Source organism: Martes martes (genome assembly GCF_963455335.1).
Source record: "Martes martes genome assembly, chromosome: 6".
NCBI lineage: Eukaryota > Metazoa > Chordata > Mammalia > Carnivora > Mustelidae > Martes > Martes martes.
In genome coordinates, this window is record NC_137893.1 from 148,556,115 (window position 1) to 148,692,427 (window position 136,313).

General features: G+C 55.4%; 8 protein-coding genes and 1 pseudogene across 18 annotated transcripts; 5 read left to right on the plus strand and 4 right to left on the minus strand.

Moving 5' to 3' along the window:
* Positions 1–13,669: 13,669 nt before the first annotated feature.
* RNF39 (ring finger protein 39) lies at positions 13,670–18,808 on the plus strand. The gene is made up of 4 exons (XM_080807211.1): positions 13,670–14,322; positions 15,832–15,854; positions 16,041–16,132; positions 17,599–18,808. Exons 1-4 carry the CDS (start codon positions 13,960–13,962, stop codon positions 18,177–18,179), a joined length of 1,059 nt encoding a protein of 352 aa, XP_080663337.1. The 5' UTR covers positions 13,670–13,959; the 3' UTR covers positions 18,180–18,808.
* Positions 18,655–22,428, minus strand: PPP1R11 (protein phosphatase 1 regulatory inhibitor subunit 11). Of its 3 annotated transcripts, none has more exons than XM_080807212.1 (4): positions 22,162–22,428; positions 20,330–20,438; positions 19,888–19,979; positions 18,655–18,928 (listed from the first exon to the last, which is right to left on the minus strand). In XM_080807212.1, exons 1-4 carry the CDS (start codon positions 22,228–22,230, stop codon positions 18,797–18,799), a joined length of 402 nt encoding a protein of 133 aa, XP_080663338.1. In that variant the 5' UTR covers positions 22,231–22,428; the 3' UTR covers positions 18,655–18,796. The 3 variants fall into 3 exon arrangements, 2 of the variants coding, with proteins under 2 accessions (XP_080663338.1, XP_080663339.1); XR_013967043.1 differs by having other exon boundaries at positions 18,749–18,928; positions 19,505–19,979; XM_080807213.1 differs by lacking the exon at positions 18,655–18,928 and having other exon boundaries at positions 19,287–19,979.
* Positions 22,429–23,360: 932 nt separating this feature from the next.
* Positions 23,361–27,795, minus strand: POLR1H (RNA polymerase I subunit H). 2 transcript variants are annotated; one of them, XM_080807304.1, is made up of 4 exons: positions 27,486–27,795; positions 27,257–27,357; positions 26,888–27,086; positions 23,361–24,186 (listed from the first exon to the last, which is right to left on the minus strand). In XM_080807304.1, exons 1-3 carry the CDS (start codon positions 27,619–27,621, stop codon positions 26,913–26,915), a joined length of 411 nt encoding a protein of 136 aa, XP_080663430.1. In that variant the 5' UTR covers positions 27,622–27,795; the 3' UTR covers positions 23,361–24,186; positions 26,888–26,912. The 2 variants fall into 2 exon arrangements, with proteins under 2 accessions (XP_080663430.1, XP_080663431.1); XM_080807305.1 differs by having other exon boundaries at positions 26,977–27,086; positions 27,486–27,769.
* A 2,232-nt stretch (positions 27,796–30,027) lies between these two features.
* LOC308345287 (uncharacterized protein ZNRD1-AS1) lies at positions 30,028–31,943 on the plus strand. Its single transcript, XM_080807306.1, has 3 exons — positions 30,028–30,397; positions 30,604–30,679; positions 31,066–31,943. The coding sequence occupies exons 1-3, from the start codon at positions 30,168–30,170 to the stop codon at positions 31,816–31,818; spliced, it is 1,059 nt and encodes a 352-aa protein (XP_080663432.1). The 5' UTR covers positions 30,028–30,167; the 3' UTR covers positions 31,819–31,943.
* Positions 31,944–46,304: 14,361 nt separating this feature from the next.
* MOG (myelin oligodendrocyte glycoprotein) lies at positions 46,305–62,252 on the minus strand. 4 transcript variants are annotated; one of them, XM_080806074.1, is made up of 9 exons: positions 58,002–62,252; positions 57,729–57,894; positions 53,790–54,137; positions 50,191–50,304; positions 49,235–49,255; positions 48,898–48,918; positions 47,502–47,618; positions 47,272–47,292; positions 46,305–47,034 (listed from the first exon to the last, which is right to left on the minus strand). In XM_080806074.1, the coding sequence occupies exons 2-9, from the start codon at positions 57,862–57,864 to the stop codon at positions 47,021–47,023; spliced, it is 792 nt and encodes a 263-aa protein (XP_080662200.1). In that variant the 5' UTR covers positions 57,865–57,894; positions 58,002–62,252; the 3' UTR covers positions 46,305–47,020. The 4 variants fall into 4 exon arrangements, 3 of the variants coding, with proteins under 3 accessions (XP_080662200.1, XP_080662198.1, XP_080662199.1); XM_080806072.1 differs by lacking the exon at positions 57,729–57,894 and having other exon boundaries at positions 61,100–62,252; XM_080806073.1 differs by having other exon boundaries at positions 57,729–62,252.
* Positions 62,253–70,871: 8,619 nt separating this feature from the next.
* Positions 70,872–96,607, plus strand: GABBR1 (gamma-aminobutyric acid type B receptor subunit 1). 4 transcript variants are annotated; one of them, XR_013967049.1, is made up of 24 exons: positions 70,872–71,005; positions 71,409–71,502; positions 72,134–72,337; positions 73,101–73,286; positions 74,636–74,656; positions 76,021–76,181; positions 79,314–79,448; positions 79,700–79,870; positions 81,036–81,137; positions 81,685–81,750; positions 82,163–82,354; positions 87,326–87,568; positions 88,148–88,211; positions 89,309–89,386; positions 91,136–91,286; positions 91,702–91,834; positions 92,859–92,975; positions 93,065–93,172; positions 93,509–93,602; positions 94,149–94,276; positions 94,476–94,656; positions 94,793–94,921; positions 95,100–95,243; positions 95,531–96,607. XR_013967049.1 is itself a non-coding variant. In XM_080807308.1 (23 exons), the coding sequence occupies exons 2-22, from the start codon at positions 71,409–71,411 to the stop codon at positions 95,240–95,242; spliced, it is 2,751 nt and encodes a 916-aa protein (XP_080663434.1). In that variant the 5' UTR covers positions 70,872–71,005; the 3' UTR covers position 95,243; positions 95,531–96,607. The 4 variants fall into 4 exon arrangements, 3 of the variants coding, with proteins under 3 accessions (XP_080663434.1, XP_080663433.1, XP_080663435.1); XM_080807308.1 differs by lacking the exon at positions 94,476–94,656 and having other exon boundaries at positions 94,762–94,921; XM_080807307.1 differs by lacking the exon at positions 94,476–94,656.
* An 8,176-nt stretch (positions 96,608–104,783) lies between these two features.
* On the minus strand, positions 104,784–105,687 carry LOC308344946 (olfactory receptor 2H1-like; the record flags this gene model as incomplete). Its single annotated transcript, XM_080806833.1, is given in 2 exon segments — positions 104,784–104,865; positions 104,867–105,687. Coding segments are annotated over 2 exon segments (903 nt in total).
* Positions 105,688–119,626: 13,939 nt separating this feature from the next.
* On the plus strand, positions 119,627–120,059 carry LOC308344847 (large ribosomal subunit protein uL22-like; annotated as a pseudogene). The gene has a single exon. The product of its transcript is annotated as a large ribosomal subunit protein uL22-like (transcript).
* Positions 120,060–133,309: 13,250 nt separating this feature from the next.
* Positions 133,310–135,824, plus strand: LOC308344675 (ubiquitin D-like). The gene is made up of 2 exons (XM_080806410.1): positions 133,310–133,403; positions 134,860–135,824. Exons 1-2 carry the CDS (start codon positions 133,377–133,379, stop codon positions 135,328–135,330), a joined length of 498 nt encoding a protein of 165 aa, XP_080662536.1. The 5' UTR covers positions 133,310–133,376; the 3' UTR covers positions 135,331–135,824.
* Positions 135,825–136,313: the final 489 nt, after the last annotated feature.

The following is a 136,313-nucleotide window of genomic DNA, read 5'->3' on the forward strand; positions in this document are numbered from 1 at the left end:
TTCTCGTGGGACTGTCCCCAGGAAGCCGTTCCCGGCATTCCACGACTGTTCCTAGCATCCTCCGTGAGCTGCCCCCAGGCCAGGCCTCAACCGCCACGTACTTCCGTGACTCATGACCACCTGTTTTATGTGTCTTCCCACTCTGCCCCCCAACGGACAGCTTCCCCAAAAATCAGGGATCCCACTTCATTTGCCGATTGTCCTTGGCACCTGCGACAGGCTGGCGTGTGTGGGTGGCCGGTAAATATTTGTTGGATGAATACATAACTGGTTCCGGGCCTCCTGCCAGCTCCCCGGCCTTGGTGCCATCTGTGCCCACACAGCCTGGGTCCAGGGCCTCAGCGTGGGTCCGGAGGGTCGGAGGAAGACAAGAACAGTGCAGGCGCGGCCCCAAGAGCGAGCGGGCGCCGCAGCGAGCGGGCACCGCGGGGAACGGTGCGAGAGAGCCGCAAAAAATCAGTTCAGGGCCAAGGCCAGGCCGCCCCAAGATGGGGAGTTTTATTTTGAGTTAAAAGTAATCAAAATGCAGCAGATGCAGGAAAAACCGTCTCCAGGTCCTCCCTGCCTAAATTTACATTGGAAAGGAAAGGCTGTGCCCGGAAGAAAGCTGTTAACAGAGACTCCCCTTGACTGAAGAAACTTATCTGCTTAATGGGCCACCTTTGTTTTCAAAACACCTCCTCTCACCTTCCTGCCAATGGCTCTCCTCCCCTTTGCGGCCTCTGACCCTCCCCTCTCCGTGGCTCCTATAAGCCCCCTGTGGTCTCATTGCCTTTGGGATTTCCAGGTCTGCACGGAGCCCCCAAGCCTTAGCTGTTAAAGTTGGTTTTTCTCCTGCTAATCTGTCTCCTGTCAATTCAACACTTATTCCAGCCGGTGGGACCTTGACGGGCAGAGGAAGGTTCCGGGCAGGGTTACAGGGTTTGGGCGTGGCTAGGATTTGTCAGGCCAGCTTCTGGTCGTCAGAGGCTGCTCTTCCGTTCTTGGAGGGTGGGGGGGAACTGGGAAAAGGATGAATAAGGGGTTGGGGCGTGTGTGTCAGGGTAGAAACCAGTTCAGTGTAAACGTCTTCTCCAATAGAGCAAGTCTCAGGTTAACCTCCCAGTGCCCAACCCCCAGCGGCCATGCAGTCCCGGGTCTCCCCGGCACTTTCAGCCCTCGTGGTCACCACCCCCTCAGTCATGGCAGGGGCGGTGACCCTGGGCAGTGGGGAAGCTGCCTTGGGTGGCCTTGGCCACAAGCCCCTCCCTCTGGGCTTCTGCAGACAGCCCCCCTCCTCCCGGGGCAGAAGCTCTGCAGCCTGAGGTCCTGGCCGGGCTGTTTCTGTTTGTCACTCCCCGGTATCACAGCCTCCCAGGGACTCCGGAGCTACTCATTGGAGCCCCGAGGAAAACCTATTAGATACGAATTCTTTGTTGGCTTTGTGACCGTGACCTCTGACTGGACAGGTTCAGCTCCCTGGACCCCAAGGGCCTTGTTGTCTCTGCTCCCTGCCTTTCGGGGTGGTGACCTCACCCCTGCCATCAGTTTCTGGGATCCAGTGACTCACCGCAGATGCCTGGCACCTGAATTCCCTGGGGATGCTTTCTAAGGACGTGGGGACATGACCTTTCCTCCTCAGCCCAGTGCTTCTGTCTGTCCATGATTCCCCTTCTGCAACCAAGGCCCCTACCCCTGCCTCCAAATCCATCCTCCCACCCTCGGTCTGCACCGTCCTCCTGCCAGCGGCCGCTTCCCTCCCACCCCAGTTTCTCGCTCCAGCCCCACCCCCAATGCCTCCAGCCCCACCCCCAACGCCGGCCTGCCTGGTGTGTCTGGGTTCTGCCTGCTGGGCTCCCCTGCAGACCTCAGACAAATTACTTACGTCTCTGGGCTTCAGGCTGGGCATCTGTCAACCGTGGTGATGGTCATTACCTCCTACCGTGGTCCCGCGGCTGAGCTCTCTGTGTTTGTGTACCTGCTGCTGAGCAATGAGCACGTGCATTCCCTGGTGAAGAATGTGAAGCGGCCGGGTAGGATGAACGTCCCCCGGAGCCCTCACCTGACGGGCCCCCCGGGACATCTGTGCGTGTTTACACGGCTGATGATGCACACGCGCAACTACACGTGTGGGAACGGGTGTGTGCACGTGTTTGCGGAACAGCCGTGACGGGGGGGGGGGGGTCTGTGGTTACCAAACAAGGCCGTGGTTTTGATGGAAGCCGACCCGCAGGCGGGCCGAAGCGGGCGAGAGCGCGCAGTAGTGGTCACGTTTGCCACGGAGGCCACCGCCCCCCCCCCCCCCCCCGCGAGTCGTCGAAGGAAGAGGCGGAGGCCGGGCTGGAGCTGCTCGTGCTTCTCCTCCCCCTGCCTCACTGCCTCTCCGCGGTGTGCAGAACTGACTGCGGTCCTGAAAAGTAACCGGGGCTCCGAGCTCCTTCTTCGCCGTCAGCCGCCCAGGCCCTCCGCAGACCAGTTCCCCACACGTCCCCCTCCTCTCCTCCTCTCCTTTCCCGCCACGCGGCCACGGGCTCCGTCCGCCTCCCGCCCCTTCGACCCCTGCAGCCGGGACCACCGGGCAACGCGTCAGTCAGAGAGTGTCTCTTCCCACTGACAAGCTCTCTGAGCCTCGCCGCCTCCCCGAGCAGGGTCGGCATGAAGTCCTCCGAGCGGCCGGCCCCAGGGAGGACCCCCAGGTCTCCAGCACACCCGGGATCCCCTCAGCTCCAGCCCGGGCAGGACCCTGCCGCCCCCAGCACACCCGGGGCTCCGGGCAGGACTCCGCCACCACCCTCACCGCGCCCGGGAATCCCGACTGCTGAGTCCCCCAGGCTGCCCAGCGGCCTGTCACCCTCCAGACACACCTGGCTCCTTTCTCCTCTGACGAAACCCTCACTGCGTGTGGGTTCCTTTAATGTGGATCAGAACTCACGGCACAAAATAATTCTGCAATTGCTTCTTCCTTTAAACATGGGTCTCAGATGGGGCGCCTGGGTGGCTCCGTGGGTTGGGCCTCTGCCTTAGGCTCCGGTCATGATCTCGGGGTCCTGGGATCGAGTCCCACATCGGGCTCTCTGCTTGGCGGGGAGCCTGCTTCCTCTTCTCTCTGCCTCTCTGCCTACTTGTGATCTCTCCCTGTCAAATAAATAAACAACCTTAAAAAAAAATTGGGTCTCAGAGATTTTCTCATGTCAACCCAAATAGGTCTTCTTCGCTCTTTTTTTTTTTTTCTTCGTTCTTTGTAACTGCTGAGGGAAGTAATTCCACACTGTCTGTGGGAGCGCTCGCCTGGCACCTGGCACGTGGGCACGCTCCACGTTTGTCTGCTTCACTTCAGGCCCCGCCACTCCAACATAATGGGGAAACATGCAGAACACTCCTCAGGAGATGACAAGTTCAGTGTCCCCCGTCCCAGCACAGATGACACACTCAGTGTCCCTGACCCCCAGCCAGTGATAGAGGACATGCTTGGTGTCCCTGTCCCCCATCCCACATGACACGTCTGGTGTCCTTGTCCGCTGTCCAGCGGTAGAGGACACTCCTGGTGTCCCCATCCTCCATCCCACCACAGGTGACACACTCGGTGTCTCTGTCCCTGGCCAGCAGTAGAGGACATGCTCGGTGTCCCCCATCCCACATAAATGACATGCTCAGCATCCTTGTCCCCCATCCCACATAGATGACATGTCTGGTGTCTTTGTCCCCCATCCAGCGGTAGAGGACACTCTTGGTGTCCCTGTCCTCCGTCCCACTGTAGGTGACATGCCTGGTGTCCCTGTCTCCCGTCCAGCGGTAGAGGACGACACACCGGTGTCCCAGTCCCCATCCCACATAGATGGCATGCCCAGTGTCCCCGTCCACCATCCAGCAGAACTCTCCCACGCTCCCCAAAGCCCTGCCATGCACGGGAGAAGTAGCTCCTTCCTCCAAGACCAGACCGGCCACTTCCCGAGTGAAAGCTGCCCTCCCCCAGAACTGAGCCCTCCGCCCTCTGCTTCCCCTCCCTGTGCTCACATCACGCCTGTCAGAGGCTCGGCTGGTCCTAACACTGTCAGTGCTCAGCACACCACGGGGAACAGCAAAACTGCCCCATGTGTGTCTGTCGGACAAAACCTTAACTGTCCACAGATGGACCCTCTCTTCCACCTCACGTGTTACCAACAGAGGCAGCTGCAGGTGTGGTATGAGAGGGCAGAACATTCATGCTCTGGATCACGTCCCGCCACCTCTCTGGGCCTCGGTTTCTTACTCTAAAATGGGGGTAAAGATATCTACTTCATAGGAATGAAAAATTAAAATGTACGAAGATGCACAAAAAATGTAACGAGTATCGGGGCACCTGGGGGGCTCAGGTCATCATCTCAGGACCCTGGGATCTCTAGAGCCAGGTGCCCTGCTCAGCGGGGGGTCTGCTTCTCCCTCTGCCCCTGCCCCACTCTCTCTCAAATCAATAAATAAAATCTTTTTGAAGACTGTGGCAAGTATTCCTAGCCCGTCGGCAAACCCGCCCTGACACCATCTTTTCCCAAGTCCTTGTACCTGCAGAGGCCTCACTGTACTGGCAGCCACGCTCCTACCCGCCCCCACAGGTGTCCCAGCGCCCCTCCATCCAGCGCGGTGGGCCCTGTTCTCCCCGTGTCCCCGTCAGCGTCCACTTCTCCGCACCCGCATCTCTCAGGGCGGCCCAGGAGCCCCGGTGTGGTCCGCCGCGCCTCTCCCCAGCCCCGGTTTCAAGCGCGCGCAGGTGCTCAGAGACCAGGCCGCAGGTAGGAGGCGCGGGGCCGGGGCGGCAGGACGGCGTGCGGGCGTGGGGGAGCCGCCCAGGCTCGGGAGGGAGAGGCTCCCCGGCTGATTGTCAGGCCGGATGCCAGCAGCATGCCAGTGATGTTTGGGCGACAGGTCACCGGGGAAGAGGAAGGGAGGGAGGAAGGACGGGCCTAGAAGCTTGCGGGCTCCTCTCAGCTCACCTCCAGCTCAGGAGGCTTTTCTAGGTCAGTCTCTGCTGTGCCTTCACGGGCTCCCTGTTCGGCCCCAGCTTCCTTTCATGTTCCTCCCTGGGTTTCTCTGACTCACAGTCCCTGCCCCCAACTGCCTTTGTGCCTCGGTGGCCCTGAGGGGAGTGGGGCGGGGCGGGGGGGGGGCACAAAGCACTGGCGTCCCCGCCCAAGTCTGCCCCTGCAGCCTCTGACCCGGACAAGCAGGCCAGGCCCAGCCTCTCCCTGTCACCAGGCTGCGCACTGTTCACCAGGCTGTGCACTGTGCCGGACTGGCGAGTGAAAGGCAGAAGATCCACGAAGCGGCTCTGACGATGGTCGGTCGCTACACACACAGGAACACAAGGACAGTGCTTGCTGGGGGCCCGGGCTCCCCTGGGGCTGCACAGTTCCCAGAGCTGCAGGGTAACAGAGTGTCGGACAGGCCCTCCCTCCCCACCAAACCCACCCCTCGTCTTACCCTCCCTCCCTGGAGCCCCTGCTTTGCTCACATCCCAGGGCCAGCCCGGCGGGCAGCAGGCCTTCCGTTCCTCATGGTCCTGCGTCCCACAGCCCGCCTCTCCTTGCCGCCTGCAACCCACGGCAGGCCCGCCACCCCCGGACCAGAGCCCTCGGGGGAACCAGGGCCCTCCGGTCCCTGCAGACCCCGCCCACTCCGCTGCCCCCTCCCAAGGCTCTTGACGCCAACCCTCCCTCCCCCCAGTTGGACCACAGCTCCCTTCCCCTTCTTCAAGTCCTCGCTTAGGTGTCGCCTGCTGACGTTGTCACGCTGACCGACCTACCCCATGCTCCAGCTTTGGCGTGTCCACGGAACCTGCCATCTGCTCCCGTTTTACGTCTCTGTCCCCCCAGGAGAATGTGATTCCCACGGGGGCGGATTCCTGTCTGCTTCCTCCTCAGGGCCGCCAGCTCCCAGCAGAGTATCTGTCACATAGCAGGGGCCTCGCCGTGCCTGCTGAGTAAATGCATATAAACCATCTCTCTGGCCACTCAACAAGTCTTTGACACAAGTATACATGTTCCCACTCTGTAGTCACAAAGTCAACAAGAGTTGAGTCAAATCTTGGAGATCCCGAGTAGGGTGTGCGCTCCTTCATTCTGGGCGGGTTCTTATCTGGTTTAGTCACCTGGGGCAAGGTGTCCCCCCTGCGGCTCCCTCCTCGGGCCTCAGCCCTCCCTGGGACCAGGAGGGGACTGACGGTTTCCCGGGTCCTCTGGGAGACTGCAGACCACACCACCATGGGAGTCCGGTCCACACACCGCACCCCCACAATGGCTGAGGTTCCGACCGCAGGAAATGGGACGAGGACAGAGCCACGGGAGGGCAAGCCTGGCGGAGACGCAGCCGAGGAGGCAGGGCGAGTGCAGGGCAGGGGTGGCCCCCCGAGAGGCAGAGACTGCTGTGCCGCTGAGGGGTGTCACATCGTCCTTACCTCCTCCCCTGTGGTCCCAGCCCAATACCCAGTGTTCCTCGGGGCTTTGCAGGAGCCCAGTCCATTCCGGGAGCTCGGACTCACCCCGGATGTCTGCCTCTGCCCAGGGGCCCTGCGGGCGGCCTCCCATCTACAAAATGGGCCTGGAGCCCGCCTGCTCCTCTCCCGCTCGGCCGGCTGTCATTGCCTGTCCCCTGACCCATGGCAGCAGAGCCTGCCTGAGTCCGGGGGACGCCCCTGGGCCACGCTGCCTTTCACTGGAGACCCGGTCTCTGCTGACATACCTGACTTCCCACTCACCATGCCCCAGCTGTCTGTACATCGGCCCAAACTCTTCCTTTCTTCTGAGTCAATGCTGTTCCCTCGGACTGGAATGCCCTTCCCTCTCTGCTGTGCCTGATAAATATTCATTAAACGTGGCCTCCCCAGAGAGCCCTTCCTCAAGGCCCCTGTCTGTACTGGGGCCCCGCGCCGGCCTCCCTCAAGGCCCCCGTCCACACTAGGGCCTGGCGCTGGACCCTTGTGGGGTGGCCAGCCTCAGCAAACAAAACCACAAGACAGCTCCTCAAGTCTGAATCCCGGACAGAGAATGAACCCTCTCTTGCGTGGATATTCCCCATTTGGCACTTGGGGGCACTTATACTTACTGTTTATCTGAACCTCAGGTTTGACTGAGTGTCCTGTGTTTTATCTGAGGAGCCTACATTGTGGTCAGCTTCATTCCCTGCTCGCTGGAGAGGCTGGAGAGAAGAGGAGCCTCTCCTTCTCAGCTAGGGTTCTGCAGGGTAGAACTCATATGAGATCCGAGAGGCGAGATCCTCTTCCCACCCCCGGGAGGGGTCTGTGGGAGCAATGACTCCGATGACGGCCCTTGAGGCCAAGGGTCGGGTTAGTAGCTCGTGGGTTCTCATGGTCCAGGCCTCCTGGTGATGCTCGTGTCACCCAGTTCCCTGCAGGAAATCCTCACTGCCTGTGCCCTGGAGGCGGAGTCTGCCTCCCCCCTGCGGTCTGGGGCTTCGGTTCCCAGCACCCCCCCCCACCATCCACAGCCCTGCGTGGATAGGCCGGGGACTGGTCCGTGTCCTCGCTGCCCGCGGGCTGTGGCCGAGGGACTCAGCGCTGGCGTGCCTGGGCGTCACCGTCCGCGGCTGCTGCTCCCGGTCGGACAGGGCCTCCGTCCGCTTACACACGAGGGCGCAGTGCGCTGGCCGTAACTGCGGCCGTGCAAGGGACAAGAAGCAGCCCTCGGCTGCGTGGGGACAAGGACCAGGAGGGTGACCCCACGCCCACGCGTGCTTCCGGGGCCGGCTCCGTCCCCCGCGGACCTGTTTTCCATCTGCCACGTGAAGGTTCCGGTTCCACCACATGGTGTGAATGTCCCGGTCGCCTCTCACCGTCTGCAAGCCCGCAGTTCTCGGACGTGGTGGCGCGAGTGGGACCGGCACCCAGCGAGCTGCGTCGGGCGCACCGCCCAGGGTAACAGAGGCTCCCTCTGGAAGGCTCGCTCTCCCCGGCGGGCCACGGACACGGGGGCTCATCTGGCGTGTGGGCAGGCAGAGGAGGACCGGACTCGCCGCAGGGAAGGGGGCGAGGGCTGCTGGGACCGAGCGGAGGTCTGGCCGCCCCGACCGGGCCACAGAAGCCAGCGCCTGGCCCCTTGGTCCCCGGCCACCTCACACGGGACCACGGTCCTCGTGCCCCTTCAGCAAGATCCGCTCCCCGCGCTGGGGGGGGGGGGGCTCTGCGCAAACCTCCCCTCCTCCCAGGAGCGTTCGCTCCCCCTGTGAAGGTCGTGCGCCTCCCCTCCGCTTCACTCCCCTCATATTAGCCGCCTCGCCGCTGGCGGAGCACTTACACGTCTGTAATTATCTTGTCCATGTGCCTGTTTACTTGCTTATGGTGAGTCTTTCCCGGCAGAATCTAACTTGCCGGCTTGGTCACCGCCAGCTCCCACCGCAGGGCTCAGCACAGGAGGCGCTCAGGGAGTGGGCGCGGGGCGAGCGGGGCTCCCGGAGGAGCTGGCGGGACGGAACGGGAAGGACAGAGAGTGCGGGTACCGCCGACCCCAGGGGGCGGGGGGGGGGGACAGCGCACAGGAGCTGAAGGAGGAGCACCACCTGCGTGGCACCTTGAAGGGAGAGGGAGGACGGACGCTCCCAGCAGGACAGAACAGAGAAAGTCAGTCTCCGGAGAGAGGGAGCCGCGTTTCCGGGAGGCAGGCGGTGGCCCCGGTGCTGCCTCCGACCAGCGGTGGGAGCCGAGCACAGCCCTCATGCCGCGACTCCCGAAGCCGGGCCTTGGCTCTGGGCAGGTGGACAGTCTGGTGAATCTGGTCACATCTCCGTCCCCCGGGAAGCTGTCCTCCCGAGCAGCCGGGGCTGCCCCGACGAAGGCTGCCTGCGCTGACAGGATTACCACTATGTGAAAACACAGCACAGGCAGCAGTCTTTTTTTTTTCTTTTTTTAAAGATTTTATTTATTATTTATCTGACAGACAGAGATCACAAGTGGGCAGAGAGGCAGGCGGAGAGAGAGGGGAAGCAGGCTCCCTGCTGAGCAGAGAGCCCGATGTGGGGCTCAAACCCAGGACCCTGGGATCATGACCTGAGCCGAAGGCAGAGGCTTAACCCACTGAGCCACCCAGGCGCCCCAGCAGTCTTTTTTTTTTTTTTTTTTTAAAGAAAAATGAGTCTTTAGAGAAGCAGGCAAGGTTGAAGACCATTTTTGGGAAGGGGGCATGGGGAGTGGGAGCCGAGAAAGGAGCATGGCCTCCTTCACTCGCGCTTCTTATCCCCTGAGCTTTCTCTTCCCACGTCCAGTTCTCTCCCCAAAGACGCTTCACTTTTTTTGCACAGGCTCTTCCATTTCCTTCCCACTGCATTTACAAGTCACCTCCTCCAGGAAGCCTTCCTGAAATCATTTGCACTCTTTCTCCCATCTGTCAACATAATCCTCAACCCACTCTTCCCCACTTAACGAGCCTTTAAGACGCAGTAATGACAGACCTCGGGCGAGGATGGGCGCACCTGTGTGCGTGACCACACTCCAAATTCAGTCGTGGTGGATTCTCTACCTGCCTTGTCACACTCCCTAAGGGCAGAGACCATGACCGCCCTGTCCTCCAGTCTCTCAGACACCTCTTTGTACCTGTCTCTCCCCCTCGAAGGCCCCTGAAGTCCTGTGGGCTCTGAAAGGCTGGGTGTCCCTGAAGTGGAGAAGAGACAGACTGAAGGATAAACGAGAATAGAAGCAGGAAGAGGAGGAAAGCGCCCGGCTCTGGGCCGAGGCCCCACCCCCAGCACGACCCGGTCTGTGCCTGGGCAGGCGCTCCCCAGCACCCAGCACCCCGAGGAGACATGCTGAAGGGCTGGGGACAGGTGCACGGGAGAAGCCTGCATCGGTGTGGCGCCGACGGAAGCAGGGTCCAGGCATGGGCGGCGGCCAGCCAAGCGCACACACCAGCAGGCACCTCCCCCCACCCGCTCTCTGGGACAGGAGGAGCCCCAAACAGGGGTGAGAAGGTCAGGGGCAGAGTTGTCAGGGCTCCTGGTGAGGGGGGGAGACGGCCTTGAGAAGGGACCATTTCCTGGCCATGTCCACCCCTCCTGTTCCCTGCTGTACTGTGTCCTGCAGTTAGCCCCGCAGAAAGGCTGCCGGAAGCTTCGACGCGTGTTTGTAGCGGGGGTGGGGGGGACAACCAGACCACGGGCCCGAGCCAGGCTGAAGGCTGTGTCCCATCACACAGGAGTGTCCCCCGCCCCACGCTGGCCTCTGCCAGTGAGGAAGGACTGTGACTGAGGAGGGTAAGGAGCCCGGGCACATTTGAAAGTCTAAGCAGAGTCTGTCAGTGTAAGGACCTATTTTATATTTTTATATTTTAGCAAGAGGCTTTCATTGAGGTTAAACAAAAACCTTGTTGTTTAACCCTTAAACTGTCCCTGCTCCCCTTCCCCCAGGGGATTCACTTAAAAACAAGTCCCGGAAACCAGCTCCAGGTAACAAAGCCCAGATACAAGGGTGGGTCAGGCCAGGTGGAGACATCTGATCAGTGGGGGGTTGCATACGGTCTCCCTAGCTGCCAAGGAGTGTGGGCCCCCGCCCTTTGGGAACCCTTTTGGTGCCAATCCTAGTCAAGGTGTAACAGGCTGGTTCAGATGTCTACTAGGGTAAATTGTAATTCAATTGGTCACCTGTGCGTGGCCAGGCCCAACCGCATGGCCTTTGCCCTTAAAAGCTAGACTGTGAAACAGAGAAGGGTCTCCCTCTCTTGCAAGAGGTGCGGCCCCGAACGTTCGGTTAGATTCTTGATGCTTGGCGCGAAATAAAGCTTTGCTTGACCTTCGCTGTGTATCAGTCTCGCTCCTTTAATCACGGACCCGTTATTGGGGCATAACAGTCAGAAGAGCCTCTCTCCTTGCCCAAGGGGTGGCGGGCAGTTCAGTGACTGGGCACGTGTTCATCGGGACCTGCTGTGTGCAAGGCTCTGTTCTAGGCTCAGGCCAGCAACAGGAGGCCAGTTCCTGCTCCCACAAAACTACCTACGGGTGCATAGAAACAGCTCAAAACGTAGAAACAGATCATTTCAGACGGTGAGAAAATCCACAAAGACACTAAATCCGGGCAAAGAGATAGTGAGTGCCTTTGAGAAAAACTACTGGAGATACAGTACTGAAAGATGTCCTCTGGTGGCTACGTCCCGTCCGGGCTGAGCCCTGAGGGACGAGATGGACCCAGTCACGCCCAGCTCTGGAGCCAGAGGGGCCCCCCAGAAGCAGCCACAAGAGCAAAGGCCCGGCTGTGACATCAGCCTTCTATGCTCAAGCACCAAAAACAGAAGACGTCCCAGCGAGCCCAGTGAGATGGGGAGGGCAGGTCCACCTGCCCCGCGGGTGAACACGGGAACCACCTGGAAAGCTTTTAAAACTCCCGATGCTGGGGCGCCGGGTGGCTCAGTGGGTTAAAGCCTCTGCCTTCGGCTCAGGTCAAGATCCCAGGGTCCTGGGATCCAGCCCCGCATCAGGCTCTCTGCTCAGCGGGGAGCCTGCTTCCCTCTCTGTCTCCACCTGCCTCTCTGCCTACTTGTGATCTGTCTGTCAAACAAATAAACAAAATCTTTAAAACAAAAACAAAACAACTCTCGATGCCTCACGTATCCCAAGATTCTGTTTAATTGATCTGAGGTGTGTCCTGGACACGGGGAGTTGAAAAGTCCCCCAGACCATGCTACTGCACGACCCAGAACGGGTACCACAGCAAGGCGCGGGGATCCCCACAATGTGGGTATCCGCGGACGCCGGGAGGCCTTCCCCCAAGGCTCCAGGCCCGATCTAGAAAGGACCCAACGTCTAACAGGACTTGAGTTGGGGGCGGAACCAAGAAAACGAAGCAATCGAAAGGAAGAGAAACAAAGAGAAGGGACCAGGGAAATCCAGCAAACGTGACAAAGCAGACGGTCCCAAAGGACGGGAGATGGAGGGAAAGGGAAAGCACTCGGACTCCTTGCTGCTTGCGGCTACGGCAGGATCACAGACTTGGGTCTGAACTTCGAAGTCTAAGATGGTCCCGCTGTGCTGAAGCCAAGACGCGGGCAGGCCTGGGCTCCCCCCGGAAAACACTGGCTTCCTCCTCCAGCTTCTGGAGACCATCCACTCCCCGCGCTCACGGCCACTCCCTCAGCCCTCCAAGCGCACCGGCGGAGTGAGGACCTACCACACTTCTCTCCCCTGCTTGGGTAATCCCCACTTGGATAATCTCACGATTCCAGACTCAGCAGATCAGCAGCCCAAACGCCACGGGCAAGCTTTATTCCTCTCTGCCCTGAGAAGGAACCCATTCACAGGTTCCAGGAATTAGGACGTGGACGTCTTTGGGGGACCGGAACTCTGGCTAGCACAACATGAAAGCCATTTAGCCCATAGGTTTGGGTCATGTTTGCTGTGTTTTGCTTGTGTAGCTGTGGGTTTTACGAGCGCTGGGCTGGGAGGTTCGTTCTGGGATAAGGACACATGGGTTTATTTGTGTTGGGTTATCAGGGTGTCCAATTTGAGTGTCTCCCCAGTAAGTATGGAGCGGAGGGAAAGGCAAGGGTGCCTGAGGGCTGCCTGATCTTTATTGCGTTTTATCTTTATGACATTTATCTCCATGCGGCTGCCCCATAAAGGCTTACTGCTGCCGGACTGTTGTTCTCATTGACAAGAAAGCTAATGACAGGCTGTCTCTTTGCGTGTTTTCTTTGAGTACGTCTGTGTCCCTGAGTAATACTGGCTGTCCGTCCCGGTGACGTTCAGCGTGCACGGGAGTATCTGGGCACATCTGTGGCGCCGGCATCGTGTGAGCGCCTCTGTCCGTAAGCGTGGGCGCCGGGGGAATGTGCACAGGCGCGTTTGCTCGGCAGCGCCTGCGATCACGGTTGTGGGCATCTGGATGTTTACTTATTCACAAGGCCTCCAGGGGATCCTCACAGAGAGGCCTAGCGTGAGGCGGCCGGCCGAGGAACTAGGGAGAGGGGAGAGATGGAGGTGAGGGGCCGGGAAAACACTGAGAAAACATCTGGAGTGGAGGAGGCAGCGGGCGGAGTCCCAGCAGGGCACAGATCAGATCTGGTCTGGCGGCACTCCGGCTCACTCCCTCGCTGTGGGAGCTTGGCCACGCCAGCTCTCCCCACGGCTGTTTACCAAGAGATCTGAAATAGATAACCCCTGGGTACGTCCCAAAGAGGGAGAGAGAGAGACCCGTGGAAATGAAAACATACACCAGGAAAAACGGGAAGAAAGAACTAGAAAGAGAGACATAGGAAGAGAGTCCTAAGAGCCACGCTGGGAACCAGCCAGAGGCAGGAGTGTGGGCGCCTGCTCCCCACCCCTGACCCCAAAGCTTCAGACTGTTCCTAAGCCCTTAATAGGGAAGGCAAGAAGCCGGAGAGAGCCGCCTGCGGTGACAGCACACACCAACACTCAGAGGCCCGCGAAGCCACCGGAGCCAGGATCCCTGCGTCCGCCCCCAGCCCCCAGATGTGGGTGTGCCGGCCACCTGTTATGACTCACACCCTGGCGATGCGGGCACCCAGGCCAACAGCGAGCCTGGGCCCCTTGCCCACCGGCACAGCACGTAACCGGGGCAAGGGGAGATTCGGGCCCTGGAGGGGTGACAAGGGGCTGCCCTCCCCACCGGGCGCCGCGTTGCCCCAGGAGCGCCCCCTCCCGACCACCCCCTGGCCTCGAGGACCCACGAATCCTTTCCTCCCGCCCTCCTCCCCCAAACCTTACCCGGGAAGCCGGAGAACCAGATGAGCTGTTACGCAAGGCCTGTTTACCCGCCGCGGGGGCCTCCTCCTCCCTATAAAGCCCGACGCGGCGGGGAGCGCGGCGGAGCTCGAGCCTGGTGGAGGGGAGCGAGGCTGTCCCTGGAGGGCGTCGGGGCAGCGTCCGAAAGTTAATGCGCCGGGCGGAGAGAGGGTCCCCCAATCCGCCAGCAGCAGGCGCGGTTCGCCGAGCGCGCGCTGGGAGGCGGCCGCGGGGGTCGCGGAAGGGCGGGCGCCCGGACGCGCGCTCCCCATGGAGGCGCCCGAGCTGGGCCCGGGGCTGGTGGAGCGTCTGGAGCAGCTGGCGACGTGCCCGCTGTGCGGGGGCCCCTTCGAGGACCCGGTGCTGCTGGCGTGCGAGCACAGCTTCTGCCGCGCGTGCCTGGCCCGCTGCTGGGGCGCCCCGCCGGCCGCCGGCGCCCCGGCGCCCCCCACCGCCTGCCCCTGCTGCGGCCAGCCGTGTCCCCGCCGCAGCCTGAGGTCCAACGTGCGGCTGGCCGTGGAGGTGCGCATCAGCCGGGGGCTGCGGGAGAAGCTGGCTGAGCCCGGGGCCCGCGCGGGGAGGCGCAGAGGGGGCCGCATCCCCACCATGGGCTGCCTGGATCCGCACGGAGAGGTGAGGCAGGGTCGCGCGTCGTGGACCCGCCGCCGCTGATGGAAGGGGGAGACAGGGGTTTCCGGGGGCGGGGCCCTTATGGAAGTTTAGGCAGAGAGTGGATCTGAGAAAAGCAAAGAACGAGGGGGCGCGGGCCTGACCCCAAACCCCTGTACTGCCGCGAGAGTTTCCAGGAAGGACGAGGGGAAGGAGTTTGACTCTACCCAGAGGTCGGAGGGCTGGACGGCACGCAGGGCCTCCGGAGCCCCTCGGCAGAGCGCGGGAGCTGCGGGGGACGCGGAGGGACGCCGCGGCACGCGGGGGAGGTGGGGACCCGGAGGGAGTCCGGGTGGGCGCGGGGGGCGAGGGCCTGCGAGGACAGCGGGGTCAGAGCCAGCGAGGGCAGGGCGAGAACCAGCCGGAGTGGAGGGGCAGGGAAGAAGGGTCTGTCAGAGGAGGGCGCGAGGGAGGGAAAGCAGATCCAAACACCCCGGGAGCGCAGAGGGGTCAGCCGCGGGCTCCCGCCGGAGCCGCGCCGGGCGCTGTTTGTTACTGCCGTCCTCCGCTCCTCCCAGGGCCCCCGGCGGGGGCGGCGACTGGTGGCGGCCTGGTCCACGCGCCGCCGGGACCTCTGGCTCCCGGCCTCATCCCATCCCGCACCCCGCCCCCCGCCCCGCGCCCCTCTTGGCCCCGACTCCTTGGCCATCAACCAGCCCCATTCCCTGGCCCGGCCCCCCGGGCGTCCCGGATTCCTGAGCGGCTTCTCCCCAGCAGCCTAGCCGGTCTCGGGTGTTGCTTCCACACTTTGAAGTCTACACAGACCTAATTAGTCCAGGTGTAATTGGCATAATTAGGCAAATTGCCTTTCCTCTCTTCCCTTCACCACCACCCCGGTCTGCTCCAGTCGTCCCCAAGGGACAGTGAAGGGGGCAGGGGGACCCTGGTATTTGGAGGGGGGCATGCGCTGCTCCTCCTGGTTCCCATGGTATCCTGCAGATCCACGGCGCCTCTGGGACACATCCAAGTCCAGCTGCCTCTTTGGCCAGCGTGACGGACACACAGCAAATGGCCCAATAAACGCCCCCGGGCTTTTATGGCAACAGGGAAGCACCTTTGTTAGAAGGCTTTTATGTACCAACTCTTAGCCCCAGGCTCTGGGTGTTTGGTCTGTGTGATGGACTGGTGGACGGGAGGAGGACACCCTCTGGAAGGTAGACAAGGGCAGGGGACCACTGAGAGAGACAGAGTGAGGTTGGGGGAGGCCTCAGGAAAGGTAAGGACTCTGGAAGCTAAGTGGGGGCAGAAACAAGGCCCAGACCAGGTGGGGATGGGAAAGGGGGAAGGAGGGCACTGGATGATGATGGACGGGAAGGATGGGCCATGAAAGGAGACAAAGAGGCAGCGAGATCACTTTGAGAGGTGACAGGGAGCTCACCAGTGGAGATCCAGCTGCGTGGGGAAGGGAAGAGGGGGAGGGGTCCTGAGGACAAAGCCCAGGGCTCACATCGTGTTTTCTTCTGTCCATCCCAGGATGTAAGGAAGACGTGGAGAAGGTGAGTTCCGTCTTACCGTCCCTTCCTTTCCACTGCTGGCCACCACATCCATCACCTTTTCCGTGGGCTCACAGCCCCACTCACGGACAGGTTTCTTGCTCCAGAGATGTGAGTGGGGTGGGGGGAGGGAAACAGACGGCAGAGAGTGTCACCTGATTTCCTAACCTCTCTCCCTCGTCTGTCCAGACTTGATGCCCCAAGACCCAAGTCATCTAACTCAGATGATGATCTCCCTGAAGATTATCCAGTGGTGAAAAACATGCTCCACAGACTGACGGGTAAGGAGGGCAGAAGGGACCTCACCGAGGGACGGTCTGTCTCAGGCTTGCTCCTTCTTCTCTCTCAAACCTGCTCAGGTCTTTTCTGATATCATCGTATTAGTGTCCTAGGGCCGCTTAGCAGAGCACCACATACAGAGTGGCTTCAACATCAGAAACTTGCTGTCGCGGTTTTGGGAGGAGAAGTTGGTGGGATTGCTTCCTTCGAAGGCGGGGAGGGTGAATCTGTTCCCTGCCTCCCTCCTAGCATCTGGGAGCCTCAGGGGTTCTGTGGCCCAAAGATGGCCTTCTTCCTCTGTCTTCTTTACATGGTTTCTCCCAGTACTCATTTGTCTCTGGGTCCAAATTTCCTCTTCTTATAAAGACCGCAGTCATATTGGACTAGGGCCTCCCCTAATGACCTCATTTTAACTTAATTACCTCTGTGAGGACCCTATTTCCAAGGAAATTCACATTGTGACGTACTGGGAGACTGCAACACACCTTCGGGGGGGGGGGGGAATACAACTGGGCACATAACGACGTCCTCAGTACCCACAGTCCAGCATCCTACTCTCCCAACAAACAAAGCCTCCGCCGCTTCTGCCCCGTCGCATTACTCCTCCCCAGACTTCCCATCTCTCTGAAGCTCCTGGGGAGTTCCCCCTCTGCCCACTACCAAAGCTGCCCTCTGCCTTTTTTCAGCTGCCAGAGGGGCGCCTGTCTGGCCCCATCTGTGGAGCCTGTGACTCTTGATCGCAGGGCTGTGAGTTCAAGCCCCATGCTGGATGTCGAGATGATTTAAACATAAAATCTTAAAATCAACAAAAAAAACCTGCCAAAGACAGGTTTGATCACCCACCGTCTTGATCACCCACCATCTCCCCCAACCCAGATTGCTTCTAGCACCCCCAATCCAGAAACCTTTCCTCAAAAGCAAACCCCACACACGTCCACAAATACTCTGGTCTCTCTGGCTATCATCACTGTCCCTCTCCTCCTCTGCCCCGTCTTCCCGAAGCAACAAGCTGGTCCATTCCCACCTGCCCTTGGGGTCCCCGTGTCTGTCCGTCCTTCCCTTCCCAGCCACCTTCCTCACCCCGCAGACCCAGCTCCAGGCCCACCCCAGAGGGAGCAGAGGGAGGTACCAGTCCTTAGGCCTCCCTGCAAGTTGGACTGGCTCAGCTTCCCCCCACGCCCCACACAAAGGAGAGGCAAGCTCTCCTTCCACCTTTGCCCTGTACACCCCCCCCCCCCATGGTCACCACAGTCCTTGTCCACACCCAGCTCAACACAAGCGGAGCGTGGGTGCAGGCTGAGAGCTGCCCACGCCCGCCCTTTTCTAGACCTTGCCCCACTTAGGCCTCGGTGGCCTTGGGCGCCGCCGCGAGGCCCCCTTGGTGCCCTCTGCCGCACACCGTCTGTCTCCTCCCGCCTCTGGGTCGGAAAGCCCCTCAAGCCCTCCTTTCTTGCCTTTCCCCACGCAGCCGACCTGACCCTGGACCCTGGCACCGCGCACCGCCGCCTGCTCATCTCGGCGGACCGCCGCAGCGTCCGACTGGCCCCCCCAGGGACACCCGCGCCCCCCGACGGCCCCGCGCGCTTCGATCAGCTCCCCGCGGTGCTGGGCGCACAGGGCTTTGGGGCCGGCCGGCACTGCTGGGAGGTGGAGACCGCCGAGGCGGCCTCTGGCCCGGACTCCTCCGGGGAGGACGAGGACGACAGCGAGAGCCGCTATGCCGTGGGTGCGGCCGGGGAGTCGGTGCGTCGCAAGGGCCGCGTGGGGCTGTGCCCCGCGGGGGCCGTGTGGGCCGTGGAGGGCCGTGGCGGCCGCCTGTGGGCCCTCACGGCTCCCGAGCCCACTCCGCTGGGCGGCACCGGGCCCCCGCCGCGACGCATCCGCGTGGACTTGGACTGGGAACGCGGCCGCGTGGCCTTCTACGACGGCCGCTCGCTGGACCTGCTCTTCGCCTTCCAGGCGCCCGGGCCCCTGGGGGAGCGCGTCTTCCCGCTGCTCTGCACTCGCGATGCCCGCGCCCCGCTCCGCATCGTGCCGGCCGAAGGCTGAGGCCCACCCACACCCGCCGCCAGCGGCCTCAGGCGCCAGGCCGTCCGCGCTTATCCACACGCCTCAGTGTCCACATCCACACACAGCCGAGTTCGGACGCGGCGCCACCGCCACCTCGGGCTACTTCCTGCCTCGTCTCTCCCCTCCCGCCTTATGCTCGTCCACACCCGGACGCTCCGGCAGGATGGATACGGAGGACCCTACTGCCTGCTCAGGCCTCTCCCCGTCTGGAGGAAACGCACAGTCCTTCCCGGCTCGAAGCCTCGGGCTTCCCTGTCCTGCCCGATCGGAGCTCCCTCTTCAGGACTCTGGCCTGGGTCCCAGGACCTCCTAGGAGGCTTACTAAGCTTTCCGAGCAGGGGGCAGGCAGCTCTACTCCACGAGGCCTGCTTTCCAGGCTCACAGCCTTTCCCCCTTTGGAACCTTCTCAAGACTCCCCCCTATAAGGAACCAGTGGTGCTATCGCTCTCTCCTCCACCTGGGAATGGCCCAGACACCCAAGCTGCTCCTCATCCACGGCCTCACATCTTTCTCCATATGTATAAATGGGCCCATATTTAACACGTTTTGTGATGCTGGGTTATTTATTTTGTGCATCTGTGGCAATAAATGAGATCTCAGTGGTGGTATGTTTTTGACTCATCTCTGCAACTGTGCATGGCAAGAAGCCGAGAAAATGATGGCAAGATCCCAGTGAGGAGTGGGGAGGGCTGAGAGCTGGACATCTGGGCTGGCAGAAACATCAAAGCCTAGGAAGGAAGAGGTAAGACGGTAGTATAGGGGACATATCCCCATCTCTTTGCTCCCTCTCTTTTCCTTCCTCTCCTAGGGACCCAGGGCCCTGACACTATGCTGGACCTGTCTCTGAAGCCAGAAGACGGAGGAGACAGTGGGCTCTAAGTGACCAGTCTTCAAGCTGGCTTTGTTGGAAATCCTGTATCCTATGAGAAGGGTGAGAAGAGGCCATGACTGTTTCCTTTTCCATGTCCCATTAACGGGGAGAAAGCAAAGACCCCTTTCCCTACTCTGGAGGGCAGGAGAAGGGAAGGGCTGGGAGCTCCCTGAGAGCCCTGAGGGCTCCCATCCCACAAGCAAGGACTAGAAGTTCCGATTATACAAGTCCATTCCTGGAAGAGCTCAGAGCCAGGATTAACAAGCACAGCGGGGACAAGACTGCCCCCAATCTGACTGGGACCCCTGGCAGTGAAAGCTAGGGCTGCTGAAAACCCAAGTTAAGTGTTTGGGACTCAAGGGGAGAATGCAAGGGGCCAAGATAACTGGATCCCAGGACAGGCAGTTTGGCAGTGAGAACAAGGGGGACAGACCGGGACCAAGGTGCCTGGATCCCTGGAGAACAGAGGATGAGTACTGGAAGGAGAAATGAGTGCTGGGGGAACCCAGACGTCTGGGTTCTGGAGTAGCAGCAAGTCAGAATTCCAGGATCTCTGTCTACCCTCCTCTCCCCCCACCTCGGTCAGGCAGAGGAGAGGGGAGGAGGGGGCTGGAGGAGGGATCAAACCATGGGTTTAGTCCCCAGGTAGCCACATGAATACATTCAGGGCCAGACAGACACAGGAATGGTGGGGGACAGAGGAATTTAGTGCTGCATTGGCCCTGGAGGGGGCTGGGAGGGGTCAGGAGGCTGGGGAGGGGTGCTGGGGCTTGGTCCTGGGGTTGCACGACGCCGTCCTTTGCGGTGGCCCCGTACACAGTGTGTATGACCACAGCCCTCCTCTTCCTCCTCATCACTCTCCGTGGAGCTCTCGCCAAAGGCCCGAGGTTTCTCGTAAATACAGCAGCCTGGATTTGGAAGGAGGAGCCCGGTAAAAAAGGAGCAAAAGTTAGGATGTACAGTCGCGTCCACTCCCATGGATCTCAGTAAAAACTCCTACTTCCACCATTGGCTCCTTCTCCCTTCCAGGATCCAGCTTCCCCAGGCCCACCCCCTGGGGCTGAGGCACCCAAACCCCTGTCCTTTCTGCCAGGAACCCAGAGCTCCACTTCTCCCTGGCTCTGACACCTCTTGCCTTCAGGCCTCGGGCATATTCCCACCTCGCTCCCTCTGCTTGAACCTCGTCTCCCTGAAGCCAGGGACAGGACCGCAGGCCGCACCAGAGCACTGTGGCTTCTGGTGGCCAACGATCACTCACATTTTGATGAGCGGCGGCCCATGTGTTCGTTGTCCACAGTGTCACTCGTCCATTCTACCTTTTTCTCTGGCTTCCGTTTCCGAAGCTTGATGGTCAGGCTCCGGTTCTCCTGGAAGGTGAAGAGGGACGGGCATACCTATCTAGTTCCCCGAGGCTGATCTTTCCCACTCCCTCCCGAGGGCCTCCTCTCTTCCAGGCCCCAGTTCAAGCAGAGGCACAGACATGGCAGCAGAGGAGCTGCGTGCTGGGAGGGGACAGAACACAATAGGTCTTTGCCCTCCAGGAATCCCTGGGGAATCGAATGTTCTCCATGACTGCTCAAATCCAGAGAAGACACAATTCCTAACCTAAGGAAGGTCCCAGCAACTCTTCAAACGAAAACATAATCCTCCCTGTTTCTCTGTCTTCCTCCCCAAATCATCCTTGGTGGTCTTAATACTTGAACATTATTCACTCAGTCCCCCACACCCGCTCTTTGATCTCCCCTTTTCCAGACCTCTCTCAAGCCTGCGCCCCCCGGCTTCCTGCCCACCTACGCCCCAGCACTCTGGCATCTCTATCATTTGAAACACCCTTAACCCAGGGGCTCTGAAGCCCAATACACCTCCGCCCTTTGAAAGCAACTTAACCTGTTTTTTGCAAAAATGCTACTCCTTTCACTATTTTCATCTCTTCTGATTTCTCAAAATACTATCTCCACCTCCTCCGTCTTGTTCGCTCATTTCTTCCATTTCCTTTTAGAGTCACCCGTTCAACAAATACTTATTGACCAGTGTGCTTCTGGGCAAACTGCCCTCCAGCGGGCCTCCAGCCATGCTTTCTCACAGAACCCTTCATCGTCCCCCAGCACCTCCCTTGCTCCTCAGTCCCCCACATCCCATCCTTGGGTCTCACCACCACCCTGGGCAGCATCCCCCGCATCCCCCGCATCCCCACTCGGACCCTGCTCCGTGTCCCCACCCCGGGCAGCATCCCCCACACCCCCAGTCTGACCCTGCTCCGTGTCCCCACCCCGGGCAGCATCCCCGCATCCCCACTCGGACCCTGCTCCATGTACCCTCTCTGACTCCCTATTCCCTGTCCCCACCCCGGGCAGCATCCCCTACACCCCCAGTCTGACCCTGCTCCGTGTCCCCACCCCGGGCAGCATCCCCCACACCCCCAGTCTGACCCTGCTCCGTGTCCCCACCCCGGGCAGCATCCCCCACACCCCCAGTCTGACCCTGCTCCGTGTCCCCACCCCGGGCAGCATCCCCGCATCCCCACTCGGACCCTGCTCCATGTACCCTCTCTGACTCCCTATTCCCTGTCCCCACCCCGGGCAGCATCCCCTACACCCCCAGTCTGACCCTGCTCCGTGTCCCCACCCCGGGCAGCATCCCCCACACCCCCAGTCTGACCCTGCTCCGTGTCCCCACCCCGGGCAGCATCCCCCACACCCCCAGTCTGACCCTGCTCCGTGTCCCCACCCCGGGCAGCATCCCCCACACCCCCAGTCTGACCCTGCTCCGTGTCCCCACCCCGGGCAGCATCCCCGCATCCCCACTCGGACCCTGCTCCATGTACCCTCTCTGACTCCCTATTCCCTGTCCCCACCCCGGGCAGCATCCCCCACACCCCCAGTCTGACCCTGCTCCGTGTCCCCACCCCGGGCAGCATCCCCGCATCCCCACTCCGACCCTATTCCACGCCGCCTGGCCGGCCTCCTGCACCATCCCGGCCACTGCGCAAGTCCCGCACACCGCGCACGTCTCCCGACCCCAGGGGTCAGCCCGCTCCCTCCCGGCCTCTCCCGAAGACCCCGAGGAGCACCGCCCCCCCGCCTTTCTCACGGGCTCGGTTGTCACGGTAACCGTTGTCTCAGTGACGGTCTCACTCAGCCCGGCCCCTGCCTCGGCCATGGCTAAGGCTGAGGAAAGGGAGGAGGGGAGGAGGGGGAGGAGACGCCCTTCCCTTTCTCTGGGTCTCTGGGGTCTAAGACACTCGGGATCGGGTTCAGAGTAGCAGCCGGGATCCTCCACCTTCTTTTTCCCCCTCCTCCTGGGCCTTCGCTTCCCCGCCCCAGGGGATAACCTGTCCAACCCCACTTCCGGCTCTCTGCTTCCGGGTGTGACGCGCTCTGCAGGTCCCCTTTCCCCTTCCCGGGCACTAAAGGCGTCTAAGCGCACGCGTCGCCGGATTAGTTCCGCCATCACGTGACGGTGCGCAGGCGCCGCAAGAGGCAGCCCCAGACTTGGCGGAAGCGGCTGCACTGCGGCTGTGGAGGCCGGCCGGAGGCGCACGCGCAGGCGCGGCGGAGGCGCTGCGGGAGGCGGCGATCCGGGGGGGGGCGGCGATCCGGGGGGCTGCGGGCGGGGCGCGGCACGTGGGCGGGGCTGCAGGGCTCGGGCGGGGCGCGTGTACGCGGCACCGCACCCCGCCGCTGCGGAGACGCACGCAGCGCCTGCTTGGGGTTCCCGGCCTCTCGTGGGAAGGGGGCTCCGACCCCAGCGGCAGGTGCGCGCACCGGATCAGGGGAAGGCTCTGGTCCCGCGGGGGGCTGCGGGCGCCGGGGCGGGTGCTTTGTGCGCCTTCTGCTCGGGCCGTCCCCAGACCGCGCCTGGGAGCCCCCACCCGGTCTGCCGGGGCCTGGCGGACAGGACACTGTATTGCCCACTTCGTCGGGTGGCGATGGGACGGGGGTCCGTGGCCACAGGGCACTGTGCTCTCACAGGAGCACCTGCCCGTGTCCCGGGAGAAGGTGGGGGTGGGTGCTGGGGGCCGGCAGAGCGCACCGGATGCCCAGGCGGCTGGGCGGGGAGCCCCGGACCGCACGCAGGCGGCGCTAGGGGCCGGGGAAGGATGGAGGTGCGCTGGACACACGCGCAGCTTTGTTCCGGACTTTGGACCCCAAATCCAGTGGCGGCAGAGTCCCGCCTGCCCACCCGTCCCCGTGGCCAGGAGCCAAACCCCACACGGTGAGTCTGAGAGCTCTGAACATGTCAAGGGCATCACAATGAAGCAAGGAACGCACAAACACAAACTCCCAGAGTAGATCTGAGTATGTTTATTGTGCCCGGACTACAAAGTGTTTCCCTTTCAAGTTTTTGGGCAAACTGATAAAAAGCAAGATACATCTCAGCATGTATAGTAAAACCCATTAAAAAAAACAACTATCTCTCTGAAGTGGAATTCCTTGTATTTTTTACTCTTCCCCCCATCTTTCTACATATGAATCCATTACTATGAATATATATTACATTTATTTCAACAGCAGTAAAAAAATTTTTTCCAAAATGTCCAACTGTAGTTAAGCACATACTGGTATCTCTTAGTATCAGATTTTTTGTTGTCCAAGCTCACATCAAAGAGATCTGGTTAAATTATTTGTTCAATCTCCCACTATCCAGATTCCTACATTTTGTTTCTCTAAACTCAGGAACCAAATAGATTTAGTGGTGGAATACTTAAAATTACTTTTTCTATTAGTCTCATTCCTGCCTCCATTTTTTATCCTTTTTTTTCGTCTTTCCTTCTCATATACTAATTTATATATATTTTTTGTAGCTGATATACTTATTGAAAGAACAAATATATCTCTGTAAATTCATTTAAATTCCTTTTGGAACAAGACAGATTACAAATAATATACATATGTCTGGTGTATATAGAAAAATAGAACTTTGATAAGAAACTCAACTAGAGTAGGTGTACTCCAGGGACAATGGTAATCCCCACATGATAACTTCCTTCTATGGGAGCAAAACATTGCAACTAGGATGGACAAAGGATCTTAGGAACCCAATATCCCTCACCATCCGAGGGAGAATTGTTGAGTTGCCTGGAAAAAAAATCAAGAGTCTTCCTTCTCCTGGAACCTATAGAGAAAGAAAGGACTCATTATATTTAAATAAGCATAGAGGTTTTAGCAGTGTAAGACAAGACATTCATTTGAAGAATCAAGGAGGGAGTTTTATTTATGACATTGTGGAAGACTAGCTCCCCTAAACAATCCTTCATATTCAAGACAACTAAAAATGCCGTATTAAAAATACATCTAGGGGCACCTGGGTGGCTCAGTGGGTTAAGCCTCTGCCTTCAGCTCAGGTCATGATCCCAGGGTCCTGGGATCGAGCCCCACATCAGGTTCCTGCCCAGCAGGGAGCCTGCTTCTCCCTCTCTCTGCCTGCCTCTCTGCCTACTTCTGCCTGTTTGTGATCTCTGTGTGTGTGTGTCAAATAAAAACAAACAAACAAGCAAACAAAAAAATCTAATGAACCATAATGAAATACCACCTTACACCAGTCAGAATGGCTAGAATTAACAAGTCAGGAAACGACAGTTGCTGGCGAGGATGCCGAGAAAGGGGAACCCTCCTACACTGTTGGTGGGAATGCAAGCTGGTGTGGCCACTCTGGAAAACAGCATGGAGGTTGCTCAAAAAGTTGAAAATAGAGCTACCCTACGACCCAGCAATCGCACTACTGGGCATTTACCCTAAAGACACAAATGTAGGGATCCGAAGGGACACATGCACCTGAATGTTTATAGCAGCAACGTCCACAATAGCCAAACTGCGGAAGAGGCTGAGATGTCCTTCAACAGATGAATGGATAAAGAAGACGTAGTTCATGTATACAGTGGAATACTACTCTGCCATCAGAAAGGATGAACACCCACCATTTGCATCGACATGGATGGAACTGGAGGGGATTATGCTGACTGAAATAAGTCAAGCAGAGAAACAAATACTATACAATTTCACTCATGTGAAATATAAGAAACAAAACATGAACATATGGGAAGGGAAGGAAAAACAAAATGAGATGAAAACAGAGAAGCACACAAACCGTAAGAGACTCTTAACTACAGGAAACAAACTGAGGGCTGCTGGAGGGGAGGGGCGTGGGGGGATGGGGGAGCTGGGTGATGGACATTAAGGTCTGCATGTGAGGTAATCAGGACTGGTCAATGACTGATGAATCACTGAGCTCTACCTGTGAAACTAATAATACACTATATGTTCATTAACTGGATTTAAATAAAAAGTAAAAATATATATAAGCTTTCCAAAATATATCTAATGAAATATAAAGTATATGCAAACGATATCTTAAGACACAAAGAGCCACGTGCCATTAGACAAAGAATGAAAAAAGGGATAAACTGGACCTCATAAAAATTAAAAACTTCTGTTCATTAAAAAACAAAAAAAAAAGTTGGGACACCTGGGTGGCCCAGCGGGTTAAGCTGCCTTATCTTGATTTCAGCTCAGGTCATGTTCTCGGGGTGTCAGGTTCCATGCTCAGCAGGGAGAGATCTCTCTCTCCCGTCTGCACCCTGCCCACCCCCACTCTCTCAAATAAATAAATCTTAAAAAAAAAAAAAAAGAACTATTCAGTGTAGAGATTACATACAGACATACATAACTAAACAAATAACGACTAAAGAAGTAAATAAGTAAAAAGAAAAAAAGCACCATGAGTCAGTTACCAGGAACAAATAGCAGCATCAGACCCACAACTATGGGTATCAGAATTATCAGACACAGAATATAAATACTCCTATTTAATATACTTAAATGTAATACATATTTTAAGAATAAAAGGAGGAGGGGCGCCTGGGTGGCTCAGTGGGTTAAAGCCTCTGCCTTCGGCTGGGGTCATGATCCCAGGGTCCTGGGATCGAGCCCCGTATCGGGCTCTCTGCTCAGCGGGGAGCCTGCTTCCCCCTCTCTCTCTGCCTACTTGTGATCTCTGTTCAATAAATGAATAAAATATTTTAAAAAAATAAATAAATGAAAGGAGGAGAGTGCCTGGGTGGCTCGGTAGGTCAACCATCTGACTTTTGATCTCAGGGTCCTGAGTAGGCGCCATGTGGAGCCTACTTAAAAAAAAATAAAAGGACGAATTTATTTATTTACTTTCAAGATTTTATTTATTTGAGAGAGAACGAGTGGGGAGAGGGATAGAGAAAAAGGAAGAAGCCTGAGGAGGGGCTGGGTCCCAGGACCCCCGATCAGGACCTGAGCTGAAGGCAGATGCTTGACAGACTGAGGCCCCAGGTGCCCCAAGACAAAGCGTTCTTTTTTTTTTTTTTTTTTAAAGATTTTATTTTATTTGACAGAGAGAGAGAGAGAGAGAGATCACAAGTAGGCAGAGAGGCAGGCAGAGAGAGAGAGGAGGAAGCAGGCTCCCCGCGGAGCGGAGAGCCCGATGCGGGGCTTGATCCCAGGACCCTGGGATCATGACCTGAGCCGAAGGCAGAGGCTTTAACCCACTGAGCCACCCAGGCGCCCCAAGACAAAGCGTTCTTAAACCCATTTGGAGTTGCCCGGTTCTAGAAGTGACATGTGATTAATTCTCACGAAAGAAAGACTACCTTGAACCAGTGAGAGATTCCAACCATGACATGCTGACCACTCAGCAGTACTTGCCTTCTGTATGTTTTCATTTCCTTTTAAACATTTTAAAAGGCTTAGTTCACTGGCTTAAACAGATTAAGAAAGCGGTTAATTTTACAGGCCCCAAACCTCCCTGTTAGCTGAACTGTGGAGAGGGACGGGACCAAAGGAAATACCCGTGTCTTCGGCCCGCGGAGGACATCAGCGGAGACGCTCAGTGAACCCGCGGCTCACAAGGGGCGGGGGGGCGGGGAAGGGGGTGCACCTGCAGCGGGTACAGGTGTAGAAGACCGTCTGGCCCTCGTCGGCGGAGCGCATCTGTCGGGTGTGGTAGGCCATTCCTTCGTGGCCACATCGAGAGCAGCGCCGGTCAACCTGGCCAGGAGCAGGCGCGGGGAGGCAGGGTCAGGGAGGCCCCGTCCGATCCCTACCCGGGGCTGCCTGCGGGCGTCACGCGTCGCACTCCCGGCCCGGCTGCCTCCCGCCGGGCCTCGGCAACCACCCCTGCGCGTCCCGCCGCCCTCCCGCCGGGGGCCTTCGCTCACCACGGGTCCCTGGAACTCGGGCCCTTCCTCCACCGGCACAGGCGCGGCCGTCCCCAGCTTGTTGAACGCGACGCGGGTGTTCACGACCTTCCCCTCGAAGTCTGCGCGGGCGGGAAGCGCGGCTGTGGGCACCCGCGCCGTCCTCCCCGCAGGTTCCCACCGGGCCCCGGCGTCCGCCCCCCGCCGCCCCGCCGCCCCCGCCGCCCCCGCCGCCCCCGCCGCCGCTCACCTCGCACCGGGACACGGAAGCCGCAGCGGACACAGGTGACCGTGTCCTGGGCCCCGGGCAGCGGCAGGACGGAGCCGCAATCCGGACAGAAGTCCAGGTCCGACTGGAACCTGGAGCCGGAGCGCGCGCCGTCCATGCCGGACCGGGTGCGGAGGGACGGAGAGCGGCGCCTCCGCCGCACCGAGCGAACGGCCGCCGCGCGAGCCCCCCTCCCTGCGCGCGCGGTGCCGGGTGTCCAGACCCGCAGGCCGCGCGCCGCCCTCCAGAGCAGACGAGCGCGCCGGCTCCGCGCGGGGCGGGCCAGAGCGTCCGCCGCGCCCGCTCGCCATTGGCCGTGACGTCATAGTCCGTCGCCGCGCGCCGCGGAGCCCCGGGGGCGGGAGAGCGCTCCCTGTGGTGGCGGCGGAGGCCGGCCGGGGAGGACGGTAACGGGCGCGTGGCCTCGGGTGCGGCCCCTCCGGGAGGAGTTCTCTCCTGGAGCGTTAATGTTCCCCCCGCCGCGGGGGCGTTGGCCCCAGAAATCCCGCGGCCCTTCCCGAGTCCCGGAGCGGGGTTCTGTCGGCGGCGGCGCCCCGGGGCCTCCGAGGCCGAGCAGGGGCTCGCCGCCGCCTCTCGGGGCCTCTCGGGGCCTCGCGTGCTCCGGGGGCCGGGTCCATCGGGGCCTCCTCCGGGGAGGAAGCGGGGCGGGCGGAGGTGGAGGACGGGCCGGGCCTGGAGCCCCGCTCCGGGGAGGAGGCTCGGGACCGGGTCGAGGACGGGGCGGGCGGGCCGGCGTCCGTCGGGGGGCAGCCCTGGTGCAGTTCCCCGGGACCCGGCTCGGCTTTTGGCTCGCGGACCCACCTGCACCTCGTCCCCCGGCTCTGGCGCAGCCGCCAGTGAACTCTGGTCGTCTTGCGCCGCTTGGACACTTGACGTTTCCCTAATCCAAGAGTTACAAAACACGAGGGCCAGTATCTTGAGAAAATCATGCTGTTGTCGTTCGTCTGTGACTCACAACTGGAGTAGACCCTTGTCCCCGAGTTTCCCAGTTCCGTGCTGGCCCCGCCAGCGCCGGCCGACCCGGGAGCTGTGCGAAGCAGCTCCCTGCAGGGGGGGTTCTGGAGCCGTCCCTGCCCCTCCTCAAAGACAAGCTGTGGCCTCTGCTGGACGGAGGCCCCGCTCTGCCTTTTCTGCAGCGATGCACAGACCGTCGTGATGGGGTTGGAGCTCCCAGCAAGCCCCTGAGAAGTCCCAGGGTTTCCCTTCGCCGGGTGTCATTGTGTCTGTGTGAGAAAGGGAGGTCTGCTGTTCAGCCCATGAGGCAGGCAGTTTTTATCCTGTGTGTCTCCTTTGAAAATGGAAGTTGAAGTGAACTCGTTGCCCTCTCTAACTTTCCCTCTTCAGTCGGTCGGGCATCCAGAGACTGTCCACCCTGGGTTGAATACGGTCCTGATGTGCCGCCTGCTGTAAGGCATGGCCACTTCTCAGCACAAACTTACTCCAGCTGAATTTATTAAGCTGAGGCTGGGGCTGCAAAGTTGAAAAATGTTACGGGACCTTCAGGAGACCAAATGATGAAAATGCAGTGAGAGTATACCAGTAGGACCAAGTGTGGGAGCCCAGGACAGGCCTATGAAAGAAACCTGTGCGTCGGGAGTGAATGGCAAATGTTTCAGCAAAAAGATGGTTACAGCGTTATGGGGAGTGTAGCAGAAAGAGATGCTCAAATATGTGATAAGGGCAATTAGCAAATCGTGAACTTTGAGAACTTGGGTCACGTACTCTAATGTTCAGTACTGTGCTAGGTTCTACGTACTGAGAAAAGTAAGATGGTTGTATTTTTTAAATATCAAAATAGATTTACATAGACAAATAAGAATGTGCCTAAGAAGTCTGTGAGGTCCAATATTTGGTATCAGATTCATTCTAATACATTTGTAGATGTAAATTTTAAGTTACACCCTTTTAGAGTCTAAATTTCAGCGTGAAAATGTTAAAGATGATAGAGGAATGCAACTATACCAGTGTAAACCCTGACTGATTTTCCAATGAGTTTTAGAGGTAATGGTTAAAAAAAAAGTGTTCAGAAAAAGACAGAAATCATTGTTACATAGACTGTTTCAGAAAGACTTGATAGAGAGTCAGGAGCTTGACTTGTGGAGGGGAATTATCTGCCATTTACAGAGAACTTACCACATGTCAAGCGTTGTGCCAGGCACTTTCATCTAAAGTACGTTTGTTCTTTATTACCCTGGGAAGCAGATTTTTGTTTTCTGTGTCCATTTTATAGATGAGGAAGCTGACTGAGATTGTTACTTGCCTGGAGTCACACACCTCAGAGGCGGTTCAATTAGGATTCAGACGTAGCCCTGTCAGGCTTCAAAGCCCATGCTCTTTGCCATAAACAGTACAAAAGGCACAGAGATGAAATGCCAGGCATCCCCAGTGGCTTCAACACGACCTCATAGTAAACTCAGATTAGACCAGGGATGACACATAAAAAGTTGACAGTCTTCACTTGTGTTGCCATCAGCCTGACCCATAAAAAAAAGGGGGGTAACCACAAATTCCCACCCTCAGGTGCCAAGCAGGGAACAGTTTCACAATGAATTTAGGATGAAGGAGAAGTGGCAGTATAAGGCCGGAAAGCAGAGGGGAGGGTGATCACATAACACTTTCAGAACCAAACATTGGAAGGCAGAGATGCTGTATGTGCTGGTAGAGGCGGAGAGGGCCCGGGCCAAGAAGCTGCAGAGAGAAGAGGGACCGAGAGCACCGGAGTCTGGAAGTCTCTCGGAAGACAGAGGAGGCCGGGAGACGGAGCAGTCCAGCCCTGCCGAGCTGGCCCAGCGCCGCACCCAGGAGCCTGCGTCTTCCCCCTCCCAGGCCCAGATTCCGGATTCAGAATGGTTCCCATTGAGTCCACGGGAGATGTGCGCACCTACTTTCTGTGAAAGGATTAGATGCTGTTGTTCAATTCCCCGGAGGAAGAGATCCTCGCAGCAGGATTTCTCTTTCTGAGGGACATACCCTTGGCGTTGACCAAAACAGTTGGTTACCCTGGTTCAGTTGGTATGTGAGCAGATAGTTTTTGACACCTCCCACACTCTAATCTACCTCTGTTTTCTCTATCTTCCAGTCTGGCCTGGGCGAAAACCTCTACAGACTCTAGGATTGCCGTAGGTCAGCAGTCCCCACTGGAGAAAAAAATCTTGGTAAATAATCTTCACGTTGTACAGTTTGGAGCTACTAGGAGAAGGGGCGTTAGGCTTAAAATCCTGCCCAGGTGACCCCTCCCCAGAGGGTGTCTACCCTGGCACATGTGTTTAGCTATATCCATACTTGCAAAACAGAGTATTATGCTCAAAATGCCCAATACTCTCTTTTTTAAAAAGTAGTTACTGATGGTGGTGGTGGGTAATTCAACTCTGAGAGCTCAGAGTTTCGCCTGGGGTGATGGGAATAAAAATCACAATTGTTAAACACCAAAGTAAACAAGAGACTGCAAATCTTCTCAGTGTCACTGAAGAGGTGAAGCTCCTGTTTAAATGTGTTTAAAAAGACGGTCACATTATAAAATTTCTGTGCCTCACTTTGACAGAATCTGGGTGGCGTGCATACAGCAGCGGCAAGACAGCTGATAACTCGGAAATACCACGAGGAATATGAAACATTGTGCAGGGAGCAAGCTCTTTCTCTTGACCACTGGCTGGCCAGAGCGGAGTCTTATTATAATAAGAGAATAATGGACATGATGAAGGAACAAGAGACAGGACATGAAGTCAAGAAGAGATTGGAGGGGAAGACGACCCACAGGCTAGAGAGACCAAAGCAGTATTACTTGGTTCCGGAAAGAGAGGTGAAACACATAGAAAGGCACATTCAGAGAGCGGGTCGGGTCAGAGAGTCTAAGAACAAACCAGGTAGACAATTACCACGGCCCCCTAGTGAGACAGCGTTCCCCAGAATTGTGCCAGGAGAGCACGGTGTCCTGAGCGCCCAGAGAAGAAAGCAGGTAAGCGAGAGGGAACAGATGCAAATCAAAGGTCACCAGGAACGCATGCTTCGGGGAAGAGAGCTCGCGGAGCAAAGGCGCAAGGAGAGAGTCTTGAGGAAAACCCAGAGCCAGCTGCCCACACGAGAGAGGCGTGGGAGAGCAAGGAGAGAGATCAAAGAGCTTGAAAGTGTGACTGCGTATCCCCTTTTCCAGCCACGCAGTAGAAGCCGGATTAAAGTGAATATCCTTATGGAAAAGAATAGAGAAGAAGTGCCTGCCATCATAAAACCACATCAAAGAAAATTCTTAACCATGCCACCCTTTCTGAGAAGCCAAATAGGAAAAATAAAAGACTAGTAAAGTTTCAGTGCTTTTAGACTAAAGCCCCGTGTCTTAAGTGAACTCTTGTTTTTAGTACTAGTTCCCAACTGTCCCCAGAGTGTCTGCATCAGGTACGGAAGTATGGGATAGCTCCGGGCTAGAAACTTGGCGGAGCTGTCTTAGTTCCCTCGTGTTCGTGCACCTGGCGAGTCCTTGATGTCCGGTGCCATCAGCCGGAATGTGGTTGGGCAACGATGGTAAGGAAGGAACGGGGACCCGCCGCTCCTCAGGCCCCGCTCCCAGCCCGCTACGGCTGTGTTGAGGTCGCCGTGGGTCAGCCTGTGGTCTTTCAGGTCCTGTTCGTACGTTTCTCGGGACTACTGACCAGGCCTTCCGCGTCTGGCTTGTGCCCTACGGTTCTGTCTGTGTGAGGGACTTTGAGAGCCTCCTGTGGGCCAGGTTTTGTGAGTGAATGACAGGTCGTGGCCCTTGACTGGGCCGCAAGTAAAGGCGTAGATAGCCCCAAACACAGAGTGTGCTCAGGGTTAGGATGGAGGCCTGTGCGGTGCTGTGCCAAGGAGGGACCCCGAGCCCAGCCCGGCAGAGCGAGGGGGCAGCCGCGGGCCGCGCAGCCCGCGCAAGCGGTGTCTTGCCGAGGTTTGGGTCCGCGCAGACGCGAACCGGACTCAGCCTCTCAAGCAGATGTCCCCCAGCCCTCGCCGATGACTCAGAAGACAAACGTGTGCACTGAGCGAGAATTTTCATCCCCAAGCAGAAGGAAATTTATGGATTTCATTTCATTTCCGGTTTATTTTCTTACCAGATAGCAAAACGGGAAGGTAGGGCTGAGCGTTGGTGCATAGAGAATAAGGAGTGGGGGCTGGACTCCCTAAAGAGCGTTCTCTGTCAGTCGAGGTCCCCACGCCCACCCCGCAGACCAGCAGTTCACGCGCGACGTCGGCAGCGTGCCGGACCGTTCCTCGGTGACGGGGCTCTTCCGTGTTCGCCCTCCACCCGTGCCTCCTGCGGACTGTGTCTCTGGCCTTCCGTCTCCATGTCCCGCGGGAGATCCTCTGCCCGGCATGGTTGCATCGCCCGAGTGCAAGGGGCAAGGATAAGTCCCATGTAACGGGATGCCTGTGACTCTTCCTCTCAGGGTCCTGAGTTCGAGTCCTGCACCGGGTGTGGATACGACTTAACTGTAAGTGGTTGTTTACCGTGAGGATTTTCAGTGCTGGACACATTAGTGAGGTCAGCTGCCCCCTCTTTCTCCTCCAAATCTAGTAGAAAAGCAACTGGTGATTGCAAGGCAGTTTCCCAGCTCATATGGCTAGCAGTAAAAGTCTGGGGCTTTTGGCTTAGTTCAGCTGAATCTGATTCCATCATCTCTGCCTCACACACAGTTCACCCTTTATCTCCCGGACCGTGTGTGAGCAACACCGTAATTACCCCAAGCCAAGCACCCTTAAAGCCTGAGTCACACTTAACGCTTTCCTTTTGTCTTATATTCTTTTAAGATTTTATTTACTTACTTGAGAGAGGGCAAGCACAAACAGGGGGAGCGGCAGAGGAAGAGGGAGAAACAGGCTCCCCGCCGAGCAGGGAGCCCGACGACGTGGGACTCAACCCCAGGCCCCTGGGACCGCGAACTGAGCCGAAGGTCAGGTGAGCCCGGAGCTTGTGCGGTTCTCACGGCGCTGTGGTTGTGTGCCGCGAGCCCATTCTGTGAGGTCTGTTGAAAGGAGGAAGGCCGTCTGTTGACTGCCGGAAGCAGAGCGGTGTCCAGGAGAGCCTGGGCCCAGAGTGCAAACTCAGCTGGTTCTACACCACTTCTTACCTCCCATGTGCACAGTCAGCCTTTCTTTGTTCTTGTATTTAAGTGGAGGCACTGATATATCTTTGTTTACTTACTTGTTTTCTGATACCCCTCAGTAAAATCCATGACTTGATGCATCCCTTTTCTAGAACTTTCTCTTGTGCCTTCCGGACACGTCACCCTGTGCCTTCCTCGCAAGGCACCTGGCAGCATCATGAATTAAAGTGTCATTCAAGTCTGAATAAAAGGGTTCCCGGAGGAGGAGGTCAGGGAGCGAAGGTCTGCAGGGATGCTAGGTGAGGCGGCTGTGATATTTCTCTGTTACCTGCTGATGGAGAGTAGGTTGTCAGCCCTGAGCACGCTATGACTTAGCCCCACAGAGTAGAGTTGTGGGGTTTGTTCGGACCTGAGCATGGCCACATATCAGCTGGCGTGGGGAAGGTAAGTTTGGGTCTAGAATGGAGACAACAAAACTTTCCTCACCAGTTGTTCCAGTGGATAAATGAGAGGCTTTGTAGCATAGAAGGCTGTGAAATCATGAACTGTCCTACTGGTTTCCTTCCCCTACTGAGCTAAGAAGTGGAGTTTGTAGAAGGTGAAAATGGATCAGGAAACGCCACAAAGTATAAAGCCCCTGGTACCGAAGGTGTGAGACTCTAGCTCTCATCCAGCCAGAACCGTTCAAACAAGTCACCAGGAAATGGGCTGGAGCCTAAAGAAATCTGTAGGGCTGTATTCGGAAAGGTCTCTGACGGTGGCCAGCCCCGCCTGATGGAGTGTGCGGCTGACCGCCAGCCCGTGCAGCCCCGTCCGCAGCAGCCCACGCCGCTGGCCTTGTGGGTGACCCCCACAGGTTGATGTTCCCTCGGCCCTGATCTTGTGCAGAGCACAGGCCTCCCTACCCGCTCTCTGAAGGAAGAGCATTCCTGTGAAACCTAGCGTGTGAGGCCACAGGACATACACCAAAGACCGACCCATTTCCCAAGTGCACCTGCCGCCCCACTTCGGTTCCGCGTCAGCTCACGTGACTACCTGCTTTTCCTAACAGAAGGACGTCTGCAGAGGGTTTGGGCTCTGACGAGAGAAGCCCCGGCCGTGCTAACAGGTCTTCTGTGCGCGTGCAGTGGGCTGACGCAAACTCTCCGAAAGCAGGGACACCCGCCTTTTTTCTGGGGCGTGAGGCCGCCGGGTGCAGTCGAATCGTGAGGCGGCAGCCTTGGGTAGCTGCACTTAACCGACCTCCGAGTTTGTAAGCAGTTGCCGAGAGAGGACAGTTGTGAACGTCGGCCTCCTTAAGTATTTGGGTAAGTTTAACGCAGGCAGCAAGCTTGGTAGCTGTGTGCAGGGTGGTTGGTTCTCCCTTTGATCATGTTTTTACAGTGGTAAGTTCTGTCCCAAACGAGACATGCCTCACAAACCATCACACGGATTGATAAGGTGTAGCTCGAGAAGATAAGAAAACTGGGGAACTTGTGGGAGGAGCACACCGGCTGAAACTGTGTCCTCAGAGCGTTCCCACGTGAATGTAGCAGAATCTCCCAGGCACTAAGGTCCAAGGGAAAATACATAGACATTGAGGGAAGGGGTTTCCTTCCTGTGGCTTACTTTCTGTGGGTAGCAGGAGGCCAGGTCATCTGTTCAGAGGTAGAGGGAAGACAAGTCTTGAGTAGTGGGTTCCAAATGGACTAGGGATCTGGAATTTCTTATAACAGACTCCAGGCAAGAGTCTGCCCCACGGGGATAATGTTGGTCAGGGGGATGAAAGCACAGGGAGTCCAGTTGAGGGTATCGGGATAGCATTGTGTGGGGGCAGCGTAGCTACCCCTGCGGTGAGCACCGCGCTGCCTGCCGGGCCATCGGGTTATTTGTCAGATGACCGCTGTGCCCTGAGACTACCGGAACGTCGCGGGTCAGCTACGCTCACGTTAAAAAAAATAATGCTGGGGGGGCGCCTGGGTGGCTCAGTGGGTTAAAGCCTCTGCCTTCGGCTCAGGTCATGATCCCAGGGTCCTGGGATCGAGCCCCGCATCAGGCTCTCTGCTCAGCGGGGAGCCTGCTTCCCTTCCTCTCTCTCCACCTGCCTCTCTGCCTACTTGTGATCTCTGCCTGTCAAATAAATAAATAAAATCTTTAAAAAAAAATAATGCTGGGAAGTGAGATGAGTTGAAATGTAGCAACGTCATGGTCAAATTTCTTATTTGCAAGCCTTAGAAACTTGCTTGGGTGAGTATAAAGAAAAAAAGAAAATCAGTAGAAAGTATCTGAGAATATTTCATGTAGTGGGCCTCACAGGAGATCGGAACCAAGGCAGTAAGCACACCCTCCTCACTCTCGTTTCCGCATCTTTCCTGGTGTCCGCTCATTCCCCTTCCCTCGTTGCTCATAGTGGGGAAGGGCACCTCTCCGCCTTCTCGGAGCCCTGTGCCAACGGCTGTTCTCTCTCCTCTCCACGCATGGCTTCACCTGGAAGAGTTCGCGCCTGTTGGACTGTAGGTGTCCTCCCGTCTCTCCCAGCTAAACAAGCGACCGTGCTCTTCCTCTGCACTCCTTCCAAGCCGGGTCTCCTAGGAGGTCTGTAGAAGCTGCCTGCCTTCTGGCCCAGTGCCCATCAGTCCCCCAGACCGCCCTTCACTGGGTTGTCAGAGAGCTCCGTGCAGCTAAATCCAATGGACTTGACGGGTAGAATGGAGCGAGGCAGAACCCGACAGGCACGTGGCACACGGGCAGCATGAAAGAGACTTGGACAGCTGGAGGGTGGGAATCCGGTCCCTGGGAAGCAGGAGGGCGAGGACGTCGGTAGCCCTGGTGGCTAGGGAACCGACGGAGCCCATTCAAGGAACTACAGCAGGGCACCGAGGGTACAAAAGAAGCAAACAGAACGCTCGGGATAAAAGACCAGACCAGGAGCAGAAAGATGCACAAAACTGACCTGCTGACTTGGGTTTCACTAGGGATGGCAGCCACCAGCCGAGAGTGAAGAAAAGCCCAAAATAGAAGCAGGAGACAGAGCAGACAATTACTATATCCCTCACGCTGAGTCAGGTATGTGAAACAGGACTTTGAACTCATTAAAGCATGTCTGATAGTATCTTTAACCATGAAAGTTGAAATGCTTGGAAATGGAGCCTCGGGATGTACAGTTTACAAGACTGGTGCGTGGTTTTATGTAGGTCTAATTATACAGCCTTCCACTGGATTAGCCTCACAAATTAGAATAAGGGTGAACAAGGTCGGCAGTGCCGTGACAGCGTAGGCTTTCTAAAGTTCACCTGCTACCTACTGTCAACGCAAATAGTGAATCAACTGTACCTCATCTGTCATAAATCATATTTTTGTTCGTAAGCTCCTAGCAGAGTAGAAGGATGGTTGTGTAGAGGGAGAAAATAAAACGTATTAAGTGTCTGCCATGCATCAGATACAATTAGCTTCTTCTTTGTGTCATCAGTACGTCTTGATTCCAGGGCAGTCAGTATATCCTGACTCAGTAGAGAATGAACTGTCTAAAGCTTCCCATATAGACATAACATTTTGTTGAGAGGAATAAGCAATTTAGCCAATAATTTTCTCAAACTTTCTGTGATGTGCATGTCACCTACCCAGATGTTCTTCTCTGTTTATATGTATCTTTTGTAGATGTAAAGTTGTGTTCTATAAATTGGGGGTCTAGCTCTTTTTGCTTGCCCAAGGTCTCTTTCTGGCAAGCGAATGCCCACCCTCCTCCCCTTAGAGAATTGCTAGCCCCCCAAGTCACAGCCAACCATAGCACCCTATCTTCTTGGCACGGTGATGGACATCAGTGTAGCTGGTGGTTGGCATGTGTGTCCAATGACACCGATCAGAATCCTTCCCGTTTCAAGAGCAGGGACAAGAACCTTTTTACAGAATACACAGGAAGCCATTACGTTCCCCGCTTTGGGCTGCGTGGGACTTGGGACTTAGTGGGCGGTGTCCTTAACCAGGTGGCCGTTCCCCTTATACTCTAGGACCGAGTAAATCTGGGAATCCAGGTAGCTGGGCCCGAATTAAGTTCGACTTTCTTACCACCGCCCCCTCCCATTTTGGCTGGATGGCTCCTAACAGGAGGTACCAGCCAGGCCAGCCTGGGGGTATTATTAGGCTATTAGGGAAAAGAAAGAAACACTATGTCCAGGAATTTCCAAAATAGGTCCATATGACCTGCTATCCCAATCCTTAGGAGGCAGCCAAGAGATGATCCTGCGGGGGGATAGCGTCCAAGGGCGGCCAGGCGGCCTCACAACGGTGTGGGCTGTCCAGTCTCTGAACGGTGGTGGAAGCATGAAAGATCCGTGACTGTCAGCCCATTGTTGAGAGGCTTGGCCATTGTCAGACCAGAACGGTCTGGAAAGCCAGAAGCACCGCACAGATTAGTTTCCAGGCCGGCTGATTGGACCAGGATAGCTGCACTGTGCCCTAAAAGTGTCAGTACTCACAGGTCCTAGAGAGGGTGGGAGGTCCCACGCATCCGTCCACCGGAGCAGGTGTGCCCGGGGCCCCTTGCTATGGGGCTTCCCTCCCTGTATGACAAGCAGGTCGGGAGTCCAGATCAGAGACCGAACCCTTCCTTGTGTGCCAGTCTGTGATGGTGAGCGTCTTGCCAGGTCCGGGATGATGATGGAGCCAGGCAGTGGTGAGGGAACCTGCCCAAAGCAGGCGCCCTCAGCAGACTGGCTCCCGTCTGGCTCGTTGGAGAGCAGGCTGCTCTGAGAGGCACCGCCCAAGGGACAGAGGGTAGGTCAGCAGCTGGGTTTATTTCCACAGTTTGCAGCTCCAGAGAGAGGTGTACACAGTCTAGTTTTCCAAGTGGAGACCAAACAGCTAGGCTGCCGGGACAGCCCAGGAGTCCATAAAATGACAGGAAGGTTGATCAAGGGGAGGGATGGGGAGAGCCCTGAAAACCGCTCTGGGTTCTGCCCAGCGAGGAGCATGGCAGCCTCCATTTTTGGTTCTGAACAGCGGACTCTCGGACTGCGTGTTGGCGTGGGCCTAAGACCGCACTCGGCCTGCTGGCCCACAGTGATCCGGGAGCCTGGCCGAACCAGCAGCTTTGCTCCAGACGGCAAAGTGGGGGTTGACACCGTCCCAAAGGGACAGCTGCCCCTTCTCCATGTGCACCGAGACGCCGGGGCCAGCTGCATCCTTAAGGGTGCCCTTTCCACGTCACAAGCAAGGCCTGTTGGCTCCTCCCTACTTCGTGAGACGTTGAGTGCAAGCTGACCCGCGCTCCACTGTGGCTGTGCGGCCAGAATGTCCGAAGGCTTCTTTGGGTCAGGAGCCCAGGAACAAGCTAAAGCTGCTTTCCAGACGCCCAGCAACCGTTTCAGGAAGGCGGTGGGTCCAGAACCGAGGGTGCCAGCGAGCTCAGGCTGCCTCCCTCTGTCAGCGGCTCTCACCGGCAAACCCGGCAGCCTCAGCCGCTTGAAGCTGCTGCTTTGGAACCGGAGGAGATCCCCCAGGGGAAACCTCAGGCCGGCCCGTCCGTGGGGGGCAAGGAGAGTCTCAAGAGAAAGGCGGACCACTCCTGATCGGTACGTGGCACTTTTAATAAGCAAGGAAGCTCACGTATTACCCTTGCTGTGGGCGGTCACGAGACAGGTGTCTGCACCTGCCCACCAGAATCCTAAAAGTTTATGGAGAGGCCTTGACTGCGTTGAGTTAGGTGTTCAATCCAGAGGGTCTCCACAACAGCTGACTCTCTCAAGACCCTGTCCTTGAAACACCTCCCACGGTGAAAATGGTGGGTGCGGTGTACACTCCAAGGACAGGGAGGGAGGGAGGAGGACCGGCAGGGGCCTGCTCTCGGGTCAGCGGTGGTCATGTCCTCTAGATGAGCTCTTCCAACTGTAGCCCCAGTGGCCGAGTGCTTGCCACGGCCTGGCGCACTGTTACAACGGAGCAGGGGGCTTCCGTTTTGTAGCCTCTGAACGAGACAGACTTGGGGCAATGGCTCTAGATCAAGGACCAGGAAACTGGCATGGGGTTTTACAATTCACAAAACACTTTCGTTGGAGCGCCCGGGTGGCTCTGTTGGTTGGGCGTCTGCCTTCGGCTCAGGTCATGATCTCAGGGTGCTGGGATGGAGCCCCGCATCGGGCTCTCTGCTCAGCGGGGAGCCTGCTTCCCCCTCGGCCTGCCGCTCCCCCTGCTCGTGGTCTGTCTCTCTCTGCCAAATGGAAAGTTAACGAAAGACTTTCATTAAAGTCTTAACGAAAGAGAAAGGAAGGAAGGAAAGAGGGAGGGAGGGAGGAAATACTTTGTAAACATGGCTTCCATTAAATCCTCAAAGACGACTGCCAAAATGGCGCCCTGGTTGTTGCTGAGTTCCAGACCTGGCTTGGGAAGGCTCAGCATCCCACGGACTGTTTCCTACTTGCACAGACAGAATAACAAGTCTCAACATAGGGCATGTTTGCAAACATATTTTGTAAATTGTAAGACCCCATGCCATTGTGAAACATAAAGGGTGATCATAACACAAAGAGGAAAGTGGGTAAGTCCTGAGCTGGGAATGCTGGGGTTCGGAGCCAATGGCCAGGAGAGATTTCTTGAGACGTCGTTGTGCAAAAAAAGTGATTTTATTAAAGCCTGGGGACAGGACCCATGGGCGGAAAGAGCTGCACTGGGACAGTGGCCCATCACATATTTTCAAGTTGGGAGGGGGTCAGGGACAGCCACAAGCTTCCAAGGTGGTTTTGAAGCAAGTTTTCCAGGACTCTGAGGGAGCTAGCTATTGTTAGGAAAGGGCATTTATTACTGTTTAGTAAAAACTCCATCACGAGACCCTTCAGATATATATCAGGGCCCACAGGCTTGGGGGATGATGGCTAACATACATTTTGTGGGGAGAGATAAAGGAACTTACCAAAGGAATTTCCCTGTGTTTAAAGTAGACTCACAGGATCCTGGGGTCAGGCCAAGGCTGCCTTTTACCCTTAGCAAAGTGTCCCAGAGGAAGCTCCCTTGCCTGTTTCAAGGTCAGGTCACTGTAGGCAGTAAGGAAATTTAGTTTTTTTTCTTTTGTTTCTCACATCAACTGCAAATTACATGGGAAACAATAAATGGGATCCCCATTGGACTGATTAAAGATCAATGTACATCGCCGAGCCTGGGCGCGAGGGCGGCTCATTGGGGAAGCGTCTGCCTCCGGCTCAGGCATGATCCGGGGTCCTGAGACGGAGCCCCACGTCGGGCTCCCTGCTCGGTGAGGTGTCTGCGTCTGCCTCTGCCTGCTGCTCTGCCGGCGTGTGCGCGCTCTGCTCCCCACCCCGTGTCAAAAAAAAAAAAAAAAAAAAAAATCACCGAGCCAGGTTGAACCGAGTGAGGGTAAGGGGCCGGGCCCTCCCCGCGCTCCCTTACCTGCAGCATTTCGGTCAAGGGGTGTAATCTCCCCCTTGCCTTCGCTTTTCGAAGATGCTGTGTGCCTCCACCTCCCCTCTGGGGCCCCGCGGGTCTTGTTTTGGCTCTAGATGCTGTGGTTGGAGGTTGTGAGTTTTAATCGGAGATAATCCTCTTTTTTCAAGAGCAAATTACGATTGGGAGTAAATCCAGATCCCGGCGCTAGGTGGGACCGGTGGTTGCTATGGGTAGGAGGGTGGGCTGGTGAGGGGGTGGGGCTCTCTTCCTTTCCGACTTCTCTGACCGAACTCTTTTGACCTTGGTGGGTCCACAGCCGTAGCCGGGCCCCCGGGCAGGGAGCACGACAGTGAAACCCGGCTGGGAGAGCGGGGCCGCCGGCACTGGGCACGTGGGCACTGCCCCCCCACCCCACAGCCCCGTCCTCAGTGCACCGCAGGTGAGTGGGGCAGCTGGGTGTCGAGTTTGCAGGGACGGAGGCGAACGCAGGGTGTTCGTCCCGCACTCCCCAGGCCGTAAGCAGACCGGCGGGCATTGAACCGGGGGGAAGCCTGGGTGTCCAGGGTGTGGCCCGGGGCACCCACCTCTCTGGCTTCTGGCCAGGGTTGAGAAAGCGGGGATCCCAGAGGGGACATTTCGGGGCCAAGGGGCTTCGGGCCTCCGCAGCCCCGGCCCGGTGGATGGGAACCCCTCGGCCCCAGCCCACGGGAGTGACCCGTCACTGCGACGGTGCACGGTTCTGCTCCTGCCTGCCTGCGGGAGGCCTCAGTGGCCGGGCCGGAGGGCCCCGGGTGCCGGCGGTGGGAGCCCGGGCTGCTCCACAGAGCCCGGCACGGGCGTTGGGGCTCTTGGTCCCAGGACTGCTGCGGGGAGCTGCGGACGGTGGACTTGCGTCCCAGACACTGGGTGCTCCACGAGGACGGGAAGATGGCGACAGGCTCCCTCGGGGCATTCGCGTTTGGGAAGGGCGGGTCGCCGCGGCCACCACCTTTCCCGCTGAGGGGTGTGGGTGTGCCAAGTGCTCTGGGAGGTTCCAGGGGCCTGGGGCGGCAGCACTTCTGCCCCCAGACCGGACGGTGGCTTAACGGTCTGGACCAGGACCTCTCCCAGCACCCCAGCAGTGCTGAGTGGGGGCCCGGCAGGCTGCAGCGTGGGGGGTGGTCCCCACCTGACATCTCACCCAGCGGCTGCGATGTGCCTCCCTTTCAGCAATCCAGCTGACGCCGTCGTCTAATGCCCCCTCTCTGTTTCACCACCAGTCCAGGGAAAGTGAAAGAAAAAAGGCCGGTGAGTTTTCTGTGCTGTTCAAGGGACTGCACCTTGAGAAGGAGACGTGAGGTGAGAGCTGTCCCCCAAGGAGATGGGGTTCGGCTGGAGCTCCCCGAGTGGTCCCAGTGCGGGGCTCACCGGAGCCTGAGTGTTCGCTGGGGGCTGCTTATCCTGTCAGTCCTCCCGAGGACCTTTCTGATTCCTTCACAGGAGCGCGCGTGAAAGTCTGTAGAATCCCGTGGTTTTCGGCACTAGATGGGGCCTGGAGAGTGTGTCCTTTCCTGTTTTCTTGGGAGACGCGGTCGGAACGATGTCGCTTGCACGAGGGGGTTTGCACTGTCTGTGCAGAATTCTGCACGGCTGCCCGAGGGAGTGCCGGGGACAGGGCCGTCCTGTCCTCAGGGGTAGAGTCTAGGCTTTGACACTGACTCTGCTGTGGACGAGCTTCTCGGCGTCTCCGCACTTGAAGTTCCACGAAGTGGGGTCAGTTACTCCGACCTTCCCGGCCGCGCCGTCGTTCTTGGTGTCCCTGACCCGCTAAGGGAGCCGGGCCACTCTCTTCCTCCCTGGTGGCGCATTTTGTTTCCCTCTGACCTCAGGTTGGGAGCGGTGGGCACCGGCCAGGGGCTGAGGCAGGGCGGGCAGAAGGCAGATGTCTTCGTAGCCCCACGCTGGCTGCGGAGCCCCGGTGACGAGTCCCTGAACCCTGTAGCCTGCTCTTTGAGGGACCAGAGGTGTGGCCGCAGAACCAAACCAGGAAGAGCAGGTACATCCGTCCCGGGAAGCCATGCCACACCTCCCCGAGGCCTCTGCACGGCCTCTCCATCTGCACAGTGACTGGGACCCAGAGAGCCCCAGGCGGGGGTCTCGTCAGCCCTGGGGGCCAGGCGGGCCGTGGACAACGCTGGAGGCAGACAGCGCGGAGGAGAAGCTGCTCCCGCGGGGGGCCGAGCGGGCCGAGCGGGCGGCCGCGGAGCCGGCGTGCTGGCGGGAGACGTGGCTGCAGGTAAGCAGAGCCGGCCGGAGTGAGGGCGGACCGGCTCCCGGGCTCCGGAACTCCGTCCTCTGTCCTCGGTCTGGCCCGTGGTCACACGGGGTTTCAGCCATTTCCAGGCTGAACAGCCCCCCGAGAGCAGGGGTGGCTGAGGCTTTTCTCAGCCCCCGCCTCCGCCCCCACCCGCAGCCCTCTGTGGAGTGGCCCCCCCCACCTCTTGTCTTCCTTCCTCTCCTTTCTGCAGATAACCTCCCTGGCTTTGTGCCTGTCCCTTCCTGTTCCTTCCCTCCTTCCATGGTGCTATTTTTCGGTCGGTTTTCTAAACCTTGTGCTTGGATAACTCCGAGTCCCCCTGCTCTCCCAGGAGCCAGTCACCTTTGACGATGTGGCTGTGAATTTCACGCAGGAAGAGTGGGTGTGTCTAGACACCAGTCAGAGGCTCCTGTACCAGAACGTCATGGCCGAGACCTTCAGAAACCTGCTGTCCGTGGGTAAGAGGCCGGGGTTCCCTCAGCGTGCCCCCTGCCCAGGACGCTCCCCAGGCTTGGACGGCCGGCTTCCCTGAGCAGGTAGATTGGCTCACGGCTCGCTTTCCTGACCCTGTACCTCCTCTACCTTCCAGGTGTGAAGGATCTAGGTCACTAAGCTCAGGGTAAAAGGAGAAGAAATGTAAGCCCGCACAAAGGCAAAGATAATACTTGGCTCGTGAGGATACATTGAAATTGTACCTCTTCACGCAGCAGTGCTCCGACTGGGAGCCAGGGACTCCGTTACGAGGGCTCCTCCCTGCTCCCAAGTGTCCCACGTTAAGTCCTTAAAACAAGGCTGTGGGAGAAGGTAGCCAAGCCTGGGACCTCACTCTCTGTCTCCTTCCCGCTCCCGTCAGAATCTTTCTGTCTACCCCAGATCTGATCATCAAGCTCGAGCAAGAAGAAAAGCAGTGGAGAGCCGAGCTCCCGCCCCGTCCCCCAAGCGGAGAAGGCCTCCCTTCAGGTAAGCATGGCCAAGGAAGGGGGGCAGGCGAGGGCCCAGGCCAGGCCCCGGGCGGGTGGAAGGCTGCCTCGGAGCCCCGGGGCCGAGCACGTCCTCGCCCAGCCTGCATCCTTCACACCCGGCCCCACTCGGAGCCACAGGAGGGCTTGAGACCATGTGCTCGCGTCCCTTGGCCCTGTGGGAATGTGTAACTGTTGAGGACAAGCCGATGTCTGCAGCCGCAGGGATCGGGGTGCCTCTAGGTTGCCTGTGTCCCCTTCAGGAGAACAGGAGAGGAAGGGACATGAGCTTATGCTGAGCCCCAGTAGAGACCTGTTCCCGAGCTGGAACGGGAAGGAGAGAGGTTTCCGGTGGGGCTGACCACGGGCACCACTTCCCATTCTAGCCGCGTGATTTAAGGCACTGCCCTTCCCTTAGGTGTCCCCATTTGTGCGACCTAGGAGGTCCCCTGTGGGTGTCATGGGAGCGGGAGATACTGAAAGTGAGAGGAAATGGAATTCAAGAAATGGGGTTATAGGCCAAAGTTGCCATCTCCGCTCTCGCTGAAAGATTTTCCACATTAAATGTTGATTAACTTTTAACTGGGAAACACGGAGGTGTGTCCTGCCTGCCGGCCGTGAGGTGCTCTAGGGAGAGCCAGCGTGTTTGGGGGGGCATAAGAGGGCGCTGGGGGGTGGGGCTGATGTGGCGAGTTCGTGTCCCTCCTCCACCGCAGGCAGCGGGAAGAAGGCACTTGAGGAAGAGACGCAGAGGCCGCCAGACGACAAGGAGGCCCTGGCCTGCGGAGGGACGGGCCCAGCCTCTGTGGCCCCGGCGTCCGCAGCTAGGACCCCCACGCCGCCCGCGCCCCGGGCCGGGCCGCCCCTCCTGTGCGAGCCGTGTGGCCGGAGGTTCAGCAAGCGCGCCGGCCTGCTCAGCCACCAGCGCGCGCGCAGTCCCCGCGCGACCAGCAGCTGCGGCCGGTGCGGCGAGTGCTTCCGAAACGCCAGGGAGCTCGGCTGCCACAGGCGCACACACCTCGGGGACAGGCCCTTCTGCTGCCCGCTCTGTGACAAGACCTACTGCGACGCGTCGGGGCTGAGTCGCCACCGCCGCGTCCATCTGGGTTACCGGCCCCATCCCTGCCCCTGCTGTGGGAAGTGCTTCCGGGACCGGTCCGAGCTCAGACGCCACCAGAGGACACACCAGAACCAGGAGCGGGTGGCCGGAGACCGGAAGCCCACTGGGACCGTCCCAGGCACCGGAGCTCAGGAGCGCACCGACGAGAGCCGGGCGTCCAGCCAGAAGCTTGTGGCTGTGCCTCACGCCCTGGTGGCCAGGGCCCGAGAAGCCACGACGGGAACCCAGGGTCCTGTGGCCAAGACGCAGCCGGGGATTGACAGGAAGCCCGTGACCACTGTGAGACTGTGGGCAGCAGCCAGTGCGGCCCCGGGACCTGGGACCGGGATGCACACGCCCAGCCCGAGAGCCCCCTGCCTGGACCCCAGGCCCCCCAGCCCCCCAGCAAAGCCCTCGAGACTCAAGGTGTTCTCTCGCCCCCATTGTCCTTTGACTGCCGGCCCGAAAGCGTGCCTCTCCAGCCACCAGCAGGCCCGTGTGTCGGAGCAGCCCCGCGGCTGCTTCCGCTGTGGCAAGTCCTTTAGCTCGTCGTCGGCGCTGGTCAGACATCAGCAGACACACTGGAGGCAGAAGACCTACCGTTGCCCGGTGTGTGATGTCTGCTTTGGGGACAGGAACAGCCTCCTGGGTCACTGGGGGGACTCCAGAAGCCGGGACCTGTGTCTGGGCAACCTTCAGGTGTGCTGGGCCATCCTGGGCCAGTGGCTTAGCTTCTTTCATGACGCCCCCCCTTTGTCAGGGAAGGAGGTGGACCTGCCCCGGGACTCAGGCTCCCAGGAGAGGGCGCGAAGGGCGGGGAGGGGACACCGGAGCGGGGAGAGCCAATGAGCCCAGGCCTCGCTGACCGCTGACCGAGGTCTCCTTCGTGCTTGCTTCTCCTACTGATGCACCTGCAGGTCAGGGGACCCCGCGGGAGGAGAGGGGAGGGGTGACGAGGGAAATGCTGAAAAGACCGGATGAGAAGCGGCCCACGGAAACTGCTGTTACTGTTAATTAGCACCTGCCATTTTCTTTGTGTCTGATAGACCGTCAAGTGGTAATTGTTGAGAAGACAGTGGTGGCTGTGATGGGGATAAGAGGGGAGCCAAAGGAGGTGTGGGGGGTCAGCGGTCCCACCCATGCAGGATGGGAAGTCCAGGCCGGTGTTCAGATGCTGCCCTTGCTGCTGCACACGGGGCCGGGTGGGGGGCGGCAGATGAGGGGCTCCAGGGTTCTCGCTCCCCCTGCTCCTCCCCTGCAGCCTCCACACCCGTCAGCCCTGCCCCTCAGGATTGACGCTGGGGAAGAAACAACCACCATCGGCGATGTTGGCGGCGATGTTGGCGCGATGTTGGCGGACAGGAGTCCGCGGCAGGGAGGCGGCTGGTCTCAGTCCTGCCCGTGTTACTGAGCAGCACAGGTGCCCTCTGTCGGAGAGAGGAATGTCTGCTTGGCCACACACAGCCCGAGGCGGCTTCCAGAGGGAGGGCGAGGAGAGTGGACAGGGGTGGGCAGCCAGACGGGAAGAGGAAAGGTAGATGAGAGAAGAGGACTCAAGAGAGCCTTCCTGGAAATGCAGATTGGATGTCCCTGTGGCGAGGAGGCCAGTGAGTGTGCAGCGGACGGATGCCACACCCTGAGAGCCCATTCGAGGGCCGACCAGGCTGCCCTCCATGCTGGCCAGGATGCAGCATCGCTCAGAAGGGGTTTCCTGGAAGGAGGAGGAGATACCCTGACAGATCTGTGTGTACCAGGCCCTGATCCACGGAGAGGAAAGGCCCCCAGGAGTCCCCTCGCCTCTGGGCCCTCCGCAACTCCTCTGGCTGGCAGGAGGTGAGGCCCTGCAGGTGGCAGGGGTGGGGAGGGACAGCCACCCCTCCTCCCGCCCCCCTCCTTCCTGCCTTCCTGGTGTTCCGTCCTCAGCTTATAAAGGGAGAAGAAAACTTACTTAGCTCCTCAAGAAACTGCCCTGGGGGAAAAAAAAAAAAATCCATGACTAGTGGAAGATGACCAGCCCGCTCCCCCACGCAGCCCCCCTGCCCCTGCTCTGCAGTGGCCCCACGAAGCTCAGCGACGGGTTCTCCAAGGACCCTGGAGTTGGTCTTGGGGGCGGAGGAGGAAGGAACCTCCATCCCTCACTACTGAGAGTCCGTCCCCCCCACGTCCCCGCCCCCACACCTGCGAGTCTCCTGTGCAGCCAGTTGTAGCAGATGACCAAGGCCAGGAGGGGTCCGAGCACCGGCACCAGCACAAACAGGGTTATCTTCCAGCAGGGCACCCTCAGGAAGTGGGGGTCTGAGCCGTGGCCACAGAACAAACTGGGTTAGAGGGTGTCCCCTCCCCCTCCCCCCAGTCTGCGTGTTGTTGGGCTGCTTAACTGGCTTAACCGGCCCAAGAACACACAGCTCTGTGCAGAGCTCAGGCATCTGGGGAACTCCGGTGACAACGGTGCCGGATCCCGGTTCTCACCACCTTTCATTGAATTTGGCATTTCTTCCATTAAAAATGGAGGCCACAAACCAGACGTCAGCAATACCTATGACTCTATTACCAACAGAAACCACAGATAAACTTTCATTGCCACTGGAGTTGTTGCTGAAATCTGCAAATGTCTGTCAATATTTGGACAAAATTCTTGGACCTGCTGCTACGTTATTTAGTGCGTTTTTGTTGTTTAAAGAAGCATTTGTCACTATATGACAAAGGGGTTTATATTTTGATGCCTGTACTTCAGTGGTTTTCTCAGCAACTGTACGTGTTATCTGTGACCCTTTTAAAAACATTATTCTGGAGAAGGGTCCGTTAGGTTTCACCAGAATGCCCAGGAGATTCGTGGTACCGAAAGATGGTACCTTTGCTTTGAATCCACCAAACAGAGATCACGTTCCTCCCTTTGCGGGGTGCGTGGTCTGCACGCTGATGGGAGTCCTAAGTGCTAGGGAGGGTGGCCCTGTTCAGGGAGGCAGCTCAGTGTGGCGACCGACCCCCTGTGCTGTGCCTTAAGGCACCTTAGAATTTCTGCAACATCCACCCAGCGGGGGTGTGGGTGCCCCTCTGTTGCAGGCACTGTCCTTCAGCACTGGGGACTCTGCAGTGAACAAAAAGGACAGGGATTGTAGTCTTGAAGGGCCAACATCGTAAAGGGGCTTGGTGTGTCTTCCTCCAGGAAGCCTTCCCTGATCAGTCCCATAGAGTCCCTTGTTCTGTGCTCCTGAGGACACTTCTACCGTGTGGGTTGCCTCAGTGATGCATACGTATAGTCAGTCCTCCGTGCCATTGGTGTCATGTCCCCAACTGGATGGCCAGCATGCCTGGGAGGGCCTGGGTACCTGCCCTCCATAACCTCTGCACACCTTGGTCTCCTTGCTGCAGGGGTCGGCCGCCGGGCTGCTGGTACAGGTTACTGGTACTGGTACAGTTACAGGAGTGCTTGCCGGCGTCATCTCACCGTGACTTACTCAAAGGAAAAGGCAGCGGGAAGGGAGGAGGCAGGAGGCCCACTGGGGGCGAGGGTTCTTATTTCCCCGCTGGCTGGGGCCCACGGACACCGGGCTGGCCAGGTCCTGGCACTTACCAAACGTCCGGTGCAGGTTCTCTGAAAGGGAACACACAGGGACTCAGTGGGGCACTCGGCGGGGACCCCCTTCCCGTCGGAGCCTCAGCGATCCGGTCACTTAAAACTCAGGAGTGAGGGACACGCGTGGAGGAAGGGGAGCTGCCGGCTGCCGGCTGCCGGCTGCGGCAGAGGAAGGAGTCTGGCCACAGCTCCTGGCTGGCCGCGGGGTCTGAAATACTAGCGGAGGTCGTCTGAAGGAAGCGCGGGTTGTGGGAACACAGGCAGAGGCGGGAGATGGGGTCGAAGATGCCGAAGAGGGGCGGGGGATAGTGGAGGGGGGGCGACAGACACTCACCTATCTCCGCTCGAAGCTTTCCTATAGTAGAGAAAGGCAGCACTGTTAGTCCAGCCCTGGCCGGAGTTGGGGTCCCTCCCACAGCCGGCGCCCCAGGCCTTGCGCGGGCTGCGGGGTGGACGGCAGAGCCCGGGCCTTGCGCGGGCTGCGGGCTGGACGGCAGAACGCAGGGAGCCGGGGTGGGGGGCGGGCAGCAGTGCCCCGACCTGCCTCAGGTGCCCTCATCTGACCCGCGGCCGCTCTGCGCCTCCGCCTCAGGGTCTCCGTTCCCTTGGAGCCCCCCACCCCCACTGGGCTGCACTTAGGACCTCTGAAGCCGCGAACGAGGGGATGCGGGAGGAGACGGGGCTGCCGAGACTCGGGACGTGACAACACCCCCTCCCCGACGGCGGGGAGCGAGCTGCCCCCGCGAGACCGGCGTTCCGACCGTCCCGCGTCCCCTCCGCGGAGCCAGAGGGGCTGACGGCCTTTCTCCCGCGGGCGGAGTAGGGCGCCGGGGCCGGGGCCGGTTCAAGGCGGGGAGGACCCCGACGCCCGCTCGCACAGCCCAGCCCTCCCTGTGGTTTCTGCTCGCAGGACCGGGCGGGGGGCGGGGGGCGGGGAAGAGAAGACCCCCAGGGCCCGGGAGCGGCGGCTCCGAACAGCTGGGAGAGAAGGGCCAGGACGACCCCCCGCGCTCACTCGCGCGCGCGTGAAGCGGCCAGGCGCGGTCCCGAGGCCGCGGGGACAGCCCCGCGCCCCGCCCCAGGCAGGTGTGTCCGCTCGCGGGGACGCTCGGCTCGCCAGCCTGGCGGGGGGCCCGCGGGGAACCGGGGCTGGGCAGGTCGGCCCCGCCTTCCGCAGCTCTGACCCCGACGCCCCTCGGAGCCCCTCGGAGCCCAGCGTCCAGCGGCCCAGCTCCGAGCGGCCGGCGCGCTCCCGGGGGTGGGGGCGGCGGCCCGCCCTGCTGCGCTTACCTCGCAGTCTGTGCTGCAGGCAGAGGTAGACGAGGCCGGCGGCGACCTGCAGCAGCAGCACGGGCAGCACGGCGAGGAGGACCAGCACGCCGGGGTTGATCCAGTAGAAGGGGTCTGAAAGGCAGAAGGAGCGCTGCAGCCCCGGGGCCCCCGCTCGGACCCCGAGACCGTGACGCGGCCGGAGGGAGAAGTGGGTCTGCTTCCGGGAAGGGCTCCCTGTGAAGCCCGTCTTGCAGAGTTTACAACCAGCTAAGAGACTTGGGTCAGGTCCTCACGGGGCACCGGGCTGGGGAGGGGGGCAGGGGATGACCACACTGACCCATGACCACCCCTCTGGAGGAGGGGCCCGCCGTCACCGCGAGACTAGAGCACAGCCCGAGCCTGAGCTGGGACGGGATGGGGGTTAGGGAGTCAGGATCTGTGCAGTTAGAGGAAAACCAAGTAGAGTTACTTTTAGTCATCTTTGAACTGAAATTTAGCATTTCTTCCCATGAGCAGGTCTGTGGGCAATGCGCCACAATAGTATGAACAGAATCTGTGACTTTGTCATCAAGAAAAACCACAAATATTTTCATATTACCTTAGAGTGGTTTGCAGAAACCTCAAAATCTATCACTTTGGTTCATCACTACTTTGAAATTACAGTAGTTCTCAGGGCCACTTCATATCTTGTAACATTTTGAGAGCTGTGTTTCAGTACAAATATGTTTTATTTCATGCATTTGAAAGATCCATCTGGGAAGGGTAAAAAAAGAAGGGCGGAGGCGGGGGAGGCTCCTGGCTGGCTCCTCAGTAGAGAACAGGAGTCTCCATCCCAGGGTTGTGAGTTCAAGCCCCACATTGGGAAGAGAGTTTACCCAAAGAGAGAGAGAGCACAGGGGTCCGCTGACTTCCCCAGTGCGGTTATGAACCCCTCCTGTGGTGCTCTGATGACTGAGGTGATGTGGTGTGGGACCACTGACGGGGGATGGTCTTCAGCTCTGGCTCTGCGCCCACCTGGAAATTGCCATCCCAGAATCTTGTTCATCCGCGCCCAAGAGCTCTGCCTGTCTAAGCTCAGTGTGTCTGGCTGGCTCAGCCCACCTCATCTTGTTCTCTCCTATCGTGGGGACAGATAAAGACAGGGCCATCAAGGGCACGGGCCAAGAGACAGCAAGAGACAGCAAGCAACTGGACGGAGAGGGTTTCTTAGGTGGGAACCAAATCCTTTGAGCTGCAGGTTAAGGCTCTTATCTGTTACGTTCCCCAGAAGAAAATGTAGCCAATTCTGCTCTCCAAGTTCTTATCCCAAGTTCCCTGCAGCAGTGTGACTAGGCAGGTACAGACTTGCACACTTGTATACCTTCACAAAATGCTAGAATCACAAAACAGGGGAGAAGGAGCCATTAGGGGCCTGCAGATGGAAAGGAACAGGAGACGGTATCACCTACGAATGCTTGGGAAAATACACCTGGTTGTACTTCTCTCTCAGTTTACAAGAAATATAAGGATGGGGCACTGTGTGGAACAGAATGGGAATGGAACCGGCAAAGCTAGACCGTGGGAAACTCCACAGGGCAAACAGCAGCGTGTGGATCTCGGTTAGACCTGACTCACACTGAACAGCTCTAGAAATATATTTGGGAAGTGAGCAGGGGAATTTGAACAGAGAGTGGACATTGAGGATATTAGGGAATTTTTGTTAATTTTAAAAGACAGTTTGATAGTATTGTGTTTATGGTTTTTTAAAAGAGTTCTTCCCTTTTAAAAGAAGTGGTACATTCTTTTTGTTTGTTTGTTTTCCAAGTAAACTCACCCCCCATTGTGACCTTGAGACCTTGAGTCACAGAGATCACCCCAGATGACCTTGAGATCATGAGTCATGTGCTCCACGGACTGAGTCGGCCAGGTGCCCTGGAGTGACCCATTCTTGCACATTTACTGATTTAATGATAATAATGCCCAGGATTTGCCCTGGTAATTCAGTGGGGGAGGGTGGAGACAAGTGGGTTAGGCGAACTGGCAGTCTGTCTGTCCGCCTGGGTGACTGCTGCAGAAAGGGGGTGGGACCCTCGAGGCTCCGTGTGATAGTCTCTCTGCTTCTGTGATGGTTTTAAGTTTCATAATGAAGCGTAGGAAGAAAGGATTAGAGAAAATAGGTGGTAAAGTCACAAAAATGCAAGAAAAAATAAAGCTGGAAAGAAAGAGAAAAGACTCTGGAGAGAAGGCGGGGAGGTAATTATCGGCGCTAACAGTCACTGCATCTCAGTCCTCGATTTGGCTTGGATTCCTGCTCCCCGGGCGAGGGGGTGGTCCCTTGTTTACTTGTAAAACACTTTCCTTAGACTCTTAGGCACGCAGACTCTGAGATGGGAGGAACGGGCTTGGAACGTTGAAAATCAGCCCAAAGAAAAACGTTGTCCCCTGAGGCGGTTTTATTTTGTTTCTCCCTTTCTTTCTTTTCTCCCTTCCTTCCTTTCTTCCTTTCTCTTTCCCTCCCTCGCTCCCTCCTCCTTCTGTCTTCGGGGATGGGAGTTGCGCTGGGGGAGGCAGACTCGGAGCGGGAAGGCGGGAGGACCGCCCGCTGACCGTCGCCGCGAGCACAGGTCCTCGCAGGTCCAAGCCCCCCGCGGAGCCAGCTGCGCGCACAACATTCCAGGGCGCACAAAGCCATTTTCACATCCCGGACGCCCTCCTCCAGACACAGGGCTTTGTTATCGCGCACACAATGCCACCTTCTGGCCGCGACACACAGAAGCGACGGATTGTCCGGTGAGCCTGTGCGCAGCCTCGGAAGGGCCCGAGACACTGCTCTGCGGGCCAGGCACGGAGCGGTAAGGGCCCCGCCCTCCGCCTCGCCTGCGAGGGGACCGGACCACGAATGCCCAAACCCCCATCATAAAAAGGCCCCCAAGAGCGAACTCGGAAGGTAGCGTCTCTCTTTCACACGTTTGCTCGTTTGTGTAGTTACTTGGAGCACGTTTTCGGGGGATGTTCCTCGTCCAATAAAACCACCACACCCACCGGGGGAGCCTCTGCGGTGGGCTTGGGTCGTTTGGCTCCTTTGGAATCATGCCTCCGTTTAGAACCAACAAACGAGAAGACATTCCAGAGCCAGACGTGGAAGGAAGAAACGTCCACTTGACCCTGGAATTCACTCTCTGGTTATTTGCATCCCCTCTAGCGGCAAAAAAAAAAAACAACCAGAAATGGATGATTCTGGGTTGTGCTGCCTCTGTTTCTCGGTTTCTTTATTTTATTTTTAAAAATGTTTGTCTCTGTGTGTACTCGCACTCACTTCACTGTCCTACGGGACCCTCTCATAGTCTCCTCTGTATCTGCTATACCGCGGCCAGGACCGCGAGCTCTGTGCTTGGTCCCTACCTCCAGCAGCCCCTCACACAGAGCCCCCAGCCGGGGGCACGGGCCTCACGCAAGTCCGGGGTCCAGGCCATTTCCCTCCTCCTCGCCCTGACTCAGGCCTGGCTCCTTCCCCACCCAGCCGGCCGTGAGCCGTGCACCCTTCGGTCCCACAGCGGGGGGTGTGAGTTGTAGGGTGGCGTCTCCGTAGAGAGAGGGGTCCAGTCTCCGAGGGACGTCGCACCCCCGCAGACACTCACCTTCCACTCTCAGTTCCATGGCCGCCTCCTCCTGGTAGGAATGATCCCGGAAGAAGCAGGTGAACCCTCCTTCGTCGGAGAACCTCACGTTGCGGATCCTGAGGGTCACCTTCCCCTCGCCCATGGCGTCTTTCAGCAGTTCGGTCCGTCCCCGATATTCGGGCGCCTGCTCTGCATCCTGGTCCTTGCCGTTTCGGTAGAGATGGACCACCCTGGAGAAGGGGGGCCGGTACCAGCCCACCTCCATGCCTGTGGCGTTCTTCCCAGGGTAGATGCGACACGGCAGCTCGGCCTCATCCCCCACCAGCGCCCGGATGGGGTGGCCTGGTCCTATGACCCTGAACTGACCTGTCCAAGACACCAAAGAAAAGAGACTGAGTCACAGGACCTCGACACAGAAGCACGTCCTGGGAAGGGCTGCGTCCTAGAGCGAAGGAAGAAGACACTGATTTGTATACGGAGTTCTTGAACCGGGGAGGGGAGATCCCTGGTTACGGAGGTGCGAGTGCCCTGGATGGGAGGAACGTTCTGGTGTGTGGTCACCCAGCAGAGCTGCTCCTGCCGACTGTCTCCATCTCCGACTCTCTAGCCCAGCTGTTAGGTCCCATCACTGGATGTGGTCCTGGCATCTTGCAGTTTAATTTTTGGGATGGGGGGAGTGGTGGGCCCTGTCTGAACCTAACCAGGCTGCCCCCTACTTTCCCCTGGTGGGTTTGCTTTTGTCCTTGTTCACACCCTGTTCCCTAAATGTCCCCCGCTGGGGCAGCTCTCCTTCCCTGCTCTCCTCTGTGCGTTCAGCCCAGGCTCCCAAACTTTTCGCCACGTGGAGTGTGTCTGTCAGCCAGACTCAGAGCTCCTAGAAGGGAAGATTGGTTTCCCATGACACCTGCTAGGATGTCTCAAGGGGTAAGTGGGGCTGGGCCTCCCCTGTTGCGAGGGGAGAATCTCCCTGAGGCAGAGAATCTGTCTTCTGGTTGTTTTTCCTTTGTGTCCCCCCAGCACCTGACAGCACAGGACAGCTGGGCTCCTCTGAGAACTCTGAGCGCCTGATGCTGTGGGAGAGAGCTCTCAGACGTGATGGGATGCTGCCATTCAGCACTGATCCCGACTCATCAGGGGACAGGCCCGGCCTCATCCCGTTCCACCCTGACTGCAGCTCCAGTCAGCAGTCATTAGTCTGAGAACGCAGTGCCGAAAAGGTCGGTCAGGATGAGCTCAAGGAGGCCTGGGTCGGGGCTGCGTGATGGCCGCGTCCTGGAGCTCGGCCCGATTCTGAAGCCGCAGGGAGCCCGGCAGCACACCCAGGTTTTGGACAGATAATGTGCGACGCACCTTGAGGATGAATTGAAGGTGAACCCGGGTCGCCTCGAGGCAGAAATAAAGATCAGTCTTACCTGCGGAGCTGCAGGACAGCTGGAGGAGGAGGACGAGGGAGGGGAGGCCGCCGGGCAAGCAGGACCTCCACAAACTAGCCATCTCCGCGAGGACTGGGGACAGAGCGCCCCTGCAGCAGGGTCCGGCCGAGCAGAGGCCCTCGGGGTGCATGTCCCCTGCCTCTGACGAAGCCTGAGGGAGGATCTGGGAGGCCGGCCTCCTCCAGGCTGTGCCACAGCTGTGCCCCCAGGAACGGCCGAGTCAGCCCCACCAGGCACTTACACAAAAGGGCTACTGACCCAGGGGATGACCAGGGCCTGGAGCAGAGGCCGCCTGGTACTGGCTCCCCCCAGCCCCTCCTGCAGCCCAGCGTTCCTGGGGCTTCTGGGGGCCACCACTCGCTGGGCCTCGGGAAGGGCTGTCCTATGGTCTGTGAGGTTCCTTCAAGCCCTCTCTTCCTGCTGTCTGCCAAGGGGGAAGAATTATGGTGGGTTTTAGGAAAGGGGAGGCCGGCATTCTCCCTGACCTGTAACTGCCCTCTCTCTGACTCACGGCCAAACTGCCTTCCTTCCGTTCCGATGTGTGCTGGATCGCTTGGGCCTGTTCCCAGAGAACATATTTGGGAAGGGCATGAGCTGAGCGTTGCCTGTGTTCCGAGAGGCCAGCGTGGAGGAGGGAGGCTCCGGCAGGGCCCATCTCCCGGCCTTGGCGCCATGCTCTGACCTCCTTACTGTCCCAGGGAAAAGTGAGACCTGAAATGGAAGTAGGACCTTCTTCCTGCCCGCAGACTCAGTAGCTCCGTCTAGAGTACGACCAGCGGCGTCGCTGACGGGGAGAACAAGGGCAAAGGGGACGAAAAATTAAACTTCCTCACAGCCTACAGTCCACTGACAAGTCCTTGGAACGGGCAGTGACCTTCCTCTGGAAGTTCAGCCGCCTCGACGTTAATACCCTGCTAAGAGCAGAGGGCGACCTTAGCTTAACATTATTCTGACCCCCAGGATCCTGTAAGTCTACTTTAACATATAAAAATTCCTTCAGAAATTTCCTTTATCTCCAAACCTCGCAGGATTCGAGCTGCCCATCGGCCCCCAAGCATATGGCCCACCGATATACATCTGAAGGGTCTCACGACTCAGGTTCTATTGGACGGTAACAAATGACCCTTCCAACAATAGCGAGCCCCCTCAAGGTCCTGGAAACCTTGCTTCTAAATTCTTTAGTGACTTACGCTCTCCCGGACCCCTCGCAACTTGACAATAGATAACGGGGACTCCTCCTGACCCCGGTGCAGCTCTCTCTGCCCATAGGTCCTGTCCCTGTGCTTCAATAAACCACCCTCTTGCACCAAAAATGTCTCAAGAATTCTTTCTTGGCTGTTTGCTCTTGAGCCCTAACATTTTCACATCAGTCACCAAATATGAAAAACACATTTGCCAATCTTAAAGTAAGGCTGTCTCACAAATAAGAAAAAAGGGTCAGGATGGACAGTTTAAAACCGTGTTGTCCAACACACTCAGCACTAGCCACAGCAGTCGTTCAGATTAAAATTAAACAAAATTTGAAGTTCAGTTCCTTGATCACCAGCCGTGTTTCAAATGCTCGGCAGCACACGCAGCTAGTGGTTAACACACGGGACAGCACACACAGGGACCATTGTGGTCATCGCAAGAACTTACACTGGGCGGCACCGTTCAAGGGCCAGGAACTCCACTGGGGTGTACGCTTTCTGCTTTTGTCTGAGATGAGCCCAAGGAGCTGGGAGAACAGACTGGTCAGCTGAGCCCGGAATGGCTTGTCCCTCCTTCCCGCAAGGCGGCTGGAGTTGGCCACTCTGGAGCCGTGAGGGTGACCACCAAGGCCGGGAGGGGTCAATCAGGTGGGAGGGCAGGCTCTGGGCTCGCCTGAGTGTCTCCCCAGGGGCAAGATACTTCCCTGGGCAGAGCTGGAAGTCATCCAGTTGTCATCCAGTTGTCAAAGCTGGATGGGAGACAGGTGGGGTGCAGGGCTGGGAGAGCAGAGGGGAAGAGCTGGCCGATTGGGGGCGGCTGGGGGCCTCAGTAGGTGAAGCCTCCACCTTTGGCTCAGGTCATGATCTCAGGGTCCCGGGATCAAGCCCCGCATCGGGCTCCCTGCTCAGTGAGGAGCCTGCTTCTCCCTCTGCTTCTGCCTGCTGCTCCCCCTGCTTACATGTTCTCTCTCCCTCTGTTGAGTAAATAAATAAAATATTAAAAAAAAAAAGTTAGCCAATCAAAGCCACTTTGGAGAACTCACAGTGTCTCTGAAAACAAACACCAAGAAACAGCTTACTGGTTGCTTCCCTGTGGTGCCGTCCTAAGCGATTTGCTTGTATTGATTCATTTAATCCTACAACAGTGAAACCAACATTAAACTATTTCCATTCTTATGTTACAGATGAGGAAACAGAAGCACACGAATGAAGTCATGTGCCGCAGGTCACAGCACCACAGAGCGGCAGGGATGGAACTCGAGCAGGGTTTTCTCTCCCCAGACTGGCACCTGTGGGCACCTGTGAGGACCACACCAGTCCCGCACCGCACTCACCTTTGGGTCCTCCCCTGGAAAGCGGGTGGCCCCTGGAGCTGGAGGAGCTGTCCCAGGGATGACGTGGTCTCCACGCAAAGGCGATGTGAACAAGAGGAGGGGGCCTCCAGGTAAAAGAAGCCAGTGGCATCGCCATTTACAGAAATCCGCGTGTTGGAGCGTCGGTCTTTGCAGGTGTGGAGAGGAGGGAGGAGGGAGATGAGCGGATGGGGCGAAGCTGCCCGGCGTTGTTCAGAGCTGGGCATTTGCCTCAGTGCTTGAGTGCGGCTTTACCTGACTCTGTGCGGCAGGTGACGTGATCGCACAGGCCTTCTTGGGTTGTTCTTGTGTGCGCTTCTCTCCTCGGTCGTTTCTGTTTTATCTGCACCTCTCACCCACCACGTCTGATGGCGGCCCAAGCCCCCAGTCATGCAGGTGGAACGGGATGTCGTACACAGCGACCGCGGGCTCCTGACCTGCTGTCCTTGTGCTGGTAGGAAGCGCGCAGGAAGAGACAGCCCCTCGGGGGGTTACGCGGTCAGAGCACCGCGTGAGGCCTCTGGACACTGCGTAGGGCTCGCGTCTCACACCAAGGAGACACACACCCTGTTCCGCTTCTTGTGTCCGCTTAACAAGGCGTCTTTCCACAGTAACACATAATGTAGCTCCCTTACTTCCAAAAAATTAATTTTTGTTAATTTGGTTATTCATATGCTTTGCTTCAAAATCCAAAAGGCATAAAATAATGTCCCTTGAAAACCTCCCTCCCAGCCATCCAGCACCTTCTTTCTCTGAATCTTTCCACGTATTGACCATTAGAGGAGGCTCCAGGAGAAATCATTCCCCTCACCTTGCAGTTTTAAAAACACAAATGATAATAATTTTTTTTTTTAAAGTAAGCCCTACACCCAACACGGGGCTTGAACTCACAACCCCAAGATCAACAGCACCTGCTTGACCCACTGAGGCAGCCAGGTGCCCCATAAATGGTAATAATTTCTCTTAGAGACCGTTCCATATTCGTACCTAATGAACATACTCATTAATTATTTTATACAGCGACACAGTATTTTATTACATGAATGTATCAAACGTACTTAACTAGTTTCCAAGAACATTTAGGTTGTTTCCATTTTTTAAGTGTCTGTTTTACCAGCTTAAATAAAAATGTATTTAATTAATTTAAATGAATACATATTTCAAAGAAATCTTATGTGTTAAGCTTTGTATTAGGCTTTGATAATTTAAGTTTCAGGAACACGGATAGGTTCTTGCCTTCATGTAAATTATATTCCAATTACATTGCAGCTATATACTTTAAAAAAAAGATTTTATCTATTTATTTGAGAGGGAGAAAGAGCAGAAGTGGGGTGGGGGGCAGGAGTGGAGGGAGAGAGAGAAGCAGACCCCCTTCCCTCACTGAGCAGGGAGTGGGTGGGGGGCCCTCCTGCCTGATGGGGGGGCTTGATACCAGCACCCTGAGATCATGACCTGAGCTGGAAGAGAGATATTCTAGTTATGTGTCACCTAAGGGCACAAGTCACAGAGTGCCAGGCCACCATTTTCAACCTTTTGCTCTTCCATATAATTTGCTAATGAGTATTGGTCTGCTCGGGTCAGTTACACAATGTGAGGGGCCTGGTACCAGGTGAAACTCTGAGGCCCCTCGTCCAAACAGCATGAAAGAAGCCTTTCCTTTCTTGCGTGGGTTCGCTCGTGCTCTGTCTTGATGGCACGTTCTCGTTTTTGCTATTTAATGTCACATTCCTTCAGGGACACAGATACTTGCCCCTGGCTCGTGTGGACGGGGGTGCATGCCTGACCCTTCCTTTCCCTCTGTCCTGACCCCTCCTGGGGAAACACAGTGCGCAGGGCGGGCAGCCTCTCCTGGGGGGAGTGGGAGGCAGCTGAAAACCAGTCCCGCAGATGGGGGAGGCGTGACCAGCAAGACCAAGCCTGGGCTCCGAGGCCCTGGGGCCATCTCTCAGACCTCACTTACACAACACACACTGCAAGGTGAGATGGCTGAGAATTTCCAGGCCACGACACAGCATGAGAAGCCCAAGGCCACAGTGCCTGGCTCCTCCTCGTCCCAAGCAGACGGCGGTGTCTGCCCTGGCCGAGTGCCCAGGAGGTTCACTGCCTTCCGCGTGAGGGGAGCAGCTAGTCCCATGTGCTCTGGTCACATTGGTAAGTCCCGACGAGCCGCCGGGCTCCAAGGTGCACCCTTTGGTCCAGCGCCGAGAGTCGGGGGCGTGGCTCCCCGTGGGCCGCGATCCCGCGCGGCGGACACTCCGGGCTGTGTTCTCTCCGGCCTGCCCTGATTTGTCTTCTGGGGCTGCCTCTCGCGGTGTAACGATCAAGAGCCATTTCACTTTTCCACTTTCCGCTTTCGTGGCTCTATTTCTGTAGCGCGTGCGTCTAAGTCGGTCCGGACAGTCCGGAGGCCCCGTGACTGAGGGGCTGGGCCGGGTCGGGTTTCCATCCGTACGACCGGGTGGGCGGCCCGAATGGACCCGTCGCAGGTGACGGGCGGTGAGCATGCGTGTCGCGGGGGCAGGGCCTTTGTGCCCACGGCCGGGTTTACCTAAGTGACGCCCACGGGGCAGAAGACGACGCGCAGCAGCGCTCCGCCGGAGGTTGACACCGCACCTGTCTACATTTCCCCCAGTTGCGTGTCTTCCCTGTTACTATTCTGAAACTCAACTGTGTTTTCCTCTTTCACAACGAAAACCATCCAGCCTGTTCTAAGTCAGGCGAGTCCGGCCCTGCGGCGGAACGGGGTGCCCCGCGGAAGCGGCCGCGAGCGGTTCTGTAGGCCCCGGTGCGGTGGGGCGGCCGCGCGCAGGCCCTGGGAGGCCGGTGCGGACCCACGCACCCGCCGGGCCCCCGCGCTGGACCGTCCGGCGACGCCCATCAGGACGTTGGGCCGCGCAACCCCTCCTCCTAGCTGTACGAGCCCGCAGGGACAGAATTCGTCTCCCCCTCTTCCCACCCCCCCCCCCGGTCTAGGTCGCCTCCTTTTCGCCTTCGCTGCTCTCGCGCGAGCCCCGGGAGCCACAGGCGGAGGCCCCAGCGCGCCCCGGTTGGCCCGGCGACAGGGACGTCACGACTCCGCCGCCGAGGACCGGCTGCCGGGGCCTCCGGGGGCGGAGAAGAGGCGGCAGCATCCGCAGGCGGAGGCCCGAGCGCGCCTGGGCTTTGCCAGGCGACGGCGACGTCACGACCCCGCGGCCGAGGACCGGCTGCCGAGCCCCTGGGGGCGGGGAGGAGCAGCGGCCACACCCGCAGGTGAGAGCCGCGCGGGGTCCGGTCCAGGTCGGCACCCCCCCGGGTCTCCCCGCCGCGGCTCGGCCGGGACACCGCGCGCCCACCGGGCAGCACCCACCTACCGGGGCCCGCCGGTCTCCACGGGACTGCCCGACGCTGCGGAACGTTTGGAAACGGGCGGCGGTCCTGCGGCCTGTGCTGTCGCTGCCTGGCCGTTACCGTCTTTCCCAGCAGAGAACACCGCGTGGGGGACCGTCGTCCTCTTGCAGCTCGGCCCGGGAGTCCCGGTCCGGCCCCTGGCCCACCTGCATCCACCCCCGTCCGGTGCATAGAAGCTTGCACCTGAGCGTCCGATGCAAATTCCAGCCTCGGTTTCGGTAACTGTGGCCTGGGGGCCGTCCCCCCCCCCACCCCGTGGGCTGGACGTGCGCAGTAACGGCGACCGGGGCCGCGAGGTGCTCGGCCGTGCCCGTCCTGCGTCTGCACCCTTTGGGACCGTCCCAGCGGCCGCTGCGCACAAAACGTGGGGCTGGGGATCAGGACTTTGTCTCCCAGGCGGTTGCGCAACAGAGGGAGTGTGCTGGGGGGGGCGACGGGCGGCGGCCACCCCAGCCTCGGGGCTCTCCTCCGCCAGGCTGAGTAGCTTCCTGCGCTGTAGCCCCAGAGGTCAGTATTTACACTTGAACTTGGTCTAGGTCACACCAGTCTGTTGACTCAGACATCGGTGGTTCTGAACTCTGCATCAAGGGCTTGTGTGCTGATGAGGCCCTTCAGGGTCCAGGCTGGCCTGGCGGGGGTGGCCGTCCTGAATGGGCAGGGCGTGGCTTTGCTGCTTTTCAGGGCCAGACACAAAGGGAGATCACTGGAGCCAGTGTCCCCTCCCGCCCCTCCCTGCTTCTTTCTCTCCGTTACTAGCTGGACTCATAGATCCAGGAAAAGTGTCCGTCCTGTGCGCCATCCTCCCCCCTGCTCCCGGAAGGAGACACGGTGGGTCTCTGCCTCTAGTCCAGGGTGTACGTGGGGACAGTGAACAAGCCTGGGGACCACTCGGGGATCCTTTGAGTGCAAATTAGGAAGCTGAAGTCCACGTTTTAAAACCCGAACCAAGCCAGGGGCACCTCTGACTCTTCATTTCGGTTCAGGTCCTGGTCTCAGGGTCCTGAAATCAGTCCCGTGTTGGGCTCTGCCCTGAGTGGGGATTTGTCTCGAGATTCTCTCTCTCTCTCTTTCTCCCTCTGCTCCTCCCCACCCCTTCTCTGTCAAATAAATGAGTACACCTTTAAAAAAATAAAAATAAAAACTTGAGCCAAATCAAATTGAACTGAACTGAGTCCTTTCGTTGAACCTTCTTTTGAACATAGTAATAAGTTTGTTTTCAAAGAAATGTAGAATGTTTAGTTTCTAAACCTGAAAAATGTTTGTTTTTGTGTATTTATTTTCCTTTTCCCCTGTTTAAAAATGTAAATTCGGTTAATTAACATATAATGTATTATTAGTTTGAATAAACCTTTTGACAGCCATTTTGACCGTCCAGGGACTTGGTTCCCATTCGCGGTTGATTCTCAGCAGCAGGGGAAATGGTCTTACTAAGTTACCCCATAAAGAAGGCAAACGTACTTACGGTTTTACCCCCGAAACACTACTGTGTGTGTCTGTGTGTTGGGGGGGCAACTATGTTAATACGTCTGTAAGATTTTTATTTTATTTTATTTTACGTCTGTAAGATTTTTAATATGCTTCTTGAAGCTGCTGGTTCGGTTACTGACTTGCACCCACAAGCCTAAGCAGCTCAGTTAGCCGCCTGCTGTCCCTGCGTCGCGGGTCGGCCTTCTGAAGAAGCCGGTAAGTGCTGAAGGGGACTGGTGAGTGTGGAAGTGAATGTGGACGTGTGTGTGTGTGTGTCTGGGGGTGGGGTGGGGGATGTGGACGCAATAGCTTTGGGTTGCTATGGTTATACTTTTTAAAAATGGTCTTTGTAATTTTTTTTTTTTTTAAGTTATGAAACCAACCAGCAGGGCCTACTTAGGGGAAATGCTCGGTTGGCACCGAAGGCTTGCCTGGCCCCTGGCGCCATCTGCTGGTGACACTGACTTACTGCTCCGACGAGGGACCGTGGCCGCTGCAGGGTCCCCCGACCTGAAGCTCCGCGGGAGGGGCGGCAGGTGAGGGCGCGCAGGGGCCGGTCCTGAATTGCCCACGGCTTACACTTTCTGGCCTGTTGACCCACCGATGAGGTCTTGTTCGAGGACCCTCTGCTGTGCAACATCCTGAATCAAGCGCCAGCCGGGGGAGGAAATACTGTTTTGCCCTCGCGTGGTTTTAAACGTCCTCAAAACAGCTCTCCATGGTTGTCCCTGTCCCTTACAGTAATGTGCCATCAATAAGTGGATCCAATAGTTGTATTGGGAGGAGGATACTGAGGCCAGCGGAGCTGAGAGGAGCCCAAGGTGGGCCGCACCCAGCCGCCCGGGCTGCTCGTGCAGACCGGGCCCTCGGCCAGGCATGCGAGCTGGGCGGGCACAGAGGGGTGCAGGCTTGCTTCATTCCTGGTGTTTCGTGGGGAACCATGACCGAGTGGTTCCCTGGCCTTCCGCTACCATTTCTATACCTTTTGTTGTGGTTTCTATACCTTCTGATTTCTTGCCCCAGCTTGAACTCTGTTTGGAGACGTGATTTTTAGCAACAAAGCTAAATTTATGCACAATTCATTTCTGTTATCCGTTGAACATATTTTAAAGATTTTCTTTGAGAGAGAGAGAGCGAGCACGAGTGAGCACAAGCAGGGGGGAGGGGCAGAGGGAAAACCAGACTCCACGTGTGGGAGACGAGGTACGTATAAGGTTATTCAAACAGATTAAAAAAAATTATTCATTTGTCAGAGAGAGAAAGCACAAGCAGGGAGAGAAGGAGAAGCAGACCCCCCGTTGAGCCGGGAGCCTGAGGCGGGACTCGATGCCAGGACCCTGAGATCATGATCTGAGCTGAAGGCACACACTCAACCGACTGAGCGGCCCAGGCGCCCCTGAAGTGATTCAGTGCAGTAGTGTTTGTGACCGCAGATTACAAACGTCGTAGGGTCTATGGAACGGGGACTGATTAGGTCAACTATGGGACCGCCACTCAGTGGAGGACTATATTTAAGTCATCCCTGCCCCCCCTGTGGGGCTCGAATTCACGACCCCGAGATCAAGGGTCACTGGTTCCTCCAACCGAGCCAGCGAGGGGCCCCCAGGCCGTCTCTTCCGGGTCCACTGTGAAGCGTCTGAGCTGGGACGTGCCAGGGTGAAGTTCCGGGCGTGCCGGCAGCTGCCTGTTTCGGAGAGCCTCTGTGGGCCAGCGACTTTCACATGCTCACTGCTCAGTCAGTCCCTATGACACCAGCAGGAGGGACGCACTATCGTCCCCGTTCTAAGAATGAGGAAGGCGAGGGGTACAGAGGGGCCAAGCGGTGTTGTGCGAATCTCGGGGAGGTGGCTTCTGGGGAACTTGCTGGTCAGTTTGGACCTGGGTGCAGGAGTCGTGCCCGGACAGAAAAGATCCGAGAGTCCGGGCGTAGCACTCGGGGAGGAGGCTCACGGCCTCCCCGAGCTTCTGCTTCCCACACGGGGGCGTTCCGAGTGGCACCTGGCAGAGGATGTGGGGAAGGGCGCATCCTGGGCTGGGCAATTGGGAAAGCCCCAGGATTCTCTCTGCAGGTCGACCACACATTCAGTGAGTGCCTGCTACCGTCGTCCTCTGACACACAGACCCTTCCTCTCTTGGAGGACTGGATCGTCGTTCGTCTTCCGTCTACTTCTCTCCCAGAATAAAAATTTAAGCACTAGCAATTGTCAGTGTTTCAGGCTTACCGAGCACTCTAGCTTGTCTGAGCCTCATACCCACATCCTGGAGCCAGTGAGCAACAGGGCATCTCAGGAAGGCCTGGGGGGCGGCACACACACAGCAGACCAGCAAGAGGTCCTCAGGCTTGGAAACTGTTGAGGTGACCTGCGCTGTGCGGTGAAAACTGATTATGGAGTCAGAAGATGATTTTGTTGCTTGGTCTCTCCCGACGCTTCCGACCAGGTGCAGGCACGGCGCCCTGGCTGTGGGGAGGGCACGAGAACCCTGCTCGGGCTCCCTGCTCCCACGGAGCTTAAGGCCCGGTCAGGAGGGCGGGTGTTACGTACATGGTTCTAGAATTGAAAAGCAATGACCGCGGAGGCGCGTGCTTTGGGTGGTGAAGGCTGTGCTGGGAGAGCCCCTGGCTGGGTGCGGTGGGGTCTGTCCGGAGGGGAGAAGACGGCAGGGGTGGTCCGGCCGCCTGCTCCCACAGTGCGTGGGCAAGGCGCAAGGACGCAGTCCGGCCGGGATGGCTGGAGCACTAGGAGCAGGGGGAGGACCAGAGGTCTGGGCTGCAGCTCCAGGCTGCAGGCACGGGCGGTGTGACCTTGGGGGTGTCCTTCCGCCTTCCTGAGCTGCATCTTCCTCTTCCGAAAACGCATCATAGTCACAGCAGAGCGCCCGGAGAGGCCGGGAAGGTTAAGACGGATGATGTGAGTGGCTCGGAAGTCACGCACCGGAAAGGTGTCTCGGGGCCGGCGGAGGGGTCACAGATGCTGAAAGCATCCGGAGGTGTGTATGAGTCATGCTGGCTTTCCGAGAGTTTCAGAGTGACAGGGAAGGAGGAGTTAAAACCTGCAGGGGTCGGTTTGCTCTAGATCACTAGATCTAGACCTGCTCGCGCCTGTCCCAGGCTTTCCTTTCTCCTCAGATTAGGATTGTCCATTTGGGTCCCTGGACAGGGCAGGACCCACCACACCCACGGCAATAGGGTCACAGTTTTCCATACAGGGCCATCAGGAGGGATCCTGGCTGGTGTTTTTATGGCTTTTCCATGAGTAGAATCTCTAGTCTGTTGCCTCAGATTTGTTCACTTGACCTCTAAAACCTCCTTTGTAAATCTTTGCTCGTGTTTGTACACTCAGTTCCACACACCCTATTCTGTAATTCCAAAACCCACAGTGCTCCAAAAATCAAAAATGTCGTTTCTGACTCATTTGGTGGCAAGACCAGATGTGAAGGTATTCATGGTCTTTGCTAACTGCACCCAATGTCAATAATCATGTATTTCAGGGGGCCTGGGCGACAGTCAGTTGAGTGACTGACTCTTGGTTTTGGCTCCCGTCTCGAGCTCAGGGTCCTGAGGTTGAGCCCCTCATGGGGCTCCAGACTCAGGGACGAATCTACTTGAGGTTCTCTCCCCCTCCCTCTGCCCCTTCCACTCATGCTCTCTCTCAGATGAATGAACAAACCTAAAAAAAAGAAATCCTGTATTTTATTGCAGAAATGTGATTGTGTCCTTACAGATGTCAGACCTGTACACACACGTCAAAGAGGGGAGTTCTCAGCATTCCGTGGTTTCTACTAGAAAAATGTGGTGACACATCTTTTTTCTCTGAGTATTTGGCTAGCACACTGGTGTGCTCTGAATAAGTGAAAAATCATGATCAGTTCTTTCCCTTTTTTTAAAGAAAGATTGTATTTATTTGACAGAGAGAGACAGCACGTGCACAAAAGCCAGGGGTGGGGCAGAGGGACAGGGAGAAGCAGACTCCTCCCTGAGCAGGGAGCCCGATGCAGGACTCGATCCCAGGACCCTGGGACCATGACCGGAGCCGAAGGTCAGCGCCTTGCTGACTGAGCCCCCAGGTGCCCTCACTGTCACTTCTTGAACTGGACATAGGGAGAGAGAAATCTGTTGCAGCCAAATGCACGAGCACAGACCTTACGAACGCCACCTCCAAATGCACACAAGCCGGACGGCCCATAGGGTTTCTGCGCCGGCGCCACTATTCACACCTGCTCGAGACTTCGTTATGTGTATCTGACTAAACATAAGACGGGTTGGTTTTGAAATCTTAAAAATCCGATCCTCTTGTAGTTCCAGGAAGAGAAATATTCACTACATTTGTCTGTGAGAACCGACTCCTTTCTCGATCTGTTGCCCTGGCCTCCCCTGCCCTTCGGGAGGGACGGACAAGCTCTTTTCCTTTCTGTTGTGTAGGTCCGCCTAGCATTTTGGGACACTGTGTTTGCTTCCTTACCACAGAAGGCCTCCCTTACAGAGAAGTTAGTCACAGAAGCGTCGACTCTGAAATCCGGCGGTGGAGACGGTGCCGCCCCTGACCCGGAGCGTCTGGTGGGAGGGGAGGCGGCGCGGGGCCCGGAACTGCCCTGTGGCTCCTGCATCTCCCGGAGGTTTCTGACTGCACCCTGGGTCTCCCTGTGCGTGCCAGGGAAGGCACGCTAAGGGGTGACAGTCACTCTGCCGGCTCCTCTTCCCAGCACAAAGCCCCAAGGCGGGCCCAGTCGAGAGCGCAAGACAGGACTAGAGCTGGCCATGGGGAGCGGTTGCGAGCTCTTGCCGAAGAATGGTTTCCGTGACCCCCGGACCCCCTCCTGGCAATGCGGCAGCAAGGGTTCCAGCTCTCAGGAGAAGGCCAAGTTGAGGCGTGGCTTGTCATTAACTCCATGTCTGAAGTTTAAGCTTTTGTCCCGTAGAGTTTTCTCCACCGCACGAGCTGTGTAGGACAGAAGACAGTCCTTGAAGATGCGACTCTCACCTGAATACGCCCCCCACCACAGACCACTCCCCACTAATTTGGATGGGAAGCACCGGGATGCATCTTGAGCTCTGACAAGAATGCCTCGGGGTTGGGCCAGGGAAGGGCCTTGAGACTCAATCTCGGAACACAGGGGAAGAATTTGGAAACGGACTAAGAGGCTTGAGTTCAAATATTGGCTCTGTCAGTTTCATAGCTGGGTGACCTCTGGTTTGTACTTCGTTTCCCCAGATCACCGGTCTCCAAACTAAGGACCTCATATCTACTTTGCTTGTCTGGGTAAGAATGATGTGAGCTGTCCTCTGAAAGGACCCAGCACCCAGCAGAGCATCCTGAATTTAGCTACCTTGGTTAATGTTACCAGGGCACGTGGGGTGTTAAAGTTCTGGGCTCTAGTCTCTATGTGTTCGGCAGAAGACAGGAAGGGAAGAAGGTTGGAAGGTAAAAGGAACAGGAAGACGGGTCCTGTTCTCAGGTAATCTGAGCAGGAATGCTGCCGGCTCTGAAACGTGTCCAAAACTGTAAGAGGAGGTCGTGTCACCAAAGGCACAGGGACAAGGGGATGGGACTGAGTGGGTCCCTCCCAGAGGAGAGCGCTTGCTGCTCGGTGTGGAAGGTGAAGGGGTGGATTGGCCCTGGGAGTGCGGGGTTGGGATGCTGATGAGGGAGTGTCCCGAGTATGGGCCTGGGTCTGGGAAGGGACACTGGAGGAGGAAACAGTGTCAAAGGAGGAAATGGCAGCTATTGTGGGAAAAAGTGAGCAATTTCAAACTGCTTAGGACAGTTAAAAAGAAAACGTAAGTGATCAGAAAGGTAACACTTGTAAAACATCTGAGCAAAAACTGACTGACACCACCACCAAGGAAGGAGGCCCGCGGGGCGATTACTGTTAACACTCTGATGCGTTTTCTTCCAGCTTTTAAACATATATATGCCACAGTTGTACGCATTTTGTATTCTGCTTTCCCCCCTCAAGCTGTCGTATTTTCCCCTGGTCATGTCATTAGCTCCTCTCTTACGCGTGTTTTCATAGCTCTTCCTTTGAATGGATACGTTCCAATGTATGAAACCAATACTCTGTGATTTGGACAGGACGGTGGTTTCCTTTTCTGCTTTAGCACTGCAGCGTGGCCAGAAATACCATCAGAATAACATTCAATTTCACAGAACCACAGATTCCTCTGCCGGGGGGCATTCCGTCCTCCCACCCCCTCATTTCAGCACGGCAAAGCAGCCAGGACTTGGGGGAGGCCAGAGACGAGTGGCCAGAATGAAGATGAGACAGGACCTCGAGAACTCATTTGCAGGCTCCTGAGAGGGTGTCTCTGCGGAGCCTCTGTACAGAAAGGCCATGCTGGGTCTGGGAAGGGCGTCCTCTGGGCCAGCAGCCAGGACCACACAGTAGCCCAGAGAGATGGTGTTCTCCAGACCAGACAGCTGAACTAGCCCCAGACTGGGTGCAGGCAGGAAACAGCTTCTTTTCAGAGCAGTCTGGGAAATCTCTCACCCTGGTGCTGAGAACTTTATTTTCCTTGGCACACGCATTTTTTGGTCCTGCCCCGCAGAGAGGACAGCCGGTCACTCAGAGGAGGGTGGCTGTTTCTTTGAGTGGTTAGAAATCCTGTCCTAGTCTCTTCTCTTCTGCCCATTTTCTAGCTCAGTGGGTCTCAACCACTCTCTCGGGAATGCTTTTAAAAAGCTGTGGGGTCTTCTTGTGTAATTACAGAGATGAGGGGGGCCACTGTTGCCATTGAGGAGAAGACATTCTTCGGAGCACAGCCTGTGCAGCGAATCGTCCCCCATCCAGAATCTCAAGTGTCCCCTAGGGCCTTCATGTAGGTGAAAACCTGTGTTTAATTATCTGAGCCTAGAAATTAATACTGTTTGAAAGATGGTATTAATATACAATGAACTTTCTAGGAATGCAATTACAGTTCTGTGTAAATTTAAGGAAGAATGACTTGGCTACCAAGAGTTGTTCAACATTTTGTGACATCACATAACGGATGGCAGCACGCTGCAGGTGCTGCCTGCACCCCGCGGGGTTGCACACCTGTGAGTCTGCCTCCTTCGTGATTACAATCTCCAGCGTAGTCGGGGCTCAACACCCACACGGTAGAGCAAGGCTCACGTTCTTGTAGTACAAATTCTTGCTTTGCCCCTTACGGCACAGGTAGGGAATCATGTTGACCTTTAATCGTTACGTGTGTAGGTAGGTTGTATCATCCATGAATTTCAGTTCAGTGTACAAAGGAGTCACTGGGAAGGCTGAAGGCAGAGACCCTCAGTGCCCATCAGCCTCACACTAATCGCATTTCCCCACCTCTTTTGCGACCAGCCCGAAGTGAGCTCCCCCCGCCCCCACCCCGCCCCCACCCCACCCCCAAGGAGTCCCCTGTCTCCTCTAGCAGCCCAGACTCACTCCCATGAACACACACACTCGCGCACAGCCTCACCGCCGCACAAAGGCCAGGAGCCCGAGGGAACCGTCCAGAGGCCTGCGCGTCCCGGCAGGCTCCCGGCTCCCCACTGCCCAGAAATCCTGACAGGCCCGGCCGGAGTAAAGAAAGACGCGGTTGGCTCCAGCCCGCCGCAGGCTCCTTTGTCTCCCTTTCCCCCTTCTACTACTTCCCTTTCTCTGCGGACGCTCCCCTCCCCGGCTGTCGCCTCCGGTCCTTCCCCCGAGCTGCCCGCCCGGGGCAGCTCGGCAGAGCGGCTGGGCCGCGGGTGGCGCTCCGGGCGCCCGGCCCTCACCCGCCTCCTCCGCCCTTCGCGCTCTGACCCCAGCTTCCCCCCCCCCCCCGCCTCGCTCCCCCCGCGGCCCGGCCCCCGCCTCCCGGCTCTCACCCCGGTCCGGAGCGGCCTCCTCCTCGTGCGGCCGTCCTGCTCCGCCCGCGGCCCCGATTCCCAGCCCCGCGCCCGCTCCTCCGCGTTCGGCTCGGGGCCCCTCGCCGCCCCACCCCCCCGGCTCCGGGGCGCGCCCCAGCCTCCCCCTCCCCCCCGCCGCCACCCCCCACCCCCCGCCGCCGTGGGCGGTCCAGGGCGGGGCCGGGATCCGGGGCGGCTCCCGGGGTTCGGCTTGTGGGAGGCGCCCTCGCCTCGGTCTCCCCCTCCCTCCCCCCGCCCTGTCTTCTCCGCACCCTCCTTCCTCCCTCCGCCCGGAGCCTCCCCCGGTCCCCGGCGCCGCCTCCTTCGCTCCCGGCTCCCGCTCCCGCGGCCGCCGCCGCCCCGGGAAGGAGAGACCGGGGTGGGGTTTGGGGGAGCGCGAGGGGAGCGCGACCCTGGCCGGGCAGGAACCCGGATTCGCGGGGAGGAGGGCTGGGAGGAGGGGAAGGTTGCGGAGAACGGAGGGGGAGCGGGAGGAGCGGCCGGGCCTGGGGCCTTGAGGCCGGGAGAGCCGGGAAGCCGGGCCGGCGCGCCGAGGTAAGAGCCGGGCCGGGAGCCGGGCTCGGAGAGGGCGCGCGGGGGAGGGCCGCGCCGGGGCGCGCGGGGCAGCGGCCGGGGAGCGCGGGGACGCGGGGCTCGGAGAGCCGCGGGGGCCGGGGGAGAGGAGGTGGTTAGAGGTGGAGTCCCGGGAGGGTGGGGGGCCGCGGGAGGCAGGAGGAGGGTGGGGACAGGCGCTCTCTCCCCCCCCCCCCCCGCGCCGGGCTCCGCCCCCGCCTCCTCCGCGGGGCGCGCGTCTGGTCCGCAGGCGGAGCCGGGTCGGAGCCGGGTCGGAGCCCGCGAGGCCGGGCGAGCGAGGCCGGGCGGCAGCCCCCCCCCCCCCCCCCGGGTTGGGCCGCACCGGCGGAGCTCGGTCCGGTCCTCACGGCCGCCTGTCACTCAGATGCTGCTGCCGCTGCTGCTGCCGCTGCTGCCGCCGCTCTTCCTCCGGCCCCCGGGCGCGAGCGGGGCGCAGACCCCCAACGCCACCTCAGAAGGTGCGCCCTCACCGGCGACCTCGGGCACCCCCACCACTCCGCTGTCCTTGCACCCCCTTTCTGGTCCTCATTACTATCCCGTCAGCCCTACCTAGATAGCATCCCGGCCGGCTATCCTGTCCGCCCGGCCCCACGTCTACACCCCTGACCCCCTTTCCCTCACCCCGCCTCTGACCCAGCACCCCTTCTTCTCTGCCCCACGTCACTGCATCGGCCACCTTTCGGTGACCCTGCATTGTTTTCTCGACCCCACCCCTCCTTCCTGCCCACACTGCTGCCCGGGTAGAGGGGAAGCCCCCCTTGACTCTCCTCCTCATTTACTCAGAAATCCTCCTACAGCCTGTTTGACCAGGCTCACCGGCACATCGTACCCCTTCACGAACCCCCAGTTTTCCCACCACCCCCCGACGGGGCGCGCTTCCCTCCTCACCTGTGAGCTCTCTCACTGGCCTTGACCCTTGCTCAGGGCTCTCTGTCCCTTCGCCCAGGGCTCTGCACCCATCTCCCCGCATCCCACCTGGGGCTCTGGTCTGCCACCTGCCCACTGACCACGCCCTAGGCTCCTGTGCTCCCCGCAGCTGACTCTGCCCGCCCTCCCACCGCTCTCTGACTCCTGGGACTCACCCCTCAGGTTGCCAGATCATACACCCGCCTTGGGAAGGGGGCATCAGGTACAGGGGCCTGACTCGGGACCAGGTGAAGGCTATCAACTTCCTGCCCGTGGACTATGAGATTGAGTATGTGTGCCGGGGCGAGCGCGAGGTGGTGGGGCCCAAGGTCCGAAAGTGCCTGGCCAACGGCTCCTGGACGGACATGGACACGCCCAGCAGATGCGGTGAGTAGCCTGGGAAAGCCCCTCTTCTCTTCAAGACCCTTCCTCTTCGTGCCTCAAACTTAGCACTATTGCTTACAAGTCAGCACTTTAAATCCACTGCAACAAAATCCAGATTTGTTTATGGAGCGGACACTGTGTGAGAAGGATTTTACTATGCGCACTTGGAGGGAGTCAAGTTAGCAGCACACACCTTTCATTTCTTCTCATCCTCCCTGCGTTAGGCCACCGACCCTCTGATAAAATGCTCATCTTGTGAGTTCTTTTCTTTGAGGAGGATTAGTGGCAGATTGTGCGAAAACACTCAGAATGATTTCGTGGCATTTTTGAATACCTCTGTCTCCATCGCAGAGATCATATACCCACAAAGCAAAACCCAGTTTGACATTAGTGTAAGTCAACTAGATCTGATTGTGCATCTAAAGTTACATCCATCCGCCAGGGACCCGCCCACTGCCAGGGACCCGCCCACTGCCAGGGACCCGCCCACTGCCGCTGACTTCGAAGAGACCCTTTCTATGTGCTTCTAGCTCCGTCTCGGGTTCCTACCTCGGAAAGGCTTTTTCCTTTTCCCTGTTGGTAATGTGCGGATGCTTACAGGCTTCAGGCGGGAATGGAAGCTAGAGAGGCAAGTCCTTTGCACCCCTGATTTCCTGCAGAGGACGCCGCTTGAGGCCCCAAGCCCTAATCGGAGGCCCCTGCTCTTTAAGGGGAAGGAGCCTTCCCCAACGTCCCTCTCTTTCTCATTTTTCGTATCTCTCCACAGTCCGAATCTGCTCCAAGTCCTATTTGGCCCTGGAGAACGGGAAGGTTTTCCTCACGGGTGGGGACCTCCCCGCTCTGGACGGAGCCCGGGTGGATTTCCGATGTGACCCTGACTTCCATCTTGTGGGCAGCTCCAGGAGCATCTGTAGTCAGGGCCAGTGGAGCACTCCCAAGCCGCAGTGCCAGGGTGAGGGACTGGCCGCCTGCTTGCCGCTGAGGGCGCTTGCGGAGGACGGGAGCAGGGTGGGAAGGGAGGGCGGGAGAGGATGGGGATCTGTGCAAGATGGGAGGCTTTGGGGGACTGGAGGTGAAAACCTAACTCTTCTTCCCCTCCCACCTGCCTCCAGCCCCCTTCTGCAGTCCTCAGTGCCCACTTTACCTACACTGGGGCTTCCTTCCTCTACCTCCCTCTTTTTATATCTCCTCCCTGCTCCCAAATCTTCACATGTTCTCTCTTCCTTTTTGAGTCTCACCCTCTATTACCTTTCTTAAGGCTTCAATACTCCAGTTTCCCCCAGCCTCAGTCCCTTTCTCTAAACTTAGAACTTTCTATGCATAACTCTCCTCTACAACTGATTCCTCTCCATTTGTTATATAACTGGATTATTGTAAAGACTCAGAAATAAATCATATGTCATACTTAGAAAAAAATGTTAAGATTGGAAAGAATATCTGGGGTGGAAAATTATCAGGGTAAAAATTAAAAAGACTTAAAATTGGGGGCAGAACTGTCAGAGCACTAAGGACCACCCAGGGATGGGGGAGGGGAAAGGGACAGTCCTTTTCTGGAATTCTCAGACCACCCCCATCATTCCCAAGGGACTCAGTCTTGTGTCCAACACCTTTTTTGGGCATTTCGTTCTGCAGAATCCCCCCTTTCCTGGGCACCCGGATTCTCCCTTTGTATTCTTCTCTGAGGGATACAGGCACACCTCATGCTTCCCCCACTCTTGTAGACTCTTTCAAGTTTCTGGACCTGGCTTTCCTCCCTGAATGTAATTATTCTGCGTGTAGTTTACCATTCCATTCTGGAAATTGAGAGCCCCAGCCAGGGGTGGGTTTACCATGAAGCTCCTGCAATCTAAGTGTCAGGGATCCTCATTCACACGGGGTTCTTCTTGTACTGTCATATAATGTGTTCACACGGTCATAGCTTTCATAAAAAATGCAAAAGTAAGATTTTAAAGGCGATGGTTTAAAATCAATTGTATTTGTATTTTTTTTTCTCTTAAAGAGAGACCCCTGCATTTAATAATATCTAGGCTCCACAAACCAGGATCTGCCCGTGTCTTAGCTGTTGGCACTCCTGTCTCAAATTCTGTTGTCCTATGAAAAATAAAAGAAGAAAACCGGCAGGTCCTGACCCACAGCCCCACCTTGCTCTTATCCCCAGGCACCCTCCCCTCAGAAACGCAGGCTTCTGCTCTACCCGGTCCTCTCCGGCCTGGACAGGTGTGGGAGGGGGCTGGGGATCTGGCCGGGGAAGCTGGGCGCCAGTGGTAACTCTTCTCTGATCCCCGTCTTTCCTGCTGCCAGTGAATCGAACGCCGCACTCAGGTGAGATCATAAACCCTCATCTCGCGCACTGCAACCCCCTTGCCCCCCACTCTTCACCCTCCATCCCCAGGGGTCCTGCCCCGAGGCTGCGGGGTCTCGTCCTTCTGCCCCCGCCCCGCCCCCGTCCCAGTTCGCGGCCGGCCCCTTCTTTCCCTACCTGTTTTCTGCCTCCAGTGCCGGTTTTCCGCGAGGCTGCGGTCCCTCCCAACTCCCCGCTTGGCTGCCCTGCCCCGGGCTCCGCCTCCTCCCAGACTCGGCTCGGGCCAAAGGGCAGAGCCGGGCCGGGGCCGGGGGGCGCGGGCAGACCCCGCGCGTCCGCCGCCCGCTCCCCGCGGGCTTCCGCCGGGAGACCCCGGCCGCCCCGCGCTGCCGTCTCCCCGCGGCCGGGCCTGGCTCTCCCCGCTTCGGCTCCTCCGCACGGCCGTCCCTTCCCTCCGCCTCCCCCTTCCCCTTCTCGCAGCTCCCATCCCTTCCCGAGCTCCGCGTCCCCAGCCCAGGGTTCCCAGCCTCCGCCCCATCACTCCCCTTCACGCCACCCCCTTCCCACCCAACCACCTCTCTCCTAAGCCGCTGCCATCGGCCTGTCCCCCGCACCCTCAGCCCTGCGCCCCATCCGTCCCCATCCGTCCCCACCCCCGACCGAGACACGCGCGTCCCACCGCCGTCCTTCGCGTCCCCGTCCCCGGCCCCCAGGCGCTTCGGCCCACCCCGCCCTCCCGGCACGCCCCTTCCCCCTCGGCTCCTCCCCGGCCGCCCCTGGGGTGGGGCCCCCCCTTCCCCGTCCAGGCCTCTTCCGCGGGGGTCGCGTCCCCCCCGCCCCGCCCCTCCCCTCCCCTCCCCTCCCCTCCCCTCCCCTCCGCCTGGCGTTCCCACGGCGCCGCGCGCCTCCCCCCGCCCCTCCCCCCCGCAGCTGCCGCGCGCCGCGCGTGACGTCAGGGCCCCCTCCCAGCCCGCCGTCTCCTCCTCCTGCTCCCCTCGGCCGGTCGGTCAGTCCGCGAGGAGAGTCCGCGGCGGAGGCGGCGGTGGCCGCGGCGGGAGCTGCAGCCGCGGGGGGCCCTAGGAAGCCGACCTGCCCCGCTTCCCTGGGGCCCTCGCCCCCTCCTCCCTACGCCGGCCGGGATGGAGGCGCCTCCTCGACACCCCCTCAGCGGCCCTCCCCGGGAAAAGTGTCCCCCCTGAGCGCCTCCCCCCCCCCAAACAGCCCCTCTCCCTCCCGGCCATGGGTCCCGGGGTCCCCGCTCCCCGGGTGCGGTGGCCGCTGCCGCTGCTGGTGGTGATGGCGACGGGGGTGACTCCGGTGTGGGCCTCCCACTCCCCTCATCTCCCGCGGCCTCACCCGCGGGTCCCCCCGCACCCCTCCTCAGAACGGCGCGCAGTGTACATCGGGGCGCTGTTCCCCATGAGCGGGGGCTGGCCCGGGGGCCAGGCCTGCCAGCCCGCCGTGGAGATGGCGCTGGAGGACGTGAACAGCCGCAGGGACATCCTGCCGGACTATGAGCTCAAGCTCATCCACCACGACAGCAAGGTAGCCCCGGCCGTGGGAGCGGGCGGGCGGCGGGGGTCCGGGGGGCAGGGGGCAGGAGCCAGCCGCGCGCGCGCCTCGGTCCGAGGGACTCGGGATCGCGAAGCAGACCCCTCCCACGTGTGACTAGCGGGAGGTGGGCTGGGGGTGCGCAAGCCTGGCGACAGTCACAGGGGCTGCAGGTTCAAGATGAGGGTCTAGGGGCTTAGGAGGGTGAATCAGGCTGTGAGGCGGACCCTTCTGCTCCCCAGGACGCAGGGAAGCGGGGGGGAGGGTTGGGGAGACTGGTGGTGGATTGAGGGTACAAGCTGATCTTGGTCCGAGTCAACTAACCCTGGCATGGGTTCCCGGGATGGAGGAGGTGTCAGGGGTGAGCTGGAGCAGGGCTTCCGATTTACCATGGTAACAAGGTAATCTTGGCAGCGGGTTGGGACCGAATAAGGAAAAATTTGAGGGACTAGAGCGCTCTGGTTTATTTATCACAACAGACAGGGGGGTAGCTGTGAGCCCTGTCCTGCCGAGGATCCCCAGACTGTGGGATGTGTGGCATATCATGTTCTGGAAAAGCGAATGGTCCGGGGCTGGGTAGAGGCACTGGGAAAATGAGCGGATTAGAGGTCCACGCAGGAACCCTCACAGTCGCGTGGGGAAAGGGGGGTGTCTGGACAGAGGCAGGAGAGGAAACAGGAAAGAATGGCAGTAGGGGAGGGGGCGATGAGGAGGCATGGGACAGAGCTCAATTCTTGGGCGTCCTGTGGAACTTGGGTCTTAAGTTTATCTTCCTTACAGCATTGTGGCCTCCAAGATATGAGGAGGAAAATAGGATGTAGGGTGAGGGCGGTGGGGAAGAGAGGAAGGGGAAGGAAAGAACATTTGGGTCGGGTGGCACAGGGGGGCCCCATAAGACTCCTTTCCCACCCTATCCCCTGTGAGTGACTGGGAGTATGGGGAAGGATGTGGCACAGGGAAGGAAAAAGACTTGGGACCTCAAATTTATCTTCTCTGACATGTGGCGCCAGCCTCCCACGGGGCTGGAGGAGAGGAGAGTGGAGTACAGAGGTGAGGATGTGGTCATCTTCTCCTGGGTGGACCCAGGACGTATCCTCATTCTTTTGAACAGCTGTCTGCACCGAGAAATAGGTTTGTGAGGGAGGAGTGGGGCAGAGTGGGGTTGAAGTTGGGGTGCCTGGAGAAAAGAGAGCACAAAGACTGTTAGGAGCTTGGAGAGAGGACTTCAAACCCTTCCTGACAGTTTGGCAGGGATTTCCAAACTTCCGTGTACACAAGATTCACCAGAGGACTGGGTTTAAAACAGATTTGAACTCCATGGTCAGGAATGAATCCCAAGAATCTGCATTTTTACCATTATTCGTCCTGTCCTGGTATGCCTAAGTAGCTGCCCCTAGGATCCCTGTCGATGAGCAGCCGCACACAGGAAAAAGAATGAGGTGTTGTGGGGAGAGGCAGGGAGAGGAGCCGAGGGTCATGTCCGCTGGAGGTGGGAACTTGCAGAGAGAAACTCGGAGGGATGGGTGCCAGGGTCCGGAGAGGGGGTCACAGGGATCCTGGGAGCCCCAGAGCCCCGTGTGTGAGCTCAGACTCATGCTCTGTGACGGGTGACTCCCCGGAGGTGTTGGGGAGCAGATGGGGGGCCTGGGAGAAGGGAGATGGAAGAGAACCTGGACGAAGCAGGGAGGGAGAGCGGAAAGCAGGCGAACTGGAACGTGTGGTTTCCTGCCTGCCAATCCGGAGCCTTCGCAGGAGACAGAGAGACAGAGCGGAGGAGAGGCTGAGAGGAAGTCTACTGGGGAGGGGGTGAGAATCAGGGAATTTGCAGGGAGGAACTGAGAGTGGAAGAGAGAGAGTAGGGGAGGAAGCAGCGAGCGAGAGAAGAGCCCTGGGTCAGCCTGCGTCCTCGCCCTGTGTGTGCTCTTATGTGCTCTTATGTGTCCCTGTTCCCGCCACCCTTTCCCGGGCTGCAGGGGTACCCGGCTAGGATCTGGGGTAACCTCCTAGGGCAGTGCGGGAAGGTGGGGCCCAAGAGTGGCCGAGAAGCTCGGCGAAGCCGGGTGGGAGGGCGTGGGAGGGCCAAGTCTTGAAAAACACCCCTTCGCAGGGGCTGGGGGGCCGCAGAGGCTGCCTCCTGCTCCACGGGGCTCCCCTCCAGCTTCCCATGGTGTCTCCAATGTCAGGCCCCAGTGGGACGTGAGCAGGCTCTAGGGGCCTTCCTTATTCCTGCGCGGCCTGCCCCCACGTCACCGTCCCCAGCCCGCCTGCCTGTGCCTCTGCCGCTCCAGCTCCCCACGACCTTCCATTTCTTCTCGACTTCCTCTGGGGCTCCAGCAGCTCCTGAAATGTCATCCTCCAGCAGGAGGGGAACAGGCAGGGGGACACCATGTGGCTCTTCCTCCCCATGTCCCTTCCTGCCACCGTCCCTTCCCTCCCCAGCTCTCTGCATTGTTTACTTTCCCCATCTCCCTGCCCCTCCCTCAGGCACCCCTAAAAGCGTCTGGTTTGTTGAGAACCTCACGCTGTTTGTTCTCCCCAGGTCTTCCTCCCCTGTTCCTCTCCCACTGCCACCCCCTCCCAAGCGCCTCTTTTTCTAACGGACCTGTCAAATGTCAGGGCCCAGCAGGAGGGGAGGGATAGCCAAGCAGGACTCCCTGGTGACCTTGTTCCCTGTTGTCCTCCTGCTTATTTATCACTAGCCTCGAAAAGAGAGGAGCAGGGGGCCCACGGGAGGTGGGGAGAGGGAGTTCGCAGAGGCTGAGGGAGGAATTTTCATAGTGTGGCTCTGAGGAGGCTGTCCGGGGACTTGGGAGGGGGGTTCGTTCACATTCCTGCACACTCTTTCCTAAAACTCACAGACCTTGGGAGCTTAGAAACACGGGGAAGGGGACAGGGTGACAGAGGAAGGTAGGCGGGGGGAGGGAGGGAGGAAAGGTGGTGGGGGTGGGTGCAGGAGAGGACATGGGTGAGGAAGCAGGGCAAGAGGAGGGGTGGGCTTGGTCCTTGAGGGGAGCCCAGAGACTGGACGGGGAGGAGAAGAAGGTGGTGCTGATGACAGGGGGAATGGGTACTTGGGAAGTGACTGGATTGCTGGGGACCCCCGACGCTCACCCCCTCCCCCTTCAGTGTGACCCAGGCCAAGCCACCAAGTACCTGTACGAGCTGCTCTACAATGACCCCATCAAGATCATCCTTATGCCCGGCTGCAGCTCCGTGTCCACGCTGGTGGCCGAGGCTGCCAGGATGTGGAACCTCATCGTGGTAGGCTGGGCTGGAGGGCTGAGAATGGGGGGCGGCGGGGGGGCCACTTCCAGGACTCCCGGGCCATTGTGGCCTCGTCCAGCGGTGGCCTGAGAGCCACAGCTCCCCGCTCCCCCTCAGCAGGACCTGAGCTCCGGGTGTGTGGGCCGTGGGAGCCGCCGCGCACAGGGCGGAGGTGGGCTTGGGGCAGCCGGCAGGGTCGCAGAGGAGCTCTGGGCGAGCCTGTCCCGCACCGTGTCCCTGTCCTGCAGCTTTCCTACGGCTCCAGCTCACCGGCCCTGTCCAACCGGCAGCGCTTTCCCACATTCTTTCGAACTCACCCGTCGGCCACGCTGCACAACCCCACGCGCGTGAAGCTCTTTGAGAAGTGGGGCTGGAGGAAGATCGCCACCATCCAGCAGACCACGGAGGTCTTCACCTCGGTGAGCCGGCCTGCGCGCCGGCCCCGCGCCCGGAGGGGTGGCCAGGGTTCCTCCCGGGCAGAAGAGCCGGTTTCTTTCTTCTCTCTTCTAATATTTTTATTTATTTATTTGACAGAGAGGGAGAGTGTGTGCGCGCACGAGCAGGGGGAGGGGTACAGGGAGGGGGAGAGGCAGGCTCACAGCTGAGCAGGGACCCCGATGCCAGGCTGGATCCTGGGTCTGCGACCTGAGCCGAAGCCGGACCCTTAACCGACTGAGCCACCCTGGTGCCCAAAGAACCCATTTCTTTATCAAAAGCAAACACATTCTGAGTGGGTTAAGTCCATGTTCTCTCTGGAGCCAGAGGAATAAACAGAGTTAGGTGTTCAGGATCCTTTCCAAGTTTTTGGTTTTAGGACCCTTTTTTCCCTTTGATGCTCTCTTCCCCAGATGGATAGACCCAGGATGGCCCGCCTCCGTTAAAGTAGGTTCACTCAAAGTTGAGATAAGAGAGGGAGTATAAGATATGACCCGAGAAAGGTAGCAAATTCCAGACACTCGGGTGTGTGTGTGTGTGTGTGTGAGAGAGAGAGAGATTGAGAGGGAGAGAGAAGGAACAGTGGAACAGAGAGGGAACGGAGAAGGAGGGAGAGGAAGGAAAAGGGAGGGGAGCAGAGAGACAGGAGACATGGGAGTGGGGAGAGGAAGTGCAGGGCTGGGCGCTGGAGAAGACGGTCTGGTCCTCTCATTTCTCCCAGTCTTCGGACCCCCCATCCTCCCTTACATTCAGTGTCCCTTTAAGCCTCCCCCAGTCCCTCCATGATTCAGGGCGTCCTTCTCTGATGCCTCTGTCTGCGCTTCTGGCCCTTGAGCTGAGACCGCGCTGTGCGCACCAGACCTGCCTTGTTCTCCCCGCGTCTCCTCTCCCCTGATCTCGCTGCCTGGTGGGAGTGGGGTGAGTGGGGCGACTTCCCGGGACACAGACCCACAGGAGGGGCTCGCGCGCGCACCTTCCTGGGTTGAGTCTGGATCCCGAGGCGCCCTCCCCGGTCCCCGATGCGGCGGGAGGATGGTTCAGAGCCGCCCCTCCTCCTGCTCTAACTGTGCAGTCCCCACGTGTGCTCTCTGCTCTCGACCCCATTGCGCACCCCACATTTTCTCCATTTCCTTCTCATTCCTACCCAAGACTCTGGACGACCTAGAGGAGCGAGTGAAGGAGGCTGGAATCGAGATCACTTTCCGCCAGAGTTTCTTCTCAGATCCAGCTGTGCCCGTCAAAAACCTGAAGGTGTGCTGCTCGGAGTGGCGGGCTCCGCCTGTGGAGGGACCAGGTTGGGGGGATGGAGGGGGATCGGAGAGGAGAACCAGGCAGGGGCAGGTGGGTTTCGTTTGTTTGTTTTTTGTTTTTCTGTATCCCGCTATAATTAGCACATGACATTGTGTAAGCTTGAGGTGTGCGAAGCGTTGGTGGGTGAGTTTTCATGTACACACATGCGCAGTGTACAGCCGTGCGTCCTGGAAGGAGTCGCACTGTGCCTTGTGTGCAGTCACACATCGCACACGGTGGACGGACGGTGCCTTGTAAGCCGACCGTTGGCGGGATGCATGGGTGTGCGGCAGTGCGACTGTGGGACTGCGGCCCTCACGTGTGCCGGCAGCTCTGTTCCGTCACAGAATTCCGATTCTGGCACGTTTCTTCTCATCGTCCACTTGGCACTTGCCCAGCAGCCCATGAGCAGACCCTGCACTGAGCTCTCCGGGGCAGGGAATCCAAGGGCTGGAAGTGCTTGGGGGTTTCCGGGCGGCTCTCGGGAGCTGTTTCTCTCTCTCTGTAGCGCCAGGATGCCCGAATCATCGTGGGACTTTTCTATGAGACCGAAGCCCGGAAAGTGTTTTGTGAGGTAGAGTTGGCCTCCGGGGCGGGAGGGGCCCGGGTGGGCTCTGCCCCGGGCTGTCCGATGGGGTCTCTCCGCTCAGGTCGGTAGCCGGCGGTCGGAGGCGATGGTCACTACGGCGTCCCTGTCTCTCGGCTCCCACTCCGTCTCTTGGCTTCTCGCACCCAGCGCGTTCTCCGGATCTCCGTTTCCTCCCCCTTAGTGTTCCCGCAGGATCCCCCGGACCCCATCTTTCCTGACTGGCTGGGGAGGAACTTGGAAGGAGGAGTCCCTGAGCCTCTCCTACTCCCGCCGAGACTTGTCGAGTCCTCTCTGCAGTTCTCCGCTCTCCTCTGATTCCCGAGCGGCTGGGTCGTGTCAAGGGAATTAGGCCAGAAAAAGCCACAGAGCCCCAGCCCTGCTCGTTCTCTGCACCCAGGTGTACAAGGAGCGGCTCTTCGGGAAGAAGTACGTCTGGTTCCTCATCGGGTGGTACGCTGACAACTGGTTCAAGATCTACGACCCGTCCATCAACTGCACAGTGGACGAGATGACCGAGGCCGTGGAAGGCCACATCACCACCGAGATCGTCATGCTGAACCCTGCCAACACCCGCAGCATCTCCAACATGGTGAGCGCGGGGGGCCGGGCGGCCAGCCCCGGGGCTGCGGAGAGCGCGGGGGCGGGGGGGCGCCTCGTGGGGGGCGGGAGCGGGAGTGGACCTCGCGGGCCCAGGCGGGCACTTGGGCTGGACTGCGGCTTCCGCCTCTGCCCTGACTTCCTCGAGCAGGAGCGACAGGGAGGGACGGGAGTGGTGTGTGTGCGCGAGGCCCCATGAGAGGAAGGGCTGTTACCATGGCAACGAGGAGCGGTTGGTGAGAAGTCAAAGGAGGGAGAGGCGTTGACGACAACACAGACGCGTGTGCGCACGCACACCTTGACACGAGGGCTGTTCCCGAGCAGGAACGCGGTTGGTTTGTTTTCTCAGGGACTTCAGCGTCCTTTGCAGTTGCTTAATACTCACTCCTGACCGATACTCAATTAGCTTGGCTCCTGATGTTTCTTTAATGATCCTCTTTTAGAATTTTAGATGTACAAGGGACTTCTGAAATCCGTTCGTTCCAGGGAGCTGATTGGTGACAGCCCTGGGGCTAGAAGGCATGTCGTCTGGTCTGGGAAGGCTGGGGCAGCCCGCAGGCGAGGGGCACGAGTGAGCGGGGCTGAGGCTTCGTTCTTGCTCAGGGTTCTATCTGGGGGAAGGGGGGATCTTGGGCGAGCTGATGAGGCAACCTCCATGTCTGCTTATTTTCGCCAGGGCTACCCCAGGCCTGGAAGACCTCTTTTGGGAAGCACACTAGGGGCGAGTTCATGGTTGTAAAGCCCCAAATACCCCATTGAAAACACAGGTGTAGTCATCATTGCTTTTGCGCAGTCACCCAGGAATCAGGGACCTGGTTTCCGTGACCTCCCAGCCAAGCCGGCTGGAGGTTTCTCGTGTCCAGTCTACGGACCAGGAAACTGATGCAGAGAGGTTGAGGGACTTGGCCCAGGCCCCGAAATTGCTGAGTGGGGAAGCCAGAGTTGATCCCGTTTGAGTCTAACTCCAAACCACTCTGCCGGGTCGCCGCCGTGGGAAACCGGGAAGCCCGACAGAAGAGCCTGTGCCTTCGCTGGCGACACTGCCTGGTAGACGGCAGCCGCTGAGCCAGGGAAGAAGACGACTCAGGCAGTCTGTCCTCGCGGTGGACCGTGTCCGCAGACTCTGATTGTGGACACTGTCCTGGGGAGTTCCGAGGGACTTCATGTTTCAGGTATCGTGGTTGAAACATAGCCTGGAAGATTCTGGAGGGTCACTTCCCTGTAGAGCACCTGAGAAGCGAGTCGTCCTGGAGACCCGCAGAAGTAGAGGAGCTGGCCCCAAAGCCGAGAGGCTTATTGGCGCCCCGAGTCCAGGACCTGTCTGTCCTGGCTTCTGCCCCACAGCAGGGAGCTAAAGGAGCCCCTGGCAGGGAGCAGGGACCGGGGGAGGGGTGTGGGTGGACATCTGGGCTCTGGAGCTGACTGCGCCGGAGGGTTGTCTTTCTGGCTCTGGGTCTCTAGGGAAATGTGGTGCCTTTGGGGCCCTAGAGCTTCTAGGGACAGCAGGTCTGCGTGGTCGCTGGGAGTGCCCAGTGGGGGAGCGAGGATTTTCCGGGGGCAGAATAGCCACAGCGACTGAGCCGGGAAGAGATGGCGGATGCATCCGGCAGGCCCGGGGGAGGGAGATGAGAAGCAGGGGCCGGACCTGGGGCCCAGAGCGGTGCAGACTGGGTCTAGGAGAGAAGCAGAGCTGCGGTCCCTTCATCTGGGCCCTCGTTCTCAGAGGTTACGGCCTGGAGGGTTAGTGAGGACAGATTACTGGGCTCTTCCTTCACAAGTCCTGATGCGGTGGGTCTGGGCCTTTCCAGCAGGTTCCCTAGGGCTGTTGATGCTGCTGATTTGAGACCACATTTTGAGGACTGTTGGCCGGAGCAATGTCCAGAGACTGGTTGTCACAACCGGCGTCTGGCGGGTAAATGGGCGTGCTTCCCGGCAGCCTGTAATGCAGAGGTCCGTGCCCCATGGCAAGGCTTTCTCCTGATCCGAATGTCAGTAGTGCAGGGATGGAGAAACCCTGGCTTAGAAAGGAGCCCGGCGTGGGAGATTGGGTTGGAGTGGTTTTGGGGACCTAGGACAGCTCTGGGCTAGAGGGGCAGCTGGGTGGTGGCCTTACCTGGAGATGACATTCTATTCCAGTTCTCACAGATTGGGGCAGAGGACCCATCAGATCTTGGTACAATCTGAAATCAGAAGCTGCCTCAGGACGCTCGCTCGAGGTCATGGTCAGGCATCCCTCGCATAGACACAGCCGGCAGGGCCGACAGAAAATTAGGGTCGTAACGTTGCCCTTGATTACTTTACTGATGTCTGTGGGTTGTGGAATTTTTGCTGTTTACTTTTCCTTGAGCTGCTTAGTAATGTTTCCACCTGAAAATTTGCAGTGGTATCTTTGCTGGCCTGAGGGGGAACGATTTTTGGGGTAAGCATGTTGGTCGAGTGGCTTGGAGCCGGGAACAGTCGAAGGTCTGGGTGGGGAGAGTACCGTGCAGGCCGTGTGAATCCCTTTCCATCGGAGGTTCTCGTGGCCCAGCGCGTACGCTGAACTGGAGATGGGACAGGCTCGCGAAGGAGCACTCAGGAAGGCGGCCCGCGGCCGGCGGCCGAGCAGGCGCTCTTGGGGAGAGAGGCGTGTCAGCGTGCCGAGGTGACGCGAGGGTCCTGGGGAGAGTGTGGGCTTTGAGGCCAGGCTGCCCGGGCTTGAATCCCAGCCCTGCCACGCACTGTCACTTCTGACAAGTTAAACTTTATGTGCCAGTTTCTATCTACGTGTACCTCAGACAAATGGAAAAATGCCTGGAACATTGTAAGGAAATATAAATGTTAGTTCTTCTTCTTATTATTATTATATATATTTTAAAAGATTTTATTTATTTATTTGACAGAGAGACAGGGAGAGAGAGATCACAAGCAGTGGGAGTGGCAGAGGGAGAAGCAGGCCTCCCACTGAGCAGGGAGCCCGATGTGGGGCTCCATTCCAGGACCCCAGGATCATGACCTGAGCCAAAGGCAGACGCCTAACGACTAAGCCACCCAGGTGGCCCTATTATTATTATTATTATAATTAAGACTGTTCTGTGTAGGCACTGATGGTCTTTTTTTTTTTTTTTAAAGATTTTATTTATTTGACAGAGAGAGAGTACGCAGAGAGGCAGGCAGAGAGAGGGGGAAGCAGGCTCCCCGCCGAGCAGAGAGCCTGATGTGGGGCTCGATCCCAGGACCCTGAGATCATGACCTGAGCCGAAGGCAGAGGCTTAACCCACTGAGCCACCCAGGCGTCCCAATAAATAAAATCTTAAAAAAAAAAAAAAGAAACATTTCAATGGAAGAATTAAGAGGACTTGCTGATTCCAAGCCTTCAATCTCATGTACTGGGACGTGTTGGGGAGTGAGGGAAAGTGGAGCCTCGTCTTAGATATTTTAAATTTTGGATTATTGATCTTATAGCTCCAGATGCCCCAGAGACAGTTGGAGATACAGGACATGAGATGCCGAGCTGGACCGTAGATCTGAGCAACCGTGACGAACGTGAGGCTGAGGGACAGGGGGACTTGCAAAGGCACTTTATACCCAGCATTTTCTATATGTTGTGGTTTCCCGTAGCAACTCTTCGAGGTAGGCAGTGTCATCCCCACTCTAAAGCTGAATGACCACCCAGTGAAGTCTGATGACCCGTTCGAGGTCCCTCAGCAGGTGGGTGGATTGGTTGGACCTGGGATCCATCCATGCATCTGTTTATCTGCCCAGTGGACATTTTTAAAACTTTTTTAGAGCGATCAGAGTTTGCAGCAGAATCGAGCGGAGGGCACTCCGGGACCGCACACTTGGACGGTGTCCGCCGTCGGCAGCCCTCCCCTGCAGAGCGCTCCCAACCGGAGTGCATGTCTGAGTGGTGCCTTTTGTGCGGGGGACAGGTGTGCGGTCACACGGACCACCTCACAGCGCCACACACAGTAGCTCCCTGCCGTGATGCAGCGGACGTGATGCAGCGGACGTGGTCGGTCCCGGGCCAGTTTTCCAAGGCTGTTCCCGCCCTGTCTGGGCCTTGCACTCCCCTCTCCCGTGACTTCAGAAAGTTCAATAGAGAGAAAAGTGGGCAGGGCACGGGGGACAGATATTTTCTTATTCTTCATCTGCTCCTTCCTTCCTTAGAGGGTGAGGCTGTTGGTACATCCCAGATCTCGCCCTCTCTGTTACTGCTGCCTGGCCAAGAGGGGGCCGCCGAGCCTTGCCTCGTGTGGCTCCTGGGAGGTCAGAAAGGCCGGGTGTGTTTTTCTCCATTGCACGGTAGACATTTCCAAACCCTTGAGCAATTTGCCTGTAGTTTTTAGCCAAACGAGGTCATTGCCAGGTATAGAAATTCAGGTCTCTTGACCCATTTCGTGGGAGAGTTACAGGCGCTGCCCTTGTCTTCAGCTCTCTCGGGGAACAAAGATAGAGGGTGGGGAGGGCGGGCAGGGCCTGAACACCAGCTTTCAAACGCGTGAAGGCTATCTTTGGGGCCCCGTCTCCCGCGGACCCTCCAGGGCCTGGGAGCTGAAAGCAGGGGAGGGTGCTCAGGGAGGTCGTGCGCCGCTTGGGTCCGGCGAGGAAGGCTCTGCCGGGGCCCCTCTAGGCTTCTTTAGAATCACAGGGGCTGTGAGGTGCCGGGTCCAGCCCACGGAGAACGTCTGAGCCCGGGAGGACGTCGCCGCGCAGGCCCACCTCTACTTTCTTCTGCCGTTTGTTGTGCCGTGTCCACTCCTTACGACGTTGGCTCCAGTTGTGGGCCAGTGGCCGTGCGCCGAGGCTCCTGGGCCCAGCTCACCCCAGCTCCAGTCCAGCCCCTCCAAGTCCCGCTTTCAAAGGTCCATGTGCTCCCTCCGATGGCAAAACACCAACCCTCTGTTGGATTACAGGGCTGCAGCCGGGTTGGAAGTGTGCCCCACACCCCCGCCAACCCTCTGCCCCGTCCTTTCCTCTGCAGACGTCCCAGGAGTTTGTGGAGAAACTGACCAAGAGGCTCAAGAGACACCCCGAGGAGACCGGTGGCTTCCAGGAGGCGCCGCTGGCCTACGATGCCATCTGGGCCTTGGCGCTGGCCCTGAATAAGACGTCCGGCGGGGGCGGCCGCTCCGGCGTCCGCCTGGAAGACTTCAACTATAACAACCAGACCATCACCGACCAGATCTACCGGGCGATGAACTCCTCGTCCTTCGAGGGCGTCTCTGTGAGTGGCAGCAGTCTCCCCCACGCTCCCCTGCGCGCCCCTCAGAGGGCGCGCCCTCCTTTCCCGTGCTTGGGTTAACCTGCAGGGATCAGTCTCAGACCCCCAAGCCAGAAAAACCCGCATGAGGCAAGAGGGGAAGATGCTGTGTTCCATTTCTTTCAGTCTCTCCCTCATTTATTTTCAGTCCAGATATTTATGAGTCAGATGAGAATCACAGGAGTTTAAAAGAGGAGACAGTCTGAGCGGTCATCTGTCCCTCTCCAAGTGGGGAGAACAGCGTCCAGAGGCACTGGGCGCCACCCCTGGGTCACACAGCCAGAGGCCGGGGCTCCTGGGGCTCTGTCCGGGGACGCTTCCCACTCAAATCCCACGGGTGAAGCTTCTTTTCCAAAGAAGAATGTTTCTAAAATCTAGGGTATGGGCATCTGGGGTATGTCCTATATGCAGGCAAATGCCATAAATAGAATTCATTCAGAGGCTCAATGACATCAAACACATAAGGATCCAGAGAGGCCCTGACGCTCTCTCCTGGCTCCCGCTTTTATCACCTTTGCCGCCTCCGCATGTTCCCGCACGCAGGGTCACGTGGTGTTCGATGCCAGCGGCTCCCGGATGGCCTGGACGCTCATTGAGCAGCTGCAGGGTGAGCGCAGGGGTGTGGGGCCACGGGGTCTGGGGGTGCAGGCAGAGCCTGGGGGTGGGGGCTGAGGTCTGGTGTCACCGCCCGAGGAAGGAGATCAGGAGGGCGGCTTGTGCGTGGATCTGCCCTTCTCTTTGAACTGGTTCGTCAAGCATTTGCCTACTAAGAAGAGTAAAAATCTCAGTGGGGGAGGGGGGATGCCCAGAGCTGGGAAGGGGCAGACACACTGCCTTTCTCCAGGGGCTTCCCTTGTGATTTCAGAAATTTCCCTCTGGGGGCCTGGCTCTGAGGGGCTAAGCCTCGTCAGGTGCAGCCCTCGGACTCCCGGCAAGCGGAGTCCAGCAGAGCTGCTATTTTTAGAGGAAACCTGCTGCATGTCCTTGCTGTCTGAGCAAGCTCTTCTGATTCTTGGGTCTCCTGTGCAGTCTGGCTTTCCTCACTTGTATTTCCTTAAACGTCAGCACACACGTGTCTGCCGAGCGTCTGCCGGTCGGACTGTCCCCGCGCCGCTCGCAGCCTCCTGGAGCGTGCCCTCTCCTCCCCGCTCCCACCTGTCCGCAGACCCTCCTTGTAGCCCAAACCCCAGGGCTGTGGGTTGGCTTCTGAGGGAAAAGTTCTGGAACAGGAATTCTTAGGAATGGCTGAGCCACCCCCCACCTCGTGGCTCTAAGAGGCAGATGCAACTTTCCAAGGAATTAGAACCCGAGCCAACAGAAGAGAAATTTCTAAAATTAAAATGAAAGCCACTGGGAAAATAGATCCTGTGATTCTGTCTGTCATGAGAGGGAGAATCAGCAGAGATGTCGCAGGCTTCCGAAGCCAGAATCGAAGTGTGAGACGACCGGCGGGAGAGGCGCGAGGCTGCGCAGCGGCGTCTGCGGAGCCCTCTCGGAGCCTCGAACACCCGAGATGCTCTCACACACCCACGAGCCTTGGCAGACACCTTGCGTTGCCCGTCAGCCAGGTGGCTGACTCGAGAGCCCTCCTGTCCTCCCAGGGACCCCTCGGGGGCTCAGACGCAAGCGGGGAGAGTGACTTGAGGGGAGTGAGAAGTTCGGGCCTGGGCTGGGCTCTTCAGCCTTCCGTTGTCTCCCGCCCAGGGGGCAGCTACAAGAAGATCGGCTACTATGACAGCACCAAGGACGATCTTTCCTGGTCCAAAACGGACAAGTGGATCGGTAAGCGGGTCCTGTCTGTATTCTCCTTCGGTGCCTTGAGCAAGCAAGACCAAGTGTTGTGCACGTGAACGAGGCTGGGGTGGCAGGTGCCATCAGCTTGAAACGTGCCAAGGAGATGGGCCAGGGTCCGGGTTGAGACGGGTGGGGTATGCATTGGAAGAGGGAGCAACGCACTGGCAAAAGTCATGCACTGCTCGGGTAATAGGATCAGAGATGCGGGCACAGGGGGGTGGCCGTGCAAACCCCTTTGGGTCTCGCAGATGTTCTGGTACCTTGATCTGTCTGAACCAGCTACTGCAGCTTGGAGTCACCTCCTCATCTTTCTCGGGAAACTAGTTGCTTAAATTATAGGAGAGGTTGCAAAACCTCCTGGATTGTCTTCCCCTCAAATGTGCTTTTTAAAGAGGCAAAGTAAAAGCAGGCGTTGCTCGTGCGCTTGGTAGCCTGAACAACCAGCAAAGGGGAGGATGCTCCAGGTGGACAGGAGGAAGGACCTGCCGATGAGTAGGGCTGGGCTCGTTAGGGACGGGGCCCAGCTGCCGGCCGCCCTACCCGACTGGAAGCCGGTAGTTGCCGGCACTGCTGGAGTTCTGACATGTTTTTTTTATAATTTGAATTTAGGACAGTATTCTCTACTGCTATAAATGCTGCATGGCCTAAATTACACTTCTCTTTTTAAAGCTAAGCAAATTGAAATTAGGCTTTTTTTTTTTTTTTTTTCTGTGAACTCGTTGACAAATCTGAGTTTCCTCTTAATAATAGCCGGAAGACACTGTTGGGAACATCACCGTGCCAGGGTTGGGGCCCCCGGGTCAGGTTGTCTTCCTGGGGTCCGGAGGCCAGGCGGGTACTTCGAACTCTTTAGCTTTGTGGTTCTACAACTGTCGTCTACAGCTTTTGATTTGAGTTCTGAGACCTCATGAACGTCACCTCTCGGTCATTCCCTTCTCTCCCTCCCACTTCCTTTGCTGTCAAAAAGACACACATCACAGAACAGACACTACCGGAAACACCACAGCTTTGGTGACACATCTTGGCTTCCGGCTCCTTCCCTCCTTTCACTTCCGACTGCTTCCTGATGCCCCGCCACCCCGGGCTCCAGGCAGCATTGCCCCGCAGCACCCCCACGCAGCATTCAGGGCAGTGAGGACCCCGCGTCCTCGGGGCTAGAGACAGGTGTCCCTTGCCCCTTTCTCTGCCTCATCTTCATTTCCTTGTCCCCTCCCCCTACTTCCTAGTGTCACGCAGGAGGGACCCCCCAGCTGACCAAACCCCTCCCCCAGGGCCACGCAGGAGGGGCCCCTCAGCTGAGCGGATCCCCCCAACAGGGCCACGCAGGAGGGGCCCTTCAGCTGACCAGACCCCTCCCCTAGGACCATGCAGGAGGGACCCCCCAGCTGACCAGACCCCTCCCCTAGGACCATGCAGGAGGGGCCCCTCAGCTGAGCGGATCCCCCCAACAGGGCCACGCAGGAAGGGCCCCTCAGCTGACCAGACCCCTCCCCTAGGACCATGCAGGAGGGGCCCCTCAGCTGAGCGGATCCCCCCAACAGGGCCACGCAGGAGGGGCCCCTCAGCTGACCAGACCCCTCCCCTAGGACCAAGCAGGAGGGGCCCCTCAGCTGACAGACCCCCCCCAATGTGTCATGCAGGAGGGTCCCCCCTGCTGACCAGAGCCCCCCTACAGGGCCGTGCAGGAGGGGCCCCCAGCTGACTAGACCCTTACCCCTTACCCCTAATGCCATGCAGGAGGGGCCCCCCCGGCTGACCAGACCCTTGTCATCAAGACATTTCGCTTCATGTCCCAGAAACTCTTCATCTCGGTCTCTGTGCTGTCCAGCCTGGGCATTGTCCTGGCTGTGGTGTGTCTGTCGTTTAATATCTACAACTCTCACGTCCGGTAAGTTTCCTTTCGGACGCCGTCCTCCTCCTTTCTGCCCCTCGGAGACCGTGAGCATGGCCCTGGAAGGGACTGAGATGACACTGGTGTAACTGCCCAGGTCGTGGGGGGGCGAGACGTCCACTCTGGCCTAGGCCTTCCCAGTGACCGCGACTACCCAAGGGGGGAACCAGATGCAAGTCCCATCGCAGCTCCAGAGCAGCTCCCCGACAACTACCAAGCTCTTGGGGGATACCACGGGGGCTCTGCTCCGTGTGTGCAGGTGGGGGTGCTGGGAGGCCTCTGCCCGCCCCCGCTGGGCCCTGGCCTGGGCTGCACTGGCTGGGCCAGGCCCCGTGGCTCTGGAGAGCAGGGCCTCCCCGAAGAAGAGGCTGATTCTGCTCCTCGCCCTCCTCCTCTCCCGCCTCTGCCCTAGTTACATCCAGAACTCCCAGCCCAACCTGAACAATCTGACTGCTGTGGGCTGCTCCCTGGCGCTGGCGGCCGTCTTCCCCCTCGGGCTGGACGGTTACCACATCGGGAGAGGCCAGTTCCCCTTCGTCTGCCAGGTGAGGAGGAGGCGGGCAGGCTCGCCGCGGACCCTGGCTCCCCCCTCGGGAGCCGCTCCTGGAGGTGCCGGCGCGGCCTTTCCTGCGCTGTCCCTGCTCCCCCGGTCTCTGTGGGCTGCGGCCATTCTTCCCGCCCTCCAGACCTTTCTGCCGCGTGGCTCTAGCCAGTGCCAAGGTTGCCATGGCCCGCCTCATGGAGGGGGGCGGCTCGGGTGCAGGGAGGGTCTGCGCAAAGGACCCTTCAACACTGGCATCTTGGCTGCGGGCTGAGGACGGAGCCCAGGAACTGTGCGCTCCTGGGGGAAGGGCAGAGGCAGGGACTGGACTTGGCAGAGGGGGGCGGGGGGTCAGGGAGGAGGTGCACGCCTGGTACTGGGGTGTGGGAGGTCCTGGGGCCACACGTGTGCAGCCGTGTTAGGCTGGTGGGACACAGCCCCTGTCCCTGCCCGTCTGTACTCATCCATCCTGGGCCCTGTCCTGACCGTGCAGCTGGCGCGTGGCGTTGGCACACACAAGCACGCTTCCCCAGAGGCCGTCAGCCCCCAGGGAAACGAGAGGGCAGCGGGAGGGGGCACATTGACCTCCGGGGTGTGTGAGAGGTCTGTGCGGCAGAGGGGGGCCGCTCGGGACCGGCTCAGGAGTAGCTGGGCCGGCACCGGAGTATCAAGGATGTGTGGGCCTCCCTCAGCTGGAGGCACGGGGGGCCACTCAGGTGGCCTGCGGGGCTCGAACGGCCAGTAGATGAGGTGCGCGTCGGCGAGGCTGGAGCCTGAGGGGAGGAAAGGGCGAGGAGCGGGGCCGGCTGGGGCCCCGTGGTGGAGGGTGTGCTGCCTCACGGCACACCCGGGCCGGGGGGATTCGCTCAGGAGGGTGTAGCAAGGAGGCCCTGCCGGCAGAGGAGGAGGTGGGTGGGAGGACGCCGCTGGAGGTGGAGAGACCCTCTTGCCGGCCCTCTGCGCACCCCCGGGGCTCCGGACCGCACCCGTTTGCGCACGGTTGTGCCCTGCTCCCTCTCCTGTCCTAGGCGCGCCTCTGGCTCCTGGGTCTGGGCTTTAGTCTGGGCTACGGCTCCATGTTCACTAAGATCTGGTGGGTCCACACGGTCTTCACGAAGAAGGAGGAGAAGAAGGAGTGGAGGAAGGTGAGCTACTTCTTCGCCTCGGCCCATAGGTGCTTGGCCCTCGGGGTTCGGAGGGTTCCCCGACCCGCCTGTGCTCTGTGTCCACCCAGACCCTGGAGCCCTGGAAATTGTACACCACCGTGGGCCTGCTGGTGGGCATGGACGTGCTCACGCTCGCCATCTGGCAGATCGTGGACCCCTTGCACCGGACCATCGAGGTACCCGCTGAGAGGAGGGCCTGGGGGTCGGGGCCTTTGCGCGCCTGGGGACCCAGGAGGAGAGTCGCCTCCCCGCGCCCTGAGGAGGCCCAGTGCAGCGGGGGGAGGCAGGTGGTGGGGATCCCGGAAGGATGTGTAGACGCCCCGGGCATCATGGAACGCCGGGAGCGCGCCCTTCCGAGGTGCTCATGAGAGCACTCCCGGGCCTAGAGTGGGGCCTGGCGTCTGTGCTGAGAGCCGCCTGGGAAGGAGGAGGCCGAGCTGGGCATCAGGACTGAGCAGAGGCAGGGCAGGGAGAGTGACCGGCGTCTCCCTAGGGTCCCGTGTCTCCCTTAGACTTTCGCCAAGGAGGAGCCGAAGGAAGACATCGACGTGTCCATCCTGCCGCAGCTGGAGCACTGCAGCTCCAGGAAGATGAACACGTGGCTCGGTGTGCAGGCGGGGGGGGGGGGGGGCGCCCGGGGCGGAAGGGCCCGCGGGAGGAGGGTGGCGTTGCCCTGATCCTTTCTGGGAAGGGGGCAGACCCGGTCTTCTTCTGTGAGAGCGGGGGTGTAAAGCAGGCTTGGGGCAGAGCCGGGGGCAGAGTGGCCCGTGGGACCGCCTGACCCCATCCGTCTGGTCAGCTCCCTCGAGTGAGAGCAGGACGGGGAGGCCCGGGGAGGGCCTGCACACTGGTGCAGGATCAGAGAGGGCAAAGCCACCCTCGGCCTGGAGGGTAAGGGGCCGGGATGTGGCGTGGCAGACGCCGGCTCTCTGCAGGCTTCCTACTCCGTCCCATGAGGAAGCAGGGACGTCGGGACAAGTTGGGGGGACAGACAGAGACGGGTGTGCTAGGCCAGAGGGGCCGATTGGAAAGGAGCCCCTTCACTTGTGGAGCTCGAAGCAGGAACGGCACTGGGTGGAGGGCGTGGAGGGCCCGGGGGGTGAGTGGACGCCGGGAGGTCTTGTTGCCAAATGACCGTCGCCTCCGCTCCAGGCATTTTCTACGGTTACAAGGGGCTGCTGCTGCTGCTGGGCATCTTTCTTGCTTATGAGACCAAGAGCGTGTCTACCGAGAAGATCAATGACCACCGGGCTGTGGGCATGGCCATCTACAACGTGGCGGTGAGCCCTGGGCACTGGGTGCTGACCTCAGGGCCGCCGGGGAGGAATCGGGACTGGGATCAGTGGGCGGGACTCTGAGGAAGATTTTTAGTGCCTCGGGTCTGTAGAGCACTTCCCAGTGGGCAAAGCCTTGTACAGACACTGTCTTACAGCTCTGCCCGTGAGCACACGGAGCAGACATTACTGTCCCCCCGCACAGGTGAGGAAGCAGAGCGGGGAGGCGAGATGGCTCGTCTCTGGTTCCCTGGCTGGAATCCGAGTCGGCTTCCGGCCAGAGTTCCCGGACGCTCGGTGCTCAGGGACTCTGAATGGGCCCGTGTGAGGCTCCCAGCACGTCTGCCTTGAGGGAGGGGTCGACCTGGAGCGGGACGTGGTTTGGGGTTCGTCCCGCTCTGGAGTTGCGGGTGGTCTGGGCTCTGGAGCCTTTGGCGATGGGAAGTTCCCCCAGGACCTGTCCTCATGGGCTCTTTCCTGGGGGAGGAAAGCCTGGAGGTCCCAAACAGGGCCCGCCCACAGGTCCTGTGCCTCATCACCGCCCCGGTCACCATGATCCTGTCCAGCCAGCAGGACGCGGCCTTTGCCTTCGCGTCCCTTGCCATAGTGTTCTCCTCCTACATCACTCTGGTTGTGCTCTTCGTGCCGAAGGTGAGGCGGTCCCCGCATCTGTCCCCGCAGTCCAGCCCTGCTCCCTGGGAGCCTCCTCCCGCTCCTGCCCTTGGGAGGGGCCCCGCTTGCCTCGCCACCTGCTGGTCACGGACAGTCCACCCCCCCACCCCCCACCCCACCCCCATCCCCTGGCTCATGTGCAACCCTTGGCCCCCAGATGCGCAGGCTGATCACCCGGGGGGAGTGGCAGTCGGAGGCGCAGGACACCATGAAGACGGGCTCATCCACCAACAACAACGAGGAGGAGAAGTCCCGGCTGTTGGAGAAGGAGAACCGCGAGCTGGAGAAGATCATTGCTGAGGTGTGGGGGCGCTGGGGGCGCCGGGGGCTGAGGGGCACTGGCACAGATCCGTGGGCAGCGGCCTCTCTCCCCTCCCCCGCCTGCCACTCCTCATTCCCCTGGTCCCTCTTCACCTGATGCCCCCTTTGCCCTTTGGCTCTCCTCCATCGTCCCTGGCGCCTCGCGTTCGCGTCCGCTGTCCGTCCTGGCGTCCCTCCCCCTGTCCTCCGCTCACACCCCACGTTCTTCTCTGCGAGGCCCCGCCTCACTTCCCCTTCTTCCAACCTCTCCCATCTCTCTTCCTGCAGAAAGAGGAGCGAGTCTCCGAGCTGCGCCATCAGCTTCGGTCTCGGCAGCAGCTCCGTCCCCGGCGCCACCCCTCTACGCCCCCAGACCCCTCGGGGGGCCTGCCCAGGGGGCCCCATGAGCCCCCTGACAGGCTCAGCTGTGACGGGAGCCGGGTTCATTTGCTGTACAAGTGAGGGCCCCAGGGATTGGGGAGGGGCTGGGAGGAAGGCCTCCTCTGTGAGTCTGGGATCGGCCGGGTCCGCAGGACTGTAGACCCGGCGCGTTTGCTCTCGTGCGCTTGCAGTTTTCTGACCGCCGCGCTGCCCGGTTTGTGCCTGGTTGCAGCTTCCTGGCCCCGCCGCACCGCGCCCCTTCCCCTCCCGCCAGTGCCCTCCGCCGCCTGGTCTCCTTCCCCCCGCCCGCCCTTCACCGCTCTGCCAGCGTCGTCCCCCTGGACTTTCCCGCCTCTGCCTTGTGCGCGCTCACACTTCCTGACACACACGTGCGTGTGCATGCGTGCTCACATGTGCCTCTCCCTCCGGCGCTCACGTGTGCGCCCTGTCCTCGCCTCCCTCCTGGGCTTAGGGCCTCTGTGCCCTTCGTGTGCCGAGCGGAGGCCTTCCCCACCAGCGCACATCCTTGCTTCCCCGTGCGTTCCCCCCCGTGTGTGCTCCTGGAACCTGGGGACCCTGCCTTTGCCCCTTTAGACCGTTGTATCCTCCCGGCAGAGCCCGAGGCGCGCACCCTACACGTCCTTATGCACTCTCCGCAGCTCACACCGTCCCATGCTTTCTGCTTGAACCCCCACCCCGCCTTCGTGCTCATGCACACACTATGTCCACGCTCCCCGTCCTCCTTCCCAGGGCTGCTCCCTTCGGTTTTGTGTTTGGGGGGACTCGAGGGAGAAGACATGGGGGCAGGCTTGGGGAGCTGCTTTCAGTAGACAGTCGGTGAGAACCCCAACCGCAGGAAGGCTCCCCCAGCCCCGATGGCTGGCAGGGACAGATGGAGCCACTGGGCAGGGGGGGCATCCCTTTCATGCCAAGGCGTCTCTTGGGGAGGGATCTCCCCCAGTCTCAATAAACCAGTGAACAGTGTGACTCAGTGGCTCGTCCCTTACTGGGAGCAGAATGGGCTTCGGTCCAGGGAGGGAGGCTCGGGGGTCTCCATGTTACGGAAAAGGCCCTGGGGTGCAGGGGTGTAAAGAGGCGTTGGATTGGTCCACTGAGGGCCTCCAAGGGCCACGCAGGACGGGGTTAGGCTGAGACAAGTGAGTGACGGCATTAGAGCTTCCAAGTGTGGGGTCCGCTGGCCCGGGCCAGTCACCCCCGCGTGTGAATAAGTTCTTGATCTCTGATCTCCGCGGCCTCATTTGTGAAGACAACAGCGGACGTCCCGCTCATTGCAGTCACGCCAGGTGCAGGGACTGGTGCTCAGACTGTCCTTGACCCGGGAGTGTGCCCGGCCGTGCTAGCCCCTGTCACTCCTGCTGAATGAGCCCGCTGACAGTGGGGGCCACTTCCTGGGCGCCCTGAGCACGTGGCTGCTCAGACGTGAGGACCCTCCCTCCTACGAACCAGGAACAACAGGAAAATGGCCGCTGCTGGGGACAGTGAGGAGAGGGGCCCTGGGACAGTCCCCGAGCGCTCCCAGCCTGCAAAGTCCCTGGGAGAGCTGAGCAGCCGGGAAGGAAATTACTGCCCAAGGAAAGAAAGTCCTGAGTGGTCAGTGAGGGAAGGAAGCTTGCCGAGGCTCTTACAGATCTTGGGTCCTCGCAGAGGAGGGTGTTTGGCACCTGGACTCTCCTCTTTCTCTTCGGCACGGTTTTTTTTTTTTCTCCTTAACCCATGCTCCCATTTTCGCGAAGAGCTGAAGGGTCGGGGGGGTTCTGCCATCTCATCAGCCCGCTCAGGAGCCAGTTTCTGAAGTTGCGCAGACCGCGCGCCGGGGAAGTACCAGACCCGAGCTCGAAAACCGGTGGGCCCGGCCTCTCCGGCCCAGGCAGACCGGACGTAGTGTGAGTTCCCCTCGTCCCACGTGTCCCGTTCTCAAGAGGCCTGGGGAGTAGGTAAGCCTGCCGACTGGAAAGTGAACCCTGGGCTTCAGAACGGCCCCGCGGTGGAGCCGAGAAGACCAGAATCATAGCCTCGGGCTCTCTTTGCACTTCAGCGCGGTGTACATTACACGGGATCAGAAATCCTGCTGTGACCGGGGGAGCCAGACTCCTCCGCAAGCAGGAGTCCGGGAACAGCTGAGGGGGGCTGGCGGAGGCCCCGGGGGCGGGCGGCGGTGGTGAGAGCAGCACCCTGCTGCCCTCCCTCCCCGCCTCTGTTCAGATGGGACTCAGCCGCCGGCAGGCTTCAGCCGGTTTTCTGACTGCGGAGCCCGCCGGAGTGTGCAGTGGGTGTGGGGCCGCCCGGGGCCTGTCTGCCCACTCTGTCACTAGCAGCGCTTCGGAGCACTCTGTGCTGCCTTGGTTTTGTTGTCTTCTCAATAAGCGAGTTTCGACTGGGAACACTGCTGGGGCAGCTGCTCCTCTGGGCTTCATGGGACGCCGGTTCTCGATGTGGGAAGGCAGAGGAAGTGTGCAAGCAGGTCAAGTTCAGAAACAAGGTGGGTGGGAGAGCGACCTGGGGTGCTGGGCTCGGCAGTCATCAGCTCCCAGGCCCAGGGCAGCCCTGTCAGGCAGGTGCTGCGTGCTCGGGCACGGGGACCGGGAGCCCCTTATCCAGGCTTTGACTTATTTCACTCAGCATGATCTCTGCCAGTCCCATCCATGTCGATAAAAAAGTTGGGTATTCATCCTTTCTGATGACTGAGGAATATTCCATTGTGTATAGGGACCAGTTGCTTTCCTGTACACTAAGAAAGTAACTGTAAAAAGAGAAATTAGAAAATTAATTCCATTTACAATAGCTAAGATATCTGGGAATAAACCTAACCAAAGAGGCAAAGGATCTGTACTCTAGGAACTACAGAACACTCGTGAAAGACATGGAGGGGGAAGATACAAGAGATGGGAAAGCATCCCATGCTCATGGATCGGAAGAATACATATTGTGAAAACGTCCATGCTTCCCAGGGCAATGTGCACTTTCAATGCCATCCCGATCAAAATACCAACAGCATTTTTCATAGAGCTAGAACAAGCAACCCTAACTTGTAAGGAACCGGAAAGACCTCAAATTGCTAAGGAAATGTCGAAAAAGAAACCGAAGCTGGGGGCATCACGTTGCCTGACTTCCAGCTCTATTACAAAGCTGTGATCATCAAGACAGCATGGTACTGGCACAAAATCAGACACATAGACCAGTGGAACAGAGTAGAGGGCCCAGATATGGACCCTCAATGCTATGGTCAAACACATCTTGAACGTTGCATCACACACACACACACACACACACACACACACACACACGGGGCCCCCCAGTGATGAGGGACCCTAATGGCCAGTTACCAGTGGGGCTTAACCACTCTAGGCCAAACAAAGGTGACCAGGGAGTAGGAGGCTGGCTGAGAACAAAGCAAAAGCTGGCACCTTGCACCCCCTCTCCGCCGTGACATTCCTCAGCCACCCCTGGCTGCCCTAAAAGAAAAACAAATAGTTAACTTGCGGAGATCACAATCCTGCAAGACAGGAGTCTCCCTTGGTTTACCAATGTCCTAGAGATCCATAAACAAGTTACCTTACCAATAGCACAATTTCCAGAGGCAAATAACTCAGTTCCTCAAGCCCTAAATAAAGTTAAATTTCTTCTAAACCCAAATCTCACTAACAAGGACGCTTGATAGGAGAAATGTGAAACTTTATCTCTAGATCTCCAAGATAGTGTCGAGAATCATTCCCAAGCATATGGCCCACTGATATACATCTAAAGGGTCTCACAAGAAGGTTTTTACTACTAGTAATAAATAACCTTTCTCCCAACAATAGCTAGCCCCTTAAGGTCCTGGAGACCTTGCTTCCAAAATTCCTTAGAGGCTAACATCATCCCCTTTGCTCTCACCTACCCAACTCCCGTGTATATAATCAACCACTCCTCAGGATCGAGGGGCAGCAGCTCTTCCTGCCCATGGGTCCTGTCCTCGTGCTTTAATAAACCACCATTTTGCACCAAAGATGTCTCAAGAATTCTTTCTTGGTCATTGGCTCCGGACCTCAGCCCACCGAACCTCACCCAGGTTCTAGAACTTCATCAAAAGGGAAAGGGTGGTTGAGGGCAGCTAAGGAAGGAAGTCAGGGAAGGAGTAGTGAAGGAGGCTTGCAGAGTTAGGTTTGTTACACAGATTTAAGTTGATGACTTCCCCATTGACAGAAGGTGTGAAGATTCCTCCGGGAGTTCAGGGAGGAAGGCACTTTTAGAAATGTGATTCTGCTTTGCAAAAGGGAGACTTTGCCTGTTATTAAATCCTCAACAGGCCTTAACTCAAAATAATCCACATGCCAAAGAGGCCTCTTTTGGAGGTGACCTCTGGTACCCTCCGGGGGTGCATGATTAACTCTGCATAGGACAATAGGAGCCCGGCTCCACCGGCGGCCGGGGGGTGCAGTGCGAGCTGGGCTCTGTGCACGCATGTCTACTCATGATTCAGTGAGGCCGTCGGAAGGAGCTGCTGTTCCTGCTTGAGGAGGCTGCTAAAACCGAGTTCTTGAAGGCCACCCCTTAAAGGCTTCCAACTCAAGTGCTGTACTAGGTGGGCAGGTACGTGCCTGTCCTCATGGGACCTAAATCTTACAGGCTTCAAGCATTGGGGAGGGATCCCTTTTTCCAGTTTCATCCAGTTCACAATCCCTACCTTCCTTTGCAATCATTCAGTTCCCTGGGGTGACCCTTCTCCCACAGCGTCCCAGCCTCATGATGGGGTTTTGGAATATAGGTGGGGTTCGTTGGGGTGAGGTCTGGAGCCAAGAAAGAATCCTTGAGACGTCTTTGGTGCAAAATGGTGGGTCTACGTGTTTGTTTTTGTGCTGGTACCAAGCATGGGGACAGGACCCGTGGGCAGAAAGAGCTGCTGCCCCCGGGGTTGCGAGGGGCGGTGATTATATACTATGGGGTTGGGGAGGTAAGGAAAAGGGAGGTTTCAAAAAGATTTTCCTGTGTTAAAGAAGACTCGCAGGATACCAGGAGGCCTTGCCATTGTCAAGTTAAGGTTGTTTCCCCCTCTAGCAAGGCATTAACAAGAAGACAGTTGGAAGCTTCCTGGAGAAACATTGCACTCTGCCTGCTTCAAGAATCTGTCATGGGCTGCAGGTTCCAAGGACATTTAATTGTATCCACATTTCCTTCTGGAAGCTAAGCCATTGATAGAAATGCTTTGTTCTTGTAGATCGCTAAGACATTTGCAAACTGAGGGAGACTCGTCTTGCAGGACTGTGATCTACAAGCTAACTATTTGTTCTTCCTTTAGGGCCGCCGGAGTGCCTGAGGATGTCACACATACCCATGGCGGGGGGGATGGTGGGGTGCCAGCGCCCGTTTCGTCCTCAGCTTGCCTGCTGCTCCCGCATCACTCATGCACAAGACCGTTTAGCTCTTTACACATGAGACACTGGTAAATATTTTGTATTAATTTTGTTCCCTCTGCAGAGATTCAGACCTCTGGGAAGAACCCTCTGCTTCCCACACACCCAGGCACTCACGCACTTTGTTCTTTTGTTCTGGGCTTCTTGTGAGGGGAGATGGGAGAGCTCACCCCAACTGGGCTGGAAGGCCAGCAGTGCGAGCTGTCAGCCCCGCCTCTCCTGGTGACAAACAGACCTGACAGAAAGACAGGGAGGGGAGCTCACGGGTGGATACCCCTCTACTATTCCAGCAGGATGGAGGGAGCCTTCTCAGCCCCTGCCCCTAGAGCCGCTCAGGCAGTGAAAAGCCACCACACTTCGAATCCCCAGCTTACCGCAATGGACTGCTAGTTCCTAACAGCGTTCTCCACTCAGCCCTTTAATTCTTAAAAAAAAAAAAGTGTAACTCTCCTGCGTTTCCTGGACTTGTGTACCATTTTGCTGAATCTCCTTTGTCCTAGATTACATTTTTTTTTTAAGATGTTATTGTAAGGGCCTGCTTAGCCAGAGCGAGCCATTTTGTTGTTTATGCAGTAAACTTAGATTGATCCTGCCTGCCGCCCCCCCAGGGGAACTTACTTAGAAACAAGTCTGGGAAACCAGAAAAATATGACTGACCAGCCCCTGATAACAGAGCCCATATACCAGGACGTGTCAGGTCAGGGGGAGGTAACAGAGCTGAGAATACAAGGATGAGCCAAGCCAGGTGGAGACATCCAATCAGGAAACACCTCCCTAACCACCCAAGAATGTGGGCCCTGCCTTCTGGGCGCCAATTCTGACCAGAGTGATAGGCTAGTTCAAATAACTACTATAGGGTGAATTGTAATTCAATTGGCCACCTGTGTGTGGCCAGGCTCAACCACATGGTCTTTGCTCTATAAAAGTTAGTCTATGAGGCTGGGAGGGGTCGCCTCTTTGCAAGAGACGGCCCTGGCCAGTCACTTTGATTCTCGATGCTTGGAGTGAAATAAAGCTTTGCTTGACCTTCAATTTGTATCAGTCTTGCTCCTTTGACCATGGACCCAACAGTTATTTATTTATTTGACAGACAGAGATCACAAGTAGGCAGAGAGGCAGGCAGAGACAGAGGGGGAAGAAGGCTCCCCGCTGAGCAGAGAGCCCGATGCAGGGCTCAATCCCAGGACCCTGAGATCATGACCTGAGCTGAAGGCAGAGGCTTAACCCACTGAGCTACCCAAGCGCCCTTGCATTTTTTTTTTTTTTTTAATCCCTGAGTAAACCCATCTTGTGCTGGTGAGATAACTGGTGGGTTTGACTCGTAAGGCTAACAGCCTCACACTCAGTTACGTAAGCTGGAAATCTGTCTCCAACCATCTCTGTCTTCCCTGCACACTTCGAGGATTATTGTTAAGTTTAGCATAGATTTTCTCCTGACGTTTTGAGTAGATAATGTCACACGGAGAATTAATTCAGATTGAAATGCTAGTTCTAAAGCCTGTGTTAAGCCCTTTATTCAACACGTCAGGTTTCATTAAAACAGTTCCTTTCAGACTGCTTCATGTCAGGCTCTGTTGTGTCCCCCACAGGCTTCTGTGCGACCAGAGCGGAAGAGCAGGTGCGGGTGAGAAAAGGTGGAGGGTCATGAGAAAAAGAGATGACATGATCTGAAAAGTGAGGTCAGGGTCAGTAGTACTTGCAGGGATGAGATTAGGATATTAATATCAGCTGGGGGATCTACATTAAGATCAGGACGTGGTCTGATAGGAGGATGAGGGGACAATAAGGTTACTGCCCGTGGCTTAGGATGGCTTAGGAGGCTTAGGATGAACACGGAGTTGAGTCTGCTGTTGTGTGCTGATGCAAGGAGAAAATGTTCCGCCAAAGCCATTTTGTGTTGGGATTAGAATAAAAGTAGGATTTTCCCATTTTCTTATTTCATCAGCATGCACCAAAGAGAATTTGGTGTTGTCATTGCCGTGGAAAAGCTGAGAGACAGCATGTGTGCGATTTGGATCTCCAGAAAGCCATATGCATTCTTTGGAGAGATTCATTCATTCATTCATTCATTCATTCATAGAATTAATTGGGTGCCAATTTTCCGCAAGGCCCTTGCCTTCTGGGAGTCTGAAGCCTTCTGGGGCATCTAAGCCAGGAACGCATACCATGAGCCATAACAAAACTTCCAACCACTTACGGCTTCTTGATCACATGGGATGCTTTGAGGCCTTCAATAAATTCTTATTCCCAGGAAGGAAACTTCCTTTGGATGCAAAATTGGTTTAGATATGTTTCTAGATTGGGATGAGTTCCTCAAAGTTTACTGAGAAGCTAAGACTTCTTACTTGGGCAGTAGAAGCACTGTTTCTACCAAAAGGGGTTAAAGATGTAGAGACTTGAGTCAGCCTCCTGGGGACAGATCGCTGACCTGAAGCTGCTGCTTAGCTCTGTGTCTTATGAAAGACTCTGTGCATCTGAGAAAGCTAGGATCCGCCTCATGGTGTGACAGGGATTAAATGCATCAATACGTGTAAATCACGTAAATGGTACCTGGAGTACCCTAATCAGTGCACACTCAGTGACGAAAATGTCACCGTTTCCATCAGCCTGGGCAGAGTGCGGGGCTGATGATGACCTCCAGGAGAAGCCCTGCGGGTCCACCTGGTGGACATGTTCCTGCTCAGTCCCCGCGGTGGGGGCGCTCCTGGCTCTGAGATTGGCCTAGGTGCCCAGAGGAAAACGCCCGCACCTAGGTGACCCGTGCACGTGGGGGGAAGGAATGTCCATACCAAGGTGACTCATGGGCGCTGGGGAAGGCATGGAGAAATCTAGGTGACCCGTGGATGCTGGAGGAAGGAATGCCTGCACTGAGATGACCTGTGGACACTGGGGGAAGGCATGGAGAAGCCAAGGTGACCCGTGGACACTGAGGGAAGGAATGTCCACACTGAAGGGACCTGTGGACACCAGGGGAGTGAATATCCATACTGAGGTGACCTGTGGATGCTGGAGGAAGGAATGTCCACACCAAGGTGTCCCGTGGACACCAGGGAAAGCAATGCTGGTGCCAAGGTGACCTCTAGGGTGGGGATGGGTGGTAAAATGCAGGTGCTGATGTGGACCCTGGTGTGTGTGTGTGTGTGTGTGTGTGTGTGTGTGTGAAATGCAGGCACTCAAGTGACTCTCCCCTCTCTGTCCCGAGGCTACTCTGTTCCCAGGCTGAAGGTGCGGGGACATCTGAGTACCCTAAGAGAGGTTGCATGGCTTGGATATTAGATCTAAAGTCTGTGTTCCTGGTCTGGTTTCAGAGCTTGACTGGCCTCAGCTCCCCCTCCTGCTGTCATTTGGGAAGAGGAAATGAATGAACAATGCAAAACACACAGAAGGAAGTGTGGGAAAAACTGAAGGGAGAAGAAAATGGTGTGGCAGGGATCAGAAGTGGGTGTGAAACCGTTAGGACAGATGGTGTAGGCACATCATGGTGAAGGCAAAGACCATTAAAGACAAAATAGATCAAAGAGGAGATAATCTGAAATCTCTCCTGTTGCACGTATCGGTGCCTTCCCCACCTCAGCCCACTTCCAGTCTCTGCCTTACAGGTAGGGCACATGCAAGCACACATGCATGCACACACGTGGCCATCATCCACTGGCGTGGCACCGTGGGGGAGGGCACAGATGTGGGGAACACAGGCTTCCTGCCAATGGCACGAGGACCTCCTCTGGACTGGAAAGCACACGGAGCAGCACTCAGCTCCGCCTTGTGTCCCTGTCCTTCCCCAGCAACCTCCTGAAGGCTCTCCTGACTTCCTTGTTCCTCAGGTGAGAGGGTAAGTGCTGGAGTGACCACAGCATAGAAGAGACCAAAGAACTTGCTCCTTTTGCGAGCATAGGAACTCTGGGGCTGGAGGTAGACGGCAATGACTGAGCTGTACAAGAGGGTGACCACTGTGAGATGGGAGGAGAAGGTCCCAAACATCTTTCTGCACTCTTCCACAGAGTTAATCCTCAGCACTGCTCGGGCAATGGCACAGTAAGAGACCAGGATGAGGGTGCTGGCCACAGCCATCTGGATCTCATTGTAGGTGGTGGTCCCACAGGACAATGTGATTAGAGCTGGGACCTCACACACGAAGTCCTCCATCTGCCGATGGGAACAGAGGGGCAGGCGGAGAGGGGGTGGTGTCTGGACTACTGACTCCAGCAGCCTGATGACCCCTGCCACGGATGCCAGCTGCTGGCACCGGCAGGGCTGGATGATGGTGGTGTAGTGGGGGTGCTGGCAGGTGGCCACATAGCAGTCGGAGGCCATCACTGTCAGGAGGGTGCACTCAGTGGTCCCCAGGAACAGGAAGATGAAGAGTTGAACAGAGCAGCCAAAGAAGCTGATGGGTTTTGGGCCCCAGAGGTTGGCCAGCATCTGGAGGATGGAACTCATGGTGAAGCGGAGGTCCAAGAAGGACAGGTTGGAGAGGAAAAAGTACACTGGGGAGTGGAGCTTGGGGTCCTGCACGGGCAGCAGAATGATGAGGGTGTTGCCCACCTGAGTCAGAACGTAGGAAGTGAGGACAACTGCGAAGACGATTCTTTCAAGTTCTGGGTGTTCAGAGAAACCCAGAAGGAGGAAGCCGCCAGGGGAGCTCTGGGTGGCCATGACCTCTTCCTGCCCCAGTCTGGAGGGATGTTCCAAGCTATCGTCTGAGACCCCAGCTGGTACTGGTCAGGTCACAGCAGGTGCACCTTTCTCTTCCCCTCTTCCCACCAGTGGCCTTTCCTGGCACACCACCCTCAGCAGCTCCTTCCCCTCCCATCCCTCCTGGTCAGTGTGGTCCAGCAGGCATGGGGGCAGCAGGACGTGCTGACAGATGGACAGAGCTGTCTTCTGGGGCCTTGGGCTGATGGCTGAGCATAAAGGAGGCTGGTGGAAAGCATGCAGGTGTGAGCTGATGAAGCACTTCAGCACCACATGTATGGAGCGCCTCTGCGTCCTATTCTAAGTGTTTTGTTGTCCTTATGTTTGTTGGAAGAGCCAGCAAAGTCATGTATTTTCAAGTGGATTTTCAGATTATAAGCTATCTACGTAGAGTTCATCATCTCTCTGTCAGGGGAATGTTGTGGAGCTCTTTATACCACATCTATTCTGCGCATCTTTTTTGCAGGGGAGCCTTAGAGACAGAGTGTTGTATCTGTGAGGGAGGTTTTCCCTTTGTGTGTAATGACCCCATTCACAGAGCTGTTTGGTTGCTCAAGTAGCCAAGCCAGCTGTCTGGCTGGGGGGACTGGCCCACATGTTCAGTCACTGCCCTGAGACACTTACAGGTGGGAGGCAGGCATAACTCCAAGCATATTAAAACCACTGAGCACTTCACAGAGTCATTATCAAAGACCCTGAGCCTTCAAGGTCGGGATACCAGCATACTGAGTGAGGGAATAGGGTCTATAAGGCGGCGAAAGACCGGTTTGGTTGGCTATATCAGGGAAACACCCTGGAGGAGGTGACTATGTTTTCTATAAAAAAAAAAAAAAGAGGAACATTGGGCATAGAAGGCCAAGTCAGAGCTGGGGCAGGAGGCTGAGGCCATTGGCAGCTCCCCAGCCTGAGCCGACCTCCAGCCTCAGGGAGGGCTTGGGGTGGGGCCGGCTGGCAGAAGTGCCTGGGCAGACTGCAGGGCGGCCTGAGCATCTCCTGATGCAGGCTCCTATCCTGCTGCATCTCCTTCTCCTAGATATTTCTGCTCCAGTATCTTCCTCGGTTTGTTCTTTTTCTCCCATGTTTTCTCCCTTTTAGGACACATTTTAAATTTTTGTCATATTTTTATGCATTCATAAAAAGCATAAGTAAAGCACATCTCTACAGTTTAATGAGTAAGAAAATCAACCTCTGGCATGACCATGAAGAACCGAGCACATGTTTCAAGTATCTGTGGTGCTCGCGTGTGCGCACACCCCAAATGGGACCAGCATGCTGCATTTCCCATTATTCCTTTTTCTGTCTGGAGATAGAGTTTACATAGACCCAATTTGAAGTGTATAGTTTAGTGGCTTTAGTATATTAGCTATTGTGCAACCAATACTATCAGCCTCCAGAACATCTCATCTCCCCCAAACAAAATCTCATGCCAAGGAGCAGTCTCCCCTCCTTTGCTTTCTTTGTGATATGCAGTTACTATCACCAAAACAGCAGCCCGCGGTTCTTGTTATTCCTCAGCTCTCGCCCTAATCGCTTTGTTTGCATTTCTGAGTTTCTCGTTCTCCTGGTGCTCCCCTACCTCCTTCCTGAGTCTCTGTAGAGGGCCTCTCCTTAGTGACCCCTCGCCTTTTCTCCCTGTCTCTGTCTTCTCCACTCTCTCACTTACCATTTTGCTCCTGGCTCTTCCCCTTGACACAGTCATTCAGTGGTTTCTGCATTTGATCCTTCCCTGGGCTCCACGAGCACCAGCCAGCAGTGTGCTGGGAGCCAGGGCACCGGTCGGGGGAGGGGGCCCACTCAAAGGAGTTTGTGATGATCCAGAGCTATTAGTAACCAGGAGGTGTGGAATGCTCCCTACATGCCTCACAGCTGCCCAGTCACCTGGATCTCTCAGCAGCCCTGCAAGCAAGATGCTCTTAGTCCATCTGTATCAGGAAGTAAACAGTTTTGGAGGTGAAGAGATGGCTGAGGTCACCCAGCCAGTGGGTTCCAGGGCCAGGAGTGTAGACCGTGGTTAACTTCCACTCTGGTGCTCCACTGCTGGGGGCTGGTAGGAGCTGATGTCTCCTAGGAAAAGAACAAATTCTCTACTCACCCTCAGTCAGATTAAAATCCCCTCTGCCAGTGTGATGGGTCACATTAACAAAAGAAGAGATAAGAGCCTTATGATCCTCTCAATTAATGCAGAAAAGGCATTTGACCAAATACAGCATCCTTTCCTGAGTAAAACTCTTCAAAATATTGGGATAGAGGGCACATAATTCAATAACATAAAAGCTATCTATGAAAAGCCCACAGCAAGTATCATTCTCAACAGGGAAAAGCTGAGAGCTTTTCAGAGGAGGAGCAAGATGGCGGAGTAGGAGACCTAAATTTCATCTGGTCCGAGGAATCCAGCTGGATAGTTATCCAACCACTCTGAACACCTACAAACTCAACAAGAGATTGAAGAGAAGAAGAGCAGCAACTCTAGGAACAGAAAAGCGACCCCTTTCTGGTAGGTAGGATGTGTGAAGTGAAGCCGAGGCGACATACAGGAAGATAGACCTCGGGGTGGGGGAGGGGCTGGCTCCCAGCAAGTGGTGGAGCCACGGAGCACAAAATCTGAACTTTTAGAAGTCTGCTCCACTGAGAGTCGTGGCCCCAGAGGCTGAGCGGGGACGGAGCCCTCGAGGGGAAGTGTGGTCTCAGGACCTGTGGGCTCACAGAAAGACCAGGGGTGTCTGAGTGTGACAGAGCCCCCAGGCATCAGAGTGGGGAAGCCGGCTGCAGAGACGGAGCCGAGGTGGGGGCTCTCAGCTTGGGCTTACCTTAAACTGTGATCTGTGGCACAAGCCACTGCTCTTGGAGCAGGGACCCCACAAGTGGCAGATCTGGGGAGAACCCCTCCTTGTCCAGGAGGAGTGGCGTGGGAGGGCGTGGCAGGAATCTGCTGGGTTTGGAGACTCCAAACAGGGCCATGCGCCCGAGACAGAAACGCTCGGCTACAGGCCGGGTGAGCTCGGAGCGCGGCCAGAGGCCAGGGAGACTGGAGGGATTGAGCACTTTTCTCTGAGGGCGCACTGAGGAGTGGGCCCCCGAGCTCTCGGCTCCTCCAGGTGGGAGACCAGGCGGCCGCCATCTTCATTCCCGTCCTCCGGAACTCTACGGAAAGCGCTCAGGGAACAAAAGCTCCCAAGACCTAAACCGCACAGATTGCCTAGGCTGGCCCCTGGCAACGGTGGTGCAGTTCTGCCTCAGGCAAAGACATTTGAGAATCACGATGACAGGCCCCTCCCCCAGAAGATCAGCAAGAACATCCAGCCAAGACCAAGTTCACAGATCAATGAAAATGGTGGAATTCCAGAGATACAAGAATGCAACACATAGAATTCATGGATTTTCCCCCATGATCCTTTAGTCTTTCAAAGTTAAATTTTAAAAAATTTTATTTTTCTCTTTTTCTCTTTTTTGAATTTTTCCTCTTTCCTATTTTAACTAGTTTATCTTATCAATACCTTTTTATTTTTTATTTTTTAAAACATTTTATTTATTTACTTGAGAGAGTGGGAGAGAGAGCATGAGAGGGGAGAAGGTCAAAGGGAGAAGCAGACTTCCTCCTGAGTGGGGAGCCTTATACGGGACTCAATCCCAGGACTCCAGGATCATGACCTTAGCTGTACACAGTTGCTTAACCAACTGAGCCATCCAGGCATCCCTTACTGATACCTTTTATAATGTTCATTTTTATAGTAATAGTCTATCCCTTCATTGTATTTAACCTTATTTTTTGTATTAGTATAAGTTTTTCTTTCTTTAAATTTTGGGATACAGTTTCTTCCAACAGACCAAAATATACCTTAAATCTAGTGTATGGCTTTGGTCTAGTCTCTAGCCTGGTCACATTCTCTCTCTCTTTTTTTTTTTCAGCCAACTTCTTTTCTAATTCCTTTTGTAAAATCTTTTTTTTTTTTTAAGATTTTATTTATTTATTTGACAGACAGAGATCACAAGTAGGCAGAGAGGCAGGCAGAGAGAGAGGAAGAAGCAGACTCCCTGCTGAGCAGAGCGCCTGATGCAGGGCTCCATCCCAGGACCCTGGGATCATGCCCCAAGCCAAAGGCAGAGGCTTTAACCCACTGAGCCACCCAGGCGCCCCCGTAAAATCTTTTTAAATTTTCATCTTTACAGTCATAATCTATCCCTTCATCGTGTTTACCCTTATTTTTGTATATATTTAAGTTTTTCTTTCTTTAAAATTTTGGAAGTCAATTTCTTCTAACAGACCAAAATACATCCAAAATCAAGCGTGTGGCTCTGTTCTATTCACCAGCCTAAATATTTTTTTTTCTTCCCCTTTCTCCTGCCCCCAGTTTTGAGTCTCTTCTGATTTTGGTTAGTGTATATTTTTCTGGGGTCATTGTTACCATTTTAGCATTTTGTTCTCCCATTCATCTATTCTTCCCTGGACAAAATGACAAGGTGGAAAAACTCACCTCAAAAAAAAAAAAAAAAAAAGAATAAGAGGGACGCCTGGGTGGCTCAGTTGGTTAAGCATCTGCCTTCAGCTCAGGTCATGGTCCCAGGGCTGTGGGATTGAGTCCCACATTGGGCTCCTCCACATCAAGTCCCACAAGAGCAGGGAGCCTGCTTGTAATCTTGAGCTCTCTCTGGAAAATAAATTAATAAAATCTTAAAAACAAACAAACAAACAAGATGGAGTACTGACTGCTAGGGACCTAATCAATATGGACATTAGTAAGATGTCAGAACTAGACTTCAGAATGATGATTATAAAGATGCTAGCTGGGGGGCGCCTGGGTGGCTCAGTGGGTTAAAGCCTCTGCCTTCGGCTCAGGTCATGATCCCAGGGTCCTGGGATCGAGCCCAGCATCAGGCTCTGTGCTGGGCAGGGAGCCCGCTTCCCCTCCTTCTCTCTGTGCATGCTTGTGATCTCTGTCTGTCAGATAAATAAATAAATAAATCCTTAAAAAAAAAAAAAGGATGCTAGCTGGGCTTGAAAAAAGCATAGAATATACTAGAGAATCCCTTTCTGAAGAAATAAAATCCCTTTCTGGAGAAATAAAAGAACTAAAATCTAACCAAATTGAAGTTTAAAAAGCTATTAAGGAGGTTCAATAAAAAATGGAGGCTCTTACTGCTAGGATAAATGAGGCAGAAGAGAGAACTAATGATATAGAAGACCAAATGAAGGAGAATAAAGAAGCTGAGAAAAAGAGAGATAAACAACTACTGGATCACAAGGGGAGAATTCAAGAGAAAAGTGATGCCATAAGATGAAACAATATTGGAATAATTGCAATCCCAGAAGAAGAAGAAAGAGAGAGCGGGGCAGAAGGTATATTGGAGCAAATTAAAGCAGAGAACTGCCCTAATTTGGGGAATGAAACAAGCATCAAAAACTAGGAGGCACAGAGAACCCCCCTCAAAATCAATAAAAATGTCAACACCCCATCATCTAATAGTAAAACTTTACAAGTCTCAGTGACAAAGAGAAAATCCTGAAAGTAGCTCAGGACAAGAGGTCTGTAACATACAATGGTACAAATATTAGATTGGAATCAGACCTATCCAGAGAGACCTGGCAGGCCAGAAAGGACTGGCATGATATATTCAGAGCATTAAATGTGAAAAACATGCAGCCAAGAATAATATATCCAGCTGGCTGTCATTGAATATAGGAGGAGAAATAAAAAGCTTCCAGACCAAACAAAAATGAAAAGAATTTGCAAACACCAAACAGGAAATATTGAAAGTGGTCACTCTTAGTAAAGAGAGAGCCTAAGAACAGAAAGGAACCGAGCAATATACAGTAACAGTCACCTTACAGGCAATATAGTGATATTGAATTAATGCGTTTCAGTAGTTACCCTGAATGTAAATGGGCTAAATGCTCCAATCAAAAGATATGGGGTATCAGAATGGATTAAAAAAAACAAGACTTAGGGGCACCTGGGTGGCTCAGTTGATTAAGTGACTGTCTTTAGCTCATGATCCCAGGGTCCTGATCCCAGGGTCATGATCCCAGGGTCCTGGAATTGAGCCCTGCATTGGGCTCCCTGCTCAGTGGGTAGCCTGCTTTTCCCTCTCCCTCTGCTCCTCTGCCTGCTTGTGTCTCTTGCTCTCTCTGTCAAATAAATATATAAAATTAAATAAAAAAACAAGGCCCATCAATATGCTGTTTGCAAGAAACTCATTTCAGACCCAAAGACACCTCCAAATTTAAAGTAAGGGGGTGGAAAACCATTTACCATGCTAATGAACATCAAAAAAATGCTGGGGTGGCAGTCCTTATATCAGATAAATTAGATTTTAAGCCACAGACTATAATAAGAGATGAGGAAGGACAGTATATCATACTTAAAGGGTCTATCCAACAAGAAGACACCAATAATTTAAAATGTTTATGCCCCTAATATGGGAGCAGCTAATTATACAAACCAATTAATAACAAAATCAAAGAAACACATCAACAATAATACAATAATAGTAGGAGACTTTAACACTTCCCTCACTGAAATGGACAGATCATCTAATTAAAAGATCAACAAGGAGGAGGGCCTGGGTGACTCAGTGGGTTAAGCCCTTGCCTTCAGGTCAGGTCATGGTCTTGGGGTCCTGGGATCAAGCCCCATGTCGGGCTCTCTGTTCAGCAAGGAGCCTGCTTCCCCCACCCCCGCCTGCCTCTCTGCCTAGTTGTGATCTCACTCTCAAAGAAATAAATAAAATCTTTAAAAAAAAAAGATCAACAAGGAAATAAAGGCTTCAAATGACACACTGGATCAGATGGACATTACAGACATATTCAGAGCATTCCATCCCAAAGCAACAAAATACACATTGTACTCCAGTGTACATGGAACATTCTCCAGAATAGATCACATCCTGGGTTACAAATCAGGACTCAACTGGTACCAAATATTGGGATCATTCTCTGTGTATTTTCAGACCACAATGCTTTGAAACTAGAACTCAACCACAAGAGGAGAATTGGAAAGAACTCAAATACATGGAGACTAAAGAGCATCCTTCTAAAGAAAGAATGGGTCAACCAGGAAATTAAAGAAGAATTAAAAAAAATCATGGAAACAAATTTCCAAAAATAAAAAATCATGGAAACAAATGAAAATGAAAACACAACTGTTCAAAACCTTTGGGATGCAGCAAAGACTGTCTTGAGAGGAAAGTATATAGCAATACAAGCCTTTCTCAAGAAACAAGAAAGGTCTCAAATACACAACCTAACCCTACACCTAGAGGAGCCAGAGAAAGAACAGCAAAGAAAGCTGAAGCCTAGGAGGAGAAGAGAAATAATAAAGATCAGAGCAGAAATCAATGAAATAGAAACCAAAAGAACAATAGAACAGATCAACGAAACTAGGAGCTGTTCTTTGAAAGAATAAGATTGATAACCCCCTGGCCAGACTTATCAAAAAGAAAAGATAAAGGACCCAAATAAATAAAATCATGAATGAAAGAGGAGAGATCACAACCAACACCAAAGAAATACAACTATGAAAACATATTATGAGCAACATACACCAGCAAGTTTGACCATCTGGAAGAAATGGATGCCTTCTTAGAGACATATAAAATACAAAAACTAAATCAGGAAGAAATAGAAAACCTGAACAGACCCATAACCAGTAAGGAGATGGAAGCAGTCATCAAAAATCTCCCAAGAAACAAGAGCCCAGGGCCAGATGGCTTTCCAGGGGAATTCTACCAAACATTTAAAGAAGAATTAATACCTATTCTCCTGAAACTGTTCCAAAAAATAGACATGGAAGGAAAACCTCCAAACTCATTTTATGAGGCCAGCATTACATTGATCCCAAAACCAGACAAAGATTGCATCAAAAAGGAGAATTACAGAACAATATCCTTGATGAACATGGATGCAAAAATTCCCACCAAAATACTAGCCAATAGGATCCCACAGTACAGTAAAAGGATTATACACCATGACCAAGTGGGATTTATTCCTGGGCTGCAAATTTGGTTCAACATCTGCAAATCAATCAATGTGATTTGATTCATTAGTGAAAGAAAGAACAAGAACCATATGATACTCTCCATAGATGCTGAAAAAGCATTTGACAAAGTGCAGCATCCTTTCTTGATCAAAACTCTTCACAGTGTATGGTAGGGGGTACATACCTCAATATCATAAAAGCCATCTATGGCAAACCCACAGCGAATATCATCTTCAATGGGGAAAAACTGAGAGCTTTTCCCTAAGGTCAGGAACATGGCAGGGCTGTCCACTATCATCACTGCTGGTCAACATAGAACTAGAAGTCCTAGCCTCAGCAATCAGACAACAAAAAGAAATAAAAGGCATCTGAATCAGCAAAGAAGAAGTTAAGAAGTCTCACCCTTCCCAGATGACATGATACTCTATGTAGAAAACCCTAAAGACTCCAATCCTAAATTACTAGAACTCATACAGCAATTCAGCAATGTGGCAGGATACAAAAGCAATGCACAGAAATTAGTTGCATTTCTGTACACCACCACCAAGACAGAAGAAAGAGAAATTAATGAATCCATCCCATTTACAATAGCACAAAAATCCATAAGATACCTAGGAATAAACCTAACCAAAGAGGTAAACATACTATACTCTAGAAACTACAGAACACTTATGAAAGAAATTGATGAAGACACAGAGATTGAAAAATATTCTGTGTTCATGGATTGGAAGAATAAACATTGTGAAAATGTCTATGCTACCCAGAGCAAACTACACATTCAATGCCATTTCCATCAAAATGCCATTGACATTTTTCACAGAGCTGGAGACAAAAGTCCTAAAACTTGTATGGAACCAGAAAAGACTCTGAATTGCCAGGGGATGCTGAAAAAAAAAAAAACCAAAGCTAAGGGCATAGCAATGCCTGACTTCAAGCTTTGTTACAAAGCTGTGGTTACCAAACAGGATGGTATTGGCACAAAACAGACACATAGATCAATGGAACAGGATAGAGAGCCCAGAAATGGATGCTCAGCTCTATGGTCAACTAATCTTTGACAAAGCAGGAAAGAATATCCAATGGAAAAAAGACAGTCTCTTCAATAAATGGTGCTGAGAAAATTGGACAGCCATATGAAGAAGAATGAAACTGGATCATTCTCAGACTCCATACACAAAGATAAACTCAAAATGGATGAGAGACCTCCCTGTAAGACAGGCATCCATAAAAATCCTAGAGGAGAACACAGTCTGCAACCTCTTCCACCTTCACCACAGCAACTTCTTGCAAGACACATCTCTAAAGGCAAGGGAAACAAAAGATAAAATTTCTGCACAGGGGTGCCTGGGTGGCTCAGTTGGTTAAAGCCTCTGCCTTCAGCTCAGGTCATGATCCCAGGGTCCTGGGATCAAGCCCCGCATTGGGCTCTCTGCTCAGGCTCTCTCTCTTTCTCTCTCTCTCTCTCCCCGCCTTCCTCTCTCTCTGCCTGTCTCTGTGCCTACTTGTGATCTCTGTCTGTCAAATAAAGAAATAAAATCTTTTAAAAAAAGCTTCTGCACAGCAAAGCAAACAATCAACAAAACAAAGAGACAACCCATGGAATGGGAGAACATATTTGCAAATGACATTTCAGATAAAGGGCTGGTATCCAAGATCTATAAAGAACTTCTCAAACTCAACACCCCAAAAACAGATAATCCACTCAAGAAAGAGGCAGAAGACATGAACAGACACTTCTCCAAAGAAGACATACAAATGGCCGACAGACACATGACAAAATTGCCCATATCATTAGCCATCAGGGAAAGACAAATCAAAACCTCATTGAGATATCACCTTACATCAGTTGAAATGGCAAAATTTAACAAGACAGGAAACAACAAGTGTTGGTGAGGGTGTGGAGAAGGGGAACCCTCTTACACTGTTGGTGGGAATGTGAGCTGGTACAGCAACTCTGGAAAACAGTATGGAGGTTCCTCAGGATGATAAAAATAGAGCTACCCTATGACCCAGGATTGCACTACTGGGTATTTACCCTAAAGATACAAATGTGCTGATTTGAAAGGGCACCTGCACCCCAATGTTCATAGCAGCAATGTCCACAATAGCCAAATTGTGGAAGGTGCTGAGATGCCCTTCAACAGATGAATGGACAAAGAAGATTTGGTTCATATATACAATGGATATTCCTCAGCCATCAGAAATGATGAATACTTGTCATTTACATTGACGTGGATGGAACTGGAAGGTTATTATGCTGAGTTGAATAAGTCAAGCAGAGAAAGACAACTGTATGGTCTCACTCATATGTGGAACAGAAGGAATAGAATGGAGGACCATGGGGGAAGGGAGGGAAAATTGAACGGGAAGCCATCAGAGAGGGAGAAAAGCCATGAGAGACTCTTAACCCCTAGGAAACAAAGAGTTGTTGGAGGGAAGGTGGGTGGAGGGATGAGGTAGCTGGGTGATGGGCAATAAGGAGGGCACGTGTTGTGATGAGTACTGGGTATTACATGCAACTAATGAAACATTGTACACTACATCAAAAACTAATGATGTACTGTATGTTAGCTAACTGAACATAATAATAATAAAAAAATGAAATAAAATTTAGCTGGGAATAAAAATGAATATGGTTTTATTAAACTTTTAAAAAAATATTTTCCCTGAGTATGTTTAAAAAACTTATTGCCTTTGGAAGGCTGAGAGATTTGTCATAAATTCTGTGGTTTAGTCCTGCTTATTAGTATCTGTATACCCCAAATAACACTTATCATCCATAGCACCAGTATATAGTAATTTATAAGTTCATTGATAGGCCATTGAGCATAGTCTGGTTGTCTGTGAGTATGGATAGGCTAAGGGTAACAAAATAAGAAATAAGCAAGGGCATGAAGTCTCTTTTGGAATTTCCAACATTTCCTGCTAAGGGTCCTGAACTTTTTTACCCATCCTGAAGATGGATTACCACCTCTTTTACTACTTCCTTCATTGAAGATAGTAGAAGGGAAGTAGGGTTCTAATGATGATGTTTGGTTGATTTATGGTCCTTACTTCCACCTACTGAGTCCAGAACTTTTGCCTCCAGACAATGCTGTTATTTTCATTAATTAACATGTTCGATTGAGGTGAATCCCTTAGAAGTCTTTGTATTCATCTGTTGCAGAATCAGAATTTGTCTGCGCATCAATTTCATTTTCTACTTCATATGTAAAGTATCACCATTTTGCCTTTCACTTTAACATGGTTTCTCTTTTTGTTTTGCTTTGGCTTGATTTTTCATTTTACAATTCCAGGCTATTATGTAAATACCAAGATTGATGAGGAAATGAAATTCCTTTGTAATATAAAAGTTTAAGCCCTATTATCTCTTCTTTTGAGTGGTTTATTGTTATTAAAAATGTTAAGAGGGCGAAAAGAAGTCCCCTCTGCCGCCTGTGATGGCAAAACTCTCCACTGGTGCCTCCTTGTGGACATCAAGAGGGAGACATACCAGAGAGGAGTGGGTAGCCTGGAATGGGCCCTTGGGTCCCTCGTCTTATGGAGGGTTGCTATTGCTTGCCAGCAGGCACTTCTCTAGGCACACGGACATGAGATGTGCTGGAACTGGTTCATAACAGCTCCTGACTGTTAAATTTTGGGGACTTTTGTGAGAGAGTTAAACCATTGGTAGCTTGGACTAGCCATTGTGGGAATATTTATGCCATGGAAATTGGCCAGCCCTTCAACGGGGGGCTGTATCTGCCCCAGTTAAGCTGGTTGCCAAACACCAGCACGCATCTCATCACCCACACAGTGACTCTGGGTGTCCTCTCCCTTTGATGTAGAGTCTGAAGCAGAGACAGATGAGATCCCTTGCCACAGTCCGATCAGTGAGCACGAGAGCTGACATCTAAACCTAAGTGGGCTGGCTGCAAGGGCTGCGTGCCAACCTCAGCCAACCACGTCCCTGCAGGGAAGGGGAGGGCCCAGAAGTCCGAGGCCCCTGCTTGTGAACAGCCTTTTCCCTTGGCTGGGGAGAAGGTAGGCTGTTTCAGGGGCATGGGAGGTAAAAGTGTTGATCTGGTGCTGGAGGGAGGGATTGCATGACTCCCATCCCATGGGGGAACGAGCTCATTAATTTTATTAAGACCCTAGGGTCCCATAGTCCAAAGACAATTAGCTCCTGATTATTGTAGAGAGGCAGGGGACTATCTAGAGGAACCGTGCCAGCATTTACTATCCTTGTGGAGGGTAAAGCGGTCCCCCACTGCTTCTTTCTGTCAGGAAGAACAAGGAGGTATCCACCCTCCCACCCCAGAGACTCCCCCAGGCTTCTAGATATTCCTCTAAGCCTCTGATCCAACTATGTAGGATCCTACTTTTTAAAGTGCTCAACTTCCTTCTGTCCCATCGACTTCTGTCTGAGTTGGACTGATTGCAGCAGCACAGAACTACAAAACCCTAGGGCTGGAACAGTCTAAGGGTCATACAGCATAGCTGAGTCACGAACATGCCTGTCCTTCATTGCAGTAGGGAATCATGGGATCAGCTGATCAGTGGCACCCTGGCCCAAATCACAGTGGCTCTGTGAGGTCTGTGGACCTACCTCGTAGTCATTCCTTTTTTTTTTTTTTTAACATTTTATTTATTTATTTGAGAGAGAGCATGAGAGGGGAGAAGGTCAGAGGGAGAAGTAGACTCCCCATGGAGCTGGGAGCCCGATACGGGACTCAATCCCAGGACTCCAGGATCATGACCTGAGCCAAAGGCAGTCACCCAACCAACTGAGCCAACCAGGTGCCCCTTACTAGTCATTCTTATAGTCCCTGAATGTCTAGTTGGAACACCCAGTATTTGGCAGAATTGCCACATTTGTTCTTGGACCAGTGGAGTAAGTGATATGGTAGGAGGATGCTGAGTGGGAGCCCCAAATCTGTACCCCCTTCTCCACAAAGACACTAAGTCCAGAGCAATATCACAGTCTAAAGGAAATAGTGGAGGTTGATGCCACTTAAATGGATGCAGGAGGTGGTTGTTCCTATCATGTCCCCTTCATTGACCCCTCTGGTCCCTACAAATACCAGACCAGATCCTGGAAGGTGACAGTAGGCCACGAGGAACTCAACCTGATGGTTGTCCTAACTGCAGCTGTCATGCCTAATTAACACAGCTTGGGGCTCTGACATGTGGCTCTTGGCTACTGATGAATGTGTTTTTAAGTACAGGATGGAGGACGAAGAGCAGTTTGCCTCTACATGACATGTGTACAACTATACATTTATGTTACTGTATCATAACTCTGGCATCGTAATGTGGCCCAAAGGGACGTGGACAGCATGTGCTGGCAGTACAGGCAGAAAAGCATGATTTGTCCTGTTTGCTGATTTCTGTAGTGTGACTGTTTCTATTTTTTTAATTTTTTAAAAAAGATTTTTATTTATTTATTTGACAGAGAGGGAGAGATCACAAGTAGGTAGAGAGGCAGGCAGAGAGAGAGGGCGAAGTAGGCTCCCTGCTGAGCAGAGAGCCCAATGTGGGCTCGATCCCAGGACCATGAGATCATGACATGAGCCGAGGGCAAAGGCTTAACCCACTGAGCCACCCAGGCACCCTTGTAGCGTGACTGTTTCTACCACGCCTGATTTTAAGCTTCCAGTAAAAGTGTAACTTTACTGAAAATGCAGATTTGGAGAGCTGTACACAGTAACACACCCCCATGCAGTGTATTATGGTGTTTTTTTTAAAATCATACAGACACAATAGGTGTCAGTAAGCATAGTTTAGCATAAAATATAGCTCGTCCCATAAGCAGTCTGAGGTTATCTCTGAAAATAGTTCACTATTCACTTGACCCAGAAAACCCTACAAAATCATGCAAATCAAGAAGCTCAAATCTTCATGTTCACTTTAAGAACACACCTGAAACTGCCCAGGCCATCAGAAATATGCATATCTGGAAAGCCACCAAGTATCTGAAGGACGTCACTGCAGAAGCAGCGTGCACCGCTCCCTGGGTACAATGGTGGCATTGGGAGGTGTGCCCAGGCCAAACAGAGGGGTGGACACGGGGCCGGTGGGCCAAAAAGAGTTCCGAATTTTACTGCACGTGCTTAAAAATGCAGAGAGTCATGCTGAGCTTAAGAGTTCAGTAGATTCTCTGGTCCCTGAGCACATCCAGGTGAACAAAGCCCCCAAGATGTGGCACAGAAGTTACTGGGTTCATGGTCAGATTCAACCACACGTGAGTTCTCCCTGCCACACTGAGATGATCCTTACTGAGAAAGAGCAGATTGTTCCTGACGCAGAAGAGGAGGCCGCCCGGAAGGAAAAGCTATCCCAGAAGAACTGAAGAAGCAAAAATGTATGGCCTGGGAGTAAATTCTGCATAAAATAAATACAAATAAAAGCAAAAAAAAATCAGAGAATATAATAAAGTAACCAGGAAATGATCACTTTAAAATATTATTTGTGCTTTTAATATAACTTAAAAGTTTATAATGACTTATTTTTAATAGTGGCTGTTTTAACAACTGGTTTGCAGAATGCCTGAAAATCTAACTCCTCTCATGAGAAAATATGAGGCAGCTTGGGCGGTCTCCGGGTATGGGCCTTCTGGGCACGCCACAGAACCTCACTTGGTTCCACCGTATTGATGATATATAATTACACAAGCAGGATGAGCCAGGATCGGTGAATATGTTGGTGGTATTGGTAAGGCAGTGTACCCCTGAGATTGGGAGAGAAACCCTGTTACGTTTCAAGGCCCTCCACATCCCTGAAGTTTCTAGAGGGCCAGTGGTCTGGAGCATGCCAGGTCATTGCTCTAAGGTAAAGAACACATTATTCCTTGTCATATTTAACACAGTTAATGGTAACACCACTAGTGCCTGGACACCCTCCTTCTATTCCAGAGGCAACATGTTTGCGTTCACGAGACCATTTCCAGTGACTGACTGGATCCCAGAACAGAACGGGGCTCTGGAGTAGCTCCACCACAGCCAAGAGATGCCCAGGCTGTAGAGGTCGCCGAGGTGGGACAAGATGCAGCGTGGTGTTCCTGCTGGTAAGGCCCCAACAGAGAGTCACAACACACACCCCAGGTTCCTGATCAAGCCATGCTGTGTACTGCAAGAGGTGTGTCCTATTAGGGGATAGCTCCTGGCCCACTACTGGGCTTTAGTAGAGACAGGGCTCCTGACGTGGGACAGCGAATATCCATGGGGGTGCTGGGAACTGCCCGTGAGGAGCTGGGTGCTAGCGGACCAATCAAGGGATAAGGTCAGGAGTTACAGCTTTAATTACCGTTGGATAGACATACCACATCCCAGATCAAAAATGAGCAGAACCGAGTGCTGCACAAGGCCTGTGAGCAGGTGGTTCAGATCTCCTCGCCCCCCACATTCTTGCTTCTGCCCCTCCCTTCACTCACACCAGTGGCTGCACGGGGGTGTTCCAGGTTGCCTACTGCTGCGGAACCAACTGCCCCCAAAATTGGTGACTTAACCAACAACTATTGAACGGTTTCTCATAATGTGAGCCAGACACGGGGAGTGTTTGGCTGGTGTTCTTTTGTTCCATGTGGCATCAGCTGGGATCACTGGGAGGGGTTTGGCCAGGAAATGGACTACTCCAGAGCCGAAGACAGCTGTACTCCTATGATCAGTACCTCGGTTTGTTCAACCGGAAGTCTTGGTTCTTCTGGATTCCGGTCCACCTGCCTGTTCTCTCAGGGCCTCTCCACATGGTCCCTCCGACATGGTAGCCAAACCTCACTTTTAAAAAACGTTTTTAAAATTTAAATTCAATTAATTAACATATAATGTATTATACCTTTCAGAGGTACATGCCTGTGACTCATCAGTCTTTTTTAAAAAGAGTTTATTCATTTATTTATTTATTTGACAGAGAAAGGCACATCGAGAGAGGGAACACAAGCAGGGGGAGCTGGAGAGGGAGAAGCAGGCTCCCCGCTGAGCAGGGAGCCCAGTGTGGGGCTTGATCCCAGGACCCTGGGATCATGACCTGGGCTGAAGACAGACACTTAATGACTGAGCCACCCAGGCGCCCCTCATCAGTCTTGTGTAACACCCAGTGCTCATTACATCAGATGCCCTCCTTAATGCCCATCACCCAGTTACTCCATCCCTCTACCTACCTGCCCTCCGGCAACCCTGATTGTGTCCTACGATTAAGAGTCTCTTACTGTTTGTCTCTCACTAGTTTCAACTTGTTTTATTTTTCCTTCCCTTCCCCTCTGATCTTCTGTTGTGTTTCTTAAATTCCACATATCACTGAGATCATATGATGTTGTCTTTCTCTGATTGGCTTACTTTACTTGGCATCATACCCTCTAGTTGTATCCATGTCATTGTAAATGGCAAGGTTTCGTTTCTTGGTTGACTGAATAGTATTCCATAGCATTCCATGTACCACATCTTCTTTATCCATTCATCTGTTGATGGACATCTGGAGTCTTTCCATAGTTTGGCTATTGTGGACGTTGCTGCTATGAACATTGGGGTGCAGGTGCTCCTTTGCATCCCTACATTTATATCTTTGGGGTAAATACCCAGTAGTGCAATTCCTGGCTCACAGAATAGCTCTATTTTCAACTTCTTGAGGAATCTCCATGCTGTTTTCCAGAGCGGCTGCACCAGCTTGCATTCCCACCAACAGTGTAGGAGGGTTCTCTTTTCTCTCCATCCTTGCCAGCATCTGTCATTTCCTGACTTGTTCATGTTAGCCATTCTGACTGGGGTAAAGTGGTATTGCATTGTGGTTTTGATTTGTTTTTCCCTGATGCTGAACGAAGTTGGTGATTTTTTCATGTATCTGTTGGCCATTTGGATGTCTTTTTTGGAGAAACGTTTGTTCATGCCTTCTGCCCATTTTGTGACTGGATCATTTACTCTTTGGGTATTGAGTTTGCGTTCTTTTTAGATTTTGGATACCAGCCCTTTATCTGATATGTCATTTGCAAATATGTTCTCCATTTCCTTAGGTTGCCTTTTGGTTTTGACAACTGTTCCTTTGCTGTGCAGAAGCTTTTTATCTTGAGGAAGTCCCAATAGTTCATTTTTGCTTTTGTTTCCCTTGCCTTTGGAGACATGTCCAACAAGAAATTGCTGCGGCCAACGTTGAAGAGATTGCTGCCTGAGTTCTCCTCTAGGATTTTGATGGAGTCTTGTCTCACATTGAGGTCTTTCATCTATTTTGAGTCTATTTTCGTGTGTGGTGTAAGGAAATGGTCCAGTTTCATTCTTCTGCATGTGGCTGTCCAATTTTTCCCAAAACCATATATTGAAGAGACTCTCTTTTTTCCATTGGATCTTCTTTCCTGTTTCATTGAAGATTAGTTGACCATCCACTTCTGGGGTTTCTATTCTGTTCCATTGATCTATATATCTGTTTTTGTGCCAGTACCGTACTGTCTTGATGATTACAGCTTTGTAACAGAGCTTAAAGTCCAGAACTGTGATGCCACCAGCTCAGATATTCTTTTTCAACATTTCTTTGGCTATTTGGGGTCTTTTCTGGTTCCATACAAGTTTTAGGATGGTTTGTTCCAGCCCTGTGAAAAATGTCAATGGTATTTTGATAGGGATTGTACTGAATGTGTACATTGCTCTGGGTAGCATAGATATTTTATCAGTATTTATTCTTCCAATTGATGAGCATGGAATGTTTTTCCTTGTGTCTTCCTCAACTTGTTTCATGAGTGTTCTGTATTTTTTTGAGTACAAATCCTTTGCCTTTTTGGTTAGGTATATTCCAAAGTATCTTATGGCTTGGGTACAATTGTAAATGGGCTTGACTCCTTAATTTCTTTTCTTGTGTCTCATTGTTGGTGTATAGACATGCAACTTATTTCTGTGTATTGATTTTATATCCTGCCACTTTGCTGAATTGCTGTGTGAGTTCTAGTAACTTGGGGGTGGCATTTTTGGGTTTTCCACATAGAGTATCATGCCATCTATAAAGAGAGAGTTTGACTTCATCTTTGCTGATTTAGATGCCTTTCATTTCTTTTTGTTGTCTGATTGGTGGGGCTAGGACTTTTAGTACTATGTTGAATAGCAGTGATGATAGGGGACATCCCTGCCATGTTCCTGACCTTAAGGGGAAAGCTCTCATTCTTTTCCCATTGAGAATGATATTCACTGTGGGCTTTTCATAGATGGCTTTTGTGATACTGAGGTATGTTCCCTCTATCCCTACACTGTGAAGGGTTTTAATCAAGAAAGGATGCTGTATGGGGTGCCTGGGTGGCTCAGTGGGTTAATGCCCCTGCTTTTGGCTCAGGTCATGATCCCAGGGTCTTTGGGATCAAGCCCCGCATCAGGCTCTCTCCTCAGTGGGGAGCCTGCTTCCTCTCTCTCTTCCTGCCTCTCTGCCTACTTGTGATATCCAACTGTCAAATAAATAAATAAAATCTTTAAATAAAGGATGCTGTATTTGATCAAATGCTTTTTCTGTATCAGTTGAAAGGGTCATATCATTCTTGTCCTTTCTTTTATACATGTATTGTATCACCCTGATTGATTTGCAGATGTTGAACCAGACTTGGAGCCCAGGCATGAATCCCATTTCATCATGGTGAATAATCCTTTTTATGTACTGTTGGATCCTTTTGGCTAGTATTTTGGTGAGAATATTTGGATCCATGTTCATCAGGGATATTGGTCTGTAATTCTCCTTTGTGGTGGGGTCTTTGTCTGGTTTTGGGGACAAGGTAGTGCTGGCCTCATAGAATGAGTTTGGAAGTTTTCCTTCCATTTCTTTTTTTTTTTTTTAAGATTTTATTTATGTATTTGACAGACAGAAATCACAAGTAGGCAGAGAGGCAGGCAGAGAGAGAGAGGGGAAGCAGGCTCCCTGCTGGGCAGAGAGCCCGATGCGGGGCTCGATCCCAGGACCCTGGGATCATGACCTGAGCCGAAGGCAGAGGCTTTAACCCACTGAGCCACCCAGGTGCCCCCCATTTCTATTTTTTGAAACAGCTTCAGAAGAGTAGGTATTATGTCTTCTTTAAATGTTTGGTAGAATTCCCCTGGGAAGCCATCTGGCCCTGGACTCGTGTGTTGGGAGATCTTTGATGACTGTTTCAATTTCCTTGCTGGTTATGGGTCTGTTTTAGTTTTTTATTTCTTCCAGTTTCAGTCTCGTTGTTTATACATGTCTAGGAATGCATTCATTTCTTCCAGATGCCTATATTTTTGTGGGTGGGGATGTGTTAGCTCCTAATATGTTATTATACTTGTCTGTATTTCCTTGGTGTTGGTCATGATCTCTCCCCTTTCCTTCATGGTTTTATTAATTTGTGTCCTTTACTTTTGGATAAGCCTGGCCAGAGGTTTTTCAATCTTATCAATTCTTTCAAAGAACCACCTTCTAGATTTGTTGATCTGTTCCCCTGTTCTTCTGGTCTCTATTTCATTGATTTCTCTTTTAATCTTTATTATTTCTCATCTCCTGTTGGGTTTAGGCCTCATTTGCTGTTCTTTCACCAGATCATTTAGGTGTACGGTTAGCTTGTGTATTTGGGATTTTTCTAATTTTTTTGAGAGTCTTGTAATGCTACGTACTTCCCTCTTAGGACCACCTTTGCTGTTTTGAACTAATGCATTTTCATTCTCATTGGTTTCAGTGAATTATTTAAATACTTTAATTTCCTGGTTGACCCCTTCATTCTTTTGCAGGATGCTCTTTAACCTCCAAATGTTTGTGTTCCTTTCAAATTTCCTCTTGTGATTGAGTTCCAGTTTCAAAGTATTGTGGTGTGAAAATATGCAGGGGACAATCTCAGTCTTTTGGTACTGGTTGTGACCTGATTTGTGACCTGGTATGGGATCTATTTTGGAGAATGTCCCATGTGCACTCAAGAAGAATGAGTTTTCTGTTGTTTTAGGATGGAATATTCTGTATATATCTACAAAGTGTATCTGGTCCTATGTGTCTTTCAAAGCTCTTGTTTCTTTTTGATCTTCTGCCTCATGATCTGTGAGTGGAATGCTGAGGTCTCCTCACATTAATGTATTATTATCACCATGTTACTTTATTTTGAGTATTAATTGTTTTATATAATCGGCTGCTCCCACTTTGGGGCAGAGATATTTACAATTGTTAGATCTTCTTGTTGGGTAGACCCTTTAAGCATGATGTAGTGTTTCTCTACATCTTTTACGACAGTATTTGGTTTAAAATCTAATTGATATGAGGTTCGCTACCCCAGCTTTCTTATTTTTTTTTTTTTAAGATTTTATTATTTATTTAATTTTCAGAGAGAGAGAGAGACCACAAGCAGGCAGAGGCAGAGGGAGAAGCCGGCTCCCTGCCGAGCAAGGAGCCCAATGCGGGACTTGATCCCAGGACCCTGGGATCATGACCTGATCCGAAGGCAGCGTCTTAACCAACTGAGCCACTCATGCATCCCTACCCCAGCTTTCTTTTGAGGTCCATTGTGTGGTAAATGGTTCTCCATCCTCTCACTTTCCATCTGGAGGTGTCCTTAGTTTCAAAATGAGTCTGTTATAGACAGCATATGGATGGTTCTTGCTCTTTTATCCAATCTGATACCCTGTGTTTTTTGATTGCAGTATTTAGCCCATTTACATTCAGTGCAGCTATTGAAAGATATGAATTTACTGGCATTGTGTTTCCTGTAAAGTCCTTGTTTCTGTAGATTATCTGTTTCATTCTGGTCTCTGTGACTCTTGGGGTCTCTCTTCACTTACAGAATCCCCCTTAATATTTCTCGTAGGGCTGGCTTGGTGGTCCCATATTTGTTTGGTTTTTGTCTGTTCTGGAAGCTCTTTATCTCTCCTGCATTCTGAATGGGAACCTTGCTGGATAACGTATTCTTGGCTGCACGTTCTTTTCATTCAGTAGCCTGAATATGTCTTGCCAGCCCTTTCTGGCTTGCCTGGTTTCTGTGGACAGGCCTGATAGTATTCTGGTGTTCCTCTTTCCATATGTAAGAACCCCCTCTCCCTAGTTGTTCTCAGGATAACTTATTTTTCTCTAATATTTCCAATTACATTTCCTATTACATGTCAGGGTGTTGATCTATTTTTATTGATTTTGGGAGGGGTCTTCTCTGCCACTTGGGCGTGAATGCTTGTTTCCTTCCCCAGATTGTGGAAATTCTCAGCCATGCTTTGCTCCAATGTACCTTCTAGCCCTCTCTCTCTCTCGACCCACTCTGGAATCCCAGGAATTCTGAGACTGGTTCGTTACAAGGCATCGTTAAATTCTTGAAGCCTTTCTTTATGGGCTATTAGCTGTCTTTCTCTCTTTCCTCCTCTTTCTTCCTTCCAGTCAGCCTGTCCTCTAGATCACTTATTCTCTCTTCTGCGTCATTGACCCTAGCTGTTATAGCATCCAGTTTAGACTGCATCTCCTTCATATTATCTTAAATTTCAACATGATTCAATCTCATTTCTACCCTTAGAGATTCTGTACTGTCATTTATGCATTTCTCAAGCCTATCTATAAACTTTATAATTGCTATCCTTAATTCCATCTCTGGTATCTTACCTATATTCATAACGATTAGCTCTGTATCAGGGAACATTGCCTCTAATTCTTTCTTTTGTTGTGAATTCCCCCTTCTGGTCATTTTGCCCAGAGAAGGATGGGTGAGCGAATGAGCAGAGTCCGATTTATCAACCATGACCCTAGCAAAATCTACCCTAGAAAAATCTGAAGCCGCAACAGAAAAGCAAACACTAGCAAAATGAAACAAAACCTTAAAAAAAGGTGGGGGGAGATTATAATCTCCCAGGGTGGACAAAGCAGGGTGACCCACTCGTTCCTGATTGGATTTTGGTCTCTGTGTTAGAAGACACCACCTCCCCAAAGTGCAAATAACACAAAGAGTATATATATTATATAATTGAATGGAGGGAACAAAGAACTAAAATGAAGCATATACCTGTAAAGTGTAGATGTAAAAATTAAAAGTTAAAACATGACTTAAAAACATAAGTTGGTAAAATAAGTATCTAGTTGAAATGGGAAAAAGGTAAAAAAAAAAAAAAAAAAGAAATGGGAAACTTTAGTTGAAAGTTGAATGAGTTGTGAGAAATCACCCCGAGCTCAGTGTACTTGTCTCCCCTGGCGCTGGAGATGTACAGTCTTGTGGATCCACGAAGTCATAGTCCACCTGTTCTTCCGGCCTGTCTTCTAGGGGAGGGGTATGCTGTGCTGCTTCTCGGGGGTCTTTGCATCCATGGATTTGCCCCACCCCTTGTCAAGGGGCTGGGCTCAGTGTAAGCTGGTTGTCTGTGTGGTTTTTGTTCCCTGGAGGCTTTCTGTACCATAACAGAGGGTCAGAGCAACCACAGCTGTGCCCGGATTTCTGGCCTAGAACTGAAAGATTGCGACCCCCCCCCTTCAATCAACCCTCTGAGACAAAGAGTTTTCCTTTTGTGGGTGCCAAATTTCATAGACTCTTGTGGCACATGCCCACTACAGTCCCCTGGGGGGAGTCCCAGGGACCCACGAGCACCACTGCCCTTTGTGTACTTGGGTCTGCTAGCTATTGCCAGCTCACTCATACACCCTGCTCTGCTGCTCCTGGGTCACTGCTGGCTGTGGTCCGACTGTCCTTTCCAGGGCCACCCCCACTCTGAGAGCTGTTGTCGCTCATGGGCACAGCTGTTTGACCCCTCCCAGGGGATGGTAAATGGCCTGCAAGTTCCAGTCCTTTTCAGGGTGCTCAGGGGAAGAGTGGTCACCTGTATGGCCCAGCTCACAGTTTATGGTGAGTCAAGCTGAGAGTCCGTCTCGGGCTTGGTGACTGTAACCAGTTTCCCTGCTCCACTGCTTGGCGACTCTACCTGCTCAGGCACCCCCATTCTGTCTGTGTCTCCTGGGATCCTGAAACCACAATGCCTCCCCTGGAATTCTGCCCTTTTCATCCCCTGAGTCCCTTTCAGAGAGGGATGTCTCTCATTGGAGCAGTCTTCTAACGGTTCTGATTTTGTGCTTCCGATGTTCTGTCGCTTTCCAGGAGCCAGCTTATGGAGGCTCCCTCCCTGCTCCATTTATCTTCTGATAACTCCTCGCAGATTCAGGACTCTGCATGTCCTACCTTGCAAAAAGCAGTCACTGTTCTAGTTGTGGAGATCCAGGTATATTTTCTTACATCTCAGGCTGAATTCATGGGCATTCAGAATGCTTTGATAGATAGCCAGGTAGATTCAAGGAACCAGATGTAATCAGGTCCCCTACTTTTCTGCCACCTTGCCTTGCCTTGAAAAGATAGTCTTTTTATAAATTGTCCTGTTACAGTCAGATATCAACACACACCAACATCCAAAAGTATTTCCATCTGGACCTCCTTATCTCACATTATACACTCAAAAGGGATCTCAGACCTAACTGCTAAACTCTAAGAACTCTAGGAGAAAATTTAAAATTGGGTATTTAAAAAAATGTGTATTCTCCTCAAATTTCTCTATAGGTACAGTACCTACTTAAAAAGCAGGATTTTTTTTTTTGTTTTTAGAAATTGACAAGCTAATCTTAAAACTTATATGGGAATACAAGGGACTGAGAATAGCTAAAAGAGATTTGTTTAAAAAAAAGATGTTGAAATTATATACTCTGATTTCAAAACTTATTATGACCTTGAGAGACAAAAACAGTGTAGTGGTGATGTAAAGAGAGACAAATAGAGCAATGGAACATAATGGAAATATCCACAAATAAAGGCTTATATTTATAAGTATTTCCAAATTGAGCTTTGAGAGTGGATGAATATTTTTTCCCAATCATCAATAAAGGAAAAGTCACAGTAGGTTTCTGAGTGAGTTTGGTTTACATTTCTAAAGCAATATTCTAGATGTTAAAGCAGTTTTACAAGCACCTTCCTGGGGACCGTTAAAGAGACAGGAGAGAGGCCTCTTCTCCAGGAAGGATTCAGCAGGGCAGTGACCAGCCCAAGACGGCCCATCGGCTTGGGAGTCACACTGGGAGGTCTGTGTGTATCTGAAACGTTTGTTTTATGACCTGGTGAGACTTCATGACCTTTACCTTGGCTAGTTTCCTGAATTTGTCAAAGGGCAGATGGAAAGTGATCCTTCTGCCTCTGAAAACATTTACTGTGACACAGAGGGAAAAAAAGCCGGATTGATAGTGTGCCAGGAAGCAGGGTGGAGGTCCGGTGCTGGGGAGAAATCCTAGTTGTGACTCAGCAGGGGACAGCCGTTGCCCTGCCCCTTGGCATGGGAGGGAACTACGCAGAGGAAGGGAGGAGGGAAAAGAGAGAGGTCAATGTCTAGGTTTGATATTCTGATTCCTTGAAAGGACAGTTTTCTCAGAATCCATATCCTGGCTGGGTAGGGAATCCCCTGAATCAGTTATTCCTGAGAGAATCCTAGGCTGGCCCTTGTGGTAGCTCCCTGCTGGAGATCCCCTGTGGCTGAGGCGAGTGTGACAGTGGCACCGTTAACCCTCCCAGTCCTGGGTGGGCTGCCATCCTCCCCCGGGCTCTGCCTGCTGCACTCACAGGCTCTTTGCCCGTGGCTGCCCCGTGGTCTAGGCAGGTCCCCCCTCCAGGGAGGCTCCTACCCGCCTATGGGCCCAGACTCTCCCTGCTCATTCCTCACAAGGCTCCTTGCAGGCTCTGCTTTCCTTGGTCCATCTGCACCCCTTCCCTAATGTGTGCCCTCCCTGTAATGCAAAGGCGTGCATGTCAAGCCCCCCCTTCCTTTCCACTGGGAGGAGATGAGCAGAAGGACAGCTGTGGAGATTCGCGCCTGAAGACTTGCTCACCTGCTCCTCCCGATGTGACTGTGGGTGAGCTCGCTGGGTGCCGCGCAGTGGGGAAACGGACACTTACCTCATTAGAAAGCTAGAGCAGTGCACGAGGGGCCATTTACGAACACCTTGTGCAGCTCCTGAAGTCTAGCAAGCACTCGTTAAATGTTCTTTTCCAATTTTGCTATTCACTTGCATACTCATTTTTTTTTTTTTTTTAGTTCATTCATGCATTCGGTAAATGCTAAGTATTTAGTGTACCCGACAGCACGCCTGGGAAGTGCTAGAGATCCAAGTTAGTCAAGACACAACCATGGACCCCCCGACCCCACCCCAGATCTCCAGTGTTTCATCGGGGTGAATAAACAAATAAGAAGATGATCTTCCTGTTGGAGAAACTTGCTCTGAGGGGCTTGGGGAAGGTGAACGATTGGACAGAGGATGGGCACATGACCCAGACTGGGACAGGAGCTAGGGAAGGCTTCCTGCAGGAGACACAGCTTACATCTCGTATCTGTGTAAATCCTTGACACCGGGTAGAGCTGGAAGGAGATGCACGCTGTGTGACCTGGTGGCAGGGAACTCGGAACCGTGTACAGAAGCTGCCAGACTTGCAGATCTGCTGCTCGGATCTGGGCCGCGGGTACAGCTCTGACAGACACCGTCCTGAGGAGGGTGGTTCCCGGGATCTCCGTGCAGGAGCTTCTCTCGAGGTTCCCTGCTCGCCCGAGAAAGGAGACCTCTGCCCCAAGATGCTGTAGGCTGCCCAGGCAGGAAAGGCTACAAGGGGGAGGAGGAGAAGAATGATTTAATGCTAAGTAGCTCTAGATGCCTCCTCCCTGCTTCCCTCATGAGGAAGGAGGCAAAGGGCTAAGAAGGTAACGGGCGCCGATGAAATGTGGAAGTGAGGAGCCTGGGCTTGCGAGGTTCCCCTCTCTTCCTGCTGTGGACTCGCTCCAGGCCTCCATCCACCTGCTCTGACCGTTTCTGCTCGGTTACTGGTGATGTTTCAGAATCCGTGGATCCTATTGGATGCTGCATGCGGGGGGGGGGGCACCAGCTGCAGATCCAAGATGATGACAGTCTTGGTTTCTGCGCGGAGCGGATGGTAGGAGCCCAGAGAGGCCTCTGAAGAGAGACTGGCAGGGCCCACTGTTTCCTGTCTGCTCCGTCAGACACGCCTCTCCCTCCATACTCATCCTATGTGTTGGAAGTAGCGTCTACCCCAAAATACATTCAAATGAAAATTTTCCAAGTTCATGGCTATCTAATAAGAGCTCCAAATAGGAGAACATGACTTATGTTGAGTTTTTTGAAAGCCCGGACTGGTTCTTGGATCCCATTACTCTGCATAGGCACTTCTAGAAACCCACGTTCTCCAGGATGGAAAGTCCTGCAGTAAAATGGGATCATTTGCCATCTACCGGTGCTGAGGCTACAGTAAATGGCTGCTAAGAACACAGCAAAGAAGATGATAGTGACATTTTTATGGGGTTTTTACTTTGAAAAAATTGGGAGTTCCTTTCATAAAGGCTTTCTTGGAGAATGTGTTTTCTGGAGCTGTCCTGGGAGTTTGGCGGAGGACAGGGATTCCTCTGGAATGTCAGGAGGATCAGAGTAGTAAAGTAAATTCTCTGAGGGCACAGAGCCTGTGCCCTCCCTTCTTGTCTGATCCAACCCTCCAGAGCTAGGGAGGGAGGAGCAGCATGGGTGTGTGTGAGATCACAGAGCACAGGGAGTAGGGAGTGTCCAGCCGTAAAGGCAGGGAAACAGAGTCACCGCAGTGTGAGAGCCGATGTGTATTGTTATGCTTCATGGGAGGTGGGCTTGGCCCTTGATTGTTGGGCCAGGATTGTTCTAAGTACTAGATTTGGGCTGCCCGTTCCGGGACAGGAAGGGAAGTGTGCTGGAGAGCTCAAGACCCAGGGATGTAAGGTCCGTTTTACAAACTGTGTTCTGAATCCTCGCCAATCATGTCACGTTCACTGGGAAACAAACATCTCGGGTGCTGAACAGCCTTGCCCAAGTTAAGGGAGCAAGGGGCACCCCAGGACTGAAACTCCCATCTCCTCTCAGAGTAGGCTGTGTATCCTGTGTGATCTGGAGGCATGCGTCCCACTCTGTGCGACTGGTGTGAACTCTCTGGTCACGGTCTCATCACTCCTCATGGACTCCCACCTCCTCTCCTGGGCCTCCCACTCTGCCCGGCTGGTGTGAATGGGCTGATCACGGTCTCGTGACTCCTCACGGACTCTACCTTTTCTCCTGGACCTCCCCTCTCTCCCCATCTGGCTTGAACAGGGTGATCACCGTCTCATCACCCCTCATGGACTCCTATGTCTTCTCCTTGGCCTCCCACTCTGCCCAGCTGGTGTGAACAGGGTGACCACAGTCTCCTCACTCCTCATGGACTCTACATCCTTTCCTGGGCCTCCCACTCTGCCTGGCTGGTGTGAATAGGCTGCTCATGGTCACATCATTTCTCATGGACTCTACAGCCTCTCCTGGGCACCCTTGCCCTTAGGAAGGCCCCTGAGTGACGCAGGGGGCAGGTTCTCAAAAGCAACAGGAGAGGACCATTAAGTAGTAAAGGTCTTGAAGTGGATGCAGGCCCAAGGCTGTAGACTGGGCAGTCATACGTCCAGACTGGGAGTGGTGAGTTGTTAAGTGGGGACGTTCTCCACAGAGAAGGACCCTCCTATGTTGGGAAGAGGAGGGCGGGTGGGATGGATGAGAGGAATGTTTTGATCAGAGAGTATTCTCTGTGTATTGACTCTGCCAAGCGAAAGTGAAAGAAAATTCATGACATCATGGGAGGACACAGGGCGCGGGCACAGTGGCTCGGGCAGGGGATTTCCACCTCAGCTCGTACATAAGCTGGACGCCGGTCCTATTCCTCAGCCTCCTGTGTCTGCTCTGCTGGCTGGAGACATGGCATCTGGTATTTCCTGCCTCCATGTAAGCTGGGGTTGAAAAGTGGGGATGGGGAGAGGGAAAGCACCGCCAAGGGTTGGGGAGTGACTTCAGGAGTCCACGAGGGACAGAGCTCGGGGAGGTGGGGGCAGAGCGGCTGGGAAGCATCCTGCAGGGCCGGAGACAGGCTCCGATCTCTACAGGAGCTGAAGGAAGGTTCTGGGATTAGAAGCGGCTCGTTTGGCTCCTCAGTGCTCTTCTGTGTCGGGCCCGACTGGGCCCTGTTAGGGAGGATGGTGGGAAGTGGGAGTGGGCTTTGGGTCCACAGGGCTGGATCTGAACCTATGGAAATATTGTCTGGAGTCTTTTCTCCTCCTTTTGATTAGGGCCCCTGGGCTCTTCAACACCTTCTCCTCCCAGAAGAGAGGTACACAAAACTCATTCACTCTAAGGTGTCAATGACCAGATCCGTGAGCCTTTGAGGAGCACGTGCAGTACATGTGGGCTGGCATCAGGGGGCTGCTTAGCACAGAGCGGCGTCGGTCCTGCGAGGAAATGTCTGTGACGTCCAGACTGGGAAGATCGTTTTGAAGATTTTATTTATTTATTTGACAGAGATCACAAGTAGGCAGAGAGGCAGGCAGAGAGAGAGGAAGGGAAGCAGGCTCCCTACTAAGCAGAGAGCCAGATGCGGGGCTCGATCCCAGGACCCTGGGATCATGACCAGAGCCGAAGGCAGAGGCTTTAACCCACTGAGCCACCCAGGCGCCCCTGGGAAGATGGTTTGGAATGGAGCAGGAGGGACGTCCTCCCAGGCTTGCCAGCGACAACACAGAGGTGCACTGGCCAGCTTCAGACCATGGAAGGAAGACCTCGATCTGGCCCTACCTTCTGTGAGTGAGGCCCTGGTCTAGCTACAGGAGACCATATTCTGCAATGGGTAGACAGAAACACACAGGAAGTCCAGGGGGACGAGTCACACTGAACACCGTGTCACCGTAACGTGTGAGTCATTACACGGCCATAGGACAGTAAGAAAGAAACCAGGAGTACGGAGAGTATGTGTCCTGTCCAGGGTTTCCTTCTAAAGTAGTCACGGAGGGCAGTGCGTGAGTGTCCCATGAGCTGACGAGTCGATAATTCTCTTTGGGCGCTGTTTTTAGCGTCCAGTGTATAACTGTGGGTGCTTCGTAATTGGATTTAGTTTTTGACATTTGACAACCTCTATCTGGATAGGAGGCATGCGGAATGTGGGAAATCACTGATGACGTTGCGATGAATGAGAGGTATGGCTGTAAAGGAAAACGATGATTTTCCTGCGTTAGAAGCTTGAGATTCCCGAAGAGAAGTTCCACGAAAGGGAGGGACAGAGCCTGTTGTATAGGAGCTGGAGGACCAGGCAGGCAGGGAGGGCGGGGCCGGGCAAGGAGGGGACAGTGGTGTAAAGGTGACAGGCGTTCCAGGCACCTTGATTTGCGGTCTCTTGGCCTTCGTTGTCCAGGTGACGGTCTGTCCTGAGGGAGGGACATCAATGACCTTCGCTGCTAACTCGGGTGACACAGTGAGGAAGATCAAAGAACACGTCCGGGCTAAGACCAGGATTCCCGTGCAGGACCAGGTCCTGTTGCTGGGCTCCAGGATTCTGAAGCCCCAGAGGAGTCTGTCATCTTACGGCATTGACAAGGAGACGACCATCCACCTCACTCTGAAGGTGGTGACGCCCAGTGACGAGGAGCTGCCCGTGACTCTGGTGGAGTCAGGGGATGGGGGGCAGAGGCACCGCCTCCAGGTGCGAAGGTCCAGCTCAGTGGCCCAGGTGAAACAGATGATCCAGACCAAGACCGCGATCCCGCCTGAGCGACAGATTGTGACTTGCAATGGCAAGAGGCTGGAAGACGGGAAGACCATGGCGGATTACGGCATCAGACGGGGCGCTTCGCTCTGGCTGGCAGACTACTGCATTGGGGGGTGAGCCTGCTGCTAGCTCTCACTCCTCCCACATCCTTTGATGATTTCCCCAAATTAACAAGAAAGATAAATAGGGAAAGGTAGGGGTGAAGTGGGAAGGAAGACTGCAGAAAACTTTCTAACTCCATGATTTTTTGATCGAACGCGATTGATTAGGTGTCTGCATTGTGGGTATTACTGAAAATAGAAAATAGTATTTTAAGGCACAGTAGAGATAACATCCAAGCCAGCTTGTAGATTAATCCTTTCCCTCGTCTCTCTGATTTTTAGAAAAATGCCTATTTCTTCCATCCAACAGGATAGTAAGTTTCACATTGGAATCCATGTTCCCCTAATTCCTGTGTTCCCACCGACATATTTCGTCTGTAATATCACTCAGTATGTTGAATTAAATTGAACTTCTGCTTGTAGAGAACAGTGAAATGATTTATGTTGAAGTGTGTTAATTCCTCTGATATGATTACAATCTAAGCAATAAAGAATTTAGAAATGCAACTCAACTACCTTCTCTGTCCTTATTGAACGTTGTTTGGTAGGAAATGAATCCCAGCACGGTGTGCCATCTTACTCTCTACGCCCCACTGCGAATTCAGCTGTTCTTATTTCTGGAGATGATGGCGGGCGTGGGAAGACACCTCCCCTGGGGACTCAGATTTTGTTCTCCCGTGCGGGGTCCCTGCGGGAGGTGTGGTTGTGGAGCCGTCTCTGTCCTGCCTGCGTTAGGGTCTAGCAGGTCTACTCTGGGGTGGGGGCATCGTTTGGGTGGGGGCTTTCGGTTGGTCTCTGGGTTGACTCCCGAGGCTGTGCCCGGGTCCTGGCTGACAGCGCCTTTTCCTGGCTGCCTCCTGCCCCCCTCACTCCTGTGTCTGCTCCTCCCTGGGGAACGTGGGTCTCTTCCTCCATCTTTCTCCCTCACTCACTCCTCTGTCCCACTGTCCCTCTTGTGTCTCACGACTGGTCAGGAACACATTTTTTGCACCATCTAAG

Bases quoted from the DNA above. Each gene is read 5' to 3' on its own strand.
- RNF39 (XM_080807211.1), top strand. From the start codon at position 13,960: ATGGAGGCGCCCGAGCTGGGCCCGGGGCTGGTGGAGCGTCTGGAGCAG. The intron at 15,855-16,040 runs GTGAGTTCCGTC...TCGTCTGTCCAG, and splicing joins GTAAGGAAGACGTGGAGAAG to ACTTGATGCCCCAAGACCCA. The intron at 16,133-17,598 runs GTAAGGAGGGCA...TTCCCCACGCAG, and splicing joins CATGCTCCACAGACTGACGG to CCGACCTGACCCTGGACCCT.
- PPP1R11 (XM_080807212.1), bottom strand. From the start codon at position 22,230: ATGGCCGAGGCAGGGGCCGGGCTGAGTGAGACCGTCACTGAGACAACG. The intron at 20,439-22,161 runs GTGAGAAAGGCG...TTCACCTTCCAG, and splicing joins TTACCGTGACAACCGAGCCC to GAGAACCGGAGCCTGACCAT. The intron at 19,980-20,329 runs GTGAGTGATCGT...TTCCAAATCCAG, and splicing joins GGGCCGCCGCTCATCAAAAT to GCTGCTGTATTTACGAGAAA.
- POLR1H (XM_080807304.1), bottom strand. From the start codon at position 27,621: ATGGACGGCGCGCGCTCCGGCTCCAGGTTCCAGTCGGACCTGGACTTC. The intron at 27,358-27,485 runs GTGAGCGGCGGC...CCGCCCGCGCAG, and splicing joins CTTCCGTGTCCCGGTGCGAG to ACTTCGAGGGGAAGGTCGTG. The intron at 27,087-27,256 runs GTGAGCGAAGGC...GCTCCTGGCCAG, and splicing joins CCGAGTTCCAGGGACCCGTG to GTTGACCGGCGCTGCTCTCG.
- LOC308345287 (XM_080807306.1), top strand. From the start codon at position 30,168: ATGCTGTATGTGCTGGTAGAGGCGGAGAGGGCCCGGGCCAAGAAGCTG. The intron at 30,398-30,603 runs GTGCGCACCTAC...TCTATCTTCCAG, and splicing joins CCATTGAGTCCACGGGAGAT to TCTGGCCTGGGCGAAAACCT. The intron at 30,680-31,065 runs GTAAATAATCTT...TCACTTTGACAG, and splicing joins CACTGGAGAAAAAAATCTTG to AATCTGGGTGGCGTGCATAC.
- MOG (XM_080806072.1), bottom strand. From the start codon at position 61,307: ATGCACCGGACGGGGGTGGATGCAGGTGGGCCAGGGGCCGGACCGGGA. The intron at 49,256-50,190 runs GTAAGCGCAGCA...TCTCTACTATAG, and splicing joins CCTGCAGCACAGACTGCGAG to GAAAGCTTCGAGCGGAGATA. The intron at 48,919-49,234 runs GTGAGTGTCTGT...GTTCCCTTTCAG, and splicing joins AAAGCTTCGAGCGGAGATAG to AGAACCTGCACCGGACGTTT.
- GABBR1 (XM_080807307.1), top strand. From the start codon at position 71,409: ATGCTGCTGCCGCTGCTGCTGCCGCTGCTGCCGCCGCTCTTCCTCCGG. The intron at 72,338-73,100 runs GTGAGTAGCCTG...ATCTCTCCACAG, and splicing joins GGACACGCCCAGCAGATGCG to TCCGAATCTGCTCCAAGTCC. The intron at 89,387-91,135 runs GTAAGCGGGTCC...AATGCCATGCAG, and splicing joins CAAAACGGACAAGTGGATCG to GAGGGGCCCCCCCGGCTGAC.
- LOC308344675 (XM_080806410.1), top strand. From the start codon at position 133,377: ATGGCATCTGGTATTTCCTGCCTCCAT. The intron at 133,404-134,859 runs GTAAGCTGGGGT...TTCGTTGTCCAG, and splicing joins CTGGTATTTCCTGCCTCCAT to GTGACGGTCTGTCCTGAGGG.